The sequence below is a fragment of the Marmota flaviventris genome, chromosome 3 (genome assembly GCF_047511675.1).
Source record: "Marmota flaviventris isolate mMarFla1 chromosome 3, mMarFla1.hap1, whole genome shotgun sequence".
NCBI lineage: Eukaryota > Metazoa > Chordata > Mammalia > Rodentia > Sciuridae > Marmota > Marmota flaviventris.
Genome location: NC_092500.1, coordinates 68,497,562 through 68,622,766, shown reverse-complemented (window position 1 = coordinate 68,622,766; position 125,205 = coordinate 68,497,562). Strand labels below are relative to the sequence as shown.

At 45.1% G+C, this 125,205-nt stretch overlaps 2 protein-coding genes across 2 annotated transcripts; one reads left to right on the top strand and one right to left on the bottom strand.

Annotated features, from left to right (window-relative positions):
* Positions 1 to 8,813: 8,813 nt before the first annotated feature.
* Positions 8,814 to 104,325, bottom strand: Vdr (vitamin D receptor). The gene is made up of 12 exons (XM_071609939.1): positions 104,208 to 104,325; positions 99,962 to 100,177; positions 78,656 to 78,752; positions 47,294 to 47,372; positions 44,127 to 44,274; positions 31,877 to 32,007; positions 22,157 to 22,341; positions 21,790 to 21,898; positions 19,392 to 19,563; positions 13,000 to 13,151; positions 12,673 to 12,789; positions 8,814 to 11,687 (listed from the first exon to the last, which is right to left on the bottom strand). The coding sequence occupies exons 3-12, from the start codon at positions 78,731 to 78,733 to the stop codon at positions 11,428 to 11,430; spliced, it is 1,431 nt and encodes a 476-aa protein (XP_071466040.1). The 5' UTR covers positions 78,734 to 78,752; positions 99,962 to 100,177; positions 104,208 to 104,325; the 3' UTR covers positions 8,814 to 11,427.
* Positions 104,326 to 117,557: 13,232 nt separating this feature from the next.
* Tmem106c (transmembrane protein 106C) lies at positions 117,558 to 121,942 on the top strand. Its single transcript, XM_027949969.2, is given in 8 exon segments — positions 117,558 to 117,591; positions 117,594 to 117,758; positions 118,625 to 118,688; positions 119,166 to 119,325; positions 119,416 to 119,556; positions 120,416 to 120,465; positions 120,907 to 120,960; positions 121,754 to 121,942. Coding segments are annotated over 8 exon segments (750 nt in total). The 5' UTR covers positions 117,558 to 117,572; the 3' UTR covers positions 121,851 to 121,942.
* The last annotated feature ends 3,263 nt before the right edge of the window (positions 121,943 to 125,205 follow it).

The following is a 125,205-nucleotide window of genomic DNA, read 5'->3' as shown; positions in this document are numbered from 1 at the left end:
TTACAGGTATGTGCAGTGTGCCTGACATCTCTCTTATTCTTAACTGTTACTCCCCAACAAGGCCCTGTCAGGAGGCTTGCTGCAAGCTTTCCCTGGTGTTATCTTTACAAAGACTTTATGTTGTCATTCATGGATGAGGAAACAGAGGCCCAGAGAGCTCAAACCATTTCCCCTGAAGTTACCCAGCCAATGAGAGACACTACCTGGATTTGGGATGACGCGGGCTTTTCTCTCTTTCTTTTTTTTTTTTTTTTTTTTGGTACTAGAGATTGAACCTAGGAGTGCCAGGAGTGATTTACCACTAAGTTACACCCCCAGCCCTTTTTATTTTTTATTTTGTTGTTAAGGGCCTTGCTAAATTGCTGACATTGGCCTTGACTTGATATCCTCCTGCCTCAGCCTCCTGAGTCATGGGGATTACAGACATGCCCTGTGGTGCCCAGCTGAGATGACCTATTCTTGAAGTCCATGCCCTTACTCTCTAATTGGCTGCTTTGCTTAAGGTGGACAGGAAAGTGGAATAGCTGCAGAGCTTAATTTGCCTTTGTGGCCCTCACAGCCTAGCATTGCACTGGGCCTGTGGTAGGAGGAGTTGTGGTTGGTATTTGCTGAGTGAATGAACAAACAATGAACAGTCATCTTCCAGGGCAAGGACAACAGAAGCCACTGATACCCTATTTATTATCCTCCCCATCCCCTCCTCAGCCACCTCAGGCTCTTCCTGTAAACACAGCCTAAGGCAGGGAGCCTCTTGGGGTGGGGTCCCTATCAGAGAGGAAGTGAAGCTAGCTTCTCCCCCTTTCCCTTTATCACTTCTCCCCCATCCACTCTTTATCACCCAGGGCTGCTTCATAATCTATCCTGTGACTCTTCTCGGCTTCTGTGTAACAAAGGGTAAGAAATTTAAATCAGTGGGACTGGAGGTGCGAAGGCCAAGCCTTTTCTGATAGCCTCTGATCAAGATAGCTCCATCTATCAGGCCATCCTGTTAGACGGTGGGAGAAATGGCACTAACCAGGCACTGACCAAGTTTTGGGCACCTGCCCTGGCCTCAGCCCAGCGGCCACAGATGTTCACAGATGTCTGCAGGAGTCTTAGATGGGTTTGCGTCATGGTGGCACAGGCCTTTGCATGTAGACTCTGAGCACAAGTGAAAAGAGCAGAAGGAAGACCCCATGAGGACAACTGAGGGCTGTCAGGTTGGCTATGTAAGATTTCTCCATTCCCCTTCAAGGTCTGGATGCCTAAGAAGCATTCTGCTTACCATCCCCAATGCTGACTGGAACTTCTCCCCGTCTTCCCTCTTTCAGCAACCAGGATCTAGGAGGTCATGCCTTCTTCCCTGAGTCCAGCTCAGATGGAATTTGCAGAACAATCCAGCTTGGAATTTGATACTTGATCCACCCCTTCCTGCATTCCCTAGATCAGATAACCCTGGGCTCAGATCTGGTCTAATTCTGCAGGAATCTCTTCAGACTTGGGGTGGAATATTGTGTCCTGAGAAGCACTGACAAGTTCCCCCACATTCCTGTGAATGACCCAATCTTTCCAACTGCTCCCTTCACAGGAGACAACCTCTCATTACCCACTTCTTTCCCTTCCTTACCGGCTGGGTCTTCAACCCTGAACAAAAGAGTTTCTGAGCCAGGCACAGTGATACATGCCTGGGTTCAATCACTGGTACCAAAAAAAAAAAAAAAAAAAAAAAAGTTTCTGGGTAATTTGCTAAGGTCAACCTGCAGGAAGGTTAGATAATCTTTGCATCTATCTTCATCAACTATGAACATGGGTTTACAGACCTAAATTTTGGAAGATACAAGGCCAGAAGAGATAGTGAGAATATTGAGTGACAAAAAGAGGATTCAAAAGATTTGAATAGGCTAATGGGGCATAAATCAAATCAAATAAATGTCAGTAGGGATAAGTGCTAAGTTCTGCATTTTGGCCCCAAAAGCAAATTGGACCAAAGAATGAGGGAGATACAGCCCATACTTTAGGGAGAGGGAGTTAGCATGTGGGTTCTGAAGCCACATGAACTTATCAGTTTCCAAAGTTCAGGGGAAGGGTTTGCATTTGCATAAGTCTGTTTGCATTCATTTTCTAGCGGGGGACTGTGACAGAACTAACTTTTTTTTTCTTTTTTTTTTAATTGTTAATGTCTCTTTATTTTTTAGTTATTTATATGTGGTGCTGAGAATAGAACCCAGGGCCTCACATGTGCTAGCCAAGTACTCTACCACTGAGCCACAACCCTAGCTCCCCTGACAGAACTAACTTTTTAAACTTAACATTTATTGCCAAGACCAGATCTTTGAGATGCTAACAGAAGTAAGTGGTTAGTACATTGTGTCATATTCAATCATCCATCCATGTATTCAGCTACATCTATGGAATCCCTACTTTGTTCCAGTCTGGTAAACAGAAATTTAAAACACACAATGTACTTCATTCTAGAATAGAGAGCATAGTTCTACCCAAATGGGGCAAGCAGAGGGTAGAGAGCGGTGAAGGTCAGGGGAGAGTTCATGAAAGACAACAAGGCTGAGCTGGAAATTTAAGCCTGATCAGTAGGAGTTAGTCTCATTGAGAAAACTGAAGGAACCATGCAAGGGCATTTGGGGCCAAGAAAACAACAAGTAGAAAGGTAGTTAGCGTGGGTTTCAGAGTTTAGTCTGCAGACCCATGTGGATCCCTGAGACCCTTCAGGGAATCTGCACATCCAAACTATTTTCAAAATAATACTAAGATATTATTTGCCTTTATTACTCTCAGTTTCTCACAAGTATATGGTGTAATTTTCCAGAGGCTCCATGAAGACCTATGATATCATACCAGCTTGAATGCAGAAGCTGATATGAGAATCTAGTTGCCTCCTACTAAGCCAGACATAAAAAAAGATTTGCAAAGCAATACTCTCTGTTGTTTAATCAGTTCTCCTTTGAAGAATGGTCATTTTAATTAAAAAAAATTGTGTTGATGTTAATTTCTAATAGATTTTTTTGGGGGGAGGGTACTGGGAATTGAACTCAGGGGCACTTGACCACTGAACCACATCCCCAGCCCTATTTTGTATTTTATTTAGAGACAGGGTCTCACTGAGTTGCTTAATGCCTGGCTTTTGATGAGACTGGCTTTGAACTCGTGATTCTCATGCCTCAGCCTCCTGAGCTGCTGGGATTACAGTCATGCACCACAGTGCCCGGCTTTTACTAGGTTTGATATTGTTTATGTTTTAAAAAATCAATACATATGCCAGATGTAAAAATTTAATAAATACCCCCAGCAACTCAGAAGGCTGAGGCAGGAGGAACGCAAATTGGATACCAACCTGGGCAACTTAGTAAGACGCTGTCTCAGAATAAAAAATAAAAAGGGTTGAGAATGTAGCTCTGCGGTAGAGTACCCCTGGGTTCAATCGCTAGTACTGAAAAAGAAAATTAATAAACACATCTTAACAATGTTTTCAGTTTTAATTTTGAACATGGTAAATTTTGCTAGATATAACCTACATAAAAAGAAGTCCTTATTTTTTAGGAAAGTAAAAGGATCCTAAGACCAAAACATTTGAGAGCTGCTGATCTAGAGGCAGGGCCTGAGATGCATGCTCAGAGAGCTGGGAGTAGGTGGACACAGTGCGGACTTGAGTTCTAACATCAAAAACAGTGACCAGGACCCAGGAGAGATCACGCTGGGATGCGCGGGTGCTCCAAAGGAGCAGGTTCTACTAAATTCTGGGATAAATGAATGAGGAACCATGATATGCCAAATAATAGATCCAAACTGATTCTTTTTTAAAAAAAATTTTATTAGTTTTTGATGAACTTTTATTTATTTATTTGTAGTGCTGAGGCTTGAACCCAGGGCCTCATGCATGCTAGGCAAGCACTCTACCATTGAGCCAAAACCCCAGCCCCAACCTGATTCTTGAAATCTGTATTGGTTCTCCTTTCTGTAAGCATAAGCCCCTCTTCCTTTACCAGAAAATACTGACATTAACTAGGGTCAGTGATACCTGTGTAGTAGTTTCGGTGGTAGTTTTTTACTGAGGGGGGGCTGAAGCTTGCAAAGAAAGAAGCCTGGGGCAGTAGTTACTACAGTTCTGTGTATTTCAGATTTACCTTCCTACCTTCCCATCTCTTTCCTGAAAATGTTCTTCCCAGGCAGGACTGATTCAGCTGGGGCCAATTTGGTTTATTAAGTGGCACACCTGTCCCCTGGTGGCCAAATGGCCCGATGACACTTCCTCCAGTTCTCAAAGATATTCATGCAGCAACAGTCCCTAGCAGCAGAGGCTGAGATCCAGAGGTGGGAATTGTGGGACAAAGAGATCAGATTGGGGACACCCAGGATCAGTGGTCAAGCATGGAGACAAAGTCACCTCCTTGGCGAACACTTATTTGTAACAATTCCTCCACACTGCAGCCCAGTAGTGAAGCTGGCTAGCTTTTCTGATTGATGGGTAGTGTAATTTAATACTTTATGTGGAACAAGGCAGAAAGCAAGGCTATGAGGTAGCTACAATCATTGTTGCCATTTTATAGAGAAAGTAACTGAGGCTCAAAAACATTAAGTAACTTGCGCAAGGTCATCCAAGAAGCCAAGGACCCAGCAATTTATGCTGTTAACTGTTAACATTTTGTGGTTTCTACTGTTACTGCCTTGTAATCTGTCTGTTTGTGGGTCTGTCTTTTCCTATTGGACTGTGTATTTCTTGGGGGCAGTGACTCTTATTGCTCTGTCCCCAGCACTGAGCTCAGGGTGTGTCTGGGTACTTAGAAAGCACTAGTCAGCTGGGCCTCAAAAGGAACCTGTAGCCCCTCTCACTGCCAGCATGGATGGTGCTCACTGGCCCCAGGCACAGATCTCTGACTTGGAAGGCCCCTGGCTGAGGTGTATGTCAGCTATTCCTATCGCTGGGACTCCTCTGGAGGTGGCCCAGAAAGCCCCAGAGCATGAGGAAAGGTGAATACCACCAGGTGCCCTCAGTAGCAGGGACTTGGGACCTTGTTGGATTTGTCAGCATCACAGAGATAGAGGGTAGGAGGCCAGTTCGCTCAAGCCCATCCCTATAGGGCAGTAGCACCCTCTAGTGGGGAAACTCAAGATGATTTTGGAAGAAAACAGATGGTTCATAGCTGGGGAGGCTGGAGATACCCTCTTCAGGAGGTAGTTTCAGAAACAGTTGCTATCCCTCACCCCAGAGCCGCAAAGAAGAGTCTGGGACTCTTCTAGATCCCCCCAGGCCAGAGTGGTCCACTGCCAAAGGGCTTGCCCAGTTACCCAAAATGTGAAGAAACACTTCCTAGTCCCATTGGCTCTTTGCTGAAAAGAACAGCCTAGTTCAAGGTCACATCAAGGTCACATTTTCTTGTGAAGACTGCATTCAGTGACTATCTGATGTAGAAATAGAAAAGCCAGTCTTCCTCATCTCAACTCAGGACAATCCAAAGGCCATCCTGGTTTCAGAGTTCCTGGCCAGGGTTTATTGAAACCCTTGTTAGACTGTGTTTCAGCCCAACTCTTCCCTCTATCTGATCTTACTTCCTTCCCTTTCACCATAGCTGATGGTCCTGAGACCTCTTTCTAATAAGTCCCCTGTATTTCAATCTCTATTTCAGTCTACTTCTCCAGAACCCATTTTGGAACACTTTTTAGAATGTCATATATGCCATATGTGAATACAGAGATTCAGAGCAGCTCTCTGGGACAGCGAGTTCTAGAATCCCCCCGCCATCCACCAGCTCTGCACCCTGGAGTGCTTCCTGGTCCTCAGAGCACAGAGTCCCCCAAAAGCCTCACAGGCTCCTTTCCCACAATGAGAACTAGTTACCATCAGGATGTCAGCACATCATTACCTCCTTGGTCATACTGGGAATGCCAGATGGCACTTACCCTTCTTGTCACCTGCAGGGGCCAGGAGGAAGGCACAAATCCCATGCTGAATAGGCAGCCTCCAAGGTGTTGCCATAGAAGCTGGAGAAATAGACCTGAGGGCTCTGGCCACTCCAGGCAGGCCTTGTTTGCTTGTCCCCAGGGCTGAAGCAGTCAATATTTCCCCACACACCAATGACCTATGTATGTCACATAATGCTCTGAGCCTGTGAACCTCATGGTCTTTGAGGTATTTCTCCTTTATGATTCTTGAGGAGCATATCTCAGCATATCTCAGCATATCCCAGTAGCCCAGCTTGAGGAAGGGGAAGATGTTCCCTATACTGCTTTGTCACTGTGTGATGTCAAACACGCAGTGTCTACTGCCCCAAAGGTCAGCAGAAGCATGTTAGGGTCACATCCTCAGTCAGTCACCCACAGTGATATCAGAGAAGAATGCATGATGTAGACTAGACCAGTGTTATCCAGCAGAACTTTCTATGATGATGAAAATGTCCTGTATCTACACCATCCCTCATGGTAGCCCGAAGATGACTGAGTACTGGAGCTGTGGCTTGTGTAGCCTAGGAGCTGAAAGTTTACTTTTATTTCATTTTCATTTAAATTAGTTTATATATATGTGTGTATATATATACACACACACACACATACATACAAACACATATTTTTGGTTCTGGGAGACTGAACCCAAGGATGCTCTACCCCTGAACTACACCCTCAGCCCTTTCATTTTATTTTGAGAGGAGTCTTGCTAAGTTGCCCAGCTTGACCTTAAACTTGTGACCCTCCGGCCTCAGCCTCCTGAGTAGCTGGGATTATAATTACATCCCATTGTGCCCAGCTCATTTCAATTATTTCAAATATAAATAGTTAGATATGGCTAGTGGCTACCTCATTGAACAGTTACAGATACGGAACCAAAACATGGGATGCAAAAACTCAAAATCACTTTGTCCTAATTATAAGATTTTCCCGAGTTTACCTGGAAAAGTCAGTTATAACACACAGCTTTGGAGATTTTTGTGTTCCCCCTTGATCATCTATAAAAATACTAAGTAAGGCCCAGCACAGTGGTGTAATCCCAGAGACTTGGGAGGTTGAGGCAGAATGATTACAAGTTCAAGGCTAGCTCAGTAACCTAGCGAGATCCTGTGTCAAAATGAGTAATAAAAAGGGCTGGGGATGTGACTCAGTTGTAAAGTGCCCCTGGGTTCAATCCCCAGTACAAAACAGCAACAACAACTAAGTCTGAATCTTCTAGTAATTTCTCAGATTCATGCTTTTTTAGCTAGAGACATGCCAATTTATGTAGTTGTTGGTTTCTTTTCTCCACTTTTATTCATTTTTCATGATCAAATAACCCCCAAGTCCAATTCTCAATTTCTCATCCCCCCGTGACACATTTTAGCCTATGGTTTGAAATTTTTTGCAGATCTTTCTGAAAACTCAATCACATTTGCAAGTTCCGAGGCCAACTTATCCTAAATAAATACATTGTTTGGGCACGATTACTCCATTTACAGATCCCAATGCTGTGTCCTCAGTGGGTGGTTCTTGTTTGCTGTGTTTAGCAATGCTAACCTTCATCATGAGCCACGCTTCATTGCAGAAGAGGGTGCATAGGCTTTCACTCTTCAGGGCCCCTAGGGAGTCCTACTTGTACATAGGCGTCATTTGCAATCCTCCTGGTCACCAGGGCAGCAGCGATCTTTTTTGCCAACAGTTGTCTGCTTTTCATTCTTGAGGTTTTTAGGTAAGTGCCACACTGGAACTTCCACAACACATCTGACCAAACACTTTTTTTTTTTTTTTTTTGTACCAGGGATTGAATTCAGGGGCACTTGACTACTGAACCACATCCATAGAATTATTTTATATTTTATTTAGAGACAAGGGCTCACTGAGTTGCTTGGTACCTTGCTGTTGCTGAGGCTGGCTTTGAACTCTTGATCCTCCTGTCTCAGCCTCCGGAGCCGCTGGGATTACAAGCATGTGCCACCGTACCCGGCTTGACCAAATACTTCTGAGAGTAGAGCATTTTGGTCTAACATCTCTAATTTCCCCATCTCAGGGCCCATTTTAGGAAAGGGAACCTCCCCTCTATCCACTTTAGGAAAGTGCTAGCAAGACTGTCAAACCCAGTAGGAAGCAATACAATAATGTAGCAGTTAATCAATGGCTTCTGAAGGGTCCAAATCTCATCCCTCTCATCACCAATGTAGCTTTCAGCAAGTTATTCTCTCTGTCAAGTGGGGGTAATAATAGCCCATCTCCCATAGGGTCCTTATAAGGATAAAGCAAGTTGGTTTTCATAAAGCATTTATTTACAGCAGTATTTGCCACAAAGTAAGTGCTATGTAAGTATGAGCCAGCTTTATTACCATAAGCAGAGCTTTTTTTTTTTCCCATTGGTTTACTTGACAATTTCTGGCAAACTTTTTTTTTTTTTTTTTTCTATTTGGAAATCAGTTGGGAGGCACCCTTTAAAGCTTTCTTCTGCTGCTTAATGTCTGACTTTCACCAAATTTGTCATACATTCCAACCTCTTCTGTTGGCCTCACTTGGATTCCCCCTACTTGCTTCCGGTTAGCCAGCAGAAGGATCTCCCTATGCCTGGAATCTTGTTTATTTTCCACTTTGGTGTGTGCTTTCCTTCACTTCTAATATATACTTTAAAAGTTTTCGCTTTATACGTGTCCACCTTCACACTTTCATTCTAACACACTAGACAATACAGTTTTCTCCCAATTCAGATCCCTAAATCTTCACTTGTTTCTTTTTTCTTTTCCTCCCAGCTCCTAGACTTCCCTTTTGGAGTCCTGGTTATTTGCCCCTGGACTGAATAACTGTTGTTCCCAGGGGGTCCCCTTGAGTTCCCAGGAGAGGGCAGGGTCAGAGGGAGAGCTAGGGAAGTGCAGACATTACAAAGATCAAGGTACTTTATTGATAAGGCAACAACAGCATTATACTGGGCTGAGGCAGAGACCAAAGGCCAGGGCCACCAGAGGGGAGGGGTTGATTCACATTGAGACACAGGCTGAATGTCCTTCCCCCTCCTTCTTCTGATGGGTCAGTGGGGCTACAACCCAGGGAAAAAAGGAAGGGGTTCCAGATCTAGACATGCTCTGTTTAAATTTGGGTCAGTCATCAGGGAAATGGAAAATAGGGTCTGAGCTTAAGTGTTTTATATTGAAAAGGGCACTGGACTATAAGTCCAAATTCTTGTCCAGCCCTGGAGTGACTTATTTGCTTGTTTGTTTATTTTTTTTTCTTTTGTACCAGGGATTGAACCCAAGAGTGCTAACCACATCCCCAACCCCTTTTATGTTTTATTTTGAGATAGGATCTCTTTAAGTTGCTCAGGGGCTCACTAAGTTGCTGAGGCTGGCTTTGAACTTGTGATCCTTCTGCCTCAGCCTCAGCTCCTGGAGCAACTTAAAAATAGTTATTTGATCATGGGTAAGTCATACCCTCCTCTAAGTGTCAGTTTCCTTTAACAAGGGGGTTGAACTACTTTAACAATTTTTAAGCTTTCTTCCCCGACTGAATAGAAAGTTAGATCAATGCATTCTACAGCTAAAAACATTCTACAGCTAAAATCAAAGGTCTTTCCCTAGACCCTTATACAATAATAACAATATTCACTAATGTACAGTATTTTCACAATGTAAGTTTTCCCCCCATAAATGGCTCTGCCTGGTACCCTCAATATTAGAACATAGTGGAGTCTGATTCTGAAAGCAACTCATATCTAATGAGATGAAGCCATAGGTATGCTATTCTGTAATATGGAATGTGGCCTTTAGAATGTTTTCACCTGAAGAATTCTGGGAAATGCAGGGCCAGGAGGACACTGACAGCTCTTGCCACGTTAAGTCTGATTCCTCCCAGTTTTCAGGAAATGACAGATGTAGGTGGAGGGGTGCATCTTCTTGGGATTTGGGTGGCCATATTCCTACTGATCTTACCTCCAAGTTGATGCAGAAATACTCCCCTAATTCAAGCAGTCATCTCAAAGACCCTCCATGAATCCCTCTGGAAGAAGCCCCTCTGTGTGGCCCACACACCCACAACCCATTCAGCAGGGAGGGTTCCCATATCCTGGGTGTGGCCACTAGAGGAGGAAATGGAGTCTGAAGTTATACATCCCCCGCCCTGGCCATGCTCCCTGTGAGCTCTGGGTGGTAGAGTGATGAGAAGGGAACCAGCCCCACCCTGCTGGATCCCCCCATGCTCTAACCAGCCCCTGGATCTACCAGCTCCCCCCACCAAGCCCCGAGGTGCAGGTGCTGGCTTCTTGTTCTGCATCTGGGTAGCTATCTTGGAGTTACATGTGGGCAGTCCTCTATCCCACCCTGTCAGGGGAAGAAGATGCAAGCCCTATGTACTTGTCAGAGGGAGGCCCTATTGTTCCAGACTGGGGCAAGAGGAGATTGGGACAACTTCCTTGCCACCGTTGGTGATCAGAGAGGGTGAGGTCCCCTTGGGGGTCAAGGTAGGAGGGCCTGCCCTCCTCGGTGGGAGGTAAGGCACTGGCAGGGTGAGGAGGAGGACAGTGGCAGGCAGGCCTTCTTTGCAATCCCAGGGTAATTCCATCTTGCCATGTGGATGGTTGGAAGGAGAGCTCCCTCTCAACCAACCCTGGACTTTGTGACAGAGACAGCCTTGGACCAGCATCCATTGCCATTCTGGGAGGCTGGTTTGCCTGTTGTCCACTGCCTGACCCTGTGTTCTGCTCTCCTGGGGCTTCTCAGTGGGTGGGTTCTGAGCCAGCAGCTCCTGCCATAGGCAGGAAGCCCAGCATACCACAGCTACTGCCCATGAGAGGATTGCCATGGCAAAGGGATGGAGGTGGGCATACCAAGACTGGGAGAGTACCCTTTGGCCAGCAGGGTGGGTGAAGGGGTATCATGACCTTAGTTTTTTCTTGGATTTGCTCATTCTTGGCAGTGAGTGGCCCAGGCAGGCCAGGAGAAGGAAGGCAGAGGGAGGAGGCACTATTGTGGATGGGACAGAACAGCACAGATAGGTAGCAGGATAAGATGGAGTGGGGTAAGGATTGTGGGTCAGTTATGTATTCTGTGTGGGCAGGGGGAGGGGTCTCCTCACCAGGCTCTGGACATATGGGCTAGGGGAGGTACAAATATCTCTGTCCCTGAGGAGTGGGTGCATTTGTCCTGCCTGCCTTCCTTTGCATTAGCAGCAGCCACTTAGGGAGTGGTGGGGACATCCTTGGGCAAGGCCCCTCCTCCAGCCTCTGCCCTCTGTCTCCACTTGATTTTTCTTTGTCAAATAAACAGTAACTCATGACTGAGGTCTCATGGGTCAGGAGGCAACCTGTGGCCTGCAGAGAAGGGGGACCTGGTGTTAGACTGGACAGGAGAGAGGATGGGCCAGACAGACAAGGGAGATGGCAGAGGTGGGGTTGAACTCCAGGAGGGGTGGGAGGGGTTGCTGGGCTGCAGCCAGTCTGGGGCCTGGGCACCAGGCCCTGGAGGAGCAACCCCGCCCAGGCGCCACCACAGGCCACCCTAGTCAGGAGATCTCATTGCCAAACACCTCAAGCACAAGGGGCGTGAGCTTCATGCTGCTGTCAGGCTGGAAGGAGAGGGAGCGATACTGCTTGGAATGTTCCTCGTTGAGGCTACGCAGGTCCGCCAGCTTCTGGATCATCTTAGCATAGAGTAGGTGGCTGCCTGGGGGTGGGTGGCGGCAGCGAATATAGGTCTGCAGCGTGTTGGACAGGCGATCCTGGATGGCCTCCACCAGCTTGGCGTCCTGCACCCCAGGTCGGTCTGTGGCACAGGGGATAGGAGGAGAAGACACAGGGGCTCCAAGCTGACTCCCTCGCTGCTCAGTCTCACTCATATGGATACCTTGTGAGGCACTGCCCAGGCCACCCTGTATGATTGCTGACCTGAGACACCTGCCTTAAGTCCCTCAACAACTTCCCACTGCATGGAGGACGTTGTCTTTTCATGAACCCATCTGGTCCTGTCCCCACCTCACCTCACTTCCTCTGTCTGTACATTGTGCCTGCATCAGTGTCCGGAGCGATGCACTCTCTGGCCTCCGGGCTTTGCTTTTGTGTTTCCTCAGCTTGGAACTCAGCTATTCTATCTTTGCCTGACTGACTGATCCTGTGGGTAACAGCTTACAAGACCTTCCTCAAGAGGGCCATTCCTGACGGCCCTTCAGCTCCATGTCTTAATCAGGCGCCCTGCTGCTGTCATATATTCTATAGATCCACAAATTTGGGCTTCATCACCAAGAGAACATCCCCAGGGCCACAACAACTTCCTCCTCGGCCTTTTTGCCCTCTTCCCACCCCAAACAAACAGAAAAGGTCAAGGGTCAAAACACACTGCCTCCAGAACCATCCAGGTAAATGCAGAATCATTCATCATCCTCAAGGTTTTGTGTTCTTCTGAGGAACCTCAAGTGACAGAAAAGTTCATTCCAGTTCACACAGAAGAGAGCCCAAGTATTGGGAACACCCAGGCCTGTCTGTGGCCTGAGGAACCCTGTTTATCTGGTTTCTCAGAATCCTATGAATCACCTACTGTCTCTAGAAGAAAAAGCCAAGGGCAGTGAGGGATGAGGGACCCCTCAACCATTATACACCCTAAGGGCCATACAAAGCCAGCAAAGCGATGTTTCTCTATTTCCCTATTTGCCTTTCCTTTTGCTCAATTTTCCCTCCAGATTGCCCTGCTGGCCCTCCGCAGGTCATTGTCTTTCACCACTTCCTAGAGAGTTCCTCACTCCTGGGCTCCATACCTGGGGAGACGATGCAGATAGCCATGAGCAGGACATGTTCTTCCTCATGCAAATTCAGCTTCTTCAGCCCCACTTGGAATTTGATGAGGGGTTCAATCAGCTCCTGGGTGTGCCCAGCTATCAGAAAGAATGACCAGGAACTGTGGATAGAACCCAGGAGCTACCCACCCCACCTCCAACCCCTGCCTGTCCTTGCACTCCTCTCCCTGTTGTTGCCTAGCTCCACCCCCCACTGTCTTCCATGTGCCTGATGGGAACCCAAGACCTCAAGTGGGATGGAACCAGAGTCTGGGAGTTGGAAAAGGTGGAAGCAGAATCTAGACACACCTTTGGTCACATCAGTAACATCATACTTATAGTCCTGGTTGCCGCAGCTCCAGGACATGTCATCCATAGTGAAGGACTGGTTGGAGCGCAGCATGATCACCTCGATGGCACTCGACTTCAGCAGCACGATCTGGTCCTCAGAGGTGAGATCTCTGTGGTGGTTGGGGAGGTGAGGAGATCAGGCCACCAGTCAAGACCTTCAAGTCACACCAATCAGTTTAGGGTTACACCTGCTAGGTGACCATTGTGTGCCTCTGTCCTCCACTGAGGGGTTTGCTGCCTGGTTGGAGAGGGCAAGAATGTTCCTCGAGGGAGAACAACTCAACACTGACCATATGCCAAGGTGAAAATTGAAGTAGCTCAGTTAATAAGAGAAGGAAAATCCAGTGACTACGCAGCCAGAGCTATTAGTGATGGGAAGAGAAAGCCAAAGGAAGCTCCCCATACTGTGGCGTGGATAGGATGGTCTGCAAATGCTTTGGCCCAAGTCATCTTCAACAAATCCCCTGTTTTCATTTCTTCTCCCTCTTCCTGTCCACCTGTCCTTCTCAGTAGTAAGCTCTGTCTCCAGGACCTTTCTCAAGCCCTTGACCTTATTCCTACTCTCACCAGGACTGCTCCATCAAGAGCTCCATCATCTCTTAAAATAGCCTCCTCTTGGGGTTCTGGACTCATCTCTTAGAGCTCTCATTCATCTTTCCGCCTGCTCTTCCAGGTAAATGTCACTTTTGTGCTCAGAAAACCTCACTGATTCTCAAACACCCATAACTTGGATCCAATCTGTCTTTCCAGCCCACCCCTCCCAACTCAAATGCCATCAACCCTCCATTTCTAGCAACACTAGGCCACTCTGTATTCAGATGCTGTGTGCTTTCAGACCTTAGAGCATACTCCAGCTCCAGTGAGGAACACCCTTCTTCTAATGTTCCATCATACTGTCCTTATCCTGAATCCAGTGTTATCTCTTGGACCTCCCTCCCCCATTCTCTTTAGCAGAAGCCATTTCTTTATGACCCACTGCACATCGCTTGGCTCTTATTTTGTCCTTTCGCCTTCAGTTCTGTTCATGCTAGTCTCTGGCTCTTATTTGTAAGTTACTTGAGGGCCAATACCATCTTTTAATTACCTTACTGTTGCCCATACTCTGACCATCAAGCCTTGAGTACAAGAGGATCAATAAATGTGTTTATGTGATAAGAGCCCAACAATTAGTTCCACTGTTCTGAGTCATAAGCTCGGCTTGTCTGAATAATGGCAAGGCAAAACCAGAGACCATGGACCCACTTGCTTTTGGCTTTTTCCTCCTTTTTCTTCCTGACTGTCAGTTTTCTCCTGGAAATCATGTAGATAGGCTGGCATCTTCTCTATGGCTGCTCTTCAGTATATAAATAAGGAAGCAGATATTAACTGATGGGAGTTCTATATCAACAGGTGATAGATGATGGGGAATAAAAGGGCTTGCATGATTAGGATGGTAGGCAAAGGATTGGTATTGAGCAATACACAAAATGCAAGAGTTGGAAAGCCTCTTGGAGACCAAGTGGGCCAATTCCTCTTCCTGCATGCCTGACAGATAGCGCTTACATAGCCTCCACAGTATGCTCCTGATGTAGGGAGCTCATAGTCTCTGGACTCAGCCATCAGGTTGTTAGATAGTTCCTGCCTTGATGGCCTCTTCTTCTGTTCAGCTTCAACCCACATGCAGAGATATTTACCCAATGCTTGTAGTTTTGCACTCGGAAGAATCAGACTTCTCCCTTATCCTTGAGTCGGCCCTTTAACCATGCTAGTGGAATTTTTAAAAAATTTATTTATTCATTTTTTCCCATTCATTTGTTTGGTTGATTTTGGGGTATTGAATTTTGTCAACTGATTTTCTCTGACAACTGATGACTATGATTTCTCTTCTTAAGCCTGGGTATGCTTTTCCTGGCTGTTGTAACAAATGACCACAAATCTAGAGACTTACAACAGCAGGAATGTTTTATCTTACAGTTTTATAGAAGTCCCAGGTAAACCTCGGGGGTCAACTCCTGATGTTGGCACAACCATGTCCTTTTCTTTTCTTGGTACCAGGGATTGAACTCAGGGGCACTCGATCACTGAGCCACATCCCCAGCCCTATTTTGTATTTTATTTAGAGACAAGGTCTCACTAAGTTGCTTAGTGCCTTGCCATTTTTGAAGCTGGCTTTAAACTCGCAATCCTCCTGACTCAGCCTCCTGAGCTGCTGGGATTATAGGCATGCACCACCATGCCTGGTGGAATTTTTTTTTTTTTTTTTAAAGAAAAAATTAGCATGTCCTCTTTCTATATTCTCTAGGAAAGATAGGCTAATAACTGTCTAAGTCTAAATGTTTCCTTATCTTTGTCACTTTTCTCTAGCTGTTCACTCTACATTTAAAAAATAAAAATTAGGGGCTGGGGTTATGGCTCAGCGGTAGAGCACTTGCCTCACACATGCAAGGCCCTGGGTTCAATCCTCAGCACCACATAAAAATAATAAAAATAAAAAGTTATAAAATTTAAAAAAAGATAAAAATAAAAATTAACATCACCTCCATTGTGTTTTGGTTTTTTAACTCATCATATAAGTAAAACATATGTATAATTAAATCTTTGGAAAACAAATGTATAAAAGCAAATAAAATTACTTATAATCACAACTAACATATACATACACACACACACACACATACACACACACACACACACACACACACACATATATATATATATATATATATATATATATTTTTTTTTTTTTTAAACATACTTGAGTTCATACTAATTCCAGCTTCCCATATCACTGAAAATTCTTTCACCCAGTTCTTAGTGGGCTGGGTAATCTTACATCAGTACACTCAATGTTATTTAAGCAGTCTCCCATTTACCTATTTTGGGATGTTATGGTAGCTTCTAACTTTTGCTACAATAGGTAATTTTGCGAGGACTATCTGTTCAGTGCCCCAGTCAGGATGGATGGCATAAGTGAACACACATCCTCTGGGTGGTTGGCCAGGGGATTTCAGTAGGGTTGCTGCTTGTTGTGACCCAGACATGCTACTGCTATGAAGCAAACCTCTGATGACCCTACATTACCACCCACAGCCAGGAAAGACAGGGACTTTCTAAGTGCGGTTCACAGCCAGAACTGGGGATGGTGGTGGGTGGGAATAGACATAGAGTTTAAGGAAACCAGTAAGAGGGCTGCTCTGTGACAACTGGAGCCTGCTCTGGCTCTGCCTCCTCCCTGACCTGTGTGATATTTATACCCTTGTTATCTTCACACCTGTGGCCACTTCTGAGTACCTGAGGCGTGCCTGGTATGATGTTGCTGTCTGGTCTTTCCCACCCCCAAGGGCAGAGTCCAGCCCCTCCTAGCCTGAATTCCCACGGTATCTCTAGCAGGTTTCCAGGAGAGCTCTTATCTCTCTACAGCAATTGCTCACATGCCTATCTCTTCCATCAGACACTCAGTACCTGGAGGCAGGGACTGTGTCCTAGTCAACTTTTATCCCTCACAGTTTATATAAGAAAGTTGTTTGGGGCTGGGGATGTGGCTCAAGCGGTAGCGCGCTCGCCTGGCATGCGTGCGGCCCGGGTTCGATCCTCAGCACCACATACAAACAAAGATGTTGTGTCCGCCGAAAACTAAAAAATAAATATTAAAAATTTAAAAAAAAAAGAAAGTTGTTTGTTTGATGGATGGGTAAATGAATGTGGAGGAAAGGGCACAGGACAAAGGAAGTACCATGACCCCTGAGCCTTTGTCTCAAGAAGGAGTCCCTGGAAATGGAAGTGGCAGTAAGGTTGAAAGCTTTTAGCCCACACATCTGGGCTCCAGCTGGAGTGGCCTAGTCCCTTGTGCACCCACTTGGCTGTGGAATCTCAGGGTGCTTGGTCCTCACATCCAAGGCTCTTCCTGGATGTAAGGACCAAGCACCCTCAGATTTGCAACACTTCTTCTATGCATTTCTTTTGCAGTACCAAGAAAGAGGGAGGTTTGTGGGGTAAGTCTGAAAGGATGAAAGAGAGGCGGTGGGAGGAGGGAGTGGGGCCAAGCGTTCACTACAGTGCAGTTCAAGCCCAGAGCAACCCATCCAGTTCCGCCCCATACTGGTCCCATGCCCAAGCTGGAGTCTCATCCAGACCCCCCCCTCCCCTCACCTACACAGAAGTCTCATCCTGCCTTCCCCACACCCACCACCCCCGCCTACAGGCAGCAAGATCAAAGCCACCAGGGACCACGGCCACTGTTCTTCCACTTCTTGAGAAATCAAAACCCTTAGCATGGAAACCAGAAAGACCAGGGAGCTGCTGGACTGGCCCTGACTGGCCCCTGGAAGTTGCTCCCATCTGAGCTCAGCACCCTCTCCATCTGGTCACAGTGTGTCCACATCAGTGTCCCCCCATGCTCTTGCCAAAGTCTGCTCCATTTATATGGAAAAACATTCTGCTCTGAAACTTCTCAAGTCACGCTACAGAAAGAGAAGTTAACCCAAGGACATTCAGGATGAGTTTAACACATTTTGTATCAATGGTTTGGCACCCCTATTACCTGCTCACATGTACCTCCCTTTAGCCATGACTACAGAACCAGACTAACGAACCCTAGGGAAGATAAGACTTGAAAAGAAGAGGGCAGACTTCAGCTCAGACTTGGGGAGAAAAATTGAGGGGGAGGTAAGGAACAGGTACCAAAGGACACTGGAGAAAAACGGAGGCTGGGGACACTTAGGGAAGAGGAATAGTGCTGAGAGATGCATTTTAATGAGTAATTTCCTTGCAGGATGGTTTCCCATGTGCACAATCCTAGCCACTACTTAGAATACCAAAACTTAGCCTCTGGAGAGAGCCTCAGGCCATCTGTCCAACTCCCCACTAGAGCAGGGAAGAATGAATCCTGTGCAGATGAGGATGGAAGCCAGGTGCTTCAGAGTAGACTTTGGCACCTTGAAGTGTTTTTTCTCGATTTACACAAAACAAGACTTTGGAAGAGATGGAGTTTGCAAACAGTAACATGAAGCATGGAGGAGGGAGTTGAAACTTGTGTTCAATGGAATGTGTTTTTGGTTCCAAGGGAAGGCTCTGGAGGTTAAACCCAGGGACTCACAGGAGACTCAGTCACTTGTCCTGTCTGACTGCCAGCGTGGCCCTTGCTCCTGTTGCGGCAACCCAAATGTGCATGTGGCAAGAGTGTCTCAACATTGTTTGACATTCTTTTTTTTTTTTTTTTAATATTTTTAGTTGTCGGTGGACCTTATTTTATTTATTTGTATGCGGTGCTGAGAATCGAACCTAGTGCCTCATGCATGCTAGGCAAGCGCGCTACCACAGAGCCTCAACCCCGGCCCCCTGACGTTCTTTTCTTTACAATTTTCACATTAATTTCAGGGCAAGAGCATTGGAGAGTTTCTGGCATTTGGGTTGGTGAGAGGCATAAAATAAAGCAGGGCGAGTTGTCTCAGCACAGAAACAAACTGGAAAGCGTTGAAGCACCTGACTTCCATCCTAATTCTGAAGAGCAATCCTCATCTATACATTGCCATTAAGCAGGGCAATGTGGTAATTTAGACAATAACTAATTGATGGCTTCCGTATGCAGCAGAGAGATCCACAAAACAAATAATGGCAGTTCATGTTAGTTCCATCCAGAGCTGTCCAACAATGACTTATTTTCCAGCTTACAGGATCCTATTATGTATTTATTTATTTTCGTATTGGGGATTGAATCCAGTGGTGCTTAACCACTGAGCCACATACCCAGCCCCCTTTTTTAAAAAATATTTTTAATTTTTTTTAGTTGTTAGTGTACCTTTATTTCATTTATTTACTTATATGTGGTGCTGAGAATTGAACTCAGTGCTTCACATATGCTAGGCAAGTGCTCTACCACTGAGCCACAAACCCAGCCCTCCCCAGCCCTTTTTTGTATTTTATTTAGAGACAGGGTCTCACTGAGTTTCTTAGTGCCTCACCATTGCTGAGGCCAGCTTTGAACTCATGATCCTACTGCCTTAGCCCCCTGAGCCTCTGGGATTACAGGTGTACACCACTGCACCCAGCTACATTATATATATATTTTAAAGCAAGATACACAGTGAAGTTTTGGAAAGAATGAACATTTAATATACATAAATATGGATGTAGTTATCTCCCAATATATTTATTAAAAATGACAACTTGGTATTGCTGGCTCATAAAGCAGTGCTGGATGGGCTACATTTCCTAAAACACAGATTCCTGGGCCTCCACCAATGATTCTGATTCTGGAGGTCTGAGGTAGAGCCCAATCTCTGTTTTGGGGAAGCAGTGGGTTGGTAACCTCCAAACCTTCTAGCTCCATCTAGGATTCTGACTGATCCCCAGACATTGCAGAAACTTCTTACCTGAATCCTGGGATCATCTTGGCAAAGCCGATCACCTTTTGGATGCTGTAACTGACCAGGTCAGCTAGGTGGGGCAGCATGGATAGTTGGGACAGGTCCAAAGTCACAGAAGGATCATCTGGGTCTTCTTCACTTAGATCCAGGTTGGAGAAGTTAGATGGCTCCATCATGTCTGGGGAAAAGGAGGAAAGAGTAGGAACTATTTAAGAATACTCAGGCCAGAGCCAGGCATGGTGGTGCATACCTGTAATCCCAATGGCTCTGGAGTCAGAAGCATGAGGATTGTGAGTTCAAAGGCAGCTTCAGCAACTTAGTGAGGCCCTAAGCAACTTAGCAAGAACCTGTCTCAAAACATAAAAAGGGCTGGGGATGAGGCTCAGTGGCTACGCATCCCGGGTTTAATCCTTAATACTTCCCCACAAGAAAAGAATACTCAGGTCAGGTCCCTCTTGCCTGCCCCTACAAGGACCTCATGTGCCCTGGAAGCAAAGCCAACAAGGGACCCCACAGTGACAGCCTCCCTCCAAAGGCCACACTGCAGCTCCAGGATTCCCTCTGGGTCTCTTCTGGTCTCTTCTAGCAGTGTGAGGTGTGAAGCAGTAAAATCAAAGAGCTGGAAATACTTAGAGAAACAAGACTTCCTTGAGCCATGATTTTGCAGACCACGTGATTTTGCAGAGCATGGATCAGATGGTCCTTTCCACACAGCCTGCATCAGAACTTGGCCTCTCCCTCAGCATGGGCCCAGTACAAGTCAGTGCCCTTCTGTGATCTCCATTAAAAATGAATTTGGGACCAATCAACTTGTGTGTGTGTGTGGGGGGGATGTTCAACCTCCCTAGTGATGAAAGAACTACAAAGTAGAACATCTACACTATTCACCTATAAACTGCAAACAAATGTTTAAATGTTGATACCAGTATTTGTAAAGATACAGAAAATTAGGCAATTATCATGCAGAGCTACAGGTGTACATTTGTACAGGTGATCTAAGCTATTTGACAATAGGGGTCAAAGTCTGTAATTAAGTGTACTTTTTGACCAGTAATCCCACTTTCATGAATTCCCCATAAGGAAAGAATTCAGAATATAACTGTAAATATTTATCTACAAGCAAAGTATTATCCTTCTGAAAAGCTGGGAAATAATCTAGCTATCCAGGTGGCAGGGGATTTAGATATGTTATATCTCCGAATACTATGCAGCCTTTAAATACTAATACTATATTACAGATGAATAGTGAAAGACATGGAAATATGATACAATATACTATTTCAATTTTTTTTGGAAGTACTAGGGATTGAACCCATGGGTGCTTTTACTACTGAGCTTCATCTACAGTTCTTTATATTTTGAGACAGAGTCTTGCCAAATTGACCAGGCTAGCCTCAAATTTGCAATCGCCAAGTCTCAGCCTCCTGAGTCACTGGGATCACAGTCATGTGCCACTGCACCTGACATACGTATACTATTAAGAGAAAAAAAAAAAGCAGTGATCTGACTTAGAGCACAATTCCATTTCTGAATACAAGGGATCCCATAGTGACAGCCTCCCTTCAAACATATGTGTTTTTTTAAAAAAAAGATGAAGAAGAGATACTTCCTAATGTTAATGGTAATTTTCTTGGCTCAGGAAGATTAAAGATTATACATAAAATAAGTTTTATAGATAATGCCCTTTAACAATGTATGCTCCAACTGTTACCTCTGTCCTGCTGGCCCTGGAACCCCTTCCATCTATTCTGGATCCATGCACAGATCCATCCACTGAGTCTGAAAATTCCTTATCTAAGGGATGTAGTTATCCAGAGGGAAGATAGGGTTTCTATCCCTGCCCTCAAATAGGCCCTAAGTGGAGGACACCAGAGCTGGGTGAGGGGTGGAGGGAGAAAGGACAAGGGCAGGGGAGGATGAGGAGGAGGATGAGGAGAAAGGTATAAAAAGGCCATAAGAAGGAAAGACTGTGCCTCCCAGGCTCTTGGGTGAACTGGAGGTGGCCGATCCTCCAGGGCTATAGTGCTCTCCCAGAGCTCAGGAACATGTCTGCTTTCCACTCTGATTTCACCTCCCCAAACAGCCCAGAATCAAAACATCATTTAAAGGAATCAGGTCACCCCCAGGGAGGGAGCCAGAACCTGGCTTAGAGGAAAGAGCATGAATCAGATGGTCCTTTCCACACAGGCTGCATCAGAGCTTGAACTCTCCCTCAGCATGGGCCCCATGCAAGTCAGTGCCCTTCTGTGAAAATGAGGTTGTTTTGAGGACACTGTGTGGTGCACAGTATGCAAATGCTGGTCACAGTAGGGAGCTTTCTGCCTCTTGTCATCCAGCAGCCCAAGGACAGGTGGGTGGGCTCCCCTCCCCTGTTGGCCTGGCAGTGGTGGGAAGTCCGGCTTACCTAGAGAGGTGGTGTAGAGATCTGAGCCAGAGGAAGAGGAATTCCTGGAAAAGCTGGGAGTATGCCCTGCAGGATAACTCCCTTCTCTCTCATGGTCTCGAACTGGAGGCTGGAAGGGAAAGATGGGGTCTCAGAGGCCCCTATTTTCAGGAATGCCTTTTTGTTTTGGTCCTGATCTCTGTCAGCAATGCTTTCAAGGAAGATCTACAGGAATGGAAGGCCTCCCAATGCCAGAGGGGCAGAGCAGCTTCTGTCCCTTCCCTGATTCCATGCCAGCAGGCCCATGGCCCCCCATTCCTGCTCCCAGCCCAGCTCATTTCTGGTTCTCCACTAGCTCTTGCTCATACTCCCTGGCTGGAGGACATACCCGGAACTGGTCAAAGTCGGCATAGGTGGGATCATAGGTCTTGTGGTGGGCGTCCAGCAGGATGGCAATGATGTGCTGCTGTTCCTCAGATAGCTTGGGCCGCAGACTGTCCTTCAAGGCCTCTTCCTCCTTCCGCTTTAGGATCATCTCCCGCTTGCGCTGCACCTCCTCATCTGTCAGTATGACTGTGGGAGCAGGAAGGGGAGTCAGGAGGGCTGGTCCACAGCTCCTCCAGGAAATGTTCATCCAGTATTAAAGGACCAGCATGGGAGGAACTGGCTGTCTCCTCACACTTGGGGCTCCCTGGGGCTCCAATGCCACAATATGGAAATAAATTAGGTTAGCTCTGATGAAAAGGCAGGACATCCAAGAAGAAGAAAGAGGATCTGGGAGGCAAGATGGGCTGGCATTAGGGAGTCTGGATTCCCAAGAACAAGTTGTGGGATCTTTAGCAAACTGCTCAAACTCTAGGCTTTTGCCAGGTGCAGTGGCGCACACTTGTAATCCCAACGGCTTGGAAAGCTGAGACTGGAGGATCACGAGTTCAAAGCCAGCCTCAGCAATAGCGAGGTACTAATCAACTCGGTGAGACCCTGTCTCTAAATAAAATACAAAAAAAGGGCTGGGGATGTGGCTAAGTGGTTGAGTGCCCCCAATCCCAGTACCCTAAAAAACAATTCTAGGCTTTTGTTCTTCCATTTATAGAATGAGAAGTTGGACCATATAACTTGTTTCTTGTTATTTTCTCCATAATGTGTGTGTGTGTGTGTGTGTGTGTGTGTGTGTGTGTGTGTAGGTGGGGGAGTTTTAGGACCCAGATGCAAGGCTGACACTGTGCAGGTGCTCATGAAGCATTAGTCTTCCTCCACCCTCCCATCCCATGGCCTATGGTCCTGAAGAAGAGAGATATGAAGGTAACGTTACAGTGAATGAACAACTGTGTGGACACTCACAGTTGGAGTGATGGATGATAAGAGATGCCAAAAAGATCCCTCTTCATAGTCATTCTCACATCCATTTCCCAGCAGGAAACTCAGGCATCTGGTCTACCCTGACCAACTTCTTTGGTTATCTGCAAAACTACCCATCTTCCAGTCTGTCCAGTCTTGATATTTCTACTTAAGGAAGTTTTTGAGCTCTCTTAGAGTCTCTGAAGGCTGACACCTCACATCTCTAATCTGGGATGTTCTCTCCAAGTTGCTAGTGGGTGACTGGCCATGAGACCCTCTGTCACTTGCAGGTTTGGGCAAGGATGACCTGCCACACTGTGCTGGGATGGCTGCCCTGGAGGGTGGGGCTGTAGCAGGGATGCCTGGCACAACAGCCAGGCAAACAGACCTCCTGGCCAGGGCTTGCAGAGCGCTGATGGCAGGAGTGGGCACTGGGGCATCCTGTAGCTACTTGCTCTTCACTGGAGCTGCCAGGTATCTGCCCACAGTGCTGGGGAGTTTCACAAGAGCAGGGAAAGAATCAATAACCTCAGAGTGGATGGGTTCCAGGCTTCAAGAAAGGCCAATTGACCCAGGTCCCCTAGGTAAGGGGATAATGAGAGCAGTTGGTGGGGCCTGAAGAAGAACCTAAGGCTGGTGGGAAGATACAACCAGGGCCACAGGCATAGCAGGAAAAGTAAGCCTATGGCAAAAGATGGAGCCTTCCCTTCACGCTGAGGTAAGCCATACCAAGAGGAGGGCTGGGAGGAGGCCATGCCCAGGTGATTGACTCAACCACCCAGAGCTGCCAATCTCCTCCCACAGAGGGTGTCTACTCAGACTCTAAGAGATCAAGAAGGGTGGGGAGAAAGGAGCAGAGCAGGGAAAGGCAGGATATAAGGCCCTGGCCTGGGGAATCCCAGATTAGGTGTCTGTTCTTTCTTGCTCATCTGAAGGGTGGATAAAGGGGGTAATGTGATCAGAACTAAGGAGGCCAGGCTCTGCCAGGCACACTGTGGATATCCACAGGCATGTTTCTCAGTCTTAATGGACTTTGGCATCCCTCCTGTGATTCTATGATGTTATTCTCCTGCTTAGAAATGTTTCTTAGCTCCTTCCTGCTTACCAGGCTCAAACCAAAGTCAAGGATCTCCAAGATTTGGCTTCTTTCTAACTTTCCAACCTCATTTCCCAGCACCTCTGGACACTGCTTCTGCTGTAGGCATGTTGGCATTGCTGACCTGTGAACATGACCTGCGCACACCTCCCCCTGAATTTCCACCTGTGCTGGATGTTTGTCCAGTTGGGTCTTCCCTCCCCAGTAGCTGTATAAGTTTTATCACTTTCTCAATGCCCAGCTTAACACCCTCCTTTTTTGACTGCCCTGATCTGCACTGTGCTCTCATTTCTTGTGGCTAACACATATTTAATCTTTCCCATTCACATTGACCCCTAATCATCTTCCATTCTTTTTTTTTTTTGGCACCAGGGACTGAACTCAATGCACTTAGACATTGAACCACATCCTGGCTCTTTTTAAAATATTTTATTTAGAAACAGGGTGTCATTGAGTTGCTTAGGGTCTTGCTAAGTTGCTGAGACTGGCTTTGAACTTGCAATCCTCCTGCCCCAGCCTCCTGAGCCACTAGAATTACATGCATCAGCCATGTTGCCAGGCTTCAACTTCCATTCTTTAATACTAATGGTTAGTATAGGTTTTAATAAATGCCTATAGAGAAAACCTAAGAAGTGAAAGTCTCCTTCACTAGACTGTAGTTTACTTAAGGGCAGGGGCCCTGTCTTAGAATTCTTGCCTTTCCCAACACAGGCTCAACCAGAGGGGCTTTCTGGCCATGGTGCTTGCCAGAAAGTCTGACACCAAACATTGAGCACATCAACACAGACTGCACCTACTATGTGCAAGTCATTTTCCTGGGCTTGGGGAAGGACAGTAAGGAATGCATCAAGTCATACATCCCCTGAAATGTTGGAAATGGCACACATGGCACACCTGGCCACTGCATAACTGAGCGAAGCTAAACTCTGATTAAATAATTGTGATTGAAATATTTTTCAGAAAGACTATCTTGTAATGGCATCCTTGTACATCCTAAAACCTTTTCTCAATGATTCAGAGACCTCATTCTGAATACTCTTCGAACATTCGGGTCAAGGTCATGACCTCAGGGTTGTGCGCTTTGGAGTGTTGTGCTCCTTCTCACAGCTTGGTCTCTGCCTTTCTGCTAAGCTATGCATTGCCTCCTCTTGTCAGTATCTGCCTCTAGAAGTGTGCTTTTCTTCCCTCCAGTGTTACTTCTGATCTGTTGGGAGCTAGAAATCTTGGCAATCAAGTCTGGTATAATAAAAAGATAGCATTAATAGTAATGTATAACATACATAATTTCTTTTTGTATACCAGGCACTGTTCTAAGTGCTTTTTGTACATGCACTTATATATATTTAGTCCTCTCTTAACAATCCTTAAAGGCAGGCACTATTAATATGCCCATTTTGCAGAAGAGGGAACCGAGTCTCAAGTCACACAGCTAACAAATGGTAGAGCTGCTGTTCAGACCTGGGCAGTCTGGTTCTGGAGTCAATGGCTATAATCATAACCCCATACTGCCTCTGAGCTTAGCCAGCTATGACTGCTCAGTAGGACTCTGGCTCTCAGCCATCAATTCTGACAAACAAGGTGCTCCAATCCATCTGAAGAGTATAAAGAATTCAATAAAGTAGCAAAGAATGTCAATGGCTTACTTTAAAAAGACAAAAAGGATTCATGGTTAACTCTAAAACAGTGTTCTTCCCAACTATTGCCTCAGATAGCAGCCACCATCTTTGGGCGAGTGGGAGACTAGACAAAGAAACCTAAGAAACTCTGTTTTACCCAAGGTGCCCAATCCAGGAACCTCCCTCCCACAAGGCCATGTAGTTTAGGGACTGAATAAGCCATAAGCCTCTCACATATACAGATACTATTATGATTTATGAAATAATTTTTAAAGGGGTTATTAATTTCATTGGTTTCTGAAGTTGTCCTTGAACCTGTGATCCTCCTGCCTCAAACTTCTGAGTCACTGGGATTACAGGCAAGTGCCTCCATTCCTGGCAAGAGACACGTTTTGAAGAGAAAAGCCACTGAGCTAGAATAAGGGTAAATAGGTCTGAAAGAGCTGCATTTGAGGGGCTCTCCAGTGAATAAAGCTATGAGCTTTGGTCCCTGCTCATTGTGAAACACTGTGAAAACTACACTGCTGCTCAACAGCTTTTTTAACATCTCCCAAGTTCCTAGCTAGATGTGACTTTGTGCAAGTTATTTCCTTGTAAGCCATGTTCTCTGTCAACAAAGCCTAGACTCGAGTTGGGAAGTCAGATCCGCAAACATAAATGATTTAAAAACATTTCACGATGGCCATGGGTATCAAAGGAAGTGGACAAAATATTTTTCCAAATGAATGACAGAGACAATATCAGGTTTGGAATAATCTTTTTGGCTTCTATAGACAAGTGGCGATATAGAGACCTAAGAAGTATAGTGTGGAGCTATGTGCTTCATGTGGGGACATGGAGAGGTCTAGGAGGGGACATGGGTTGGATGCAACCCATAATAAGTAAGTAAAGCTGGAGGCTGTAAAGGAAGGGTTCTTGGGTGGGAGTGCCAAATAATAACAATCACAAAGGACTCTGGAGTTGCATGTTTGTCCTGAGTTGAGTTGAGCCTGATCTCAGACCTACAAATCTTCCTAACCTCCTACATTGATAAACTCCATCTGTTTGTAGAAATTCACACTGGGGAAATGTAACAATCATCCACTTTATGCTTTGAATATAGCTGTATTCCAGCTTAGCCACCAAATTGTTCTCAACACAGATTTATTGAGCACCTACTATGTGCCAGGCACTGTGCTAACACTGGAGAGAAAACATATATATTTGCAAAAAAAAACTGAGGTTTACATAATAGGTGGTTCTGTGTAGGATGAGTATAGAATAAGCAACATGCAAGAGCTCAACTATGGAATGTCTTGGGTTCCAAGGACATACAGTCAACAAGAATTGGAAGAGAAAGAAGAGGACTCTTGGTGGGGACAAAGCTCTCTTTAGCTTGTCCGCAGGAAGTATCTGGAAAGGTAAAATGGAGAGAGCTCTGACTATTAGAAGCACCAGAGAGGCTGCCCTGGGGTGGACCCCGTAAGCCTGGCCTTTGGAAGCAGACAGACCTATGTTAGAATGAATGTTGAACGTTGATACCATCATCTTATTAGCTCAGAGGCATATTTTAATTCCTTCAATCTTTCTTAGTTTTTTTTTTTTTGTACCAGGGATTGAACCCAGGGGTGCTTAGCCAGTGAGCTACATCCTCAGCCCTTTTTATCTTGTATTTAGAGACGGGGTCTTACTAAGTTGCTTAGGGCCTTGCTAAGTTGCTGAGACTGGCTTTGAACTCCTGCCTCATTCCCCTGAGCCACTAGGATTACTGGTGTGCTCTACCATGACTGGCTTTTCTTAGCTATTAAAAAAAATAAAAGTATTTACATATTTAGGGGTTGTTGTAAGAGTTTAAGAAGAAAATGCATGTCTGACACAGTATCTTGTATCAATAAACACTGGCTTCTGCTAAAGGAGCCAAGAGGCTTTGCACACATCCCCAAGAGTGACCTCTGAGGAATCTCAGCTGACCCTTAAGAGTAGATAGGAACAAGGTCAGTTTTGACCAACTTGGTCTTAAATACCTGGCAGGAGAGTGGTATTTAAGACCAAGTTGGTCAAAACTGATCTTGTTCCTAGCCTAAGCACAGTCCTACATGGACATTTAAAAGGAAAAACAATGTTTTTTTATATATAACTAAAGATGTATACTTGTGTCAGCCCTACCAAGAGTGAGTAAAGCTGGAGGCTATAAAGGAAGGGTTCTTGTGTGGGAATGCATAATAATAATGATCACAAAGAACTCATGTTTGTCCTGAGTTGATTTGATCCTGATCTCATAGACCTACAAATATTACTAATCTTCTATATCCATAAACTTCATCTATTTTTCACTGACATGACCATGAGTTACTGTCTTCATGGTTTTCAGAGACTGGCTGAAATACTAATTGTTTTTGTGCCAATTGTTTACAAAAAAGTAATCTTTGCTGTCTTGTTTATAGTTGTCTCAGCATGATCCCTGTCCTATGTATGCCTTGTCCAGTCACCTGCCATCTGCCACTGTGGACCTCTGGACTGCTCTGATATTGAATACTCTTAAACGTCCATATCCCACATGATAGAGAACAAGAACTTTGGGTTACTTCCCTTAACTTTGCTCCCTTTCAGAAGGAAGCAGTTTAGAGATGTTGTTGCCCATTTTCCCATAGAAATGGAATGCAGGAATTCACAGTGGGGAAATGTAACAGTGGTCCACTTTATGCTTTGAATATAGCCCTTGCTGCTCTGCCACTGCAACTGATTTATTTGTTTGTTTGTTTGTTTGTGTGGTGCTGGGGATTGAACCCAAAGCCTTGTGCATGCAAGGCAAGCACTCTCCCAACTGAGCTATATTCCCAGCCCAGCAACTGATTTAAACTTTTTTTTTTTTTTTAGTTGTTGAAGGACCTTTATTGTATTTATGTATATGCACTGCTGAGAATTGAACACAGTGCCTCACATACGTGAGGCAAGCGCTCCACCACTGAGCTACAACCCCAGCCCCCCTGCAACTGATTTTTTAAATGAACATGTTTCTTTCTCTTCCTCTCTCCTTGCTCCTCTCTAATCTCTCCTCCTCCCTAATCTCAGGATAAATTGGATTTTTTCCCCCATTTAGGGAGATTTATCTGTATTTGAGTACACACTCACCATAGGAATAAAGTAACCCAGACTTTGGGGATGGTACCAGAAGACCTCAGAAATGACTATCTCCCAAATTAACACATGAATTACAACTCCAACAGAGAACATGTGGAAGGTAGCCTTTAAATGAGCTCTTTCAAAGCACCCTGTTCCTGCTGATGGGCAGAATCACAGCCTCTGGGACAGGAGTTCCCTGTGTTTCTCCTTTGCTAGCAAAGTAATAAACCTTCTTTTTCATTTTTCTCAAAAACAAAATCAAAGCAGGGCACAGCAGTGTATGCCTGTAATCCCAGAGGCTTGGGAGACTGAGGCAGGAGGATAAAGAGTTCAAAGCCAGCCTCAGCAAAAGCAAGGTGATAAGCAACTCAGTGAGACCCTGTCTCTAAATCAAACTCAAAATAGGTCTGTGGATGTGGCTCAGTGATTGAGTGCCCCTGAGTTCAATCCCCAGTACTTCCCCAACTCCCAGGAAAAAAAAAAAATAGAAAAAAAACCACTAATTTCTATCTTCACCCCCTTTCCCTTTCTATGTCTCCTCTGTAGAGGGCCTACCTATCTGCTCTGGCCAGAAGGGAGCCTGGGTTTTTAGCTCCTTTCCTATGGTTTTACAAATTTTGAGTCACTTGATTGTTTTAGGGAGGCTAGGCCCTGGGACAACAGCTTGCCAATCAGGGAACAGCTCTCCTAGGACTCTGACCTAGGGACTCTGGGCCCAGACACACGTCAGCTGAGCTGACGTGAGCAGGAACTAAATCTCTTCGGGGACAACCTACCCTTCAGGGCAGTGAAAAAGATGGGCTTGTGCTGGCCCAGTGCTTCAGTTCTAACTACAGCTCATCCACAGCTCAGTACAGCCGCCTGCCCTGGAGGCACAAGAGCTTGTGGGCAGGACAGGGCACAGGGCTCCATAGGGCAGGTCTAGGCAGAGGCACAAAGCTGATTGGTGTGGGCATTCAGTTTTGGATGACTGGACCCACTATGTGGTGTGGTGTTCATGACCAGGGGCTCCTGATTTAGCTCCTGGGACCTGGTATTGCTCCTCACTGTAGTTTCTGTGCTCCTTGGGGGATCTGGAGGGGTTTAGGAGGGGACATGGGTTGGATGCTATTCTAGTCTAGCCACTAAATTATTTTCTGACCCTAATCCTGATGTTTTTACTTTTTTGGGTTTCAGAGGATCTCTGTCTTCCTCCTCTAACAGGCTAACAGGACATCCCCTTTCCCTAAGGAACAGGCCAAAGGCTCCTGGGCCATCAGCAAAGTTGACCTAACTCCTGAGACAAGTGTCTTACTGAATGCCAAGATGGAGCCCAGGCCATTCTTGGGTGGCTGAAGCTCCCTGCCCTGAAGGGGCAATGTGCTTCACAGAGGCAGGGCAGGTGCTGCACCTTGTTTATGCCCACAGAGCAGACCTCACTAAGATGGGGTGCAAAGGCTCATAGGTCCCCAGACCTTGGGACTGCATGTTCTCACTCTCTCCAGCATAAACACAGGAGCTGGGGTGGGGCACGGACTGGGTAGAGTGATCAGCATGTCTAGGCCTGCACGCTCCTGTAGGGGTGAGGAACCACAGCCTGGAAACTCCTCCCAGAGCTGCCAGTGTTGGCTGGGGAGCTGGGATCAAGGTGATGAGCCTTAGTCAAGGCCTAGGAGGAAGCCCAAGGTAGGGCTCAAACACTGCCTGTTTCCTAGCAATGGTGAATTTTATTCCCATTGAGGAAGACATTTCTCATCACCTAAGGCCTTTCCTATTACTTTCTCAGCTGTTACTGGCATACCTTTCCTTACCTACCCCCAAAATGGTCCCAAAGCCAGGAGGGCTTCTGGGATTCTTGTGCTTGAAAGCCCACCTCCCACCCCAGACTCCCGAGGCCACAGCTTGGCAGGGCATGGGTTCTGTTCTGGGGCTGGGGTAGAGGTCTGCCAGCCAACTGCAGACCAGAGTGCTCAGCGGGAGTAGAGTGAGAATAAAAAGTGCACCAGCCTCCTATGGCTGGGCTGGTCTAGCCCCCTTGCTCCAGCCTAGGGGGCGCTATAAGCAAGCCTCTCCCAGCATTGGCTGAATTCAACAGCATTCAAGTCAAGGGCTTGTTTTTGTTTTGGGTTTCTTTTTCTTTTTTGGTATTGGGGACTTAACTCAGGGGTACTTTACTGCTGAGCCACATCCCAGCCCTTTTTATTTTTTATTTTGAGACAGGATCTCACTAAATTGCTGAGGCTAGCCTCCAACTTGTGATCCTAATGCATCAGCCTCCCAAGTTGCTGGGATTACAGGTGTGTACCACTATGCCCTACTCCAGGGCTTATTTTTAATGGTGGGTCAGAATATCCCTGTAAATCAGCCACGGTGGTCTTCTTCTCCAACCCTAGAGTTGTATAGGAAGTGCTATAGGAAGTGAGGGTCATCCTAGAGCCTTGGTACTTCACCTAGCAGAATCTTCCCCCAGCCTTCCCAGGGCACCAGCCCTCAGATTGATCACAGGACCTACATGGCTGAAGGCCAGGGTGGGGACCCCTTCCTGCTAGGCTCTGCATATTTCTTCTCCCCACCACCTGCCCCTCCTCACCACAGCTGCTCTCCCTCCCAAAGTCCAGAGAAGTCTGAGCCTCATCTTTTCCTCTAGGTCTAGGGAATAAATAGGGAGCAGTGAGACTATGATGATATCCTGGAGAAAGACTGTGACCTGGGGGTCATGAAAGCAGTGCCCCCTCTCCCTCTCTCTGCTCACTCTGAGGGATCCTCCAGGGGTCTCAGGACAAAAGCACAGGACCTAGAGAGGCTCAAGGGCTCCTTGGTGCATTTGGCCCTACCGCTCCAACAGTCCTACCCTAGCAGCTGGTCATACAGAGAAAAGGCAGACAGAACTCTCAGGCAAAACTTGCATGATAGTGGTCAAAGCCTTCACGCGATTCCAGTTCAGCCTCCACCCCTGCCTCGCGCCCTAGGCACTCACATTCCTTCATCATGCCAATTTCCACACAGCGCTTGAGCCGGCAGGCCTGGCAGTGGCGTCGGTTGTCCTTGGTGATGCGACAGTCCCCATTGAAGGGACAGGTGAAGAGCGCCTTCCGTTTCATGCTCCGCCTGCAGAGAAAGCACATGCCTGCACTAGGTCACTGACCTTCTGATTCCTTAGTGCTGGCTATGAATAGCCTGCCAGGTCCATTCCACCCCTGCCCCCCTCCAGGATGCAGGGCCCATCCCAGCCCCTAGGCCACCGTCAGTGACCCCAGTGCCCTATGCCCTGCCCTAGCTTCATGTACCAACCAGTCCCTCCTCCTTCATTTATTGCCTCCTTAGCTCTCATCATTGCTTTTACTTACTTTTACAGCCTTTAGTTCCCCTCTCTTTTTAAAATGACACAGGAAATACACAAGTGAATTTTTCCAGTAAAATTTTCTAAATCCCTAAAATCTGCAGAGTAGCCCTCATAATGAGGCTTTTAATGAGAGGCAAGGATGCCAGTCTCAGCTTTCAGTCTTCTAGAGTTTAGAGGTCTGTGACTAGGACAGTCTAGATGTCTGTGTCTAGGACATCTTGTGATCCAGGGATGGATTTGTGCACAGGAACGTACAGAAGGGAGAAAAGGCCCAACCCCAAACCATAGCTCTATTCACCTGAACAGCTTGCCCAGAAAGGGAGGAGCAGGTAGGAGCAATGGCCTCCTGGAAGGCAGAGGAAGCCAGGGAAAACTATAAGAACTGAAAACTACCAAAGAGTTTTGAGCTAGGGAGCTGCCCTCCCCTGTGGGGTGTAGTATGGAATATTCTCTGTGTGTGATAGTGTGTGTGTGTGTGTGTGTGTGTGTGTGTAGTATGCACACATATGCCCTTGCTTGCTTGTGCAAGCTTGAGGGCTCATTTTCCTAATTTGATGTTCTCTCCCATGCCAACCACACCGTGTAGACTTTGGAGGCTGCATAAAGAACACCTCCCTCAAAGACTCTCCCTATCCCTGTCCTAGAGGCTTCTCACCATCCCTTCATGTGCCTCTCACCCCCCAGCAGGCCAGCCCAGGCTTATGCACATAGTGAGGGAGGGTGGAAGTCCTCTAGCTTATAGCTCTGCGCAAAAATGTCCATATACTCTATGGATCAAAACAAGTTACCAATCAGTTTAGATTCAAGGAGTGGAGAAAGATGGCTCCATTTCATGAGAGGAACTTCAAAGTCACACTGCAAAGAGCCTGGGCTCAGGAATGGGTAAAACTTATAATCAATGTACGCCTTCCAGCCCCAACAGGATCAGGCCCCACTTTTTCCCCCAGGGAAGGTGACAAAATTTAGCTAAAGAAAAATGGTGACAGAATCTCTTTTTTGTGTGTGAGTAGTAGCATCTTCCAGAGAACTTCTGAGTGTGGAGATAACAGAACCTCAAAAAGTCCCAGTCCCAGCCCTTTCTCTCCCAAAGATGAGCAAGTAGCATCATTCTCTCCAGATGACAAGACACTAATTAGGATTCTTGGGTTAAAAAAAAAAAAGACTCACTGATCATGTTCCCTGGAACACATATGGGGTTTAGGACAATCACACTCATCAGTTGACAGACTCGGTCCAATAAACAGACAGATGGGGACCAGACCAATCTGGCCATGGGATGGAGGAGAAGAGATCGGAGTGAGACTCTGCAGCAGCCCAGTTAGTCACAGATCCTCATATCCACAGGTGACCAGAGACCATTAGTGTGACCCCTTCATTTAATTAATGTGACCACTGAGGTTAGGAAACTTATCAATAAGACTATTTAGCAAAAGTTAAGGCTTTCAGATCTGGAAGTTGGGAATCTGAGACTCAGTTTCCAGATTCTTGGATTATTTTCAACTCCAGAAACTCAAAGTACTGGGTAAAACTGAGCCCACATGCAAACAGTCCCAGGAAGCAAGCCCTTGAGTGCATCTCAAGACCAAGAAGGACCCAGTGGTAGAGGAAGTAGCTGCTATTGGTTTTTAGACACTAGCTCTAGCTCTGGTATGCTTCTGTGATGACCCTCATTACCCCAGGGGACAGGAGCAGACCCAGGGTTGTGAGGGGAGGTGGAGCAGTGCCAGTCTATTAGGGGTGCCTTAGATCCATGCCCAGCCCAGCTATGGCCCAGCCTGTCCTGTAGTTACTGCCCAGAGAGTGATACAATATCGAGCCATTGTCCACCACTGTCCAACTTTTCAACTTAGCCTCAAGACCCCGATTGCAGGGATAGTTCTTTCCTGAGCAACAGCAGAATATGGAAACTGTTGGGCTACCCAGAGATCAGACAGCCACCACCACAGGCTTGGCTCTACTGCAGGACGGGCACCCCTCCCTCGCTCCTTTCCCTCCTTCCACTCAGTGGTTTTTGAGGCTTCACCTGTTACCACAAATGCCCACAATTCTCTAAACCCACTCAAAGACCAAACATTTCTAATTCAGAGAAAACTCTCATTTCCTTTTTTTTTTTTTTCTTCAAAACCAGGCATTTAGCCCAGGGGTCCAAGGAACCACTCTGTCCTCCACCCACTGTCTTGTCTGGCTCTGACCTCTTCCTGTGAAGCTTCTAGGGCCATGGGCACCAAGAAGAGCTCACAGGCGGGCTGTTGGCCTGGCCAGTGACCTGAGTCAAAGCCCCATCTGTCCCTAGCTAGGGCTGAGAGATTGCTGAGACCCCAAAAGGGGGCATCTGGAGCCCTTCAGAGGCTCCCCTGTCCTTCCTTGGGCTTTAGGGAGCCTGCCTCTGAGCCTCACCAGGGGATAGCCTCCAAAAGCGAGGTTGCCTGAAAAGAGACTTTGGCACTTCACTCTTTTTAAAAAATTGTTCTCATGTAGTTTTAAACCTGAAGCCCAATATCAGGCTTCCACACAGAAGACGTTGTAGGTAGCCACTCAGCCAAACTTCACCTTATTGCAAGAATGGACTCTACTGAGGCTGGGTTAGGAATACAAGGATTACAGAGCTGGGTTAACAGAAAACACTATACAAAGTGTAGTATGAAACTCAAGAGTATTACAAAGGATAAAGAGAGGAAGGAAGAGGAAGAAAATGAGATAGAGAAAGAGGGAAGGGAGGAGAAGGAGAATTATAAAGTTCTGGCACTTTCTAGGGGCAGGCACACAATATCACAGTAGGACTAGAACTGGGAAGAATATAGCCTGTGCTCTTGGCCCTTTTTTAAAAAAAAAATTTAGTTGTAGATGGACACAATGCCTTTATTTTATTTGTTTATTTTATGTGATGCCGGGGATGGAACCCAGTGCCTCACACTTTAGGCAAGCGCTCTACCACTGAGCCACAACTCCGACCCTCTTGGCCCTTTTTTAGGCAATGCAAAAAAAGCAGCTTATACATTTTATGGAAAGTTTTTTGTTTGTTTGTTTTTTGTTTTTGTTTTTGGTGCTAAAGATTGAACCCAGGGCTTTGCACATGCTAGGCAAGCACACTATCAGTGAGCCACACCCCATCTCTGGTGCTTTTCAATTATTATTATCATTGTTTAAAAATACAGTGACCAGGTCTTCTAAATGCAGAACCAGAGGAAGGCCTGGAAGATGGAGATTGGACACATGTTCTAGAGTGTGGGGTCAATGTTCAGGGAGGGTACAGAAAGCCCACTTGCTGATTCCAGCAACCAACCTTGGGTCCTTCATGGAATCCTGACCCAGATCCCAGGGCGACCTTTCACATGTGTCTGGTCCAATATGGATGTTTGTGGGGCCACACTCCTCTTGGCTGAGAGGCCAACTTTTTCCCTGTCCTTCCACCTTCTTTTCTTTTTTTTGTGGTGTTGGGGATTGAACCAAAGGCCTTGCTCATGCTAGGCAAGCACCTTACCACTGAGCTACACCCTCAATCCTGCCCTCCCACTTCCACACATGTGGCTGTCATCTAGTCTCTGCCCACAAGGAGTCAGGGCAGCCAGACCGCCCAGTCCTGGCTCTGTGCTTTGTCCTACAGATCCACACCCTACTCCGCCTTTCTCCCAACACTAATTGCTGAGCTGGTTTGGTTTGAGAAACAAGAGCTTTGGGATTCCGCAGGAGCCTGATGCCTCGGCTGCTCTCTGAGCTGAACCCTGTCATCCCCTGGATGGTTGGCAATTATACCCCAGCTCAGGAAGGGGGGCAGGGGTGGTGCAACAAAGCTAAATATAGACACAGTTTCTAGAAAGCCAGGGGTGAGAGAGGACATTGACCGATTCTCATGCCAGAAACCAATTCATCAAAACATGAGGAAGACAGAAAGTTCATGAAAGCGTCAAGCATAGGGGGCTGGGGCCTCAAGCCTGGGGCAGAAGGCCCTGCTCATGTAGGTGTCTCTGCCAGCAGTGTGGAGTCAAATGCCCCCTGTGGGCTCTGCTGCCGCTGAGTGTCACAGAGATCCCATGCTTGGTAAGGACACAGGAGCTGGATGGAGCCCCTGATATGAAAGACTCGGGTGAGGTGATAGAAATGTCACCTAGCTTGGGGCTGGGATTGTGGCTCAGCAGTAGAGTGCTGGCCTCACATGGCGAGGTCCTAGGTTGGATCCTCAGTACCACATAAAAATAAATAAATAAAATAAAGGTATTGTTTCTATCTATAACTAAAAAATAAGTATTAAAAAAAAAGAAATGTCACCTAGCTTGACTATGGTGGTCAATACACAATGCATATGCACAACAAAACACTGAGTTGTATCCCCTAAATACAGACTATTTCTATTTGTCAAGCATAATCAAAGGGGAAAAAAGACCAATGTCATCTGATAGGGGTCTACATGGCAGGTTTATATGTGGTGGCATTAAGGGGTTCTGAGCAGGTAGACTTAAAAAACATTTTAAAGGAAGGTTAACACTGTGAGAAAGAGCTCAGACCTCTTTTCTAGAAGGCAATTTGGCAACATAAACCAAATATGTTAAATGCACAGATCTTTTTTTTTTAATATATATATTTTTAGTTATAGATGGACACAATACCTTTATTTTATTTGTTTGTTTTTATGTGGTGCTGGGGATCGAACCCAGCATCTCACGTATGCTAGGCAAGCGCTCTACCACTGAGCCACAATCCCAGCCCTGCACAGATCTTTTAACACATTAAATCCAATTCCAGGGGTCCATCCTGCAGGTAGATCAGGGCCTGGGCTCAAGACACTGCAAAAGTGCCTGGAGACACCAGACAGAACCTACATGCCCATCATAGAGGACTTGCTTATTACACCACAGAACCTCAATACAACACCGCATGACTAAGAATGTTAAAATGGGAACAAGCTTGAAGAAATATTCTTTAGTAGATGAAAGCAAGATGCAGAGCAGTGACGACAGCATCACTCCTCTGCATGTGTCACATGTATGCACGTGCGCAAGCGCACACACACACACACACACACACACACACTGTATTTTCATGCAAAGAATCCAGAAGCAAACACAAGGGGTAACAGCAATAGCTTGTGGGAGGAGGTAGGGAACTTGAGAATTGGGTTGGGCGAAAAACCTAGGTTTTGCTTGTATATACTTTTGAACTATTAGCTTTTAAAAAAAAATTATGGACATCACTTTTTAAAAACCCTTTCCCAACATAACTATATCAAAACTAAAAATGAAAAACAGGCTTTGGCTTGATTGATCTAGGTAGTTTAAACCCTAATGCATAACCTTGGGCAAGTTACTTAACCTCTCATGCCTTAGTTTCCACATCTGTAAAACGAAACAGCCCTACAGAGGGAGTTATTATCAGGATTAAATAAAGGAACAGAGGATCAGACCTGGACAAAGTCAGTACCAAATAAAGGAAAGGGAGAGAAACTAGCAGGGAGAGGCAATGGGAGGCAGTGCTGGCAGGGGATTAAAGAGAGTTAGATTTTAACCATCCCATTGAGAATCTGAGACCCTGGAAGCAGGCATCATGTCCTACACCAATCCTCTAGTTCCTAGAGCAGGATTCTGCAGGCAGAAGAGGTTCAAAACATATTGATGCTTCATATATATATATATATATATATATATATATATATATATATACATACATATACATATACATACACACACACACACACATATATATATAAATATATATACATATATATACATACACAGACATATATGACATATATATACACATACATATATATACATACATATATACACATACATATATATAGATATAGAGACAGATAGATAGATAGTACCAGGGATTGAGTTAAATGCTCCTGAGCCACATCCCCAGACGTTTTTTTTTTTTTTTTTTTTTTTAAATTTATTTATATGCAGTGCTGAGAATTGAACCTAGTGCCTCACACATACCAGGCAAGTGCACTACCAATGAGCCCCAGCTTCAGACCCATCCCCAGACTTTTTATATTTTATTTTGAGACAGGGTCTTGCTACATTGCTTAAGGCCTTGCTAAATTGCTGAGGCTGGCTTTGAACTTTCAATCCTCTTGCCTCAGCCTCCCCAGTTGCTGGAATTACAGGTGTGTACCACCACGCCAAGCTCATATTTATTCATCATTGCTCCTGATGTTTATTGCCCCAGACCTTGTGCCGGTTACAGTAACCATTCCCTAGTTCCACTGAGCACCAACCAGTTCCCAGGGAGACTTTAATGGATAGGACAGTCTCCCAGAACCCACCGGGCCACCTCTTCCTTTTTCATATCTGATATTTAATTCTTTCTGTGCAGGGACTTCTTTTCAGAGGCCCCTGCCAGCACATCATCTTCATATCTGAGCTTCCATAGTAGAGAAGGGGAGGAACAGATAGTCTGTCCTCAAAGACACTACCAAGGAATACCAGCTATCTCCACTGAAGGCCTTCTATATCAATACTCACACATTCTCTCCAATACCTTCAACAACCTTCGGGGAAGGTATTATTCCTATTTTACAAGTGAAACAAAAAGCCACAGGAAAGTTGAATAACTTGGCTAATGTCCTACAGCTAATAAGTATGAAAGGTGGGATTAGAATGAAGATCTGTTCAACTCTAAAGCTTCTTGTCTTACATTCAACGGTTTTCATCATGAATGTACCATTTCTCAATCTGGAGCACAGGTCAAAAGCATGACCCCCTCCAACTCCCGCAAAGTCCAGAAGCAGGAGCAGAGGTTGTTTGAAGGACTTCTCGAGAATGAAGAAGCCATTGGAATATAGGCAGTCCCTAGATGGATGGTTTGGAAGTGCTGGGTAACATCTGGCCACATGTTGCACTGGCCCTACATTGCCCAAGCAGAGAGGATCCCCAGAGCATGCTGAGGGTGAATTCATGAAAATGAACTCAGATTAAAGGGCTAAATTCCTAAAGAAATAAAACAATGACCAAAAGGAACTATGAGATATTCTTCATATCTTTGCAACTCTTTCTTGACAACGCTAGTGACTTTTCCTTTCCAGATAAATGTTCTCCCAGGCTTTTGCAGGTTACCCTTGTGCCATTCATAGCTAACTGTGCTCATCCTCTTTCAACCACATCTTGGAGCACCTGAGGAGGGAGACCAGTTGACTTGGACAGGGTTCTTTCCAGTAGCAATGACTTCCTGGTGAGCCATTTACTTATGCCCATGGAATGCTCTGTGTGGCCTTTCCTAAAATTTTTTTTCCCTATTTCCTCTGCTGCCTGCAAGCACTTTGGGTTTTAATTACCTGGAAATTTGCCCTATTTCTCTGTGTTTCCCTTCATGTCAACATTCCTTTTTTTTTTAAAAAAAAAATAATATTTATTTTTAGTTTTAGGTGGACACAAAATATCTTTATTTTACATTTTGGTTCTCAGGATCGAATCCAGTGCTTGATGCATCATGCTAGGGGAACACTTTACCACTGAGCCATAACTCCAGCCCCCATGTCAACATTCTTAAAGAGCTACACCTATCAACTGGGTGAACTTCCTGAAAGCTAGAACATTCCTCATGTTTCTGGATACTTACCAGTCTGCTTTTTAGACCCTGCTCTCCACAGGACCAGTAATTAACAAGGTCCCTGAGGACTTTGAGCTAGCAAACAAGAACATATTTCTCCACCCTGTTATCTTAGAGCTTGCAGAAAACAGCTTCACAGTGTCTTAATTAAGGAGGTAACAACAGGGAGGAAGAAGACAAGATAGAGAGACAAACAATGAATTGTTTCTCAACCTACCTCCCAAGATCACCTCTTAGACTTCACCATCAATCTTGATTCATTTACATCCATATATATGGATCATCCACTATATATGATTTGTAATAGATCTACATATTTTTGTCCTTCCTCTTGCTATCTGCTCTGGTTAACGCATAGCTAAGAAGTTCTCAACCATCTACAAGCTTATCTGGACAGACCTTTTATTCATGTTGGAAATATCATCTTTCTCTGACAAAGTCCACATACTCCAGAAGAGTAGGAAGCAGATGCAACAGGAAATAGCTTACAGGAGGAATTGACCAGCAATGACCTCTAATTCCTGACCACAAATCAATAGAACAATGGTCCAATCTTCTAATCTTCATTATTGCCCTTTGGTTTGATTAGGTTGAGACTTGGACTTAGCTTGGGATGAACTAGCTCCTAGAGCAATTTAGCTTGACTATCTTAGAAGCTAAACCAAACACTAAAATGATCAAATAGGATGGCCAGTCTCCAGAGCTTGGAAACCAGCCAGTGACCCACCATTAAAGCAATGTTTCCCAAGAGTTTCCATGATAAGGGTTGAGTCTCCTTAAGAACAAGGACTTGGTGTCACTCATCTTTGAGTCCCTGAGGAGGGGGTGCCTGACACAGAGAAGGTACCAGCTACTTCCTGGGACCCAAACTGCATAAACAGACAAAAGTGACAACAAGATTCTTAGGCAACTATCTGAACTGGCTAATGTGAAAAAATTCCAAATAAAGTTTGAATAAAGCAAAGGAGGAGAAGCAAAGGGGGTGGGGAAGAAGGGACATGATGGAGATAAAATCAATTCTTGTTATTCACAGTCATTATGATCTATAAAGTCACTGTGAACACTGGGTTAGTGAATATTGGGGGAAATACTGGGTTAGGTGCTGGTCACATTTTCATCAACTGACGAACCTTGATTTACATGTACTTTCTGTCTAAAGGTGCCTTACTTAATATACAGTTGATTTATTAATATTGAGCCAACATTCAACAGCTCATGTCTGAAGGAAGCTTGTCTAACATACGTGATCTTTCCTTAGGACACTTCATGGCTTTCTTGTGCTTAAAAATACTTAGCAGCACTTCAGCGCTGTGTGTGGGAACCATTTTAAGTCCTGAAATCACCAAAAACAAAGAATTCAAAAAGATATAGCACTAAGTGAATTGCTAAAACAAACAAACAAACAAACAAAACCCCACTTGTTTATAGTATGAGAACTGAAATAGCATCAGGTGACTCATTTCTGCACAGATCCGTAAGTGCCATAAAAGTACTTCAAGTACTGATTATGGTAACTTTTAGCAAGTGGGCAAATTTTCTTTTTTTTTTTTTTTTTTAGAGAATTTTTTTAATGTTTATTTTTTAATTATCGGCAGACACAACATCTTTCTTTGTACGTGGTGCTGAGGATCGAACCCGGGCCGCACGCATGCCAGGCGAGCGCGCTACCGCTTGAGCCACATCCCCAGCCCGCAAGTGGGCAAATTTTCAAGCACAAATCCACAAATAAGGAAGATCAGCTGTATGTATATCTGTGTGTTTGTGGGCTTATTTATTTACTTTTATTTGTAGATTAAACAATATTCAAGACAAACTCAAAGATGTTGGCTATTTATTTATTTTTGTGTTCCTGGGAATTAAGTCCTAGGGTGCTCTACCACTGAGCTACATGTCAGCCCCCTTCTTTGTATTTTTTGAGATAGAGTCTAAGTTGCTGAGGCTGGCCTTGAACTTATTATCCTTCTACCTCAGCCTCCCAAGTTGTTGGATTACAGGTGTGAGCCACCATGCCCAGCAAGAGATGTTGTTGCCTCTTTAAAAAGTGCAGCCTGGCTTAGTCACCAAGACACGGAGAGTGAAGCTAGAAGGTAGAGAGAAGAGTAACAAGACAAAAGCAACTTGCTCCCCACAATGGCAGCCCCTGAAAGCAGTGGTGGTAGTAATCAGCTAGCAGCAGACCCTAAGGGGTCCAGTCTAGAAGGGCTGAGGAGGTTATGTGCTCTCAAGCAAAACAATTGTATTGTTGGTCTATAGTGACATGCATGTGATGCATGTGCAAATGTAGCACCCCTGTCCATTCTGCCATCTCCCACACTTGGCCTTGGGCATGTCAGGACCAGTCCTCTCACCATCTGGAGGCCTCACACAGTCCTATCCTGAGGTTCCTGCATTCAGTGTTCTATCCCAGGGCAGCAACCACAGGTACATGGGAGTTAGAGCTACCCTAGTGAGGAACAGACCTCCAATATGTCATAATCCAACAAGTGATCACCTACGGGCTCCATTTTGAGAGCTGGATCCCAGGGGAAGAGAGAGATGGAAAGAGTCAGGTGATTTGGGGGTAGAAGCTTCATAAATTAAACAAGCAGCCCAAAGAGCTGTTGGGGACATTTTCTTTACAGATTGGTGACATATGCTATTTGGTGAGAATCTCCATTTTGGCAGCTCCTACCCAATGTCTTTTCAAATCTGGTGAAGAAGTGAGTGAAAACAAAACAAAACACAAGGAGCATGGCCAGAGAATGAATGGCCAAGGAGACATTAGTGGATGCTTAAGGGCATCAGTATTGGCTCATCAGGCTCAAAAATTATATCCTTATATTGAGATTCGTATTTTTCAAAGCACTTTTATATAAGTCATCTCATTAATTTCCAGATTAAATTTGTATCATTGAGGGGTCAGATATTAATACACACATATAATCAGTTAACTGAAACACAGGGAAGTCAAGTTATCTGAGCAAGGACATACAATGAATGGCACCAGCCAGCCCTGCAGCCCATGATTTCCTGACTGACTGCATGCCAGGAAGCGGCTCTCAAGTGTGGACCTAGACCCCTCAATTATCTCTTCCAAGGCAGTCCCCCCCATTCACAGCCCCTGGCAGGAAGGGGTGTAGGTAGTACCTAGTACAAAGGGCCCAAGCTCTGGAAGGCCCACCTAGGGGAAGTGTGGGCTTCCGCCCTAAGGACTGACAGATGTGGCAACAGGACCCAGAGCCAGTGATGCTGCTGGTCTGGTTCCCCGAGTTGGGGAACAGCCTGCCAGGAAGGCAAGCCGGCAACCTGTGCCAGGCCAAACAGGCAATTAGCACCCACAGAAACCCTGCTGCCCAGCAACTGCTCAGGGCCATGAAACCCTGGGCCTGCTGGTTCCTGGGCAGAGGGTAGGTGAGTGGGGAGCTGGAGGAGAGTCCCACACAAGGGCCCTGCACTTGGCTTTACTCTGCCCCCAAGGTCAGGTGAGTTTGTCAGTTCAGGCAGGGGCCAGGTGGGCCTCAGAATACTGTCCTTTTTCCAGAATCGATTTGCTCTTGCCTTTCTTGGTGGTTAGAGCCCCGTTCTCCTCTTTACCCACCTCCAGTCAAGGTGATTTTTCTGGCTGCTTGTTTTCTAATATTTGCCAAATGCTAATTTTTTATAGTTCCCACTTCCACCAAACAATCCATCACTTTCCCATCTTCCCTCTGTGCCTTTAGATAGAAGCATCCTTCAGTCTTCCTAGCACTTTCCCCAGATTGTCTGCACTTGTAATCCCAAGAAGAGCAGAGGCTGCTGGAAGAGACACCAGCCCTGATTGACCCAATTGGGAGTGCTGGTACATTCCTGGCACTGCCTATACACTCAACCTGGGACAAGCCAGCCATGGATAAGGAGCTGGGTGCAAATCAGACGCAGTGGCCCAGCCGGGGGTGCATTCTCCCTTGTTCCAAGGAACAGTTTGGATTGGATGGGAAGGTAAGCTCTGAAGCCAAGCTCTGGGGCTTCCTCAAAGTCATTGTCTGACTTTTAGATTTGGAAGCTTCAATCCATCAACCAAGGAGAAAAAGGACAGACCCACATGAGTCAGTGCAGGTGTCTGGGTCAAGGGCTAGAGGACAGAAACACAACCATCTTAGGAAAGCAACTTCTGAGGGGTTAGAGACCACAGCTGGAGCTGAGAGGAGGTGGGAAGAAGAAACCTCTCACCAAAGCCCTATTGCTACCAGTGACTGTGAGGGCTGGCATGTTCCATGGACACGATGAGGAAGGAGAATTGGAAAGTGCAGGGGTCTTCTTCAAGGGAAAATCTTGCTCATCTTCTCTTGCCCTCAGGGGAACCTGGTAAGAGACTCACCTGAAGAAGCCTTTACAGCCTTCACAGGTCATAGCATTGAAGTGGAAGCCTGTGGCTCGGTCTCCACACACCCCACAGATCCGGGGCACATTCCGGTCAAAGTCACCAGGGTCAGGCAGGGAAGTGCTGGCTGCCATCGCCTCCATCCCTGCAAGAATGGTAGTCAGGCCACAGCTAGGGTCAGAGTCAGCTCCAGGGCCAGCTGGCATCCTTTTGCATCGCCATCCTGCCAGAGAGCTCAGCAAAGCCTGGCAGCTCCCTGGGGCCCAAGACAGAGCGTGAGTTCTTTGGAGCTCTCACTGTGTGGCTCTCCTTCCCCAGCTAGCTCAGAGCAAGGCTGGGAATCAAACTGCCTGGGTTCAAATACTGTATCAGCAGGGCTCCTTTAGGTGAGGTACTTGGCCTCTTTATGGCCCCACAGTCCTCATCTAAAGGCATTTTACTTCATAGGGTGCACAGAAAGGTGACCCCAGTGAACACTTACATGATGCTGGTACCAGCTGCAACTCAGTAGCAGATGCCCCCATCTTTTCCACTGTGCCCTTCAAGAGAAAAAATGGGAGTCCCCTAATGCCCAACCCTGAACCCTTGTCATTCCAGATCTTGCTCCTTGCAGCATGTCCTGATATGAAGGTAAGAAAAATCTTTCCCCCTGTTTTTTTTTTTTTTTTGCAATAACATTTAACATTATATTGAACGTCCTTCTGAGTAATGTGAGTCATATACAATTAACTAATTTTGTTTTCAGAGATGGCTTTTATAAATAGACACTATCATCTAGAGATGGATTTCACACTTGAGGAAAGGGGAGAGGGAACAAAATGTTACAACGCTGGGAAGCCCTTCTCAGGAAGTGGCTAACCACTCTTCCATTAGGCAGATTGGGCCCTTGGCTTCGCCTGCCACTTCCACGATCCAACCGCTGTTAGGCTCCGAGCCAATTCTGGGACACTAAGCCCTCCCCCAAATGCTTTCAGACTCTGCTACCTTCCAGTTTTCCCCATTATATCTTTTTTTGGGGGGGGGAGGGGGATGGTACCAGGGATTGAACCCAAGGGCACTTAACACTGAACCACACCCCAGCTCCTTTTTTAAAAAAAATCTTGAGACAGGGTCTCACTAGATTTCTGCAGCTTTGCTAAGTTGCTGAGGCTGGCTTTGAACTTGTGATCCTCCTACTTCAGCCTCCCAAGCTGCTGGGATTTTAGGCTTATGGCTTCCCCATTTTATCTGAATCCTTATAAGGGCCATCACAGGTTTAAGTGGCTCCTCTGCCCCAACACAAGAGGGTTACTCAGGATTAGAAAAAAAGTAAGAGAGAAAGCCAGAAAGAAGGGATGAGTATCCCTATTCCTACCCAGGCCACCATTTTTTCCCATCCCCCCGGGGGAAGGGGTAGATTCTGGGTCTCTCAAGATGGGGTGCTGAGCTGCTTTTCAATGACTAGTCTCTGAACCAGGTTTGGAATAGGAAGGCTCATTAGAGTCTAATTTCACTGCATCCTCATGCGCTCCTCCCAGGTAGGTGCTGCTGCTCCCACCGCCTTATAAGTGAGACCCAGAGAAGCCCAGACCTGGAGGCATCTCCAGCAACTATTACCTACTGCCAAATGGACAAAAAAAATCCATATTCTCTCTCTCTTTCTCTCTCTCTCTCTCTCTCTCTCTCTCTCTCTCTCTCTCAATTTTGCAAAGAGCTTTGTGCTCAGGGAAGGAAACTGGGCAGATAAGCAAGGATATGTCATTGTCAGTCCCAAAGGGATGGAGGGAATCCTGATCAGACTAACAACGATCCCTTAATCTTTTCTTTCAGCTTTTCTTTTTCTGGGAACTTTAATGTAATAATGATGACACTATTACCCATCCATTTTATAGTTAGATTTATATTTGTTAAACTCCTCTCTCTCTCTACTAAAACACAATGTCTAGTTTTATTTTATTATTTTATTTTTGGTATTAGGATTGAATCCAGGGCACTTTACCACTGAGCTATGTATCCAGCTCATTTTATTGTTTTATTTTGAGTCAGGGCCTCACTAAGTTGCTTAGGGCCTTGTTAAATTTCTGAAACTGGCCTCAAATTTGGGATCCTCCTGTCTCAGCCTCCTGAGTCATTAGAATTACAGGTTTATGCCACTGTGCATAGCAATATCTATGCCATATATGCCCATCTACACATACATAAAATATTTTTAAATTTTAAAACAATTAAAAATAAAAGAAAAATTGCCTCTGGGTCTGTCAACAACATCCCCATAGACTATTCCAAGTCCAAGCTGACTTCTGTAAGTTTCTAGGACATCTAGGCATCCAAGAGGTAGGCAGGGATCCCAGAGCCCGGTACCATAGTGGGGTAATAGGAGAAACTGTCTAGGATGCTTGTGGCTTAACTTTGGTCGACTGACATGAAGAAGCTCAGAATCATCAGGATGTTGCTACAGAGTCTGGGTCATCCAGACTCCCCAACATCCGGTGGATTTGGTGAAAACAAAAAAATAGGAGGTGGAGAGGAATACTAACCAAATCATTTCAACAAGGGTTCAGCAGCACATGGCCTCATTGGAGACATTATGACTCAAGCGAGTTGGAACTGCACAATGCCATGGTATGTCAAGCTGCAGTCCTGCAGGGGCTGAGGCACTGTCTGAGAGTCAGGAGGTCTCCTGGCATGGGGGCAAGGGCCTAGGCACTGGGCTAGGTTGCACAGAAAGGTTGGATCAGCTGCTAGAGAGCCACAGTGATTAGGACCATTTCAACAGAGCTGAGAGCAGCCCCAGCCCTGCTTGGGGTTACTTGCTGCCATAGAAAGCCAGCGCCCAAGGCCTGAGTCCAGGTGTGAAGGGGCCCAGAGTTCTGTGGCTTGAGAACTTAAAGTACCAGAAGAGATAGGCAGAGACTACAGGGGGCAGGAGAAAGAGGAGATAGGAGCTAGCTAGGAAATGTCAAACATAGACGCCCTGGGGTTCCCCTCCTTGCCAAGCCACTCTCTGAACTGCCACCACGCCCCATGTGCTTGTGGGTCTCAGCTGCACATTCTGTTGACCCCCATTTGCAAAGGCCCAGACAGTATACTCCCTTCCTTCTCCTCCCCACCCGCTTCCTATAACATATCCCTGCCCCTTGAAAACAGCAATCCAGGGAGGTTGCAGCTGATGAGGCCATACCTACCTGAAAGAGCAGGGAGCAGGTTCGTGGAGCCCAAGAGTACTCCTCTGTGAGGTCTCACAGATGCATCCAACCAAGGACCCTAAAATGAAGAAGGGGAGACATTTTATCTAGTCTTGGGCTAATCTCCCAGGCAGTCTTCCAAGGAGCACAAGGTACAGATTCTTTCCAGGGATGTTAGGCCTCAAACCAGGGACTGAAAACTTGAGACTGACATGGGGGCAGATATGCCATGTTGTCATTGGAAGAGGTGATGGGGTGGGAGGTGAGTGGCACCCAGAGGCAGGGAGCAGCATGAAGGAGTGGGAAGGGTTGAGGGTGGCAACTAGAACTGGGCAGATGTGGACTGGGGATGTAGCTCAGTGATACAGCACTTGCCTGTATGCGTGAGGTACTGGGTTTAATCCCTAGCACCACAATAAACAAATAAATAATCAAACAAACAAATAAATGAATGAATGAATGAACAAACTGGGCAAATGCAAACAGCCCCCCCCCCCCCCCCCCCCGCTTAGGCCCTCCTCCTCAACTCATAGCTAAGGGAGGAAGGACCTTTTTCTAAAGGAGATCTGTTCATTCCACTGCTCCCATCCCTAGGTTTTGAGGATGCCCTGAGAAGCAGAGCCATAGGGTGGCCTGGCACACTGCTGAGAGGGGGAAGGAGATTGTTCCCCAAGCAGGATGGCAGAGGAGTCTCCAGAAGCTAGGAACCACTAGGGCTGAGATGGCTGCCCGGGGTCCTGGCCTCTTGGGATGGCTTCAAAGGCAGGTGTCTGGGTCTCCTGTCTGTGGAGCCTGGGTGTAGGCGGAGCAGATGCTGCAGGGGTTAAAAACAGCAACATATTGCTTTCAAACAGGATGTTTCCTGCCACTTTTAGCTCTTTCCCAGACATGCCTAACACTCCAGCCTTAGTAAAGGCTGAGGGAGGGCTGATTCTGGTGCCCAGACTCTGGGTCTTAGTGGCATGACAAGTCACCAAGGTGGAGCTGGCAGAATTTCACCCTCCCCACTTCTACCCATGAGACAGACAGATACACGCGCGCACACACACACACACACATACACACACACACACACACACTTCCTCCCTTTCTTGATGTATTTCTGGGGAAATACATAGCTATGTAACCCAACCCTGAACCTTGGCAAAGGCCTTTGAGCCAAACCGCAGGTGGGGAGGGTCTTGTCACTCAGGTTTTGCTTCCCTTCAGAGACCCCTCTCTCCTAGTGACCTGACTAGACAGGGAAGGGGAGAGCTCCAAGGGGCTTCCAAGACTTGGGGACAATCCTAGAACTGCTAGCCACTGAGCCCATTTTCCACCTGTCAGGTACTGCCAGCCCCCAGGGAACATCCAAGGAAAATGCCAGTGGAGCCCAAGAGTACTCCTCTGTGAGGATGACTGACGAGCTGAGTGGGTTGGATTACTACCTCCCAGGGCCATGGGTGGTGGGAGGTATGCCTGCTAGGGACATGCTCTCCTTTGCTCCCTCTGCTCACATGACCCATGTCCCCTGGCTGACCATGCTCTTCTGGATTCTACTCAATATCCTTATGGATTTCTTGGGCTCTCTACCCAATCTTCAGGAAGACTGGGGTGAGAACAAAGTGGGAACAGAGAGGACCACTGCTTTCCTGTCCTCAGATCCTAAGGTTTTTAGAGGTCAGAGGTGATAACTACTCTTGAACTTAAAAAAAAAAAAAAGTTACAAAGTATCCACAGTGTGCCTGCCAAGCCTGGTAAGTGCTGCACCCTTTATTACAATTAACGCTTACAACAGTTCTGGGAGGTGCAGAGTAGTCCCATTTCAAAGGCGGCAAAATCAAAGTTTGGGGCACTTTGAGTGACTTGCCAGTCCCAGGGCCAGGCAAGTGGTGGTACCAGGCAAGGCCAAATGAGGGCAGGCTGATGGTAACACCCAAGTTCTTCCTTGGCCTCCCATTTCCATTGATGATCATCAGAGCAGGCACCTATTGCTCTGTACTGGGTCCTGCTCCAAGTTCTTCATGCATACTTACTCATTTAACCCTCACCACAACCTCATCAGGAGGGTCCTGTTATTATCTCTATCTTAGGGATGGAAAATTGAAGCATGGGAAAGTGGATCATCTTTGGAGCCAGAGTTTGAAACAAGGCAGCTTAGCTCTGAGTCTCCACTCTGCTACATTTCCTAAGAGAAATATTTTAATCATTTCCCCAGCCCCAATCCCTGGACACCCTTCACCTCCACGAAGTCAGGGAACAATGCAGAGAACAATCTCCAGGTCATGAGGGAAGAATGTTGTGGCTCTTTTCCTTCCAAGGATCCCCAGGCCAGGGGATGGCAGGCTTCAGTCAGGATCTGCTTTCCACCAATCAGCCCCTCATCTGGGGAAGCTCTGTTCAACAGATGGTCCCTTCCTTCCCACTCAACTTTTCAGTACTGGATGACTCTTTTAGGAGCGATTACCGTAGATTGAACTTCTAGATCCAAGTGCAGATTGATAAGAAAGTAGAGCAAAGACACAGAATTGAAAAGAGGACAGGTCGTAAAAATCACTTCATGTTCCCCTAATCACGTCATGCGCTCTCCCACACCCACCAGCAATCATGTTCTGAGTACAGAAAATATCCCACTGCTTTTGCAACCCCTTCCTGACCCTGCTTTAGAAATTCTGAAACCCTCAGCACTGAGCTTTGGAGAAGCAGGAGGAAGGAGCCCAACTCTGCAGAAAGTCTCTTGCTTCCATTCCTCCAGAGACTAAATCTCACGTCCAAACCTCTCTGTGACCCTGGCCTTGACCCCAGTCCCGGCAAGAAATGAGAAGATCATGTTGTTCCTTCTAGTCACGGAAACCACAACCACTGCCTGCCAACTCACACAGCAGGCACCCATCTTCCGGCAGCTTCTGTTCAATGGGCATCCTTGGGAAGAGCCTTGCCCAAGATTTTTTTTTTTTCCAGAAGTGGTTTTGGGGTGTCCTGAGAAGACAAGGATCAAAATCTTCATCTCCTTCCTGCCCTGGGCTCATTTTAACTCTACCACATTGATTGGACCTGCCTCTGAGTCCTGAGGATGGTATGGCTATGACTCTGAGGAGGACCCAGGGGTGGACAAGAGGCTTACCACTAATGTCTTTTCCAGCTCTGAAAGTGTGTGACTCCAAGACCAGAATTCCCATCATGATGAGGACTTCAATGAAATGCATTCACGGAGCTTTCTCCCTGACGCCTCAGACGAGACCCAACACACCTGTCTGAGCAACTGAGAACTACTATCCTCAGACGCTAATGACCAGGAAAGGCATGAAAGATGTGGCCCCAATGAACCCCAGTGGATAATGGGTACCCAGGAGTAGGGTTCTCAGTCAGGACGAGACCTGAGTAATCAAAACTGGAATTTCTAATTGTTGACATTGGCTCAAAGTTCCCACTCCTTCTAGAAAGAAATAGAAAGCTAAGCAATTTCACTACAGAGAAAGAGGTGTTTTTTTTTTGTTTTTTTTTTTTTTCCTTAAAATTGGCACACACAGGGGCTGGGGTTGTGGCTCAGCAGTAGAGTGCTTGCCTAGCAAGTGCGGCGCTCTGAGTTCAATCCTCAGTACCACATAAAAATAAAATAAAGGTATTGTGTCCAACTACAACTAAAACAGAATATTTTTTTAAAAAATTGGCACACACAGAGGGAACCACATGTGGGACTCTCTCTGGAGCAGACAGGTCTGCATGTCCACCCTTCTTGACAATTTTCATTTCCTCATCCTTTTGGCTTGGCCCATGGCATGCTGAGCACTGTGTGACCTACCCAGCTCTTCATCTTTCATCTCTTTATCCTATCATGTAACTGAAGCATAGTGTTATCATGGCTAGCTAAGGTGATGCCCTTTCTTCCTTCTCTACCCCTCCCCCGCCAGCATGTGCCCATTTTCTTTTCCAGAACAATCTCAGCATTATTTCCCCCACCAAAAAAAAAAAAAAAAAAAAAAAAACTGGCAGGGGGATGCTGTGGGTAGAGAAAAAATAAGGGAAAGAGGGGAGAGGATGTACTGTATAAATAGTCAGTCGTATGTAAGCTCCTACTTTGTCCTACTGTCTCCCCAGCTCCTCCATACATATATATTTTTAGACACGGGTGAGAATGGTTGAAAATCATTTTCTACAGGCTACAAGATCCAAAGCAAAAACAACAGATATTAGTCATTCCAGGAAATAGCAAGATTAGAAGACAATTTAGCACTACCTTTTCCAACCATCTTAAAATCCCTTCTTATTCTAAACAAAGGGTTTCCTGGCCTGTGCTTGAATATGTGTCCTAATGGAGAGCCATCTCCCATGGCAATCCACTCTCTCTGAATGACTGTATGCTTATAAAATGCATCACTATGCACAGCTGAAATATTCCCTGTAGCTTTCAGTTGCTGGTCCTAGACCAGCTCTGTATAGCTACAGAAGATGAACCTACTAGGCCATTTACACAAGGCCTCTAGAGGAGCACTTGGAGGGGCCACCAATTGGTATCACTGTGAAAATTAGAAAAAGAAGCTTAGTCCTCAATACACTTTTCTCCCATCAGTCAGAAAGTTGTCATTAAAAAATACAAAAATCTGCGGGGCATGATGGCACACACCTGTAATCCCAGCAGCTTGGGTATCTGAGGCAGGAGGATCACAAGTTCAAAGCCAGCCTCAGCAAAAGCAAGGCTCTAAGCAACTCTGTGAGATCCTATCTCTAAATAAAATACAAAATAGGGGTGGGGATGTGGCTCAGTAGTTGAGTGCCCCTGAGTTCAATCTCTTTTTACCCACCCCCACCCCAAAATCTACAATGCCCATGTTTGTAGTAGGGGGAGAAGGAGAAGATGGAAGATAGCCTGGGCTATCATTAATTTTGAATGAGACTTCATAAACTTGCTAGGTATGATCATGATTCCCACAACAGGAAGTAAGGCAGTTAAGTGCAGACCACATCGGCCACAGCAGCCTTCACCTGGGAAGCAGCTCCCAGCACAGGGAAAGGGCTCTTGGAAGCATGTACATAGCTGCCTGTGCTCCTGCCAATGCTCCCTGTCTCCTCTATCTGCAGTTCTGTGGTTTCCGGGGAAGATGGCCCTCAGTACCACAGCCCAAAGCACATTTGTAAGGCCTACCAAACATACTTACCCACCAGCTGAGCAATGGGAAAGTAAGCGGCAGATGGTTCAGTAGTGGCAGGAGGGAGTTAACTCCTGAAGGCGGTTCTTAATCAACCCTTTTGGGTCTATGCATCACCTTTGATGATCTGTTAAAGTCATGGACTGACACCATACAGTGTCAGAGGCTAGTGGGTCACTCCATAGAAAAGGGCTCTAAACTCCCATTCACCAAGACTCTTTCTTGGCTGACTGTCCCATCATTCTTGGGTATAGAGTAGCATCTTGGAGCTGAGCAGAACTCAGAGGCAGGAGGCCCCAGGCAGTGGGGCAGTAGACACATGGCTTCCTTAAGTAGTTTCCACTTCTTATCAGCAACAATTATTCCTGCAAGCTGCTTTTTTCCAGTGGAAACTCTGCCCTCAGCTTTGTCAACAAGATTTCTGGGCTGATTACTGCTCTCCAGGTAACAGGCAGGCTATGCCCTGTCACTGCTGGAAAGTATGGGCAGCCACCACAGTGGCCAGTGAGGCATAGGGAATTGACCCCATCATAAACTGTAAAACCAATCACTCTGGTTTTACAGCCGAGGAAACCGAAGCCATCAGAGGGAAAGTGACTTGTTCAAGGCCACATAATAGGGGAATGTGTTTCCCCATTTTGCACTCTGGTCAAGTTTGGAGGACTCTAATTGCTGGCCTCAGATGCTTCTAGAAGAGTGTGGCATGGGGGAGAAATGGCTATGGGGCCCTGTATGTATTTCACTATTCAGCAGAGGAGAGTTGTGGAAAGGCCTGATGAAAGGCCCTGATGAAGATTTAATGGGAACTACCCAACACTGACTCCTTCCTTACAACCAATACAGAGAATCAGAAAGGATGAGATCACTCGCTCCCATCTGACCAAGTCCAGCTTCTGGCTCCAGTCTTGAAGGCCAAAGACATGGATAAGAACTCAAGACAGCCATAAAGTATTTTAGAGAGAAGTGGGATTTGCCTGGCTTTGTCTTTCCCTACTCTAGATGGATTTTCCTGAGATATTAGGATGGAAGTATTTCTCAAGTATATCTGCTACGGGCAAAAGTCAATGGGACTAAGGAGGTTATTTGTCCAGTGACTTGGGGACCAAGAAATAGAGATTAGGCAGCCTCACAGGGAAAGCATCAAAAATACAGGGAAAGAAGGTCCAGCCTTCTCTGAGAATTCAAAAACTGCTATTGCTGGTACAGCTGATGACTAAATGATATTTTCATTAAATTTTTTTCAAAGCCTTTGAGACAATAGCAAAGAGTTTTGCTTTCTTCCAGGACACCCTCAAGCCCACCTTTGGCATCCCTGTGTGCCTGTCTCCAGGCTAAGCATTTGCCTTAATGCTGTGACCTCTAAGGCTTGAGTTCCCATCTGTCTCAGACAGATTACTCCAAGGCCTTCCCCTCTCTATCCAATCCACCCTGGCCACTCACTTTCCTTGTAGGACCCTTGCAATCTCTGAATAACTCACTCTCCCTGCATTGTGTAACAGGTCAGTATCCCCATCTTGGGTCTTGGCAGCTCCTAGGACTGGTGATCCTTGGCCTGAGATCCCTTGCTTACATCTAGTCACCTTGACCAGCTGGGTACCCTTGGCTACCAACCACAGTCCAGCTTCCCCAAGTCCATTCCTGTTTCCTTGTCTATAAACTGGGATATGACAGTAACTGATTCTCAGGGCTGCTGTGGGCTGACCTCTGAGGAACACTCACACAGGGGCCTCGTACCTGCAAACTAATAAAGTTAGCTATCACTGCCAGAATTGTGTTGCAGAGTATCACTGGAGAACCCAGGACAATGAGGAGAAAAGCTGCAGGCCCCAGAGAAGCACTGTGAAGGATCAGAAATCTGCTGTTGGTCCTAAAAGGTCCACCCCAAACAAACATTTCCCAGAAAGCCACATTTTTGCTGATCTGAGAAAAAATTGACCACCCCATATGCTGTGGCTTTCAAAATTCTGGCTGCTCCAAGTGGATGGAAATGGGTCATTTTAATCTTTCTCCCCAAAAGCAGAATCTCGACTTTCCTTCCCCAAGGAAGATAAGGCCTGTGGTCCTCAAGGTGTTACTGATACTAACCCTTTGTGCCCATCATTCTTTCTCTCCCCCTCTCCTCTAGTGTCACCTCCTCCCACTTCCCCGATCATCTTGTGCTTGTCCCCAATTATGCATCTGTTCTCACTCTAGCAGCACCTGAAACATGACAACCTCTGAAAGGCCCCAGTATGTCATCAGGGCAATAGCAGCCCTCACCCGACTCCTGCCGACCAGCGCATGCAGCAGAAAGCAGAGGACAGGGAAAGGCTGAGGTGGGTGCCAAGGGGCTGGAGCTGGCAGGTGACAGGAAGTAGCTTGACCTAGACACTAGGCTTGTTCTGAACTCCTGGATACTTCAGCTCTTAGAGGCCTGAGAAGGCCATTTGGTTATTCTGGGGTAGATTCTGAGGCCTATGTCAGAATCAGAGAAGGGTACCTGGGGTCCTCTGAGATGGACAGGGAACTTCAGACCCAAATGGGGTTGATTTACCCAAAGGTATCATCTCCTTCTTCTGGATTATTAGTGAGGGTGTGGACACTTCCCATATTCATGAAGTGTCTCAGGGCCTAGGTCAAGTGAGAGGTTCCCTTTTACTTCAGAGTGCAGCAGCAGTCACCCCAAGTCAATTCTAGCTTCTACCCACTTTCTGATTAGAATGATTTTCCCCCTAAAGAGCTTTTTCAGATCTTCTGTTTCACTGGGTTTCTGGTTATCCTATGGTGGATTTCCTATTGGGGACCTCCTTGGAGGGCAGAGAGGCTGCTGCATTTCTTCTTGTAAGGTCTCCTCAGCCTTACACTGTGATTGGCATTAGTTATAGCAGGGGCAATTAACCACTGGACCATACCTCCAGCCCTTTTTATTTTTTATTTCGAGACAGGGTCTCAGTAAGTTTCTTAAAGCTTTGCTAAATTGCTGAAGCTGCCTTGAACTTGTGATCTTTCTACCTTAGCCTCCCAAGCTGTTGGGATTACAGGTGTGCACCACCAGCCTGGCTGCTGTCTGATCTTTTTAATTTTTTTAGTTACAGGTCGACACAATGTCTTTATTTTATTTTTAAGTGGTGTTGAGTATCAAACCCAGTACCTCACGCATGCTAGGCAAGCACTCTACCTCTGAGCCACAACCCAGCCCCTGATGTCTGATCTTTGATGGTGATCTCTACCTAGCTTAAGCACCAACTACATGGCAATGTATATACTAGAAGCAGGAATCACAATAGCATGCAGGACACAGGCCCTGGCCTCTTGGAATTTATTGTCTACAGGGGAAGAAAAGCAGAACCATCCAATTCAGTGTGACACATGCTATGATGCAAAGGAAAGGAAAATTGGAGCTTACAGGAGAGCCCCTGGCCTTGTCTTGGTAAGAAGAGATAAGAGCAGGCTTTTTGGAGGAGGTCTTATCCCAACCTGTCGGCAAGGACTGGAAGGAGCAGGAGAGTTTAGTGTGAGAGTGGTAAGAGGCTAACAAAGTTCCAATATTAGGAATACTATGCGTGCGAAGGCTGAGAGGCAAAAGGGAAAGGGCACCTTTGAAGTGGAGAGACTAGTCCAATATGGCTGGAACATGTAGGAAGGCACCAGGAAGAGATGAATCAACCAGTCACATGCATTTTAAAAACCTGTAGGAAGAATATTCCATTCTTTTCTCTACCGAGAACTTCTAGTAAACCCACAGAGTCTTAAATTCCAGGAATTTAAAATTACTGTAATAACATTTTGGAACTGAAGACTTTTAGAGCCCATTCAGATTCCAGTATCAGTGTTGTGAAGAAAATAAAAATGGGGCCTCTCTCTCATTGGTCCATTGAGAAATGATCCCAGAGTTCAGCAGAGCAGCTGGTCTCTTCTGCAGCACAACTGAGAATCTTATGGGTGTACACCTAGAGCCATTAATCTGGGACTAGAACCATTAGTAATTGAGTTGAAAGGAAGGGGCAGAGGACAGAGTTCTTGAAACTTCAGTCCAGCTCAACAAGAAAAAAAAAAGTTTCATGAGAGAAAAGAAAAAAAAAAAAAAACAATAGGTTCAACAAGGGCAGGTGGAAGTTGGAAAACTGGTCAACCATTATATCGCCAGTCAATCCTTTCTTCATTCATCAATCTGTCCAGGGTGCCCAGATATGGTTGCTGGGTACATGATTGCTGACACCAAACAGCCTCCAGGTTCCCAAACCTGCCTTCACCAGGCCACTTGCACCATGGACACAGGTGGAAAGTCATATATATATATATATGAAAATCCCAATCCATTCCCTGAGACCTGAAATCCAAATTCATTGTTGGCTAACATTATACAAGACTTTCACCTTACCCTCAAAGCTATAATTGAAGGTAATCCTCTTATTTCAACATATGAAGCCAAGCACCATAATCTGTCTGGAGGATTCTTCCCCAGAGCCACAAAGTGATAGAAGAGCTGCCTCTGTCCTGACCCATGAATCCTCCCCAAACTATAATCCACCTTCCCTGGCACTATCCATTCACCATCTTTCTCTTGCTCCTCCTCCTTGTTTTTCTTTGGTACCCAGAGGTCAAGAGAGAGCAGATTTAATGCACAGAGCAGTTTTCAATGAATGCTGCCCTAGGACAGAGGAGGAGCTAAACCCTGGGTCTCTAGAGAAAGGACCTCTGTCCCTCCTAGCAGTCAGCTTCCTGAAGTCCCCAGCTCCTTGAGTTAGGCCTGCTGCCCACCTGGCCTCTGTCCCAGGAAATAGAACTTTCATTCTCATCACTCAAACTCTTCCCAGCAGAGGCAAACATCCCTAAAGAGGGAAATTGATGGAGTAGCTCAGAGCAGAGCTCAGATAAAGGACTTGTGAGTGAAAGCCAGCTCCAGCTGCTGGGCTAGGCCACCATGTCAGCCAGACCTTCTGCCAGTCAGCAGCCAAGGGGGAACAGCTTATGAGAGGAAGCCAGAGGCTGTGGCACCTTCCTCTGCCCCTGGGGGAGAAGCGGCAGCCCCTCCACCCACTGCTTCCCCTTCTTTTCCCAGAACTCTCCCTGACCTGAAAAACAACTCTCCAACTAGGTTCTTCAGGAGCCCTGGATTGAAGTTTAACAGACAAAAATAATTCCCTTGAGTGAGCTATTTTCTGCCCAGCATTTGGAATAATAGCTCAGGGTGACAGGCACTGGGGGTAGGCTTGGGAGGAGGCTGGCCACAGGCCACCATCTGCTTAGGGCCCTTCCCATGCTCACTCCCTACTCTCCCTGGAGCCAGGATTTTCAGGGAGGTGGGGACCTTAATCCAGGGCTCAAACACTAAGTATCTGCTACCACCTGTAGATTCCAGGGTGGGCACTGAGGGTGGCAGGATAGGGAAAGCCTGAGGGGGCCAAGGGTTTTAAGTCTCCATAGTTCCTATTCTCTTATAGAATGGAAAGAAGAGGGGGGAAAAATCCCTGCTACTTTACCACGCCTCAAACAAAGCATAACATTTGCCTGTCTATAGATACAAGATTATTGTATCAGCTGAGAAAAATATTTAAAAGGTGTTACAAAAAATGTTACACTCTATAAAAATGTTAGCTATTATGTTACTTTGATTCCCCCTGGGTGTTTAAGAGCAATGGGAGGATAGTATCTTATATAAAGTGGAAGCTGTGAAAAAACAACTTGAAGAATTCTATGGAGCATGATCCTCTCGGCCAGTCTGAGGTCCTCATTGCCTAGGCGAGCCAAGTGCAACGTGGGGGCTGGGGTGCAGTTTGGTGGTGGAGGGCTTTCCCAGCACTCCTGAGGCCCTGGCTTCCATCCCCAGCACCATGTGGGGCAGGAGGTGGACAGAGGGCAAGAAGGACTTCCCTAGAGTGCAAGTTGTGCACCAAGCACATTCCAAAAACTTCCCTGGGCTGTTGATCTTTTTTTTTTTTTTTTTTTGGTTTGCTATGCCTAGAGACCCTTTCCCTTTTGATTTCTCTCACATGACCTTCCCTCTAATATCTCTGGGGAAATCCCTGACTGGAAACACCAAGTATTAAAGGAAGAAAGAGGGAGGAAAGGGAAGGAGAAAGGGGTGGGAAGGGAGGGGGGTTGTAAAGAGAAGTCATTCAGGGGATTTCATTCTGAAAAGTTTCTTGATAACTCACCAGAGAGAAACCCTCTGCATTATAATGTGTGGTGATCATTGATTCCTCTAGTGAGGAATTCTCACTAAAGGGGTTTTCCCTGTCTTGATATAGCATTTATGTAAACAACAACAAAACCATCCAGAGGACACTGTAGAGGCTTGTAGGCTAACCTGGCTGAGATGTGTTCTGTTTACCCCCATCACCAACAGAGATTACAAATACAGATTTCACTTTTGAAAAAAAAAAGTCCTATGTATATATTAAAACAAAACAAAACAGATCATGCAACCACAGTGGACTGCAGTCCTAGCAGCAAATCCTCTGGCTCAAGACCAGGCTCTTGCCCCCCAGTTCATCTCATCAGGGTTTGTACCTCTCTAGCCTCACTCCCTCTCCCTGGCCTTGGTCCCCTGAACCTGGCCATAGTGACAGAGGTCTGTGGTCAGGAACATGTATTTAAAAGAACAGGCTCTGGAGGAAGCCTGCCTAGTTGGCTCCAATTCCTGATTTCTCCCTGACATTAGCTATGGAACCAGAACCAATTACCTGTGCTCTCTAAGCTTCTGTTTCCTCAAATGTTAAGTAAGAAAAATAATAGCACTTACCTTCTTGGTGTGTGAGGATTCAACAAGATAATGCATATCAAATGCTCAGCACAGCACCTGGCACATAGTACCTGCTCAGTAAATGTTATACTTGTTATTGTGCACAATTGGTACAAACACTGGAAAGAATCCATCTGAGCTCAGCCCAGCTGTGCGAGATGATCTAACCTCACAGAGCAATTTCCCTTCAGTCTTCCTTTCTAGCTCAGGGGATGGATCCCAGTCTACGTACAAACACATCTTCATCCATAAACATCTTTTGAGCACATTCGTAAGGTATTGTGAAGTGACGGGATGGGATTCAGATCTGTTCTCAGGGGCTCACAGTAGAGTGGGAACAATGAACAGTTGAACACACAGTCATAAATTGTCAAGTGAAGCGAAGTACTACTCTCTCCATGCCAGCCCTGCCCAGAATGTCAAGCAGTTGGCATTCCAGGAGGACCCAGGGTGAGTGACTTCTCTTTCTAGCCTCCAAACCTTCCAGGGCTTTACCAAGAGACAACCAATGGCAAAGTAGCTCTGCTTCGCCTCCAGTTTCCCAGGCTGCACACTGGATTTCAACAAAGTCGGTCAGATCTCGAATGGAGTTCGTGACAATGGAATTTTACCTGAGGCTGCCCATCCTCCATTTCTTAACATCATGGCACCCAAGATGTGGGTGTGCTTGCCAAATAGGCTGGGCAGAGGTAACTTCCCACCCCTGGCAGAAGCCCGGAAATTCAGAGCCATTTGGAACAAAGAACTCTGCCCTAAAGGTGTTTTCCAGTATCTCGTGGCCAGCTTGGAACTGCCCTGTTCACCCTGCACAGCCACCACATGCTGCCTTCTTTTCAGCCTTCCTCAGACAAGGAGGGAAGGGCAAAGGCTGAGCTGTTGATCGGGATACTACAGGCAAAGACAGGGGACAAGTGAAGAAGGGAGCCATCCACACTGGACTTAGAAAAACCTGAATTGAAGTTCTGGTTCTGACTTAGTACCTCAATGACTTTGGGCATGCAATTTAGCCTCTTTTGGGGGGGGGCGGGAGGTGGGGTGGTACTAGAGATTGAACCCAGGGGGACTCAAACAATGAACCACATCCCCAGCCCTTGTTTTGCATTTTATTTAGAGTCAAGAACTTCGGTTTCCTCTTCCTAAAATAGGGATAATATCTACCTCGTAGGATTATTGAGAGGCATAAATTTAAAAATGTATGGAAAACATTTAACACAGTTCCTGGAACATAGTAAGTTATACATAATCATTGGTAATACAACTTTCAGCTATTACATAATACAGTAACCTCATAAGGGTCAAAGGTTGGTGCAGAGAGAAAGAGAGAGAGAGAGAGAGAGACAGACACTGGGTGGAGCAGGGGGTAGAAATGGGGGCAGAAGACTAGGCAGGGCCCTGCCTCTGAACCTGGCATGGGCCTGGTAGCCAAGGTGAGGCTCAGGGCAGAGGCACTTGCCAGCCCCTGGAGCTGACAGGCACAGACTGGCTGGATAATTACAGAGTTGAGAGCTGGGGTGGCCCAAGCAACTGCCCAGCCAGCCACATTCTTTTGTTGCGTGGGTGGCTGAGTGGGTGGGCAGTTAGCTGTTTATGTGACTACCAGGATGCTGGGTATATCTAACACCTCCTTTCCCCAGCACCCCCAGGTAGTATGTTCAACCCAAGGAGGGAGATTCTCTGGAAGGATTCTCCTCTTTTCCATGGCACTTCCCTTGTTCCCTCATCTCAACCCTCCAGCTTCTCAGCTGGGACAAGACAGAACACCAGAGAACAAGGCCCTACTCTGAATAGTTGGCTAGTGGATTACCTTCCGTCTAGCCCTTAAATGATCAAGAAGCTCTGGGCGGGCAAGTCGTGGTGGCACACACCTATAATCCCCAGAACTTGGGAGGCTGAGGCAGGAGGATAACAAGTTAAATGCCAATCTCAACAATTTAGGGAGACCCTGTCTCAAATACAAAACAATAAGGACTTGGGATGCATCTCAGTGCTAAAGTGCTCTTGGGTTCAGTCACCAACACCACACACATACAAAAGCCCTGGATGGATGGGAATCCCCTCATATATCCAGCTCCATGTACTTTGATTTAGCTAGCACACACGTGGTTCTGATACTTCATGTCCTTTTCTCAAATTGATGCCCAAGGAAAATTTATCTCCCTTCCAATCCACTTGTCAAGAAACAATTCATTAGGTATTAATTGAGTATCTAGTATGAGCTCAGCACTGACACCTGACACTCTTGGCCCAACTGAAGAAGTCACCAAATGTCATGGGATTCCTCATTCACTGCTGATGAAAGCCCAGAGAGGAAGGGCTTCAACTGCATCTGGAGGCACAGAGCTCTCAGAGTCAGGTTGAGGCATGAAGGGGGTTACTTTTGCACAACGTATCAGCCAGACACCAGGTACTGGATCCATGGACAATTCTTTTTTGTGTGTGTGGTTTTGGGGATTGAACCCAGGGCTTTATGCATTCAAGGCAAGCACTCTACCAACTGAGCTATATCCCACCCCTGGACAATTCTATTACAGCTAAAAGGGGCTACAGAAACTCATCTAATACAACTTTTTCATTTTAGAAATGAAGTCTATGGCAAACATGAAAAAGGATGATGGAAAAAATGTGACCTTTCATCCACTACTCAAAGGAGTGCTTTTTGGTATAACTACTGTGGAGAACAGTTTGGCATTGTTTAGTAATGCCAAACACAGAATTCCATGTAAGCCAGCAATTCCATTCCTAGGTATATGCCTTACAGAGATTCTTACATGTGCCTCAGGAGAAAAGCATACCATGTTCCTCACTCACAGTATTGTCACATCATAATAGCCCTTTAACTGGAAATGACCCAAATGTCCATTAAAAAAAGGGAGAACATAGAAGTTGTGGTATTCATACGACAGAATACTACACAGCAGTGCAAATGAATGTGCTGCACCAATGTGCATCATATGAACAAACCTCAGAAATATAACACCGAGGTTGGGCATAGGGGCACCCACCTGTAATCCCAGAAACTCAGGAGGCTGAGGCAGGAGAATTGCAAGTTCAAAGCCAGCCTTGGCAACTTAGTAAGACCCTGTCTCAAAATAAAAAATTAAAGGGGCTGGGGATGTAGTTCAGGGGTAAAGTGCCCTTGGGTTCAATCCCAAGTTCTAGAAAGAAATACAATACTCAGTGAAAGAAGGGCATCACAGAGAGTACAAGTGTGTAAACTTCAAAGCCATGTATAACAAAACAAACATGTTGTTCTGTAAAACATACAGAGATGGTACCTACAAAGAAAAGCCAGGAAATAATTAACCAAAATTCACCTTGGGGTGGGGAAACCAGGAAGGGGGATGCAAATGGGAAGAGGGAAAGGGGCTTTTAAGATATTGTAAATGTTCCATTCCTAACTTAGTGGTGAGTATAGCGCTATATGATATTATACTATAATCCATCTATAAGCATATTATATTCTCTCGTATGTCAGATGTATTTATTTCACAGTTAAAAAAAAAACAATAAACAAAAAGAATTGAAGAACTAAGTCCCAGAGAAGACAAGTAACCTTTCCAAGCTTATCATCTAACAAATGGCAGAAAGAGAAATCAATTTACTGAATCTGAGTTTAGCCAGGTACCAGGACACCATTCCTGAGTCCATGTGGGGCTTCTCACAATGACAGGTTTAGGGGATACTATTTAAAAACATTTGCAAGAGCCCCCTGCCCCCTACCATTAAATTCCAAGTATCTTGAGTAGTGCTGACACATAGTAGGACTTCAGCCCACATCTGCTGAATAACTGCACATGCTTTCAAGGGCCCAGTTTATGCCAAGAAACTGACTTATTTTATCTAATCTTCATAAATCCAACAAGGGAGCTATTATTATCCCCTATTTACAGATAAGGAAACTAAGATTTTGGAGAGATTAAGAAATTTGCCCAAGTTTGCCAGCTAGAAAGTGACAGAGCCAAGACTTGAACCCAAGAGTTGAACTTAGACTCTGTACTTCTCCTGTTCTGCCAGACTGCTGGCACAGCTTCTAGCAGCATTACCTAAAATCTCCCCAAACTACACACTAAAGAGAATGATAGGGGGGGAGGGGGGGGAGAGAGAGAAATTATAATACCCCAGAACAAAGCTGTGTAGATTAAAAGAGAATAGAGATCAGCACAGGACCTGGCAGGAGGCTGTCATAAGAAGTTAGAGTCCATTTCTCCTTCTAGGAGAACTAGGTTTGGGAGCCCTTTAGGAACAACCAGGAGGGGAGAAAAGGTGGGCAAGTGGAGAATAGCTCCCTATTAATGGGTGGGATGACGGGATTTTTCCCTGTTGCACTTAGCACATAGGAGGCTATCAGTAGAGTGCTTTGTTTGAAATGGGAAGAGTTTCACATTTCCCTCCCATGTCATTCAAGTCTTATTTGATTCCTCAACATTAACCTCTCTGTACAATGTTACATCTCTCGGATTCTTTTTTATGCCTCATATTAATCCAAGGACTATGCCTAAGACTGCCAGAGAGACACTCACGTCTAAAGGTGCTGGCAGAGGTAGCCTTCTGAGATGCCACCATCCCCAGAGTAACCTTTGGGCCAACTGAGCTTGCTCTCAGGTCAACTTGTTCAAACTAGTTAGTAAATCTAACTCTGCTGCTCACAAATATTTATTGCAGGCCTGTAATAGGCATGACACGGCACTGAGTGCCCTGTGGCTGTCTTGTGAATGCAGAGGTGGTAGAGTTCTGTGGAGGCTTTAGCAGCCTGCAGACCTGCATGTGAGTCCTGACTCTCCTTCTTACACGTTATGTCACTTTGGCAATTGCTTAACCTCTCCAGCCTCAGTTTCCTCATTTGTAAGGTGAACATAGCAGTGATTCCTGACTCACTGGAACCACGGCTGATGGGTCTGGGAGGCTGCGCTTGCAATGTTCTTAGCACTGCAACTGCCACCAAATGAGTGCCCAGTAAACCACTGTTCCTCAGAGCTATAACTCTGGCGCCAGCAGGTGGCACACACTGGATATGCCACTAGTAAACCCTTGAGCTTCCTTGGTGCTCCATAGTGTCTGGAATGTCACACCTTGCATAACACTTCAAAGCTTGTCATCAAAAGGCCAGCAAGAGGCAGCAGCTTCCCAGGAACTGGCCTTGGGTCCTGCCCCAACTCCACTTTCCCGCTGGTGCAGCTGTCCACACCCTGTGCAGGACCAGGACTCTCCCCTGTGCAGAATGAGGACTTTGTGTGGCATTTGGTTCTGGGAACACTGCTTAGTCTATTCCTTGGCCTGGGACCTGCAGGGCAGGTTTGCAAAGGCATGACACACACTCAGACTCACAGAGCGCCTACTGATTCTGCTTCTCCTTCCTGCCATTTACCCACTAGTCACCCCAGCCCTCCCTCACCAGTCCAAAGTTCTGTCACCTTCCCCTCTCCACAAATTGCTTCCCAGGTGGGATTTCCCAAGAGGACTTCACTTACCCTTTCGTGTGTTACAATGAGAATGACTTCCTTCCTGCCACAGCACAGGAGTCACTACACAGTCACAGAGGAGACTCGGCTCCCGCCATGCCTTATGCTCTAATCACTCAGAAGCTAGACCTCTGGGGACTCTCCAAAGAGCCTTCCCCGAGCATCTGGACCATAAAGTGCAAGGACTCTGAAGCGAGGGCAGTTTATCTTCCTGTGTCACCACCACAGGATGCTGTTGCTGCCACCAACGCCTAAAGCTTGGGTTGAGCAAGAACTATCTGTCCCCACCCTGGACCATTTCCCCAATAGTCAGGACTCTCAACAGTCCTAACTGGGGAATCAAACTCTAGTGTTCAAGGGGACTGACTCCATCTCCTGCTAAGCAGCTTCTCTCCGGTTTTAGTCTCCATCTTGGTTGTCATTTCCCTGGATCACAATTACAAGTGACTTTCATTCTTTATCTATACAGACAAGGTTGACTACCCTTTCCTTCCTGGTTGTTTACCCACTGAGAGCTGGACTTTCCTGTGGGGTGGTATGGTCCTCAGAGGTCTGGGAAGCTAGAAGGACAAAATGAAGAGATGGCAGAAGGGGAAAAGAGGGGAGAGGAAGCATGAAGCCCAGTGAGTCTTGGCCCTACTATAATTCCCAGTTCCCCCAGGAGAAGCGGAAGAGGAGTTGGCAGGTCTTCCTGTCCCTGTCTGAGGTAGGGGTGGGGCAGAAAAACCTAAGGTGAGGCCAATCATAAGCCAAGGGTGAAGGGAAGTTACATAGGTGGTGGGTTGGGTCCTGAGAGAAGGTGACTGGGAGCAGTGCTACCTTTGGGAAGAAGACTGGAATTGGCTGATAATCCCAGGGAGCAGACTGGGGTGTTTATTAAAATTAAACTACCCCCATCTTCCCCTCAACATTAAGCCTCCATTGTCCCCTCATCACTGTGTGTGACCTCTGCTGGGTTTGGAATGGCATTTACTAGGATGATTAAAATTTCTTGTTTGCCCTGGACAGTCTTGGTTTATGTGCATTACCCTGGCAAAAATCATGCAGAACATCCCAGTCACTCCCAAAAATATCCTAGTTTGAACGATAAATTATACAACCACTCTAGCATCTTCAGTGGGACACTGACACTAGGGAAAGCGATGATGAAATCAGAGAGAAGCCTAATTAGAAATGAAGCCCTCATGGTTTAGAGCAACAGCCAAGAAGGCTTCAGTCCAGCTGGATCCCTCCAGAACTGGAAAGTAGTGAAGGGAGAGACAGAGGGCTGCTGCCCCTCCTGAGGCTCTGATTGTCTTGGCGGCAGGAGCCTGGTCTGCTGGGATCTGCTTCCTTTCATTCCTCAGATGGCCTGGCACCACGCTGGGCACACAGAGGCTCTTCATCAATCATTTCCTTACTTCCCTCTACCTGCCTTCCAAATGGACCTGCAGCAAAAGCTAATGGAAGCTAGAGCCAAATAAGTTCCTATCCAGAATAAATCTGAATGTTATTCAGGTTCTTCCTGGTCCTACTCTGTAGCCAGGAGAACCCCATTGCTGCACAGACAACAGCAGGTTTCTAGCAGAGGTTCCAGAAGCTGATCTCAACTAGGATGTTCATGGTTTCCTTAGGATATGGGGCAAAGAAGTGAAAAACCAGAACTCTTCCTCATGTCTTGGATAACAACTTGGTCTAGCCCTTCAGGCCTCACCTTCTTTATGTGCTGGGTAGAGGGTAGAGGCCCAGGAGATGGATTGGAGCTTCCTTTACAACTCAGTCCCAAAAGGTATCAGTTCTGAGACCAAAGAGAGGAAGAAGACTGGAGAACCATAAAACCAAATAGCCAAAGCACCCAAAGAGCACCTGGACCTACCACAATGTACAAACAAAGTCTGATGGTCTTGGCTGAAGAAGAGTGAGGGGTCAAGAGAGCTTCCTCACTGTCTTCCTTTCCCTCCTTTCTTACTCTATTTTCAGTCTTGGTAAGGGACCAAGTCATAGCTAATCAGGACCAGCCAAACCCAAAGACATGGGACTCAGCCAGAGCACAGACCGTGAATTCCCCAGCTTTTTGCAGTTTGAGTCAGCCCAGCAGCCTTGTTGGCCTCCCTGAATTCCTCTCAAACAGGTCTAGAGAGGCTACTGAGTGGGGGGCCATGGGCTCTGGGGCACCTATTTCTGCTCATGGATCTTTAGCACCCACAACAAAAGCCAGGGAGAAATTTTCACTTTTACTACCTCCTGGTCTGGCTACATGGCAGTCCTGAAACTACTCCAGAGTGACCCACAATTCCCTCCAGCACTCCAATGGCGAGGGGATAGAGGAAGGGCCCCCAATACACAACATTCTCAGTTCATAGCATTGAGGCTCCTGTGTACAGACAACCCATCCCCACCTCAGCAAACCACCCCCAACTCTCTAGACTGGGTTAAAGCATTATTTGCATTTTGTGGTTCCAGAATCCTCCCAATTTCTTCTTCATGCCTACCTCAGTAGCAGAGATGGGCAGCTACAAGACCACAGAGAACAAATGGGATGAGAAGCTGGAAAATTCTGCAGTGCTGGGGTGTACCTCTCAGTTCGAGAGAAGGATAAGAGATGTGGACTTACCACAAAGCCACAATCCCTTCACAGTCAACTCCTTCTAGAATCATCCCATAGCCATCAAATAACCACTGCTGTGTTGGGTGTCTGAACCCCTGCCCACTGCCCAATAGCCATGGGAAGACTGCCTTCCAGCAGGGAGCCACAGCAGAGCTGAACTCTGCCCAGGAGAACTTCTGCAATGCTCAGAAAATGCCTGCCCAACTGCTTGCCTGGGCTCTGGCCCCTCTGGCTGCAGCTGAGCCCAGACAGGAGGCTGACTCACTCACCACAAGGAGGAGGAGGAGGAGGAGGAGGAGGAGGAGGAGGAGGAGGAGGAGGAGGAGGAGGAGGAGGAGGAGGAGGAAGAGAAGGGCCTAGGTTCAGAGATTCAAGGTCCCCCTAGCCCAAGCAGACTGTCTTAGCCTCTGGTCCATGGGAGAGGGCACAGCTGTCCGCTGACCCTGGCCACCACACAAAATTCCTTCCTAGATACTTCCTTTGAATTCTCTCCCACCACCAACAAATTCCGGGCCCCTCACTCTCCAAGCAGAAACAGCTCCTCAGGCCCCCACCGGGCTTATATGCTTGCCCTTGTGTTCCTCTGGACATCTATGGATTGGCTCTCCACTGCACCAGTCAATTACGTCTCAAATAATTGGTGGCTAAAGTCAAGAAAAGAAAAATACTCTACGTAAAAGATCCAACTTCACCATCACAGGTGGCCATACTAGGGCTCTACAGGATAATAAATAAAGCTACACACACTCCACCCCAGAAGTCCTTAGTACCATCGACAGCCAATCGCACCCTTCCTTATTCTTCCCCTCCATGCCAAGGCGCCCGATGGAGGAAGAAACAAATGGGTCTAGTAACCCAAGTGCTAAGCCCTGTCCTAGCTGAGCACTTTCTACGCTGAATTGCCTGAATGAACATCGAGGAGGTGGCTGCCCCCTCGCCAGCTTGGCACAAACTTCAACTTTTTCAAACCTCAGTGCCCCCTCAGTGTCCCAACCTCATGGCACAACAGCCCGGATCTCAGTCGCCAAGTTTTGTTCCTGAGACTTACACTCAAGTGCTTGCACACGGGCACTCAGATCTCCGGACCTCCGAAGCCCCGAGCCGGGATTCAGTCCCTTCCTAGAACCCCCTTCCCCGCAGCTCCCAGGTCCACACCTGGTCCGGCGGGTGAACACGCAGCCTGGCGCTCCCGACTCCGCTGCTGCCTTTTGACAAGCACAGACTGCCCAGCACCTGGCCCCGCCCCCGATGGGACCCGCCCCCAGCCCCGCCCCGCCCACTGGCCCCGCCCACAGCCTCTGTCCCCTGTTGCCAAGCGCTCCCTCCGCGCTGCAACCATCTTGACTTGGAATCAACCACTGCACGGCCGCCTTGGAGTCCTTGCCTGGTGAAACCTCTCACGGCTGCCTTGATAGAGTTAGGCATACCCGGCCCCGTGTGGGACGGAGTTTTCAATGATTTCGTATGTGCAGATCCACGCTTCTGCCTGCGATAATAGAGGATGCCTCCCCGCTACCCCTGCTGCCGTGGTTCTACCCAGCCTGCTGCGGACGCCTCAGCCAGGTGCGTCACCCCCACCTAGGCTGACCCGGCCCGGGCCTTGTCGCCCGCAGGTCGCTGGGGGGCGCCTGCCGAACCAGAGCCATTCTCTCCGCGTTGGTGGGGAATCCCGAGCGCCGCTTACATCCGTGTTACTTCTGCAGAATGCCAGGAACCTCAACCCTATTCCAAGAATTAGGATAAAACAGCACACCCTGTCGAAGTGGAGCCTGGAGTTGCATCTTTGCTACCACCGACGTCCCCTTGGCAGCGATAGCCCCAAGCACGTTCCTGGCCCATCGCTAATCTCATTCCCGCGCGCTTAGTCTTAGCTGCTCTGATCCCCTGTCTCCCCTGCCCCCCAGCCCCGCTTCCCACCGTGACGTTGCTGTAAGGGAAGGGAGGAGATAAAAAGGGAAAAAGTGCATTCTGAGTCCAGGATTAGTGGATGATTGTGGAAAATTCGCCACATAAATTTTTGGCTAAAAATTAACTTCACTCTGCTTACCAATATAAGCACTCAATGCTAGAAGAGAGGTGAAAAAGACGGGGTCCCCCGCCCCCTTAGAGGGGAACTGTCCAGTAGGAGAATGTTTAAATATATATATAGTAATCACAACAAAATCGCAACAGCATGTTCCAGAATAGAGATACCCACAAAGTCATCCAGCAGATGGTGACCTCCTTTAGGTAGGGAAGACATTGCTGTTTGCCTCTTGCAGAGGAGAAAGCCTGCGCTGAGGGAACAAGTGCAATAGGCAAGAAATTGAGGCATAGAAAGGGTGAGTGATTTGCCCTCCATGACCCAGCATTGCAGCAATGCAGCAAAGGACTAGTACCAGAGCCCAGCAAGTTTGCTGGTGCAATGAACCAATTTGGAGACAGCTATTCCAGACTGATAACCAGCCTTTCCCAGATCTCAACAATATGATCCCAAGAAATGGACTGAAGCTAAACAGAAGGAAGTTCAAATGGTGAAGTTGTGAGGTGAAGCTGAAGCAGTTCATTAAGGCACTTTCTCTGGCAAGGCTTAAAAGGAGGCAGGGCGGGAAAGGGAGAGAGATACCCATTGTTTAGCTTGGGAATAGATCATCAGTTCCCCCAAGAAACAGATAGATGGAAGTGTCCCTTTGAAGGTTCTATCTATCTAATGGACAGATTCTCTATTTTAAGAAAAGTAAAGAAATACCTCCCTTGCTCAAAGCATCCTGAGAAAGCTAGCAGTGATTCTCATGGGAAGAAAAGTATAAGAGATATCTCTAACAGCCAACACCTGAGGAAGTCCCATGAGCCTCTGGAAGAGGTTGATCACTCAGAAGTCACTTTTGTGGTGTTTAAAGGGCATAGCATCTTGCAAATAAACCTTAAAAAAAGGTAATGAAAGATGAGTAATAAGAATTCCATAGTTGTTGACTATGAGTCTTTTTTCACAGCTTTTGGTTGAAGCAGTGAAACTAGTATTTAACATGTATAAAACATTTTAGAGTATAAAAGGATTCTTTGGAATATCTTTTCTTTCTTTCTTTCTTTTCTTTTTTTGGTACTGGAGATGGAATTCTTTACCACTCAGCTATATCCCCAGTCCTTTTACTTGCTAAGTTGCTGAGAGTCTTGCTTAGATGTCGAGGCTGCCTTCAAACTTGCAACCCACCTGCTCTCTATCTTTAATCTCGCTGGGATTGAAGGCATGTACCACCACAGCCAGTTGAAATATTTTATTCAGCCTTTATTATAACTTTTTGGGACAGGCAGATTAGAAAATACTCTCCCTATTGTACAACAGATGTGCAGAATTGTCAATATTTTTACAGCTAGGAAATGATAGAGCCACTTGAACACAGGTCTTCTCTCTGAACATCCTTACTGTTCCATGCTGCCTCTCAAAAAATAAAAAATATTCCCATGTACTTTTCACCAGTTGTCTAGCTAAACCAGCCTTCTCCAAGATTATAAGATTATAAATATTGTCACTGTGTTAACATATATCCTATCATAGTCATATCACTATGTCCCTAACCATTTTCTTATCAACCTCCCCATACCTGAATGACTGTCTCTCATCTGTCTCTCCAGACCTGTCCTTTAGATCCTGTATGTTTTGGGGTTTGTTTTTTTTTGAGAATTTTTTAATATTTATTTTTTAGTTTTTTCAGCGGACACAACATCTTTGTTTGTATGTGGTGCTGAGGATCGAACCCCGGGCCGCATGCATGCCAGGCGAGCGTGCTACCGCTTGAGCCACATCCCCAGCCCAGATCCTGTATGTTCCATCAAATCTTCTGCAACATCTCCAGGCCAAAATGACCCATCATTTCTCTAGTCTTTCTATTATGAATTGCTGTATTGCATAGTTTGTCACCTGATAACAAGCCTCTTATATCTACATTGAAAACAAATGGATTTTTTTCACCTCAGCTTTATTCTTATGAGAAAGGTTATTTTGCAAAAATAAAAAAGCAAGAATACATGAGTTGCACTTTTCCCTGTTCAGTTGTAATCACTAATTGTCTCCTGATCCTGCTTCTTTCTAGCCAGGTACCAGAAAGGCTAGTGAGAAAGAGAGTCCCCTTCTCTCAAAGCCTGATGACAGGTGGCATTTCTGCAGTATAGATTTGGGTTGGGGCAGTAGCCCAGTGTTAGAACACTTATTGTATAGTGCTTATGAAACCCCAGGTTCAATCCCCAGCAACTCAAAAACAAACAAAAACCCTGCAGATTTAGTAGCTTAGAATTCCTTTAGTTAGACTGCTATGTAGACCATTTACCAGATCCTCTACAGAAAACATGAATTTTTCCCCTTTCCCCTCTAAAGTTAACATTTCTTGTATTTTCACTTGTCCTTAGGAGGGATAGTGATGGTTACTAGGGGAATGTTCAGATTGGTTTTGGTCAGTACCTATCTCTAATCAATTGCAACAGGGGATATTTACTAAGTGCTTGCTATGTTTGAGATGCCACACTCCAGTGCTAGAGACTCAAAGATGTGTATCAAAACAAAAGAGCCCTGCCAGGTGCATGCCACCCTTGTGAGGTGAGGCCACCCTTGTGGGCTTTATTCTACAGAATCCAGGGGAAAGCAGAACCTGGCCTCTTAACCTCTCTGACAGGCTCTGGGAGCCTGCAGGTGCCCAGACAGGTGGGGCTGTAGTCAGGGTACAGGGCTGCAGCCTACACTCAGCTGATGGGCTCCTCTTTTCTGTAGCCTGGATACTGCCTTCAAGGCTGATGGACACTCTCTGAACCTCTTGCCATGATGCCAAGACTTTGAATGGATCACCTTGTCCCTTTAAGGTTCAGAGGGACCCTGTCTCCATGGACAGAGGGTTTAAGCTGTCCAGAAGCTGCTCACCAGGTAAAAGTGTGCCCTTTGAACTCTCTGTAGAACACTCCCATCTGACTGCTTTTGCCTTTTTTAGGGCCCCCTTTTCCCCTTAAATATTTTATGGTTATGGGCATGGGAGGACTGAAGAGAAGACTGTCAGTAAACTCAAAGAACATTGGGAGAGACAGACATAGGGACAAGGCTTCTCATTTAGTTCTCTTAATATATATATAAATTTTTTAATCTTTATTTTGTTGATTTATTTTTATGTGGTGCTGAGGATCGAACCCAGTGCCTCACATGTGCAAGGCAAGTGCTCTGACACTGAGCCACAACCCCAGCCCCATCATATATATATTTATATAAATATTTATATAAATATATAAATATTTATTTCAGTTTTAGGTGGGCACAATATCTTTATTTTATTTTTATGTGGTGCTGAGGATCTAACCCAGTGCCTCATGCATGCTAGGCGAGCACTCTACCAGAGCCACAACCCTAGCCCATTGTTTTATATTTTTAAAAAATTAAGTCCAGAAAGGTTAGCTAATTTATCTTTCAGGACAAAAAGGATCTGGAACTGTTCTCTCTGTTTATGTTCCAGATGGTGAAAATGAAATGAATAAATGGAAGAAGCTGTAAGCAATGAAGGCAAACCAAACAAAAGGTCTTTCCAGGACAGTGTTTTTTGAAATTTTAACTCAACCCATAGTAACAAATGAGTTTTTATCATAACTTAGTATACTAATGCATATAGATAAAGTTCAAGAAATGAGAGGTTTCCCTACAATGTTTTCTATTTTTCCCCTTCCTCCCCCCTTCCCTCCCTTCTCCTTCCTTCCTTTTTTTCTTCCTCCCCTCCTTCCCTCCCTTCTCCTTCCTTCCTTTTTTCCTTCCTCCCCTTCTTTCAGTTTGGGGTCCAGCAAACTGATTTCACAAATCATTCATGGGTTGTGACCCAGAGTTTTAAAAATCCTGCAGTAGGTCATGGGCTATGCTGAACTTATTGTTTGTCTAACCAATAGATAGAAGGGTCTATCCAGGCATTCGATTGAATCTCACCTTTCTGAATGACCTGCACAAGTCCATGTCACCATGGGATTCCCTTAGTTAGAACCTGAAATAAGATCGACAGAAAGGCATTTGAGAGACCAGCATGCTTATAAGGAGCAACCTCAGAACCCTACAGTGGTTCCATGGTGGCTTCAGGCCTTTCAAGGATCCTCCCTCCAAAGTCATACAGTCAGGGCAAGGTCACTGAGGAAGTGACCCAGTGTCACTGTATCCACTCAGTGTTGGCTTTTGTGGCCTTAATTCTGTTGTGATCTTATCAGCCTCTTGCATATTCCAGTTTGTGGAGGTTTTTTCAGCCTTGGGAAGCTTTATGGCATCTCAGAAATCCTGACTTCTCTAGAACTAGAACTTCTTTAGTTCTGGGGAGTCGCATGCCATGCCATGAGAAGTGACAGCCTGCAGACTCAGCTTGCCCTAGAAAGAGTTGGGCACTGCCAGTTATTCACTCCAAATCCATCTGGCTCCAGGGCTTCATTCCCAGTAGCCCAGCTCATGTCTCCATCCTTGGGGCTTTTGGCACTAGTCTTTCCCACCTGCTTCCATATCCTAGAGCCCCAGGTTGCCAGACTGCTGGCCCACACACAGTGTGTGCTGGCATGGTAATGCAGAGCCTGGGGGCTGGACGAAGGAAGGTAGAGACTCCCACCTGCACCTCCAAGCATTGGCAGCTCAGAGCTCTCCCAGGCTCCCAGGTATTTGCTGGGCTTCTGTCCAAACCCCAGCAGACAGTGATGACTTCTTTCCAAGCCCCAACCCCAACCATTGAGACCAATGGAATAAACTAGAGGCTTGGAGTCCTTTCCCATTTGTGGCTATTTAGGGTTATGGGTTTTGCAACAACCATGATCACTCTTGCAGGAGACAAGAGAACAACATCCCATTACCTTTGGGGAATTCCTGTTTCGCTCCTCTAGGGAAGGGTGTCTTGTGGAAGAGCCTAGTGATAAAGATAAGTGGAGAGGCTCTGTGACATGAGATTAAGCACCTCAGGAACAGGTGAGAGTAGAGTTAGTGTTACATTGCTACTCAAAAGGTCAGTAGGGAAAAGCTACTGACAAAAGAAGCCCTCCCTCTTTGGAGGAAAGTCTCCAGGGAGCATGATTGGGCAATGAGCTCCTTTTCTTCATACCAATAAGCAAAAGCTCTACAAGCCTCATCCTGGGCCTGCTTGTTTCTCCAGAACAGGAAGGACATTCCGTAAGCAGCCCAGGAATGTGTTAAGCATCTCTCCCCTGGGGCCCCAACTCCAGAAAGATGTGGCTGTTGACAGCTCATCTCCTTTGCCTTTGGCCTCTGGCCTGGGACAAACACTACAAAGCATGGCTTCCCCTTTCTGTTGCATTTGCCTCATTGTTCTGTGCCATTAAAAATGTTGCCATTGTTAATATTGTTGTTTCTGGCCTCCATCTCCTCTTGCAATGGGAGTCACCCTGGACTGAAACAGTGGTGTGGTGATGCTTTGTATCATCCACATGTCCTACAGCTGAGAAGTGATCTCAAAATATTTGTGATGTAAAACCCTATTTTCAAAATGGAAAATTGTCATCTGCATATGTGAATATTATTTTTAAAGTACTATCATTGGCTAATATCTCAAGTCACATTACATTTTCTAGGTGAGAGTTATCATTAACAGTAATAACCATTACTTCTTGGGCTGGGGATGTGGCTCAAGCGGTAGCGCGCTCGCCTGGCATGCGTGCAGCCTGGGTTCGATCCTCAGCACCACATACAAACAAAGATGTTGTGTCTGCCGAAAACTAAAAAATAAATATTAAAAATTCTCTCTCTCTCTCTCTCTTTTAAAAAAAAATAACCATTACTTCTAATTTCAAATGACATCCTTGATACTTTTTGGAACATTTTACTGACTTCTCTGACATTACTTCTTTGCATTCAGATACTTCACCCAACATGCTTGACATATGGCCATCTTTGCTGGTGATGCTGGTGTCCCTCTGTTAACTAAAGCTAAAGCTCAAATTTTCAAAGATAAAAAACAAATAAAAAAGGAAGTCACCTCAGGGGTGGTGGTGTACACCTGTAATCCAACTGGCTCCGGAAGCTGAGGCAGGAGGATCACGAGTTCAAAGCCAACCTCAGAAACAGCGGGACACTAAGCAACTCAGTGAGACCTTATCTCTAATAAAATATAAAATAGGGCTGGGGATGTGGCTCAGTGGTTGAGGGCCCTAAGTTCAATCCCTGGTAACAGCCCCCCCTCCTACCCCGCCAAAAAAAAGGAAGTCACAATATTGCCTTCTCTTGCTCAAGAAATCCTATAGCGTATCCCCTCTTGGAGGCCACTGCTCTAGAGAACAGAAAGATTCAGCAAGTTTAGGCAACCCATCCAAGTTTATGGTCAGTGAGCCACCAAGCAGGGACTTAGAGGCTGTCTCCTGCCTTGAAACAGGGGTCTTGCTCTTCTCATTACCCTGCCCTTTCTCTGCCTTCTGGAGAAATGGCAACACTCACCTTAGGGAAGGTAGCTAGAAGGCTGTCTGAGAGCTACCACACTCTATACTCTTCCCCTTTGGAAGTTCTTCCCTGGGAGCTATAGCTCCCATATTTAGAATAGTCTGGTGAGGGGACTTATCTTTAGTCTGGATCTCTATACCCCAAATAGAGTTACCTTTTTTTTTTTAGACTTTCCTTTGAAATATGAAAGAATTTGGATTAGTGATCTCCATGTGCCTAGTAAGGTCCCTGACACATTTCTACAAGGTTCCAGGGATTGATACTGGAGGGAGAGTGGGGAGGTAAAGCTTTTGGGCTTGCACTGTTTCTTAGTGTCTAAGTGACTTGGGGAAAAGTACTTAATCTTTCTGAACCATCTTACTGATGGTTTTGCCATCAGCAGAATGGGGAAAGTAATACTCACAGGGTTGTTGACTTCATAGGGTTGTTAATTATGTGCCAGGCACATAATAAATATTAGATGAATATTAACTTAATAGCTGATATCAGTTCTTTGTAATCATTTTGCAAATTCCCTTAAAATTGTCATAGCCTCTGGAGTCTCAACAGGGTATTTCCCTTTTCTTTGCTCTTTAATTCTTATCTCACTGATTAGGAAGAAAAGGATGATTGAAGGGAGGGAAGAAAGAAAGGAAGTATGAAAGGAAAAAAGAAAAGGAGCACTGAACTTTACTGTGATTAAAAAAAAAATCTGTAGGTCTATCAGCAGTATTGCCATCTATTCTTAAAATGGTGGCACATAACACCATTAAAAGTATATTAAACCCCCAGATACACATAACTAATTTTTTTTTGCCTTTTGCCCAATATATTTTAGATTTGAACTAACTTCTTGAGATCTTGACTGGAAGTGGAAAATTTTGATCCAATGAGAGAAGCAGTAGGCTCCAGACTGTGGGGTTTTGTGGGGTATTGATATTATAAAGCCTGGCTCGATTGCCTCCAAGAGGCCACTTCCTCTTTGAGAGCTGGGAGGAAAGGGAATTTAATCTACCTCACTAGACCAAGAAGAGAATCACCTGGAAAGAATTGCCCAGATTGTAGCTAATGTGCATTTCAGGAGGTCTGGAGGCCTACCCTCTAAGATCTGGGCTGCCATTGCTGTTTGAGGCACAAAATTCAAACCTAAGAATGGGAGCTGTTTGTGCCAGGGCTTTCCAGGCCAGAGCTGGAAAGGAATATTTGGGATTTTTAGAGTAAAACAATTAAGATGATAATACTTTTGTGCTAGTTGTACTCCTTATATAGAAAGGACTCATCCCTTTGAGGGAACTAATTTCTTGGTTTCCAGAAGTGCATGACATTTATAGTCTCCTTTTTGCAGGTGAAGATGAAAGTTAAGACCTCAGGGTATATGAAATGTGGATTGTACTGCAGAAAAATGGTATTTCTTCCAACTCACTGAAGAATTCAGATTGCATTTCTATCTTTTTTTTTGTTGTTGTTGTTACTGGAGACCTGACCCAGGGGTACCCCTGAGCTACATTCCCAACCCTTTTTATTTTTTATTTCAAGACAGGGCCTCACTAAGTTGCTTAGGGCTTCATATGTTGCTGAAGCTGGCCTTGAACTTGAGATCTTCCTGCCTCAGGCTCCTGAGTCGTTGAGATTACAGGCATGTGACATCGTGCCTGGCTTTATGATTACTTTTTAAAAACAGTTTGCAAGTATCTGTTAGGACTTTAAGTCACATGCTGAGGCTGTGATTCTGAGCAGTTAGTATCCAAAGTTAGCATCTTGTCAAGATGGCTCCTCTCAAGCAAAAGGAGTCCTCTTTGGAATCAGGGTCAGTTTGCTGTGTCCTGGACCTGTCATGGTGAAGACCCTTATGCTTCTATTGCTCAGTCCCACAAATATGTACACTGAATCTTTAAGCAGTTCTAGGCTGCAAGCTAAGGGACCTACCAGGGACATGTGGAGCCCCTGCTGATGTCCTAGGGTGGTGAGTAGATTCAGGTGGCATTCATGGATTCTAATGGGAGGCAGGATGCTTATATCCATGACATCACAGACCTAGACTGTCTCACCATGTGTTAGACCTCTCACTTTTGGGGAAAATGCTTGAAATATACCCCCAGAAACATAGATTTTGGATCTGTAAAGGAGATCTCACAAATTAGAAAAATGGTATCCTTTGATTTTGCTGTATGTGGCACATACCAACTCAAGTTAACCTTCAGGTTCAGTTTAAAAGCTAGTCTGCAAATCTCTAGGGTTAGAAGTCAGAACAGGGATACCTTTGGGAAGGAGGCTGGAGATGATGGCATGACTAAGAGAGGCACATGGGGGCTTCCATGGTGTTGGTCATATTATTGGCATATTGACAGCTGGATCAGAAGCTCCCCTAGGGCAAACACCACATCTTTGTGTGTTCCATTGCCTAAGGCAGTATACATAACAAGTATGTGTGTGTGTGTGTGTGTGTGTGTGTGTGTGTGTGTGTGTATATATTGCAAAGTCTCCAGAAATGACTTGGAGGTCAAGACAGATTCTCTTTAAGACACCTGAGGGAGCTAAATCCACTTGGACCTGCTTGGCTTATTTAAGTTGAACCTATAGAAGGATGAAGGTAAAAGTCAAACTATGGTTTGCTTCTGGGATGACAGCTACCAAATCTCTAATGCCACAGATCCCCGTCCAGATTATACCAGAGGACAGGCTCTCCTGAAAGTGGCTATCTGAAGAGGGCGTGGTAGCTACTTAAGGGTAGTCAGGAGCAGGAGAGTAGCCTATTCATTTTTAGCTTGGCCACTGCCAAGAACCTTCCTTCAACCAACATTCTCAAAGACAGCTGTCACTCAGTTAGGGTTCCTGAAACCCCTCAAAAGGAGGAGGGTCCAGCTTGGCTGACCTCTGAGTAGCAGCTACCAAGTCCAAAAAGAATGTGATGAGGAGGCCCATACCATGAGGGGTTTCCAATCCTTCTTTCAGGACCTCACTCCACTCAAACTTTTTCCTGGTAAGCTTTCCTTCCCCCATGCTTCTGCTCTATAAAGACAAGCCAGGTACTCCTTAGAGCTTCCCCTTCTGCCCCTCTGTTCCCAGTTTACCTCATGTTCCTCTGTTCCTTCCATTAACAGGCTCCTCATCTGTCCCATGGTGGGCAGCTTGAGGGCCATCCAGAGCATGTGGTCCGTGAGTCTAAGACTGACCAGAACAGGTAGGAGAAAAATATGTCAGTTGCCAATATTGTCTACCCATTCTCCTTCCTTTTCCTGCAGTGAAATCTAAAACATGGTTGAAGAGGGGTGACAAAGAACATTTAAGCAAGTAGTTCAGGTTCTCAGACATGAAAACACAGGCTGGCAATACCTCACAGGGCTGGAATGGAGGTTCTGAGAAGGATGATGGACCAAGAACAACTCCACAGATAATTTTTTTTTTTCTATAGAAATCTTGTTATTTTTGTCTTTCCCACCTTTTTCTCTCTTGTTTTTTTTTTTTTTTTTTTTCTCTCTTCCCAGGAACCTTACACTTGATCTGGATGGGAATTAGAAGTGAATACTAGAGGTAAATGTTAAAACTCCACTTTCACTTCCTAGAGATAACTGAAGTGAGTCCACCATTTCCACCATGTTGGGAGCTCAAACTTTACAGAATCAAATGTCTCTACATTCTTAGCTTCCCCTCAGCTTCTCCCTGATTCCCAGAGTCTTAAACTTTGAACAGACATAGTAAACCCTGTAGGTTGTACCAGTGCACTCCAGTCCAATAGAAAGGCTCCTTTTGGTGCCCACTGCCAGTATATTTCCTTATCAAAGCTCCAAATGAGAGGAGACACAAAACCTGCTTTGTGGTTAATAATGTCTCCCTTCTAATCACTTGTTATTTTACTGCATTAGATGATCAATTAACATTTGATCCTCAGTAATCAAGGATTTATTGCCATGTTTCTTTCTCCCAAGTTGCACACACCCTGTAAGTAGAGGGCATCTGGGGGCAGGTGGTGTTAGAACAGAACAACTGACAACGAATGGTATGTGTCAACATTGCATTACCTTCCTCTTAATCATGGTTTTGAAAAAACAAAATATCCTTTGCAACAGTACAATGGATTAGATATCATAAATGATCCTCCCACTTAAAACAACAATTTTCTAAAATCTTAAATCTATCATCAAACTGGCAGTAAAGAAAGAAATCTGCAGAATTCAAAGTGCAAGTAAGAACACAGATTGGTAAGCCAGAACCAATAGTCACCTTCACCCTCAGAGTTTCTATAGAACTCTGGTAACCCTGAGCTTTCACTTTGATGGCTTCACAGGGTGTAGGGACAGGAGGTAAAGCCAAGGAATCATCTTGCATAAAGCTGTACCCTCTAAAGGTATTTGCCAAGACTCTTTGTATAAGGTTATTGAGAAATAAACCTCCATGTAAAAGATAACAGCAGGGAAACTGGCTTGAGTCATTCTAGATGGTAGGAAAAATAATAAATATCCGTTTAGAATTCACAACCACAAGTCAATGTGACTCTGAGTTTGTAGTCTAAATTCATATGCTATGTAATCCAAAAAACACAACAAAAACCAAAAACAAACAAACAAAACTCTCAAGCATAAAATTTAAAGTGATTCCAGGTTGGTACTACTCAGGTAACTGAGCAAAATCAAACATAACTCGTCTCCACAGGAACACCCAACCTCATCTTAGTACCCAAAGATATGTCAAAGATGAAATGCCAAGGAAAATTGTAGCTCAAAAAATACACCTGGAAATAAAACACATTGAGTGAGAATTAGCAGAAAGTTTCCCAAAGGCTTCAGATGTTAAAATTCTGAGACATAACACAGTTAAGTTTAATAGGCTTAAAGAAATTTTAAAAAGGGGGGGGAAGATGGGGTTGTGGCTCAGTGGCAGAGCGCTTGCCTAGGATGTGTGAGGCACTGGGTTCGATTCTCAGCACCACATATAAACAAAATAAAGGTCCATTTACAACTAAAAAAGAAAAAAGAAAAAGGAAGCTAAAAAATACACAGATAACAAGTGATTATGAATAATTAAGAAGACTTGGGAAAGAATTAAAAAATTTTCTGCTTTAAAAAATAATTACTTGAGGCTTAACGTTCAGTGGACAGATTAAGTAGTAGGTTAGACATAGCTGAGGAAAGCATTAATAAACTGGAAGTTAGAGCTGAAAAAATTACAAAGAATATAGATGAAAAAGATAAAGACATAAAAATATGAAAGGCTAGGGGATACAAAAAAGAGAGTACAAAAACTGAACTGTGTTTAATTAGGGCTCTAGAAGGAAATAGAAGAATAAGAAAGAGAAAATGTCTTCAAAAAGACAATGACTGAGATGTTTCCAGAACTGTGGAAAATATGAATCTTTAACTAGTGAATGTCGAAAAGATAATATTTTTTAAAAATCACATCTAGGAATATCATGGGAAACTTGCCATCAAAGGAAAAAGAAGAGATTATGTCAAGCTTCCAAGGAGAAAATTCCCCTACCATGGAACTGTGGCTAGATGTATAACTGGATTCTCAAGAGCAATAAGAAACAGATACAAAATCAGGACAAAGTGCTTAATAAAGTGGTAGCAGTAAACCAAAGTATGTCAACAACCACAATAAGTTGTAATTAAATAGATAAGTGATGAAAACAGTCAGATTGGATTTTTAAAATTCCAGATATATGCTAATAGTCTTTAAGGCAGCTGAAATAATTCTAAACTTGTATGCATCCAACCACATAGCCTCAAAAAAAAAAAATGTAGTAAAATGGTAGGATGATAAGTTTCTCACTATCACAGTGAGAAATTTCAACATGACTCTAGAGAAGTGACAGATTAAGTGAACAAAAAAACTAAGTGATAAAAAAGACAATTAATGAGTTTAATATTCATATGCAGAACATTCCACTTAGTAGAGAATAAGTACTTTTTAAAATGTTTTATTTGTTCTTTTTAGACATACATTGACAGTATTTTGACATATCATACATACACAGAGTATGACTTATTCTAATTAGGATCCCATTCTTGGGGTTGTACATGATGTGAAGTATCACTGGTGGTGTATTCACATATGAACATAGAAAAGTTATGTCACACTCATTCTACTGCCTTTCCTATTCCCATCCTCTCTTCCTTCCCTTCATTCCCCTTTGTCTAATTCACTGAACCCCAGAATAAGTATTATTGAGCACTACATGGGATGTTTATGAAAATTGGCCACACGTTATCCCTTAAGCTAGCCTCAACAGGTTTAAAGGACTGCTTTTATACCAATAGGAATATTTGACCACAATTCAACTAAAAAGAAGTAATATCAATCAGGAAAGGGTAAGTTATGCTGTGGTAACAACATCAAAACTCGAATAGCAGGTCTAGCATAGTGGCATAGACCTGTGATCCCAGCGACTAGGGAAGCTAGAGAGGAGGATTAAAAGCTGGAGGCCAACCTAGGCAACTTAACAAGACACTGTCTCAAAATAAAAGATAAAAGGGCTCAGTGGTAGAGTGCCCTGGTTCAATCCCTAGTGTGAGAAACAAGCAAACAACAACAACAAAAGCCTTGAGTAACCTGATAGGACAAAAATTTATTATTACTTTTATTATTATTATTTGCTCAAGGTGTAGACAACCCTCCAGAGTAGCTGCTCTCTGTGTGGTTCTGTGTTCTAGACTACTCTGATCTAGTGCATCTTCACCCGTGTTTTCCCAGTCCTTGTGGAAAGAGAAAGAGTGTGTAGAATGCTGCTTTCATAAATACCTTCATTGCATTTCACTGGCCAGAGAAAAATCACGTGACCACAACTTCAGGAGTCAGTGAAGGACAACCTTCCCCCAGGTCCAGGAAAGGAGGGTAACTGGAAATACTAAAGAATACCCCAGTGTCAATAACAAAGAGTCCAAGAAAAGCCCGTAACAATGGGGAATTCTAAAACATGTGTCTGAAAATAAACTATTATGTAAAAGAGAAAATACCTAGAACTTAATAGCAATACTATATTGAAATTTATGGATGAAGCTAAAATAATACTTACACAGAGAAGTATAATACTAATATTTACCTAGACTGTACCTTGTGGCAGGTGTTGTTTTATGCACAAGGAACAGAATCAAAATCAGGACAAAGTGCTTAATAAAATGGTAGCAGTAAACCAAAGTATGTCAACAATATGTATATCTTACTCATTTAATTTTCATAACAACTTTCAGACAGGTATAAATGAACAAGTTGAAGCTCAAAGAGGCTAATGACATGGCACAACCAGTAATAGCAAAGGCAGGAAGTGGGCCCAGGCATCTGATGGTGGAGCCCATGTGTTATAGCTGCAAATGGTTGCACTTTTTTTTCTATTTTTTCAGTACTGGAGATTGAACCCAGGGGTGCTCTACCACTGGGCTAGATCCCCAGCCATTTTCATTTTTAAAAATTTTCAGAGAGGGTCTACTAACATTGCCCAGAAAGGCCTTGAATTTGCGATCCTCCTGCCTCAGCCTCCTGAGTAGCTGGGGTTACAGGTGTGTGTCACCACACCCGGTGCAGTAAAATACTTCTAATGTTCAAAATTAATGTGCTAAGTATTCTATTTAAGAAGTCAGGGGAGGGCTGGGGTTGTGGCTCAGCAGTAGAGCACTCACCTGGCACATGTGAGGCACTGGGTTTGACGCTCAGCACCACAGAAAAATAAATAAATGAAGTAAAGATATTTTTTAAAAAAAGAAGTTAGGGGATAGGGGAAAAGCATATGAGTTCAAAAAACAGTAAGAAAAGGAAAAATAAAGAGAATGAAAATTAAATTACTGGAAATAAAGTATAAGAAAAGGTGTTCAAGTTCTTCACGGAGAAAATTACACAACTCTATTACAGTTGTGTAACATATTAGAGAAGATCAAATAAATGAAGAGATACATTGTGTTCTTGGCTAAGGAGACACATGTAATAAAAATGCCGTTTATTTACAAAATTGAATTATGTGCCATGCTCATACCTATAGGTACATACCTATAATTTCTGAGACTTAGGAGGCTAAGGCAGAAGGATCACAAATTCAAGTCCAGCCTTGTCTATTAGTGAGATCATGTCTCAAAATAGAAAATAAAAAGGGTTGGGGATTTAGCTCAGTGGTAAAGGGCCCCTGTGTTCAATCTCTAGTACCACAAAATTGAATTGTGAATTCAATGCAATTACAATAAAAATTCTAACAATTTTTCTTGGAAGTGCTATTTCTAAGATTGTTTGGGAAAATTAAGGGTCAAATACAGACAAAATACTCCTGATTTGAAAAGAGAAGAAGTACAAGATGGGTAATTCCTCTGCCCAGTACCAAGTCATAGTATAAAATTATAATAATTTATGAAATAACAAAACACAGAAAGGCAATAGACCAATAAATCAGAATTGAAACACAGACCCACGTGCATGTGGATATTTATTTGTAACAGAATAGGTATCGCATATTAGTGGGGGGAGAGGGGCTGTCAAATACATAAGGCTAGTTATCATATGGAAGGAGATGAAACTGGATCTTACTCCAAACAGTACACACAAACTACCTATAGTTTGATAAGAGACTTAAAAGGGGAAATTCAAAATTAAGAAAAACTCTTAGAAGATAGCGTAGAATACTGATAGAACTCCATGAAGATTATTTTAGGTTATAATCCAATATTCCATCATTTATTGGGGGCTCAAATTATTCCAGCTTTGGCCATAAAGACCTCTTTTATTTGACTCCTGTATCCCTTTGATGCTATCACCACCCCCATAATTTTGTGTGTGTGTTTGTGTGTGTGTGTGTATTTCTGATTAACTTCTTAGTTGCTGGCATTACGAAATGCTCCATGTTTGTCCCTAGAATCAGCCACTTCTCCAAAGAGCTCTGGTTCCTTTTACTGAAGAATGGTATTAGAAATTGAGATCTGTGCACCAGGCATGCTATTGGGGTATCTTGCTTCTAGACCCTCTCAGCAAACCAAGCTAGGAAATATGTGTGTATGTGTACTATATATGTGTGTATATACATATCTATAATTATTTCTGTACCTATTCATTGGGATCTTTATTAAGCTAAACATGAGTTCGTATTAAAGTCATCAATTCTCTTTTAAAGCCACAAAGTTCATTCCAGCCTCCTCCCTTGCTCATCTGTAACATACCCCTCTAACAGGGAGAAACTTGACTTACACCCTTTGTTATGGTTTGGATCTGGAATGTAGCCCCAAAGAACATCAGGGACAGCATGGTCCCCAATGCAGCAAGATTCCCAGATGGGATTTTTAGGTAATGATTTGATCATGAAAATTCTGACCTTATCAGTGGATTAATCCATTGCTAGCTAAATATACTAGCAGGAAGTGGGACCTAGTTGGAAGAAGTAGGTCATTGGAGGTGTATTCACATATGAACATAGAAAAGTTATGTCAGTTGTGTAACATATTACAGTTGTGTAACATATTAGGGTGGGTTTATCTCTCCCTAGACTATTCTCTGCTTCTTGGCTACCATGAGATGAGCATCTTTACTCTACCACATCCGTCCACCATGATGTTTCTGTCTTGGAGTCAACCAGTCATGGACTGAATCCTCTGAAACCATGAGCCAAAATAAATCTTTCTTCCTCTGAGTTGTTCTTGTTGGATATTTTGGTCACAGCAATAAAAAGCTAATAACACAATTTCCACATATGATAAATAAAAACTCATGATAAACCGAATAGAATAAGTAGAATAAGTAAATAAGCAGAGAAGAGTAGACAAATTTCCTATAAGAAGAATTCTAAATAATTTGCACAGATACCATCCACTCAAGGAGGTGATGCATGACTCCTTACTCATCAGTGCAGCATGTACCTTGAGATTTTCTTCTAACATGCACAGTTTGGAAAGGGATGGGAAACTTAACTCCACAGTGGAGACACCTGACAGTCTTACTTAGCCAGGTGAGCAAACTTAACAATATCAGTGGTAAATAATTATTAATGGTATATACGTTTGATATGATTGGATGAAAATGGAATTTACCTTTGTAGTGTTCTTCCCTAAAACCCATAATTTCTGAAAAGAAGAAGAGAGAAACTTAAATTGAAGGACATTGCCAGGTGGGGTGGCACATGCCTGTAATCCCAGCAGCTCAGGAGGCTGAGGCAGGATGGTTGCAAGTTCAAAGCCAGCCTCAGCAACTTAGTGAGGCCCCAAGCAGCTTAGCAAGACCCTGTCTCAAAATAAAACATAAAAAGGGTTGTGGATGTGGCTCAATGGTTAAGCACCCCTGGGTTCAATCCCAGTACCAAAAACAAAACAACTACAATAACAACAAAAACAAATTAAAGAACATTCTACAAAATATCTGACCAGTTCTCCTCAAAAACTGTAAGAGCACCCAAAATAAGGAAGTTTAAAGAGACAGTGTGACATCCTAGATGGAATCCAGGAGCAGGCAAACTAAACAAATCTGAATGATTTTTTATACTTTATATTTAGATAATAGTATTTAGCAATATTTTTATTCATTAGTGTGGTGAGTGTAGGGAAACTGGGTGTGGAGTAAAAACCCTGTAATGCTCTTACAACTTTTCTATATACCTAAAACTATCCTAAAATAAAAGATTTATTGAATGTTCAAAAAGGAAGATTTTCTTAAGAAAGATAAGGGGGTAAACTCAAAGGAAGTGATGAACACATTTGACTGTAGTGCAATGAAGAATTTCTGTTATAAAAAGACCACAACCAAATACTAGAACAAGACCAGGAGAAGAGCAAGATGTTTGCCACACAGGTAACCAGCAAAAACTAGCATCAGAGGTCAAGAACAGCTCTGAGTCAATGAGAGAAATAGAAGCTATCACATAAAAGATGAGCAGAAGATCTGAACAGGCGTTTCACAGAAGATACAGAAATGGTCCATAAACATATAGGGGAAAATGTCCAACCTGATTAGTCGTTAGACAAATACAAATTGAAACCACTATTTCACACCTCCAACATTCAAAAGTCACTGTGAGTTTTAGCAAAGATGTGGAGCATTTGGAAGTACTACCCACATTGCTGAAGGTAGGGCAAATTGGAGCCACCATAAAGAATGGCTTATCACTTCCTAGTTAAGTTTAACATGCTCCGACCTCATCACCCAGCAATTCCGCTCCTAGATATGCACTCCAGAGAAGCTTGTTCGTGGGCACCAAGAGATGAGTACCAAATATTCCCTTAAAATTATTTAAAATAACAAAAAGAACCTCTGGGAAAAAATGACTATCCTTCAATGGAATCACGAATAGGTAAACTGTGGCATGTTCCAAAACATGGGATGCTACATGGTAGTGAAAAATGAAGGAATTACGACAATGTTCATTCACACGGTACATTTCAAAAACAGGAAATTAAGGTAAGGAGGCAAGTGACCGAATGTATACAGGATAGTTTCATTTATTTAATGTTCAAAACCTGTAAAATTAAGTAATCTAATGTTTAGATATAAACACACAGATGATAAAAGGGAATGATCTAACATGAAATCTGGGAGAATGGTGAACTGGGAAGGGATAACATTGCCTTTCTTAATCTAGGTTATTGGGTATTTTTTGCAGTGTAATATTTATGTGTGGGTAACCACAGTAAAACCTTTGCATATCATATCTGTGCCTCAATAATCAATAAAAACTAACATGGTAAATAAAGGAGGTATTGATAGGTGAGCTATACAGAGACAGATAGCTGATGGTGGATGTGAGCTGGGAACTCAGTAGGTAAAAACCTCTTCCCACTTCTCCTTGCTAAGGTGGATTCCAGTGACCAGTTCACCCAATCTCTCAATGGGGTGGGGGCAGGTACTGGGGTTTGAACCTGGGGCACTTAACCACTGAGCCACATCCCCAGCCCTTTGTTTGCTTTTTTTTTTTTTTTAATATTTTATTCAGAGATAGGGTCTCGCTGAGTTGCTTAGGGCCTCATTAAATTGCTGAGGCTGTTTTGAACTCAAGATCCTCCTGCCTCAGCCTCCTGAGCTGCCACCATACCACACCCAATTTGTCGTTTTAATTTTTCATTTAGTCATTTCAGGTAGTTGTGTGGGCCTCTCGTCTGTCATCCTCTGGCCTTCCCTGCCATGCATATGCTTCCTCCAGAGCCTGCATGATCATATCTGCTCTTCTCTGTCTCTATAGGGAGTACCTTTGCCAATACCTGTACCTTTCTCCAAGTTCCCAGGCCCTGGGCTCTGCTTTACAAATCTGTCCTGTTATCCAGGACTGAAAGAGCATTGTGAAATCTTGCCCATTCACAGGCATTCCAATCTTCTTGTTGTGCTATCTCTGTTCTGTTTTGGTTTTTTTTGTTTTTGGTATTGGGAATCAAATCCAGGCATGCTTACCCACTGAGCTACACCCAGCCCTTTTCTGTACTTTATTTAGAGACAGGGTCTCATTGAGTTACTTATAAGGGCCTCACTAAATTGCTGAGGCTGGCTTTGAACTTGTGATCTTCCTGCCTCTGCCTCCTGAGCTGCTGGGATTACAGATGTGTGCTACTGCGCCCGGCTTCTGTTCTTTTTAGCTCAAAAAAAAAAAGAAAAAGAAAAATCCGGTTAACAACTTTGTATCCAGACTTAGGATAAAAAAGAGTCCATTCCCCCCTCAATATCTTCAAACTCAACAAGTTAGTGATCAATGTTTTGCCTCCATATTTTGGCAATATAGAGTAAGGTCTAAGTGCTATGCCTCCAGATTAAAACTGACCTGAGTTTGAATCTCAGGCCTGTCCTTTAATCACTGCGTGACTTTGAGTTAGTTATTTAACCACTAAAGTCCCCAGCTTCTTCATCTTACATAATAGAGATCATTTGTTTTTTACCTCACAGAGGTGTTGTGAAGATTAAATAATGCACAAAAAGCAACTAGTAGGTCGTCTGAAATGTAGGAAGCATTCAATAAATGTCAATTTTTATCCCTTTTTAAAAAATCTTAGCTATTATTAATTTGTTTGGAAGCTGACTTCACATGACAAAACCATTTCTTGTTAACTTTCCTAGACTCTGTGACTAATTTCCTAACCCTCCTATTTTCACTTCCACTGCCTTGAATCAAAATGAGATTCCAGGAAGTTAACCTAAAATCTCTCCAGGCAGATGAGTTTGTCCATGTTCTAAAAGGTTCCTGAAGATTTCATACCACTTCTCAGTAACTCCTTGCAGTCTTACATTTTTCTCCAGTCTTGAGGTTCTTCCTGATTTCTGATTTCAATTCCTCTTACCAGGCTCATGCCCATTTGCTTACACTCTCCAGAGAGGATAAGAAATAACTAAGTGGCCTGTATCTTTAACTCCATCATAGTGGCCCAAAGATACTCATACCCCTTGCTCTTCTCTTTTCCCCACAGAAGTATCTTAAACTTGTTTGCCCTTCCCTTCTTTCTGTCATTCAATCCTGCTGATTTCGAAACTTTTTTAGGATGTAATAAAAAAGCCAACAGTCGAGAAACATATTGGCAATAAAATATTTAAAACTTACAAAAACAATAGTCTATACAAATAAACTTTTAAAGTTTTTAAAATAGCTTATGACCACGAGGGCACATTTTATGATTCAAAATAAAAATCAAAAGAGGAAAGGAAGGATGATCATCCTCTCCCATCTGCTAGCTGAAGCCTTCAAATATACATTGGTGTTCTATTCTGTTTAACCCCTGTCAGAATGCAAATTCCTCCAAGAGGATGTCAACACTTTGAGGGGGTAACACTTCAGATCTGGGTGTTGCAAACTGTGTTCCACAGCATACTAATTCTATGGGATGTTAATAGATACTTTCACACTGGAAAAAAAAGTTCTATGACCAACTACGTTTGGCAAATGCTGCGTAAAGTAAATACCTTGCTATAACCAACAGGGTCCTGAATGACATGGCTCCTTCCTACCTATCAGACCTCACCAAACATGAGAGGTTCACTCCAACCTCAGGATCAGCATCTGCTAGTCCCTCTGCCTGCAGTACCCTTCCCCATACCTTCACATGGCTGGCTTCTTTTTGTCATTTAAGTCTCAGATCAAATGTCTTGTCCTAGAGAGGGACTTCCCTGTCTACCTCATCTAAAGTACATACCCTCACCACATCACTCTTTATGACCATCTTTAGAACTGTTTGAAATTTTAAGTTTCATTTGTATATTATCTGCTCTTCAGATTAAAATTAAAAGCCATATTTATCCTACTCATTGCTAAAGCTCCAGTAAAGCCAATAGTCGAGAAACAATTGGCAATAAAATATTTAAAAATTACAAAACAATAATCTACATGAATAAAATTTTAAAGTTTTAAAATAACTTATGACCACAAGGGCATGCTTTATGATTCAAAAACATGAATAACATATCATATGGTAGGAACTTGAATATTTGAATGAATGAAAGAATCAACATCAAATAGATTTCTTCAATATAGGACTTCTCAGGGCCTTTCATGTGTGAATCTGTATTGGAATTCTTTTAACCAAAGAACAGCATGCAGGGTTTTTAAAAATCTATTAAAAGTATTCCTTCAAGCATACAGTGGACATTTCTTACATTGTTCATACTTTTGGAGACATTGCTCTAGGTTTTATAAACGGCTTCACACTCAGTGAGTTTTAGATTGTTTGAAAGTCCTGTAGCAAATTGGAGAGTCAGGAGGATCTCCCAGGCTTTAAGTAGAAGGTGTATAAATAATAGAAGTGGGGATGGAAATGATCCTGGAAGTAAGTGGTAGTAAGAAGATGGAGACCTTTGCCCAAGGTTGTCCCAAAATCTAGGTGACAGATCTCTTAAGGTGTTTTTAAATTAAGGTCTTAGTCCAGTTGTTCCTAGCATTGGACTCTTTTGGCTCTCTTTATAAACAGAAAAATTAGCACCCTCAATAAACACACAGGCACACAAAACATACACAACGTCAATAAGTGCTCAAAATTACATCCTAACAGGTTAATTAGAACATAACTAACAAGGATGTTATTTTGTAGCTAGCAAGGATTCCTGTGCCAGGACCTTCTGGCCGTTCCCTGTTTGCATTGCCTTGTGCTGCATCCATGAAGGGCTGAAGCCAGGGTAGGCTGGTGGAGCAGGAAGGAGGTGGTTTTGTCCACTCACTTACTTCCTGGAGGAAATATTGCTAGGTCTTTGCAACTGTCTTCCTGAACTTTTTGACTGCTTTCATCTGGGCAAGAGAAGATGAGGTGGGAAGTGATTAGGGAACGGAGTCAGGGAGAAGAGGCGGCTGTTATGTGAGGGAATTAAAATAATATCTCATCTTCGTCTTGGATGAACTGCAAACAAGTTCAATACTTTAATTTGCTTGGCAAATAGTTTTGCTAAATGCTTCTAAATTGGCTTAATAGTTCAGAAGAAAGAAAAATTATCTTTACAGAAATAAGGTGTCACTTAAACTGTGTACTAGCTGCAGAAGTATGATTGAGATTAGAATGCAGGTTTCAGGAAACTTTTTTTCTGAAGGAGAGGTAAGAAACTGTTAAGAGTAAGTCTTTGGAGAAAGAGCTTGGGTTGGGTGAGGGATGTGTGGAAGGAGATTTTCACTTTTCTTCTTTCTTTTTTGCTTGGGGTTTTACCATATACACATCTTACTTTAAAAAATGTGCCCGGCATGGTGGTGCACGACTGTAATCCCAGTGGCGGGGGAGGCTGAGGCTGAGGATTGCAAGTTCAAAGCTCAGCCCCAGCAAAAGCAAGGTGCTAAGCAACTCAGTGAGACCCTATCTCTAAATAAAATACAAAATAGGGCTGGGGATGTGGCTCAGTGGTCGAGTGCTCCTCAGTTCAATCTCCAGTACAAAAAAAATGTTAATGTACCCCAAATCTGCATTTCCTTACTTGGGTCACCAGTCTCCATTTTAGTACCTGGCTCTGGATTAGGAAGAGAAGAAATGAAAAACATGGGAGATGACAGAGAGGGGGCCAACCCAGAACTCCTGCAAGAGAGGTTGTGGGGCCTGGGGGAGCCACTAGGCTGGGAGCACTTGCCTTACCTGAGGTGAATGGCTAACCACGCCTTATTCCTAAAGAAAGAGAAGGACTAGATGGGATCATCTAGTCATCATCAACTCCTCAGTTGCTTTAAACATTTAAACATTTAATAATGGTAGGCACCTACTTTGGTTCTTCAATGAATAGACCATGCTTTTTGCTAGGAAACAAAGGTATAAAATGTTACCTTTTGCCTCTGGGGTAATAAGCAAGTGCTGAACCTGAAAGTTTTCCAAATATAATTTGAAGAAGAAATAGAATAGAGGAGGAAGAGAAGGAAGAAGAGAAGGAGAAAGAAACTAAAAACATTTAGTGATCCTACACTCTCCATTTTTTATGGAAATGCGATCCTTCCAACCAGGTGACTTCAGGTGCTTGTCATTAAATCTTTATAACTTCTCCCTTCCACCCCTGCTTCCTCCCTTCTTTCTTTCTTTCCTTCTTGTCTTTTGACAAATGTTTATTGAGTACTTACTAAGTGAAAGGCATTGGTACAATAGAAGACACAAAGATGAGTTTTTGTTCTCAAGGAGCTCTTGAATACTGTAGCATAAGAAATCCAACCAAGGGTCAGAGAAGAGCTAACAACAGGGGAGTACTCAGCAGCCTTGGGAGGGAGCAAGTACCTCAGCAACTTGGAGGGAATGAGTGTGAAGGGATGCACAGAAAGTCTGCAAAATTGAGTTTCAGCCAGAGAAGAGTTAATTCTTTTTTTTTTTTAATGCCTCAGTGTAAGGTATTTTGCTATAGCAACCCAGATGGACTAAGAAAACATGATACAACTTCAGAGAAGAGTTAATTCTGAATGATGAGACTGAGAAGGTTTTACAGTGGTAGTGACGGTTGTAGCAGAGAAGGTATAGTGAGTAGCATGCCTCATGCATGCTAGGTGAGCGCTCTACTTCTGAGCCACAACCCCAGCCCAATACACAGATTATCTTGAGGACCTATGACAGACCCAGCTGACAGCCAGCAAGAAATATAGGGATTTCAGTCCCTGAATTCTGATGACCTAATGAGTTCAGAAGCAGATTCTGTCCCAGAGACTTCAGATAATAAACCACATGGCCAACACATTGACTTTGGCCTGTGAGATGCTAAGCAGAGAATCTTGTGGACCTGCCTGGACTTCTGACCTATAGAGCAGTGAGACAGCAGGTGGGTGTTGTTCAAAGCCATTCCATGTGTGGTACGTATTACACAGCACTGGAAAACCAGTGCAGAAGGGTTTTCTCTTCAGAGGGAGTGCGAGTGTGATGACAGGGAAGTACTCAGAAGCTTTGGGGGAGAGCAAGAAGCTCAGCAACTTGGAGGGCTCAAGTGAGAAGGGATGGCACAGAAAGTCTGCAAAATTGAGTTTCAGCCAGATTGGGAAAGTCATTGATTTTCATACTTGTCAAGGAATATAGCCTTTATCCTTGAGGACCATGTTCTACATCCTTTTCCCCACTAGTACCTCAGACATCTTCTGGCCAGCACGGGAATATTTCTCTTATTTGATTAATATCTGGAAGTAGTTTTTCTGAGGGGGGGGTGGTACTGGGGATTGAACTCAGGGGCACTAAACCTTTGATCCCCATCCCCAGCCCTATTTTGTATTTTATTTAGAGACAGGGTCTCACTGAGTTGCTTAGCACCTCGCCTTTACTGAGGCTGGCTTTGAACTTGTGATCCTCCCATCTCAACCTCCCAAGCCACTGGGATTACAGGCATGTGCCACTGTGCCCAGCTGGGAGTAGTTTTTAATGCACTTGCCTTTCTTTTCTCTTCTCTTCTTGGTGCTTAATATGATTCCTGCTCTTCTTTCTTAGAACTGTTCCCCTTAAGGTAGGAGGATGCCCAGGAGTCTTGATGTTGTGCCAGAACAAAGTTGTGGTGGAGACAATTCTGTGTCCATGGCCTCGATAATGTCCTCCTGCCCAAGTCTACCAACACCCACCACCAGGTCCTTAAGATGGACTGACCAAGGGTGAGAGAGAGTGGGATCAGCTTTTCTAAGTAGGAGAACACAGTGGGCCGGAGCTGCAGCCTCTTATTAGGCTTTGAATGAAGCTTCAAATGAAGTTTTGAGAACCTGCCCAAGGATCCCCTTGGTCACAGAAGCACTATCTGGGAAATGAAGGAGGTGATATGTATTAGTTGGGGCCCTAAAGAAAATATAATTCATCCCAGAGGATTCACATGAAGAGATTTTGAAGAAAGATCAGTTGACAGAAGTGTTGGCAAGGATAAGATCATAAAAAGGGAGTGTGGGAATGACAGTGAATCCCTACCACCTTGACCTGGGTGGCCTGAGGGATAAAGGAAGAAGTAGTAACCTAACCCAATGACAGCTGGAACCATGGAAAGCAGGGCACCTCCCAGGAACTGTAGTCACAGCAGCAGAGAAGGGCCCTGAAACAAGGAGCAGCCAGGAGGAATACTTGAAAACTCTCCCTCCCTTGGCCCTCAGATCCCGTGAACATGTCTCCTCTGCTGGACCCAATTAGAAGTCATTCAGCAAGGGAGCACAGGGAGATGAGTCCAGAAGCAAGAGGTTCCTGTGACATGGAAAAGGGCACTGAAAGGTAGAGAATGGGTCTGGAGGTGTGAAGGTAGGAGTAAGGTTCAGAGAATACTCCATTTATAAGGAAAACAGGAGACTCATTCACCTTGCCATGATGTTGACCTTGACATGACCTGGGTCATGTATGGACTCAACCAGGATGATGTTTAACCCTGAGACCTTTGCCATGACTATTCCCCTGCTGGTGGGGACTATAGAGGAAACAATTCCAAGAGGGAAATCTTTCCATGAAAGCAAAGCTCACCTCCTGGCTCCCCAGTTCAGAGACCCTCCATGAATACAGTCACTTCCCATGACTGCAGAGGGCTTGGAGGAATATCATATCATTAGGCATATCATATGTCTTTGTGGGAGCATCTAGCCCAGGGACATTAGGGGCTTCCCAGAGACTGGAGCCTGAACTATTTAGGGTCTATGTATCAGAGTGGTGGGAAACCATGCCTGGAATTGTGGCTGACTGACCACTTCTGCCAGGGCTGTGAGGCTGGGTTTGGAGGAAAAGGAGGAGCAAAGAGATCACACACAGGGGAAGGATGTGGTTGAGCCCTTATTTAAGAGCTCAGCTTATTATCTTTTGGGTCAAGAAAATTATAGGGGATTGATAAATTTACTAGAACAGCAAGAATCACGCTGGTTTTTTCAGCTTTAAATAAGGACATTCTTTTCCCAAAATATCCTCTTTAGTCTTAGAATGATCCTAGGAAAGCTTTAGAACAACCAAACACTTCGAAGTTAGTTTCTGGGGAAGAGCTGGAGTTAGTGCTATTAGGAATAATGAGGCCCCAGAGTGACCTAAATCCCACAACATGCCCCATGAGGCTTCTTTGTCCACTCTTTACTCCTTATCAACCTTTTCATTCAAGAAAGTTAAGTATTATTTCTCACCTCTGGCCCAACCCCACAGCTGGCCCAGCCCTGGGAATGCTAGAGTAAAGCTTCTCTATTTCTATGGAAATTTAAGGACCAGGTAACTGATTGTTAGTAAAAATAAGGTAGACTGAAGCCCCAGACAAAGTGTCCAGGGAAACATCCTTTTGCTAAGCTGCCTTCTTCTTCCAAATGATTCTGTGTGGCTTGGCCCTGGACACTGGGGCTTCTCCTTTAACCTCAAGCAGCTGGTCAGGGCAGTTCTTCCCAGAGACTCAGTTTGTTTAGCTCATGGCCCAAACTCCCTCTCAAGCCCAGAGCAAGCCCCCACAACAGAGGTCTGGCCCCAAATTGCACAATCAGGTCCTCTACCCTGATTGTCTGGTCCCCAGACAAAAGAGACCAGGCCAAGATTGGATAGGAGACCCAGGTCAACATGGTGAGTGCAGAGGGGGAAACTGAACCCAAAGTCCATGCTGCCCTGCAGCCCGCCTGAGCCCACAGGCGAGAAACACATAGGCGTCACAGCCCAGGCCATACAGTCCTCCATGGCTCCAGAAGCTCATAAGCCTGGCCTGAAGCCCTCAGCAAGACCTTTGAACCCATTCATGCACACTGGAGAGATAGCTGGAGGCATGGGCTCAAATGGGGATCTGTTGCCAACATCAGGCCCTCCCTGATTTGATGTCCAAAGACAAACTCAAGATCTGACTTAGAGATTATTAGTGTCGCTGTCAGCCAGAAAAACCCACTGTAAGCAAGTGACCCACAGTTGGGAATATCTGCCCAATGTCAGTACTCCATCCTTGCTCTAATGCCCAACCCCAGACCCCAAGGCGCCCCCGGAACAGATTCTTTCTCCCTGAGGCACCAGGTGCAGGAAGACTTCCTGTCAACAAGCCAGCTTTCAATTCCATAAACTTGCTTTGTTAGATTCAGGTCTCCCGCCTGTTCTCCCCACCAAGTGCAATTACACAGCTCACCTGCCATGGTGGTAATCAGAAATTGGAACAATTACTCTAACTGCCGGGTGCTGGGGAGGAAGGGACCCACCCACACAGTACTATTGGGAGACTTAATCCAGAGCTGTTTGCCTATCTTGAGTGCACTGCTTCCAGGGTGCCCTCAGGGACCTCAGTACACCCACTACTCCAACGACTCCCCACCTGAGGAGATAGAGCTGAGGCAAGTCAAGGGGGGCAGAGAGTACCTCCACATCTCCTGGTGCTACAGATGAGCCTCAAGTCTGTTCTCGCGTGTGACCTGGGTGATAGTGCAGAGTTTGTTTAAAGATTTGCTTTCTGTCCTAAACTAATGGAAGAAAACCTGAATCAGGGGAGGGGGATGTCAAAGGATCCTGGAATTCAGGCCCATGCCCCCCTATACTATGGACCGCCACCCCCAACTTTGTGTTCCTACTGCCCTGCTCCCAAGGCTGAGTGCTGTTCACACCCAGCTCTGTCCATCTGGGCCAGACTTGACCTGCTAATGCTACCTGGGTTGATTATATCTGGACATGCTTGGGGATGAACCAAAGTAAAGGAGAAAGTTTCCAAGAGAGAAGATCACCTGGTTGCTTTGTCAGATGCAGGGGCTAAAAAGCCCACACTTCAGGCATCAGCATATGTGGATTTCTTAGCTTTGACCTCTTAGCTTAAGCAGTAGAAGGTGTTGTACAGATGTGCCCCCCTTCTTGGCTACTGCCTTTCATCCTAATCATTTATATCGAAAGCTAATATGATTGGCCACAGGATACTGTAGAAATTGTTTCAATGCATCATTTTTGGTCAGTGATTTGCATGGAAATATATTTTTAATGGAGTTGTTTGAGCATAACTTATAGTTTCTGAGAACTCTCTTGTTACAGAGAAAATCTGGTCCCTCCTATCACTTCCCACCAGTAGGAAGGCTAATAAGCGATGAAGCCATCACTGCCCTTGAGGGGGGTCTCTGATGAGCTGGCCTTCAGAGACTGTCATTTAGCAAAGGCTGGAATGGTAGAGATTAACTTAACCACACTCACAATGTCACAGTGTCATCACACTCCTCAAATCATTCCCACCCTCAGGCTCTGTCACCCATGTCTCCCTGGGTCCCTGCACTCTACCTGGCACCTGATCAGGTCCTAAAAGAATTCCCTCTTGCTGGGCCAGAAGGTAGCATGGCATAGGGAACAGACTGTATGTCCTATTACTCGTAACCTCCCTTGATGACTCATGTTGCATTCCTCAGACTCATAGGTGCACAGGCACATTAGGACGCTTGCCTCCTACCTTCCAGGATGTTACCCCTCAGTTTCCAGAGCACATCCCCCACAGTTTCCAACCCCCAACCAACTAGGCTGGAAATTTCAGAAAGTATACAGCCTCCTCTGTTCAAGCCCAGTCTACCCTTGTGAAGTGTAACCTCAGGCTGGATGGGGAGAGAGAATGCAGTCTCCAAAATTAACCCTGTCATGTGCAGGAAACAGACTCACAACTGAGTGACTACAGATGCTTCTTAAATCTTCTCCAGTGACACCATTTGGCCACCTGATTGATGTAGCCACCTACCCCTCCAAAAACATCTACTTTGATGACTTCAAAGAAATGCAGAGACATTCCTGCCAATGTAACTCTTCAAGAGAAAATTCCTCCTTATCCAGTTTATCCTGGAACCAATATAGAAATCTGTCCGTGTGTGTGTGTGTGTGTGCGTGTGCGTGCACGCACATGTGTGAGGGGTAGTGGGTGTCTGCCTATGAGTACAAGGAAGGAGAGTGGGAGAGGGATCCATGGGACAGGAGAGACCACAGCAACATGGGGAGAAGAGGAGGGAGGAAAATGCAGATGAGAACAAAGGGTTTGGCTCAGACTCGTGGATGCCAGTGGGGCTCCGTGTGGCTGAACTTGTGTGCATCCATCCTATCTGCTGAAGGAAATGGATGCCAAGTTAAATACCCTCCTGTGGATTGGGCAATGGGGAACAGAGGTACATAGGACCCATCCAGGTCACATGCAGAGGGATGATTGCATGGTAAGTGTAGGATAAAACAAGTTCATGGCTAGAACTCCAGAGAATTGTAGGCGAATAATTCAAGTTCATTCTCCTGGGAATGACAATGGTGCCCTCAGTCTCTCTAATACCTCCTGCTCAAAACCCAGGGATACTAAAAAAGTAAATGTGTATGATGCTAATGGATTTAGTGTATCTACTAAAGGACTGAGATTTTCAGACTGGATTTTTTTTTAAAGTCCATCTATATCTTGTTAATAATTTGTAATAACACCAAAATGCTGAAAGTGAAGCATTATTTTACAAGTTAGGATAGCAACGTTCATATCAGATGAAATAGAGTTTAACACAAAAACAAAAATTGACAAAAATCCCACAAGCATTATAGAGATAAAAAGGATTAAAGATATACCATGAAGGGCTGGGGTTGGGGCTCAGTGGTAGAGCGCTCGTCTAGCACGTGTAAGGCCTTGGGTTCGATCCTCAGCACCACATAAAAAATAAATAAATAAATAAAGGTATTTTGTCCAACTACAACTAAAAAAATATTTTTAAAAAAAGATATACCATGAAGACATAATAATACTAAATATTCATGAATTTAGCAATATAGTTTTGAAATATAGAAAGCAAAAATTAACAAAATTACAAAAAGAAATCAATGAACATATAATCAGAGCGGAAGCTTTCCATTCATCTTTTTTAGAGACACAAATTTAAAAAGTCAAAAACTGAATAAGAATATAAATTTTCTTACAAAAATTTATAATTAAGTTCTATCTGATGGATGTATGAAAATTTTACCCCTAACTATAAAAGGCAAATATTTTTTTAAGAATAAATGACAAGGGGCTGGGGTTATGGCTCAGTGGTAATGTATTCATCTGGCATGTGTGAGGCACTGGGTTCAATCCTCTGGACCATACAAAAACAAACAAACAAATAAATAAATGTATCCATCTACAACTAAAAAAATATTTTTTCAAAAAAGAATAAATGACAAAATCTTCATAAAAGTAATCATATAGTAGATCACAAAATGATTTAAAAAATTATATACCCTGTGACCATAATGAAGTAGAATAAAAATATAATTTCAAGAAAATAAATGAAATATTTAATGGGAAAACTTCAATTGCTCTCGCTAAAGTATTTACAGGTCAAAGAAAAATAACTCTGCTTGAGAAATAGTTACAACCAAATAATAATAAAAACAATGTACCTCAAGAGTTGTGAATTCAGTGAACACAACTCTTATTGGAAAATGTGCAATTTTGAATATATTGGTTAGAAAATAAGAGTAAACATTAAAAAATAATAAGAGAATATTTAAAAAGTAGAAACAAAAAATGAAAGCAAAAATTAATCAATCAAGAAGCAAATAATAATCAATAAACCTAAAAGCCAGTTTTTGATAAGATTAGTAAGACTGATGAGGTTTTAAAAGAAAGAGCAACATTCATCTAGATAGAAAAAGGAAATAAAAGAGGAGACAGAAATCCTCAAAGGTGTTGATATGATAAAAGCCTGAGAAAATATACTGTTCTCAGGAAACCAGTCTCCCTCCTCTTTCCATTAGGAAACACAGGCTAATGTCTTATTTATCTTTGTATTTTCCAAGGCTGGCAGCCTGATACATAATAGATATTCAGTGGTTTGTTTATAAAACCAAATCCCCTAGTTGAGCATGCAGTCTGTGGCCCTTGCACTGGAGCAAACAGAGAATGTGTGGACAGAAATCTTCAACCAGCATTATATGTTGCTATTTATTACTGATTATAAGTAAAGAACCAAGTTTTGGAACCCTTAAAAAATAATAAAATCAAGAAAATCAAGGTCATCCTTATAACAGTAGTTTTCTCATTTAACTTGGATGAGATTTACTTGAATAAGAGAGAAAAGGTTAGTTACAGCTGAGACAGGAGTGTTCATTGCCCAGGGCACACCAAGGACACCGTGTCCCACACATGAGAATTACCTGTCATGGTCACTGCAGGCAGGAAGCAGGCTGAGATCCTTTGGATGATAATGATGGCTCTGCCCAAGCTTCTGTGTGGCCAATAGGCCAGACCTGCCTGATTTTCACATAGACTGATCAGCCTATGAAATCACAGGAGTTGGTCTCCGGTTTCACAAACATACCCAATTGGGTCAGAAGCAAATCAGGAACACGGCAAGGTTTGAAGGTTGCCTACTGAGAATGGAAAATGAGAAGGCATACAGAGCAGGACACTGAAGTCTAGGATTTCCAAAACACTGCCTTTCCAAGGCTCCAGGGCTTGAAATTGTGTGTTCTGACTCCCATCTTGACTGTGTTCATAAAGGAGATCACCGCTAAGTCTTACGAGTTATTGCTAACTTATTCTGATTTGTATATCAAATGCTTTTAAGAGGGGAGAGTTGAGCGGACTGAGGGCATGGGATTGAGGGGTGGTGAGCATGAGGGCATAAGGACACTGGCTGCTTGAGGGGGAAAATGAAGAAGGAAAAGTGCCCAGTGCAGGGTTGGGCCCAGGGCCAGAGTAGAATGTGTGGTTAGCTAATGGGAGAGCCCATAAGCTGGGAGAGCAAAGAAGGCATCCCGGATGCCCCAGCACAGCTGGGAGCCATGTGGCCTCTCTGGGTCAGGGTCAGGAGCACATGCAGACTAGTAATCTGAGGGTGGAGGGAGAGATACAGAGCATCTAGCTCTGCAAATAACAGCTTCCAGGGAAACTGCTTCATGTGAATGTTCCATTGAATGCAAGCTGCTATCATTCCATCAGTCCTGCCTGCTAGGTCAGCAGTGCCTGTCCCAGAGTCTTTGAAGGTAAAGCCAGGCAACCCCAAAACAGTACTAACAAACACGTGCAAGGCACTTCACAGTATAAAGAGGGTTTTCAGATATGTTATCTCCTAAAAGCCTCACAACACCCTCTAGGAAGTCTGTACTCAATATTATTTTTCTTTTGCAAAAGAAGAAACTGAGGGTCAGCAAAGATAAGAAACTATGAACAGACCTTGGACCTCTAACTCCAGGCCCAGTATGTTTTATACCTTTGCTTCTGAAAGTGTGGCCTATGGACCAGCAAGATGAGACTACCCTGGGAGCTGTTAGAAATATAGAATTTCAAACACAGACCTAGTGAACTAGTGTCTGCATTTTACCAAGATTCCTCGCAATTCACATTTTATATGCACATTAAAATTTAAAAAGCACTATTTCTACCACATCAGACCACCACTCATCAGCACCTAAAGAATTGCTTAAGTGATACACTCTTGGAGGGTCTAAGTATTATAGACTGGAAAGAACCTCTCAAGAGTACAGGTGTGCAGTGGTGCACACCTGTAGTCCTAGTGATTTGGGAGGCTGAGACAGGAGGAGTGCAAGTTTGAGGCCAGCCTCAGCAGCTTAGCAGGGCCCTAAGCAACTTAGCGAGACCCTGTCTCAAAAAGGGCTGGGGACATAGCTCAGTGGTTAAGCACCCCTGGGTTGAATCCCTAGTACCAAATACAGAAAAAGAGTACATAGGCCTACCCCATCACAGCACAATGGAGCAGGGACAAATGTTGAAAGCACATCCCTAAGGCAATTGAGGGAGGGGAAATACATATATATATATATATATATATATATATATATATATATATATCTCCTTTTGACTACCTTATACTTGCCCTCTTGCTTTTTGTTTTCATATTCATATTTGATGTTTTTACCTGGGATTCTGTTGAAAATCAGGCTTTCTCTGCCAATTATTACAATTTAGACTAATAGTAAATATCACTACATCTTCTGAACACATGTTAATAGAGAATGGAAACAAGAACAGATGTAATAATGGCCTTTCTAGTTTGCCTCCCTTCCCATCTTTTATCCCTGTGGTTCACTCACATGATAGGGAGCTGCAGAAAACCAGCCTGGTATGAAAGATTAATCTAGATAATCTGGGACAATCATTGAGTTGGTAATAAATATGTATTAGATGTAATAATATGTGGAGAGATATATTTAATAACAAGGTGTAGAGCACTATCTATGTATCTGCAAGGATGCAGGCCACCGGAAAAGTGTGCCTATCCAGCACAAGTTCAGGGCTTTGGCAATTTTCTGGTTAATTTGCTAGGTATAGATGGCCAAACCAGACAATTCAAGCCAGTGGGAGATTTTTGTATCTAAATATTCTGGTTTGGCTGTCTTCATTCATGAAGTTAACCTGATACTTGCCCAATGACTGCCTCATTCATGTTCTATGAAGGGGAAAGAAATGTAAGTGAACACGTTTTAATATGTGCATGTACATGTAACTCAGATTTGTTGAGATGAGATCATATGGATTTTCACATTCATCCCCAGAGTGATTCCTATAAATATTTCTAGGGATGTTTGGGATGAGAATGGCATTAGACTTTCTTCAAGTCACCTCTGGCTGTTAAGTTCCTGCTTTTGTGGACAGCACATCTTTGCATGTGTGTGAAAGTACAGCTATCATGGGTGATGTCTGGGAGACTTCAAGTAGAAAGTCCAGTAGGAACTTTTTCTGGAGGGATGGGCTGCAGTAAGAAACATGGGGCTTCTAGCTTATGGGTAGTGTCTAGAGCCAGGAAAACCCAGAACCAATTCCAAGGAGCACTAGTATTAGAGTCACTCTGAGGAGGAACCTGCCAAGAAGTCTGAGAAGGACCTGGTATTAAGGAGGAAAGAAGCCCGCAAGGAGAACACCATGGGGAACCAGGTCACAGAGGGCCTCAGATGGAAGGCAGCCAAGTTGGGCTGCTGAGAGGAGCAGACACAGCAAAGAAGTGTTCCTGAGATTTGACAGATTGAATATGAATAGTTGCAGTACAGTGTTGGTGTAGGTGGTGGGGGCAGAAGCCAGTCTGGAGGGTAAAGGAGAAAATGGCTGGGGGTTGGGAAGCAGAAACAGCCAGTGTCCCCTCTCTTGTGAGGAGGGCAGTTGTGAAAGGATCAGAGCAATGAGGCTGGCTGGCAGAGGGCATGGATCTTGGAGAGGGACACTTTGAAAGGTGAGAGGTAGAACATGCTGTGTGCTTCTGGGAATGGCCTGGGAGATCACTGAAAAGTGCAGATGGGAAGGAGAGCAGGGTTAGCCCTCTCCTCAGATGCCCCTGTCCTCTCTACCTTGGACCTGGCCCTGGGCCCCAGCCCCTCCCTAGGCTGGATGGAGGGGAAGTGCCAGGCCCTCAGGTGGAGGAAGCCCTGCAGGGAGGACCCGCCTTTGCTCTGGAAATAGAAAACCTACGCTGGTAACTGAGTAACTCCTGGAGAGGGGGGCAAAGGCACTGGCCGGGTCTGAAGAAACAAAAATAATCTGTTCCGCTTGGGCAGTGAATCGGATGTGGGGGGTGCAGTGTCCTGACCTACAGGGCCCAGAATGGCTCTCCTCAGTCTTACCCTTCCACTGGCTGGGAGCAATGGTTCCTAATAGAGCATCACCAAGAAGAAGTCATGGGTTCAGTGCTCAGGCTGGCAAGGTCCATTCCTCTGCCCCATAGCCACCTGCTCCAGTGGTCGAGTCCATTGCTCAGACAGACCAACAGGGCCCCTCTGAGCCCCTGACACACAGAGGAGGCCTATTCATGGGAATCCAGAGGCAGCTCCCCTACTCCTCAATCCTACTTCCTTCTTCCTCTCTGATGACCCCTGCAGGTCAGCCTCAGCTTTCTTCCCATCCCCAGGAAGTAGGCCTTGGTGGCAACCAGCCTCTCAGGTGTCCCTCTCCCGAGGTCCAAACATGAACCATATCTGCCCCGAAAACACACAACTCCACATACCAGATTACAAGTTTCTCACAGTGGTGCTGGTTTTTTTTCTTCTTCTTCTTTTTTTTTTTTAACCAGGGATTGAACCCAGGGACACTTTACCATTGAACCACATCCCCAGCCCTTTAAAAAATTTTTAAAATTTTTTTATTTTGAGACTGGGTCTCAGTAAGTTGCTTAGGGCCTCACTAAATTGCTGAGGCTGGCTTTGAATTTAGGATCCTGCTACCTCAGCCTCCAGAGTCTCTGGGATTACAGGTGTGCACCACCACACTCAGCGATACTAGTTTTCTAACAGCATCTTTGCATCCATTGAGTAAGTGGTTAGTTTTGAGTGTAAAAGCTGGTGGGCAAGGATTGGGGCCTTCTGGCTTTGGGCTTCAGCACCACCAACTTTCCTTACCTGGAGCTGGGGCTCCTGCTTCCCTTTCTGCTTCTCCTTCTGCCCCCAGATTTACCTGTCAAGTCACAGGGAACAGAGGAACACCTCCTTCAACAGCAGGTGATGACAGAAGTCAGTGAGGCCCTGCTTTGGGTTCATCCCTAGGCAGGCCCTCCTCCCCCACAGGGAGGACAGCTGGGCTGTGAGGGAAAGAAAGTGCCAGGCCAGTGGAGGGGGGTTGGGTCCTGCTCTCCTGAGCAGGAAAGGAAGGATAGTCATTGACCCAAGAAGTTTCCATGAACTCTGGCCATGAGGGAGAGAGGAGGGGAGGGGTCACTAGGAGGCTGGGCTTGTTCAGGAGGAGGGAGAAACCTCACAAAGTTCTAATTGTAAAACTTCTAATTGTATCCCACAGTAAACAGACATACTAGACCTGCCGTGAGGAAGGAGAAGGGCTGGGAACCGCATGCCACCTGGGCATAAGAGAAATTGGAGGTGTCTGGAGCAAAGGGAATTGGGGCAAGATGAGAAGGGATGGCATGCTCAGGAAGGCCCTGCTTTCAGGGCCTCCCAGTCGGAAGCTCAGACTGCTGATAGGTAAACCGTGAGTGGAGAGAGAGAAGGGGTCACCGCTAGTCTAAGGAAGTTCCAACTACTGCTGACTCAGCCACCTCCCCTCTCCCCACCCTCAACCCTCCCTCTCAAGCTGATGGGAACAAAGACTCCGAGAGTTTCCAGTTATAAAAATCCAGAAGGAACAATCAAGAACAAAGATCAAGGTCTCAGATTTTCCATGACATTGGTACGGGGCGGGGGCACCATGCCTATCTGGCACAGTCCCCATCCCCAATGCCCTCTGGGAAGCAGGAAACTGCCATCTGGGCATGGGCAGTGCCAGTTAGCATGACACCTCCCTTGGGTCAGCCTGGGTAGGAGGCGTGCTCACTGCCAGGCCAGAGCCTCCTATGCTCAGGGTCCCTTAAGGCCTAATTCCTCCCAACTCTGAGATCAGACAGCCTCAGAGGCCAAGTGCTGGGAGGCAAGGAGCTCACCCCGAAGACCCCAGACCCTCAGCACTCTGAAGAAGTCACGGTGAGGAGGAGAAGGGCAGGGGGACTGAAGACATAGGACAGGTAGAGGAAATGTGGACTTTGGGTGGGTGGAGCTGTAGGGATGGTGAGAGGGGCAGAGACCTGAAATCTATTTGTAGGAGGTCAAAAGGCAGCTGGCTCAAGGGTGGGGCTGACAGTCTGGAACCAGTCTTCTGGTCCTCCCCCATTCCCTTGGCACTCCTACTGTCTCAGCTTCTGGAAGACTAGGGGAGCTCGGACACAGGGAGGTGAACCCACCCAGTTAAGCATACATACACTCATTGAATGGAATGCTCTTTAGCTGTTAAAAGTGAAAGAAATCCACTCATACTGATGGTGAAGAAGAAGAAAGTATATTAAATGGGGGGGGGGGATGGTGAAAAAGGCTGTAGATCCTGAAATCGTTGTTAAAAATAGACTCAATTCCACTACATTTGGATATGTATGTCTAAATAATGTAACTATATATTTCAATGTGCTTAGAAAGAAGAATAGAAGGATAAGTGCTAAATTAGAAAAAGAAATTATAGCTGAGATTTGGGTTTGAATCAGGAGAGACTTTGATATTTGAACTTTTTATAATAAGCTCGTACAGTTTTATAATTAAAAAGATAAAGAGGTGAGGGTGGGTGAGATGGTTCAGAACAATGCGAGTCTGTAGCCTAAGCCAGGCATCTGCACACACACACCAAGCACACCTGCCCGACAAGGAGAGCACACCTGGTAAATCTGGCAAAGCATGGGAAACACCTGGCTCAGGCACATACCCATAGTCCTGGGTTCCCTTGGCTTATGCCAGCCCAGGCCCAAGGTTCTCTCTAGGCATAGATCCCATCCCAGATCAGCCCCAGCCCCTGTGCTTCCCAACCTCCCATTTATTGCCCTGTGCCTCCTCTATTCCTAACCAGGTACTCACAAAGCAATACCCTTGGGAGCCTAGAAAATCTACAATGCTGAAGGGAGGCACCAGCCTGGCCATGAAGATGGTCTCCTCCTTTCTAGGGCACTGGGATTCCTGTCTCCACTGCTATGGATGGCCCAGGGTTTCCTGTGGATTCTTATTTGAGCAAGGGACCACTCCAGGACATCAGCCAATCCAAACTATGACCCTGCTTCCACCATTTACTTGGAGGCTGGCATTGGACTAGTTATTTTAACCTTTCTAAGCCTCAGTTCCCTCATCTGTAAGATGGGAATAATAAGGCCATTATAAAACTCAAAAGCTGATAATATCTAAGGAACTCTAAATGCTTCGGAAGATAAACAAGGAAATTACGATTATGGGAGTCAGGATACCAGTTCTTTCTGGGGTAAGGGATGGGGCTGGAACCAGAGGTGACAGGAACTTCTGGGGTGCTGGAAATACTCTACTTTGACCTCACTGTAGAAACACAGGTGTTTGATTTGTACTTGTTTATTAAACTGTCCATATGTATTTAATACACATATGATCTGTTTCACAGTAAGAGGAGAAAAGGTACGTACTTTGGAAATTTTCATGCTTAGTACAAAGTAAAATGGTATCGGGCAGTGCAGAATCCATTTTTGCACCCTCTGAGGCTCTCCAATTTGCCTGGTTTCCCTGGGGAATGGAAGAGGGTGGAGAGCAGCAGGGCTGTAGTGTGAATTAGCAAGGCGGCAAGGATCTGCTAAGTACAGATTTCAGTCAAAAATTCAGACCAATGTCGTTTTCCTTGCTGGGGGATGCCTAGCAGGGCAGAGGTGCCTAAGGGGTGCAGATCACTTGGGGAATTTTTTTTTTTTTTTTTTTTTTTTTGTGGTGCCAGGGTTGGAACCCTGGGCCTTGAGCATGCTAGGCAAGCACTCTAACACGGAGCTATACCCCCGGGCCCACTTAGGGAAATTCTTGAAGAAGGCTGTCAATACACTCAGAAGAGCTTTGCCTTCCCCAGGTCTCCCAACCCCCACCCCTGCCCATAGACTTCTGAGAGCAGCAGGCCCATCTTCCCACCCTGACTTCCTGACTGGTATCATCCTCAGCCCTGCCAAGCTGCCTGGACCCCGGAAGGCCTCGTTGCCACACCTGCCCACCACTCTGTAGGCTCCAACAGCGTGACCCCTTCCTGGTCCTCAGTCCAGCACCTTTCTGTCCCACTGACATCCCTCCTTGCTCTGGCTCCACAGTCTCCCCACAGTGCAGAGGAGGGAACCCCCAGGAGAAGCCAGGACGTGGAGGTCAGGCCCTCCCTGCCGCCCAGGCCCAAGACCCCATGCTGGGCCCCCCCAACGCTGGCACCAGGGATCCCTCAGGGCTGAGCCCACCCTGCCATCAGAAGCCACAGGAATGTCCATGTGGGCCTGGCCAGGGCACTGCTGGTGACCGTCTGCTCCCTCCCTCCAAGTCTGACTTTCTCCCTGTCTCTCTCTGACTTGGCTTTTGTTGGACTCTGTGATTTAGCTTCTCTCCTGTCCTGAGTTTTCTGTGACTCTCTATCTCTACAATCTGCCTCAGCCACACAGGACAGCATGAATCTTCCTTCTGCGTGTGGGGTGTCTGGGGGGCCTCCCGTCCTGGCTGTCGCCTGTCCTGCTGCCAGCCCTGGAGCTCTCTGCCCAGGCTGAGGGGACGATTCCTCAGAAAGCTCCAAAGCCTGAGGGCTGCAGTGGTAGAGCAGGGCTGAGGGAAGAAAAAGAGGAAACCGTGCAGGAGGATGGCGGAATGGAAGAGGATAGTGGGAAGTGAGATGTTGGGTAAGAGCCTCCAAGGCAGAGTCTCGGGTGAAATAAAGGTGGATTGCAGGGATGGGTTCTGTATTAGGAAGCTCTTTCCAGTGTCTAACCTCAATCCTGCCTGCTGCACACCCAGCTCTATCCCATGTGTTTATTTCTTTTATTCTCAGAATTCAAGAAGGGCACAACGTGAAAGAAAGCACAAGGGGTATTTGTGACAGGCACAGAGGCTCTTTCCTTAACCTGTGAAGCCACCAGAGGGTGGCTTCCCACCCCCAACTACCTGATAGCCCTTGTCATGAGACCAAGCTGTGGGCAGTAGTAGCTTCAGGCCATATAGACAATCTTCCTTTCACAAGCTTATTTGTTATTCTTTTCCCACCTCTCCACCCCTTCCCCACCAGCTGCTTAAAATATTTTTCAAACAGAAAAATCCAACCACAGCTGGAAACCAACCCTAAAGTTAGTCCAGAACGTGGGAGCTGCCAGGGAAAATTGCTGGGGCACAGGCGGGGCTGTGGGAGGAAGAGCCTCAGCCACAGAGACAGGCCGCTCTGCAGGGGCCTGCAGGGGCACGAAGACCAGGGGAGAGGACACAAGAATCCCATGCTTGTTCCACAAATGGTCAGTAGGGCCCTGCACTGGGACCGTGCGGGACACAAATGGCCTTAGGGTATGACCCAGGCGCAAACTCTCTCATGACTACAACAGCAGACAATATGGAATGTTTAAATGCTGGCGCTTTCTATTCAGTGACCTGTTTCAAACCCCTGCAAGAAAGGTACTACTATTATTATCCCTATCTTATAGAGAAAGAAATTGAGGCACACAGAAGGTAAGAAACTCTCACACCACCATACACCAAGGAAGCAGTGGAGTTGGGGGCTGGGCCCAAGGAGTTAGTGCAGTATCCACCTTGGTCGCTGGGCTGTTCTGCCTCTGAACACTCAGGCAGGGTGAGACACAAGCTCCAGGACAGATATGCAGCCAGCCCTGGCCTTCCATATCCAAAAGGGAGGATTTTAGGACTCTCCACTGTATGAAGACTAAAACCCAAGGATGCTCAAGTCCTTTAGTACTTACATATATAACCTGCACACAATCTTCCTGGATACTTCAGATATTCTTTAGATTACTTATACCTACTATGAGGTAAATGCTGTGGAGAATTGTCATGCTGTATTGTCTAGGAAATAATGATAAGGAGAAAAGTCTGCATGTATTCAGAATCGATGAAAATTTTTTTAAAAAATATTTTTGGTCTGCAGTGGGTTGAATTCTCAGACACAGAACCCACGGATACTGAGGGCCAACTGTATTTGGAGAAAAAAAAACTGTGTCTGTACTGAATGTGTGCAGACTCTTTTCCTTATTATCATTCCCCAAACAATATAGTATAACAATTATTTGCATAGCACTTACATTGCATTAGGTAGTATAATTAACCTAGAGATGGCTTGAAGTATACATAAGGACATACGTAGGTTACATGCAATTACTATGCCATTTCATATAAGGAAATTGGGCTTTCCTGAGTCTTGTATCTGCAGAAGTCCTGGAACCAATCCCCAGCAGACACTGAAAACCAAATGTGTAAACAATGGGAGAATTCAGAGAGAGATTGTCCCCAGTAGAGTCAGAGTTCCTCCAGGATCATCATGGAGAAGTCACAGAGCTGCATCTGGAAGGCTTCTGAGCCTCTACTCAGGGCAGGGACAAAAGCCATATAGCAAAGAAAGATAAAGCAGAGCAGAGACAGGACCCAAGAGGCCAGCTCCCAACATGTGGTGCCCACCATTTCAGAGTACCTACAGGGGACAGGACCCAGCCATGGTGGCACAGTGATTTACATTCATGTTCCCTCTCTCCAGTGTCCTGGCCTGCTTCTCATCTCCCTGGCACCTTCCTACCTGCTCAGTTCTCTCCCTCACTGTTTATCCAGGTCCCCTTGCAACCCTGTTCACAGAAGGGAAGACAAAAGCCCAGTGCTCCAAAAAATTAAGATTATAAAAATGTCTGTGACCTCTAATTTGACAGAAACCTCCAAACTATCTTGTTTGGAATGGGTGGGTCCAGCCAGGTGGTCTCACAGCCTTGAGCCCTAGGACCCCAGGAGACAAGGGGTAGGTTGGGGGACTGGACTCTTCCTCTCCCTGACTGTCTGTGACCTTTCCCAGGCATTTGGCACCTCTGGGCCTGTACTCTCTAGTTGGCTTTCTTTGTTCCTTTTCAGTCCTAAAAGGTCAGGGCACTCAGTACTCTTTTGCCACAATGACCTGCTGAATGGATGCCCAAGACTAACCAAAAAATGGTATCAGGAGTGCCAGGACACTAGTTCAGCCAGTCTCACATGTGCTCTCTGATGCAAGGTTCTGCTGCTGATAGAGAATCAGCATCGTGGTCACAGCTGACATGTACTGAATGTCTATTTCTTGACTGACACTACTCTAAAACTCAGCTAAAGGCTTTCATAGATCAACTTATTTACGTTTTTTTAAAAACCCCACCAATGAGGAAACTGAGTCAGGGAAAAATTAAGGATTATGCCCAAGTCATACAGCCAGTGAGGGGCTGAGCCAGGACTCATACCCAGGCCTCCAGGCTCCAGAGCTCGCTCTCTTAACCACCTGCAGGGTGCTGGCTGTCTCCGTCAGAGGGAAGTAGCTGGAGGGCAGGGACCATGTCCCGCCCATCACTGTGCCATGGAGCCCAACATCAGTCCTGGCACTGGTGGTACCTGGAACTAAAGCCAAGGCTCCTGGAAAATTGGGTTGGCCTTGACTGGAAGGGGGACAGGATGTGAATTCTCAAGAGTTGCCAGTGTCCAGGAATTTGTGCAAACGACCTCCCTTCGTGCTCGTGATGTAATGGCTGAAGGAATTTAAGCCCTTTTCTGGCTCTGAACGAACTCAGCTCTAGTCATAGCCTCCAGCTGAGAGCATCTACCTGTTCCAAGGTGAACCTGGCCTGGGGGCATCCAGATCCCTTCCTGTCCCAGCAAACAAGATCAGGCCAGGCCATCCAGGGCCTGCTGCTGCAGGTGAACCAGCTTTGGGTGGGCTCCTTCTCTGATCTCAGCTGCCTCCTGAACCCTTCTGCAAAAGGGAACAAACAACCCCAAAGCTTCTGTGGGTTTTAAGAAGGCCCTTGAGTCTGGAGGCTGGCTGCTGGTCTCCTGCGCCCCCTGGTGGAAGGAAGAGAGATGCATCTTCCCTGCACAGAAGTCCCAAGCCCCCATGCCTCCCCAGCCTCCTCCCCTAAGTTCCCCTCTCTTCCTCTTGTCTTTATTCATTCATCCTAACTGAATTCTTGTCCACTAGGTGATGGGCACATGCCACATGACAGGGACACAGAAGATTGATGCTGTCCCTGCTCCAAGATACTTTCCAATCATTCACTCAACTCATTCATTCAACAAATATTTAAGGAGCTCCTACTGTCTGTCAGGCTTTTCTCAAAGCCCCCACAGAGTTCACAGACTAACAGGACATACAGCCTGGTGGAAAAACAGTGGCTATATGATGGGGGAGACTTAGGTGCTAGAGGGACCCCACCAGATAACCACAACAGAGGCCCTAAATGGAGCAGTGGCAGTAGAAGAGCAGAATGAGTGTGTGGGGTCAGGGTAGTAGGGGGAGGGGTATCAAGAGAGAGGGTTAAGGGGGACTGTCTGTTCATGCGTGTGTCTGTGTGTATGCGCTTGTTACTATGCATCTGTGTATGTGTGTGGGCAGCCAGTCTGAATGATTCGCATTCTCCATCCCAGAGTGGAGAGGCTTTGACTACATCTCGTAGTGACCTGGACATTGCCCCGTCCCAGAACTCTGAGGACGCATCTTCAGACTTGTCGCCCCATGGATTGAGTTACACTCACCTGTTCCTTTGTGATGTTACCCCTTTGCCCTGTTTGGGATTGAATGTTCCATGGAAATGCCCTTTGTGTGTCCCCTTTTCTTGCTCTTCCTTTGGGTGTGGACTTCCTAGATGTCAGTCAACCTGCTGACAGCAGACATCACAAAGCTACATTCAACTCCTGACCCTTTGCCTCATTTGAATGGCTTCTCCTCGATAAAAGGGTTCAGCGTGTGCTCTCTCTTTCTCTTTCTGTGGAACCTTAAGGTCAGAGGAGCCATCACAGGACCCCAAAGAAAAAGGTATCTCTGTCTCTTGTGTGATTATTTCGTGCAGCCCAGTTCACCTGGAGTGACCCTGAATGTTTTAGTCATGAGGAACGCGACATGTGTGCGTGTGTACATGCATGTGGGGTGGGGCAGAACGTGGGTTTGCAAAAAAATGTTGAAGCAACATCTGGGCTGGGCTTGGATAGCTGTGTAGGGTCTGTCCGAGTGTAGGAAATGGGGTGTGGAGTGGGGTGGGGCAGAGAGAAAAGAACATCCTATCCAGAGAGGCTGGAACAAACAAGCGCATGCAGTACGGGCATGTTTAGGAAGCTACAAATAGTCTTCTGTGGCTCAAGTGTGTGGTTAGCAGGAAGAAGGCAGCAGGAGAGAGGAAAAAGCCTGGCGAGTTGGGGTGGGGGAGTCTTACCCTGGGGCTGAAAGGAGCCATAGAGGCTTTAAGAAACAGAATGATATACCCACATTTGCATTTTAGAAAAGGGCCATTAGACTAGGCCACTGGATCCATGGATGGAGGAAGGACTGGGAGGGCGAGAGGCCAGAGCTGCTGTGTGCTTGTAACCCAGCGGTGTGATGCTGGGCAAGCCACGTCACTTCTGTGAGTCACAGACACCTCATCTGTCAAATGGGGATGATGGTATTAAGCCTGTAGAGTTAGAAAGATTAAATGGAATAACGTTCAGGAACCATATACTACTGTGCCTGACACATATTAGGAAATTATAATATTTAATTAAATTAGAAAGTCAACCAGGAAAGCAATTGTAATTGCCTACGCAAAAGGTAGGAAGGCAGGGCTGGGGTTATGGCTCAGTGACAGAGCGCTTGCCCTCATGTATGAGGCACTGGGTTCGAGCCTCAACACCACATAAAAATAAATAAATAAAATAAGGTATTGTGTCTGACTACAACTAGAAATATTTTTTTTAAATGGGAAGGGCCTAAATGCAACCATTGACCATGGAGGGAGAGGGGAAGAGGACACGGAGCTGTTTCACACATCTGACTTTGTGGCTGTGTGCTGTTCTTAAATGCAAGAGAACTTTCTTTCCCCCTTCTTTCTTTAGACTTTTCTTCCCTTAGAGAACTGAACCTGGAACTTTCTTGCAGTAGAAACCCATAGGCCAGAGCTTTGGGTTCTGGGATCCCTGATTCATGAGAGAATAAACACAGACTCCATTAAATAAAAAGGTTTCTTGTGCCCCTTAAACCTACCTGTGTGCCACAGTGGCTGCCGCAAAGGGATTTAGCAGGTCATCAGGTCCTTCCGTAAAGTATACCAAAGAAGGAGACAGAGTACTTGGTTCTGGTGTTGGTGTTTCCACTTATTGGGTGCCATTTAATCTCAAGCAGTTTTATCATCTATGGAATAAATAAAGGGGGCAGAATAAAGACTTCCAAGTGTAAATCTCAGCTGACAAAGGGAGGACAGAGTTGAGCAGAGCTCATCCCTGACCTCCTGTTCCTCCTCAGGGCCTTTTAGGATCAGCAGCTCTATCAGGGCTCTCCTGCCTTCAGCCTATGGGGCCCTAGTACATAATGGCCATGGAGGAGGTTGGAAGGATAAGGATGCCCAATTGGCCCCACTCTGCTCTGGCTCACCCGGAGAGCCCCAGTGAGCTCATGTCTGCAGTAACTTCACTGCTCATAACCAGGATGGTGAGACAAACCTGGAAGCCATGCACAAGTGAGAAGTGATGGCTGTCTCCTTAGGAATGTACTGCCCAATTAAAACTGTCTCCCATATGGCTCCAGAGGATGTTGGGACTACTCCGCAGGCCATCTTGGCCAACCTCCAGGCTGTGTGGTTCTGCAAGCATTTATTGAGGGCCTACTATGCATCAGACATCAAGCTGGGTGTCAGGGAGAAAAGGAGCAATAAAAGTTACACTAAAAAGTAAAATCTATCTGTCCCAAGACACACTTTTGGAAGCAGACTGTCAGAGAGCTTCGGGTTGTGCTGGTGATGCCCTGGACTCCTTTCCAGTCTCCCATCAACCCCAAGGCCTGTCTCTCCCTGACCACAGATTCCAAGCCCTTAGACTATTTCCTTCCCTTTAGAAAGCATCCCAAGCTCCCTACCTTCTTCTGGCCTCCTCTTCCTCCTCAGTTGATATGGATCAGGCGGCTGACTCATTTATCCTACTTCTGGTATAGTCTGAAATTCCTCTGTAATGTCCATCCATAATGCAGATGTTAGGTTTATTGCATCCTGTCCTGGGCAGGGTGTCCAGCAGAGGTCATGAACTGAAGTGACACCCATGCAGTAAGAGAGGATGGGGTCTCAGTAGAGGTCATTCTCCAAGTGAAACACCTGAAGGAGGCAAGTCCTCAGACAGGAAAGACTAACTTGGAAGACTGGTGTCTTCCTCTTTCAAAGGGTGAGAATCTTGAGGGCTAGACTTGGGAGAGGATGAAAACCTAAGTGTGGCCTATGTGGCATGTGGTTAAAATAGGCTGTCCGGGGGCTGAGGCTGTGGCTCAGTGGTAGAGCACTTGCCTAGCATGTGTGAGGCACCAGGTTCGATTCTTAGCACCACAAATGAATAAAATAAAGGTTCATACATCTAAATATGTGTGTGTATGTATGTGTGTGTGTATGTATATATATATATATAAAAGGCTGCCTGCTTGTGTTTTCGCTTAAGTAGCTCTGTGTCTATATTTGTTAGGATAGTATTCCACTATGAAAAGACACCCCCAAAGCTGGCTTACAGTTATTTTTTTCTCACATAATGAGAACTCGGAAGACAATCAGTCCAGGACCTGATCATGGACTTTTATCCTGATACCTAGCCTTCCTTAGCATGCACTTCCCGCCTCATGGTCAAAGGTGGCTTCCCTGTCTCCAACATCAAGTCCAAATTCCAAATAGGAAAAAGAAGATCAAAAGACCACTTGAGTCTCCTTTCCTTTTAAAGTGCTTTCCCAAAAGTTCCATACAACTTCTTTCACCTCATTGGCCAAAACAGTGTCACACGGCCACTTCTATCTGCAAAAGAAGCTGGGGAATGTTTTTTGTTTTTGTTTTTTAGGTGTTTGATGACTTTATTTTCCATTAATTATTTATGCCCTGTCCATATAAATTCTAATATATGAAAATTATTTCTGCAGAATTTCCCAAGGTGGCCTCTGGTATGGAGGTGAGGGAAAATGACCACAAGAAACTGCAGTGCAGTCTCTCCATCAACCAGGAGCCATACACTGAAAATTAGCAACTGCTACACTACCATAAGTGTGGGGGCCGATAAGGAGAAAAGCCACCAAGGGCAAAACTTCAGAGAACCTTACAGTTTTTGGAGGCTGAAAGTCCAAGATTGGGCTCTGGTGAAGATTGTTTCACAACATGGTGGATGGCATCATGGTGGGAGTGCATGTGAGAAGAAGAGATCTCATGGTAAGACGGGAAGCTGGAAAGAGGGTACAGGTGTGTCTTCTTTTTATGAAAACCCATTTCTGGAAGAATGAACCAGGTTTCCCCCCAAAATTATATTAATCTCTTCTTAGGGCAGTGCCCCCAATGACTTTGCACTAAGCCTGATGTGGTAAGGGTTCCACCACTTCTCACATCATCTCTCCAGAGACTGAGCATCCAGTACTTGAACCTTTGGGAAACGAGAAACATACAACAGCACCAAGTAACACATTGTATATATGTTAATGGGCACCTGTGGTCACAAACATTTTTATCAGCTATTTTTTCCCAAAAAATTATTTACCAAAATAGAGAATATTCAACTTATCTGATATTTATGTTCTTATAGAAAAAAGTTAAATAAATAGAATAATTCTAGTTTTTTACGTGGTCTTAATAAAGGTATTTTATGGTTTCATTCAATTTGGACTTGCTTACTTTTACCTTACCAATTTAATATGGCGATTGGAAAGCTTTAGTTTTATGGGGAATGTGTCTTAAGTTGAGCATCTGCTTTCCCCCAACAACATAGATTTGTTTAAATAAGAACTGTAAACTACAAGGAGAAGGATAAAAAAAAAAAAAACAGATTTCAGGAAGGAGAAGGTGTAGCTTAGGGGTGGAAGAAGGGGAGCAATGGCTCAGTGGGATGATGGCGGGCAGCAGTTGGCAGGTGCCTAGACAGCAGCAGGCGAATAAAGAGAATATGGAAGTAGCAGAAATCAGGTGCCCAACCTCGCTCTTCATTGCCAAGTGGGTCCCTCATTCATACAATCTCAGAATATCTCCTCTCCGCACATCATCTTTAGTGACTTCAGCTGTTTAATGTGTGCCTCAGCCTTCCTTTTGCTGCGGGCTAAGCTCAGCCTGGAAGCATGTACAACTCCATCTGTTAGAAAAGAACCCTCTGGTCTTTTACGTGCACGCCAGTGTTGTGGAAGGCTGGGACGGCGAGGTCCTGAAGAGAATCAGTCTACATCCCAGCGCATCCTACTTTCAGACCTCAGCGCTTGGGTTTGTTCCGGAAAGAAGATGACAGGACGCTTCCTGGAAGTTTCCCTATGCTGCGCTAGGGGACTATTTGTGCGTCCTCCTGCCGCACTGTTATCTACAACACCAGAGTGTCTGGAGCCTCTACCCGACCGAGGGCAGGGTCTGGGTGTTTGGCTTTACGACCTCAACGTCTACAAGGCCCCGGGCAAAGCGAACGACCTTGGTCGCCGTGGCGCCTTCCTTCTCCTGCAACAAAGTCGCCCAAGTCTCTCTCAGTGTTTCAGGGAGCAGGGAAGCACCGCCCTCTCGCTGGGGTAGGCCCTCCCCAGCCTCCAGGGTCACCATCCTCCTCTGCTCTGTGCTGCCGTCTACCAGTGAGCGGGAGCGCGACAGCGACATAGTAGAAAGGAAGTGCCTGAGTTTCGAGGGCGCAGACGCGAGTGCACGCTGCCGTCCCCCGCGCCTCCTAGCCGTTCTGCGCCTGCGCACCGACTGCCAGCTGCAAGGACCGAAGAGGCAGGTATAAACCCGCTGAAGCGATTAGGTGGCTGAGGGAGCCGCCCAGGAAGTAGCTTCCGGGGTTCGAGCCCTGCAGGTTCGGGACGCCGGCGTTCGCTCCGCCTGGGTGACTCTGATGAGATCGAAACATCGCTTTTGCAGGGGGGCGTGACCTGAGCCCACCTCTTGGGGCTGGGAGTGGAGGAGGAGGGGGTTCGCTAAGGCCTGTTATTAATTTGGTTCACCTGTTTGTTCAGGAAGGTTTTTCTCGAGGAAGATACAGAGTCTGCAGATAGTGGAGAGTAAGGGGCGAACTGGACCAGGTGGCTGGGGCAAGTCCCAGGGCGGTGAGGAGCTGGACAGATTGGCAGAAGGCAGGCCCATTACCCCCACTGTATGTAAAGGGGAGAGCAGTGCTGCTACAAAGTGAGTGTCCCGGTAGACATTGTGAGGTTGTTGGTCTCACACTCAGGATGGCAACCCCTAATTTGTGTGTGTATTCACTTTTCTTACAGAAAGAAGCAATGTCTTCTGTCGTGGCCCAGTGTGGACTCTAACATGCACTCACTTGACTCTTTTTATCTAGGACATGACACGCGCGGCACATCACGGCCATGGGATCTCAGCATTCTCCTTTGCACATACTCCCTCCTGCAAGCGAAAGAAAGAAGATGACAGGGAGGCTTTGCTGACTGATCTAGAACAGGAAGAAGCCATTGCTCAGTTCCCATATGTGGAGTTCACAGGGAGAGATAGCATCACCTGTCTCACGTGCCAAGGAACAGGCTATATCCCAACAGGTTTGAATCTGGTGATCAGGGAAGGACTGATTCCTGGTTAAGGCAGGGGTTCTTATGTCTGCCCTAACAGCTTATCTCTGAGGCATTAGTACTTTTATAGTCCCAGAGTGCCCTGATTTGAAACCAGCTCAGCTGACTTGATACACTTGGGCAGATTCCACAACTTCTCTTGGTCTCTTTATATTTGAAACCCTTTCTTTTCTTTACTTCCATTCTTTTATCCCCATGCTTCCCGACTCTACTGTGGTTTGGAATATTCTTCTCATTCTATGTTATGGGGTTGTTTAGTACATATCTTATTGTTCTTGCGCATAAGGACTGGCACAGCTTTGTAGGCGGACCATCTTGGAAGCTTCTTAATAAAGAAGCAGTTAGTGAATTAATAGCCCAATGTCAGCAAAATGTATCAGGTGAGGAGAAATAAACAAATGTTCAGAAGAGGAGCCTGGGCTACCTTCAGGATTATCTATTATTAAGAAAGCACTCAGAGAGTCTTTTAGAGTTTAGATGGAGAGTCACAAAGAGCTTAAAAAACATTTACTCTAACCCTTTATATTAAAGGTGAGTAAACAGTGGCTCTGAGAGGTTGATGACTTTGCCAAGTTGGCCATGCATTAAAACAGAATAAGATCCCAGGTTTCTCAACTTTATGCCACTGACCTGAAAGTACTTACAGGTGTTTTGTAATTTATAATATTCTTTATTAATTTATTTATTCTTGTTCATTAAACCTACCATATGAAATTAGTACTTTTTAAATATCTAATCCCAGGAAAATATTTGCTGTGGCAGGCTGCAGCGAAGTGCTAAGAAAAGTATTGCCAAGTAGGTGGGATTTACAAAATATGTGTTTCATTCTTTTCCAGAGCAAGTCAATGAATTGGTGGCTTTGATCCCACATAGTGATCAGAGATTGCGCCCTCAGAGAACGTGAGTTAATTGCCTCCTACCTGCTAATACCTACTCCTGTCCCTATTTCTTTTTATATGTTATGACTGTAAGTTAATTCTGTGAAAACTCTCTGTTCTTGTAAATGACCCATTTCCTTTATTACAATTTGCTCAAGAAGGATATTTCTGCCCCATCACAATCTGGGGAAAGAAACTTGAAGCTAGAAATGTTCTGAGAGCCAAGTGAAGGGGTGAGATTGAAAGGAATTGGAGAAGTAGGGTGTCCTAGGAGTGAGGAAATTCTTTGTCCACGTAGCTCCTCCCAGGCTTCACTTAACAGTGTTCAAACTGGTTTTAAAAGGCTTCTTCTGCTCCATCCCTTCTTGCTTGGTTTCTGGTTCCTGGCTATTTGTATTCTCCTTTCACTCTCACCTTTGTTCCCTATTTTTACATTTAATCTCTGTCAGTTGCACCTTGATCTGACTGCCCATTGGGGCATTTGTTATGTCATTTGCAGTAAGCAGTATGTCCTTCTGTCGGTCCTACTCTGTCTCCTGGCATCTGGTTTGGTGGTTTTCTTCCTGTTTCCACATTCAGTCCTCGTGGGTGATGATGGCATCAAAGTGGTGAAAGTCACATTTAATAAGCAGGACTCACTTGTAATTCTCGCCATCACGGTAAGGCTTAGGGCTTCACTGCCTGGATTGTGCACCTGCTGGTCTTGGACCAGGATGCTTACACTTGTTTCCTCATTTGCCCTGATGCAGGCCACCCTGAAAATCAGAAACTCCAACTTCTATCCTGTGACAGTGACCAGACTGTCCAGCCAGGTTCAGTACATGAACACAGTGGTTGGCACATATGTGACCACTAACATCTCCCCCATTCCACCGCGGAGTGAGCAACTGGTAAGCTGTTTTTTTGGGAGTCCCTGTCCCACAGTGTGGGAGCAAAGTAAGTGCTGTGAGGACACACAGCTTGTTTTAGTCAGCTTTTCCACTGCTGTGTCTAAAGGATCTGACCAGAACAACTACAGAGAAGTCTATCTGAGGGCTCATGGTTTCATAAGTCTTAGTCCATAAAAGGCAGCTCCATTCCTCAGGACTAGAGGTGAGGCTGAACATCATGGCAGGAGAGAGTGGCGGAGGGAAGCAGCTCACATCATGGTGATCAAAAAGAAAAGCAAGATTCTACTCTCCAGATACAAAATATATACACCCAAGCCATGCCCCAATTCCCACCCTCTCCAGCCACACCCTACCACTTCAGTTAATCCCATAAAGGATTGACTGGCTGATTTGGCTAAGGCTATAACCCAATCATTTCTCCTCCAAACCTTCTTGCATTGTCTCACAGGTGAGCTTTTGGGGAATACCACATCTAAACCATAACACAGCTGCATTACTTTTCTTCTCCTGGTTTCCACACATAGGCACTGATTGATGAGAAAGATCTAATGGGCTCTGTAATTATGAACAATTGTGGAGAAGGATGGAGAAAATAGTTAGCAGTTAAGAATTTGAGGAGCAAAAGAATTTGTAAGAGAAAGACTTGCTACATATAAAGAAGAGGCGGTATTATAATCTGAAATCCATTGACCTCTCAAAGGGGAAGAGGTCAGAGTAGTAATTAGAAGCTCATAGGCTATATCAAGGATAGTCTCGGGGACATATTTTATATGTGATGGAACCATGGTCCAGGGTCTGAGGGTTTCTGATAATAGTGCTGTCCTTGACCACTGTGTGACTCCAAGTATCTTGTTTTCAGGTGAATTTTACGGTGAAGGCGGAGATGGGAGGACCATTTTCTTATGTGTAGTAAGGACAATGCTCTTTATATGTGTGGTCTTTATCAGAGGAAAGGAATTCAGAGCCGTACTCAGTTGTCTGGTGCCAGGTTCTGCCTTAAGTCTTAGCCTTTGCCCTGTAGGCTTCCTAGCTTTGGCTATCTTAAGTTTTATTTGGAAGAGATATTGTTTTATCTGTGATTGAAGTGCTGGAATTTCTAAAAGAAATCATTAACCCACTAAAAACATTACCAAGCTCCAGCACTTTGGAAAAACAGAAAAGGATCACAACGGGGAAAGATGAGAATGACCCTTGTTGGTGGCTCAGAACTGGTGGGCCTTAGCAGCATTTGGGTCAGAAGGGTGGGTGTTGGGAATCACCCTAAATAATTTAATACTCTTCTATTGATTCTTCTATTTTTTTTTTCCTGTTTTAAATCAAACTGCCTGTCTCTGTATTGCTGCTTGGTAGCTTCTTCTGTACATTACCTGACATCCTGGTGCACAACATAGTGATCTTCATGCGGTATGTCCCTTGCTTCCTTACCCTGATGGCTTGAACTATTGGACCTTGTGAGCTTACTGCCCTTACTCAGAGACACATAGCCAGAGAGATCTCAAAGCCCCTTGGTGTTCTCTAGATGTGGAGCTCAGATCCCCTACACAAGTCACCAGGTTCACAGTGAACTGTTGAATATGTCATTTTCTCTATGAAGTGGGATCTAGTTTAACTAAGAACACGCGATCGCTTTAGAATCCTAATGAGACCAGTAAAGAACAGAAAAGCTTTCTCAAGGTATAAGTACTAGGTATTTGACCAGACTTACTCTCTAGCCACACAAATTATCATGTGTCATGAAACTTCAGGATTATTCATGAACCCGTGACTGTCACATTTGCAGGTGACAGGTTCTGCTACTGACATCTGAAATGTGAGGATTAGAGCAAGGGTTCTCAGCGTGGCACTGGTGATATTTTGTGCCAGAAACAATTTTTGTTTTTGTAGGCTGTTTAACAGCATCCCTGGTCTCTACCAACTAGCTACTGGTACACTCAGCCCCATACTTGGTTGAAACAACCCAAAATGTCTCCAACATTGCCATAGTTTCCACAGGGGAAAATCATCCCTGGTTCAGAACCACTTATTTAGAAGATCACCTCACAACACAGTATCTTCGGGTATAGAAAGATCCTCTGACCTCCTGGTTGCATAACAATGAAGATATGTGTCTCGGGGGTATTGTTGCTTGAACTTGCAAGAAACTATGTGGGCAAATTTCCTTGCTTATTTCATTTCTTCTTGGTTTTCTTTTTCCTAGAACTTCAGTGAAGATTTTATATATTGGTCATATGACCCAGAGCTCCTTGGAGACACATCACTATGTAGATTGTGGAGCAAATTCCACAGCTGTTTAGCATCTGCTCATGGTTCTCCAGTGGCAATACCTATAAAAGAGAGCCCAGCATCTGTTCCTGAGTTCCATACTGATCCCAGGTGGTATAAGAAGAGGACAAATTTTTTTTCTTAGCCCACAGCAAACCTCCCTCCTACCCCTTAGGGGGAACCTCCTTCCTATAGCACCATGTATGTTTCTCAGAACCAGCAGAATCACTGCCCAGTGCCTCGCTTGTGCCCAGCAAATAGTTGGCACTCAATAAAGTTTGAAGAATTTAATTTAGATCTTTTTAGCTGTTCTTGAGGCATTATAAGCTGAATCTATACCATGCTTCTGGGTTATCAAACCACAGAGTGGCATGAAGATAGGACTGTTAGTGCATCTGCAGATATATCAGTGCCTCATCTGCACAGAGTGGCATCAGGGTACCTGATGAAATACCTGAAAGAAGAGGGCATGGAACCACTCAATGTGTGCATTTGTTTGATCTGTTTCCAAATGCCTAGAAGCTTTTAAAAGAAAGATTTTCTTTCTTTCTTTCTTTTTTTTTCCTGTAGAAAGTCACACTTGTTTCTACCCAAAGTCTATGTGGGGCTTGGTTTACCCTTCATCCATTGGCTGGAACATGGATTGGGGGTTTGATTAAAAAAATAAATAAACTCTGTTTTTTATTCCTCTGTGTCTCTAATTGTCTAGATGCCTTTGTAGGTAACCCTGAGGAAACCATAGAATAGTAAGTGAGTCAGCACAGGGTCCACTATGGGAAGGAAATAAAAGGAACCCAGACAACTTGCTGTCCCCATGAGTGTTGTCACAGCAAACAGCCTCACTTCATCTGCCTCTCCAGGCAACTGACTGCCCTATTACTCTTCCAGAATAAAGCACATAGCGCCCCCTGGAGGCTGAAAAAGTCAGATATGCCAGAGAGTGAGAAACTGCTTCCTGTGGGGGTACCCCCAATGTGGCTTTTGTCTTTACTAAGAGGAATTGGTTTGAGGTTGGAAGTTTCCTCAACTGTCTCCACCCTCTGAACCACCAGAGGATGGGCTGCAGAGGATCTATCAAATTATGGCTAAATTTCATGACTGGCTGAGCCTGACCACCATCAAGGGTTGAACACTGGAGTTTCAGAAATAACCAGGTGGTATGAAGGGTGTACACATTAGTGGTGACAGTGATAGATCTTAGTGAAGGAATATCACTACTTGGACAGGGGCAAGTCATTTCTGAAAATGTTGCCCTAATCAGAACATGCCTGAACTCCTGATGATGTTCACTCTCTGTATCATCTCTTTAGTTTTTCCATTTTCCAAATAGCCTCTGTAGCATATTTTCTTAATGATTTTGGAAAAGCTACTCATATTGGTACTTTAGTTTCGAGTAATTTATTTTTTGTGACCTTGTGCCTCAGAAACATTTCTTGCTTCTTGATATTAACTTAAAATCCAGTTAATAATATTTAAGTGAGAGCAGTTAAATTTTCTAAACATATAGCAATGAGTCTGGTCTTGGTGTTACGAGTTCTCATACCTAATTTTATTCTTAGCATCTCATACTGCACTTTGGGATGCCCTGCATAATTTTATTGTGGAATCTGTCCATTCTTGGAACAAATACCCAGAATTTTTCTCTCAGCAATCCAAAATTAGGGGAAGTTTTTGGCTTAGATGTCATTATCATCACCATTGTTTCCAGTGGATTGAAATTTGCAAAGATTATTTCTTAGAGATGAGGCTTGCTGGAGATCATTTCTCTGTAGCTTCCTCTTGACCTATACTGTGACCTATAGATCTCTAACTATTTATATCATGTCGCTTGGTTGAAGAGTTGCTACCTATAGGAATCTCCATTTATTTGTAATTTATTCATTCCAGAAAAAGCATTGAACACCTGCTGTATGCCAAAGATTGCAATTTTTGATGCATTTTTTTGAGTGATATAGCTGGAAGTCTACACAAGCCTTTAATCTTTATCAGTCCCATGTAGACCACAGGTAACTTCATTCAACTAAGTTACATCATAAGTTAAGTATAAATATCAATAAATCCAGCAAAAGTGTCTTTTATTTATTTGTAGTATTTCTTTTTTATTTATTTGTAGTATGTCAACCTTAATCTAGAGGAAGGGGGCAGGGATGTTAGAAGTGGGTAGAGAAAACCTTGGCTCTCTGGTTTGTTAGCCATGCCAGATCTTTTAAAATTGGTTTTATAAAAATCATCCTGGTGACTTGGGGGCTGAGGCAAGAGGATCACAAGTTCAAGGCCAGCCTGGGCAACTTAGTGAGACCCTGTCTCAAAAATTTAAAAATTAATAAGAAGTAAAAATAAGGATAGGGGATATAGCTCAGCAGTAGAGTGCCCTCCAGTACTACAGGAAAAAAAAGAAAAAGAAAAAAAAAATTGTCATGGATTCTGATTGGTTTCCTATCTGCTGTCCACTTCACACATCACCACCACTGGGGCCCTCTAGTGGAGAAGGGAACAACTTGCTTACCTCTATACTATCTGAGGCACTGGAAAGCAAGGGACACCTGGTAACAATGAGAAACGGAATGCTGTCCATCTAAGATGGAGGTCACAATCTTACATCTGGTGTTCAGAGGAGATGAGTGGAAGCTTTAAGTGCAGGTCCAGGAAGTGAAAAATGGGGGCCAGAAGGAAGGGTGGGAAAGAGGAATAAGGAGGAGCAGGAGGGGTGGAGATTAATAACCCTCTTCTCCTTGACCTAAAATTTGTACTGAAAGATGCAAATAACCACCCTGATTACTCATGTGCACTTGTCAGGGGTCCCTTCTTGCCCTCCTTCCTGCTTTTTCACCCCACCTTCTCTCCCACTCAGCAGTTTGGCCCACACATGGCCTTGCTCTCTAAGTTCATGGTGCACCATGCCTCTTGCTTTACAACTTGTGTTCATTGGTTGCTTTCAAGAACAAGGCAATCCCTCTAGGGTGTCTCCCTTCCCAAACTGTCATGCTATGGTTTGAATATGTACAGTGGCCCTCAAAGTTCCACGTGTTAAAGGCTTGGTCCCCAGACTAATGCTACTGGGGGCGGGGTGGAAGCTTGGAGAGGTGGGGCCTCATGGGAGATCCTCAGATCATTGGGGTGTGCACTCAGAAGGGACTGTGGGCCTGATGTCTTCCTCTCACTCTGCTTCCTGGCTCATAATGTGGGAACTCACTCTGAGACACACTACTGCCATGATGTGCTGCCCTCATCAGATGCCCAGACCAAGAGGGCTGCCTGATCTTGGATTTGAACCTCCAGAACTATGAGCCAAAATAAGCCTCACTTTACCTCATAAATAGCCTGTGTCTGGTGTTTTTATTGTAGTAACACAAAGCTGACTAACAGACTTAGTCTCTGATCCTGGTT

Excerpts from the sequence above, each read along its gene's own strand:
- Vdr (XM_071609939.1), bottom strand. The coding sequence starts at position 78,733 with ATGCTCTGGATGGCCCTCAAGCTGCCCACCATGGGACAGATGAGGAGC. Across the intron at positions 32,008-44,126 it reads GGCTGTAAAGGCTTCTTCAG|GCGGAGCATGAAACGGAAGG; the intron begins GTGAGTCTCTTA and ends CTTTCTCTGCAG. Across the intron at positions 11,688-12,672 it reads TATCTGCATCGTCTCCCCAG|ACCGACCTGGGGTGCAGGAC; the intron begins GTATGGAGCCCA and ends CCTGTGCCACAG.